This window comes from Diplotaxodon limnothrissa, linkage group LG11, assembly GCF_057381915.1.
Source record: "Diplotaxodon limnothrissa isolate DT_005_m linkage group LG11, D_limnothrissa_male_GT1.1, whole genome shotgun sequence".
Taxonomy (NCBI): domain Eukaryota; kingdom Metazoa; phylum Chordata; class Actinopteri; order Cichliformes; family Cichlidae; genus Diplotaxodon; species Diplotaxodon limnothrissa.
The window spans coordinates 9,256,716-9,398,758 of NC_140606.1; the positions used below are offsets into that span (position 1 = coordinate 9,256,716).

Below are 142,043 nucleotides of genomic sequence, written 5' to 3' on the forward strand. Positions count from 1 at the left end.
AGTCATTTCTGTCACCTTTGTTTGATTTAGAAGAATGATCATCAAAAAGGTACACAGTGAGGATGATCATTCCTGAAAAAGATGTGTTTGAAATGCATTGCCAGCCTCTGTAAGAAAACCCACAATTGAAGGCTTTATAAGGGTTGAAAAAAAATTCCACACTAAATTTACTTAAGTACAGGGAGTGCAGAATTATTAGGCAAGTTGTATTTTTGGGGAATAATTTTATTATTGAACAACAACCATGTTCTCAATGAACCCAAAAAACTCATTAATATCAAAGCTGAATGTTTTTGGAAGTAGTTTTTAGTTTGTTTTTAGTTTTAGCTATTTTAGGGGGATATCTGTGTGTGCAGGTGACTATTACTGTGCATAATTATTAGGCAACTTAACAAAAAACAAATATATACCCATTTCAATTATTTATTTTTACCAGTGAAACCAATATAACATCTCCACATTCACAAATATACATTTCTGACATTCAAAGACAAAACAAATACAAATCAGCGACCAATATAGCCACCTTTCTTTGCAAGGACACTCAAAAGCCTGCCATCCATGGATTCTGTCAGTGTTTTGATCTGTTCACCATCAACATTGCGTGCAGCAGCAACCACAGCCTCCCAGACACTGTTCAGAGAGGTGTACTGTTTTCCCTCCTTGTAAATCTCACATTTGATGATGGACCACAGGTTCTCAATGGGGTTCAGATCAGGTGAACAAGGTGGCCATGTCATTAGTTTTTCTTCTTTTATACCCTTTCTTGCCAGCCACGCTGTGGAGTACTTGGACGCGTGTGATGGAGCATTGTCCTGCATGAAAATCGTGTTTTTCTTAAAGGATGCAGACTTCTTCCTGTACCACTGCTTGAAGAAGGTGTCTTCCAGAAACTGGCAGTAGGACTGGGAGTTGAGCTTGACTCCATCCTCAACCCGAAAAGGCCCCACAAGCTCATCTTTGATGATACCAGCCCAAACCAGTACTCCACCTTGCTGGCGTCTGAGTCGGACTGGAGCTCTCTGCCCTTTACCAATCCAGCCGCGGGCCCATCCATCTGGCCCATCAAGACTCACTCTCATTTCATCAGTCCATAAAACCTTAGAAAAACCAGTCTTGAGATATTTCTTGGCCCAGTCTTGACGTTTCAGCTTGTGTGTCTTGTTCAGTGGTGGTCGTCTTTCAGCCTTTCTTACCTTGGCCATGTCTCTGAGTATTGCACACCTTGTGCTTTTGGGCACTCCAGTGATGTTGCAGCTCTGAAATATGGCCAAACTGGTGGCAAGTGGCATCTTGGCAGCTGCACGCTTGACTTTTCTCAGTTCATGGGCAGTTATTTTGCGCCTTGGTTTTTCCACACGCTTCTTGCGGCCCTGTTGACTATTTTGAAAGAAACACTTGATTGTTCGATGATCACGCTTCAGAAGCTTTGCAATTTTGGGACTGCTGCATCCCTCTGCAAGATATCTCACTATTTTTGATTTTTCTGAGCCTGTCAAGTCCTTCTTTTGACCCATTTTGCCAAAGGAAAGGACGTTGCCTAATAATTATGCACACCTGATATAGGGTGTTGATGTCATTAGACCACACCCCTTCTCATTACAGAGATGCACATCACCTAATATGCTTAATTGGTAGTAGACTTTCGAGCCTATACAGCTTGGAGTAAGACAACATGCATGAAGAGGATGATGTGGACTAAATACTCATTTGCCTATAATTCTGCACTCCCTGTATATGCAGTTTGTAATAACTACTCATTTGATTTAATGCATGATCTTCTTGAGGGTGTAGCTTATACGACATCAAATAGCTTTTTTGAATATCTCATACAACTCGTCATGTCAGAACATGACTTGCCTTCCAGGATTTATGTTTTGATTATGAATCTTTAGAACAAATAAAAAAGTCCAACAAAGATTATTTCGGAGAGGGCATTGGTTTGAATTATATTCAGATGCTGTGTCCTGTTTGAAACATCCCATTGTTCTTTGGTGACAATATTCCTGCAGGAGACAAAAACTGGAATTTGTTGTTATGATTACTTCAAATAATGAACATAGTTTTCGTACCATCTCTGGATATATATATATACATATATATTAGGGGTGCAACGATACACAAAATTCACGGTTCGGTTCGGTTCGATACTTTGGTGTCACGGTTCGATATTTTTTCGATACAAAAAAATGTTCATGCCTTTTTAATTTGTCATTTATTAAAATTATAAATATATATTTTAACTCAAAAGTACAGTTTTTAAATTTAACCCTAACCCTTGTGCGCGTTTTTTATTTTGACAGCGAATGCGCACCTGCGGACCACTTATGTGCAGCCCTGGTTATTTAGCTCGTCATATTGCAGCCACAGAAATTATTTTGTCCATGAAACCATAAAGCTGCACTTTCTTTTTGCCTTATAGTCTCATTTGTCATAACTTCTCCGTTTTGTGGTAAGCTTTTCTTTGGCTGTCACTTCTTCACCCTGACCTGTCTTATTTGGCTCAGCAGAACTAAAATATATATCATGCTGCTTTTACACACGGACTCACATAAGCTCAGCGATTCTCTGCGCGATCAACCTCTCACATGTTTAAGCTTGCTGCGGGAGATTTCACTTGTCATGTTTGCATAGTAAGCTAACGATTAATAAGAGATGTCAGAGGGTAGGGTAGCCCGTCTGAAAAAAATCGCTAGCCCCAGGACGTCGGGCTAGCGATTTTGCGAGCCCTGTATCTGATTGAGGAATCACTCATCTTTGGAAAAGAGAGTTTATTACAGAGAAATGTCTCTTTCCAAAATAAAAGCTATACTATCCGCTTCTTCTGGGCTATATTCTCAGCAGCATAAGGAGAATCATGTGCTAACAGCTGTCTAAATGACTCGGCTAAAGTTAGTAGCATGCTTGTTGTTTTTGTCTTTGCACTAGGATGATGTCGGCGTAAATGTGCAGTCATATTCGTTGTGTTCCCACTAGTGCTTTCAGGTTAATCTCGTTGAAATGACCTTAACGCCACAACACGGCAAATCTCCGTTAACGAGCTACCGCCGATCGCCCCGTGCATGGGGCTAGACGGCCAACACGTTAACGAGCTAACTGCGCTAACACACTAGTTCCCACCCATGTAATTGAGCATTGCATGGCACATCCAACATACTGTTTTACTTTAGTCCATGACTCGCTTACCTTCAGGGTCATACGTCACATGAAAACCAAAATAATTCCAAACGCCAGATCTGAATGAGAGTGGGGGAGGTGCCCTGCGCTCTTCCTTCTGACTATGCTGTCTGTGTGGAGCGCTCAGTGAATCTGCGTTCGACTACTCCTGCACTGTCGACCCTAGGCGGAGTAGTCGAACGCAGATTCACTGAGCGCTCCACACAGACAGCATCGTCAGAAGGAAAGTTGATAAAATAAATTACAAATGTTGTATTGTTCGATACATATGCGTACCGAACCGAAAGCACTGTATCGAACGGTTCAATATCGATACGAATATCGTTGCACCCCTAATATATATATATATAAGGGGTGCAACGATACACAAAATTCACGGTTCGGTTCGGTTCGATACTTTGGTGTCACGGTTCGATATTTTTTCGATACAAAAAAAATTTTCATGCCTTTTTAATTTGTCATTTATTAAAATTATAAATATATATTTTAACTCAAAAGTACAGTTTTTAAATTTAACCCTAACCCTTTTTGCGTGTTTTTTATTTTGACAGCGAATGCGCACCTGCAGACCACTTATGTGCAGCCCTGGTTATTTAGCTCGTCATATTGCAGCCACAAAAATTCTTTTGTCCATGAAACCATAAAGCTGCACTTTCTTTTTGCCTTATAGTCTGATTTGTCATAACTTCTCCATTTTGTGGTAAGCTTTTCTTTGGCTGTCACTTCTTCACCCTGACCTGTCTTATTTGGCTCAGCAGAACTAAAATATATATCCTGCTGCTTTTACACACGCACTCACATAAGCTCAGCGATTCTCTGCGCGATCAACCTCTCACATGTTTAAGCTTGCTGCGGGAGATTTCACTTGCCATGTTTGCATAGTAAGCTAACGATTAAGGAATTGGTGCACAAATTATCATCACTCACAGATCAGTGCTGTCGCTCTCTATACACAGTTCGCACGATTGCAAAGTGAAAGCAAAAAAACAAGCGCAAATTCAAACGCGATTTCAATGTCACATATTGACAGTGGCTCACCGATGCCAATGACATAATTACCCAGCTACATTTCTGAAAGAATGCAAAAGCATTGACATATATTTTTCCTTCCTACAATAGGCCGACGGGCAGGGCAGAGATAGATTTTGGTAGCCCGACTGAAAAAAATCTCTAGCACCGGGACGTCGGGCTAGCGATATTGCGAGCTCTGTATCTGATTGAGGAATCACTCATCTTTGGAAAAGAGAGTTTATTACAGAGAAATGTCTCTTTCCAAAATAAAAGCTATACTATCCGCTTCTTCTGGGCTATATTCTCAGCAGCATAAGGAGAATCATGTGCTGTCTAAATGACTCAGCTAAAGTTAGTAGCATGCTTGCTGTTTTTGTCTTTGCACTAGGATGTAAATGTGCAGTCATATTCGTTGTGTTCCCACTAGTGCTTTCAGGTTAATCTCGTTGAAATGACCTTAACGCCACAACACGGCAAATCTCCGTTAACGAGCTACCGCCGATCGCCCCGTGCATGGGGCTAGACGGCCAACACGTTAACGAGCTAACTGCGCTAACACACTAGTTCCCACCCATGTAATTGAGCATTGCATGGCACATCCAACATACTGTTTTACTTTAGTCCATGACTCGCTTACCTTCAGGGTCATACATCAGATGAAAATCAAAATAATTCCAAACGCCAGATCTGAATGAGGGTGGGGGAGGTCCATGTTGCAAGGAGAGCTTAACTTCTGTCTCGCTAGCTTGCCCTGCGCTCTTCCTTCTGACTATGTTGTCTGTGTTGAGCGCTCAGTGGATCTGCGCTCGACAGTGCAGCCTAGGCGGAGTAGTCGAACGCAGATTCACTGAGCGCTCAACACAGACAGCATTGTCAGAAGGAAAGTTGATAAAATAAATTACAAATGTTGTATTGTTCGATACATATGCGTACCGAACCGAAAGCACTGTATCGAACGGTTCAATATCGATACGAATATCGTTGCACCCCTAATATATATATATATATATATATATTAGGGGTGCAACGATACACAAAATTCACGGTTCGGTTCGGTTCGATACTTTGGTGTCACGGTTCGATATTTTTTCGATACAAAAAAATGTTCATGCATTTTTAATTTGTCATTTATATTTGTCATATTTATATATATATATATATATATATATATATATATATATATATATATATATATATATATATATATATATATATATATTAGGGGTGCAACGATATTCGTGCTCAGGGCAAGCTAGCGAGACAGAATTTAAGCTCTCCTTTAGAGCTGGGCGATATAACATTTTTTCATATCACGATATGTTTTTTTCATTTCAGGCGATAACGATATCTATCACGATATAAGCCAAATAACTATATTTGTAAGATTTAAATGTGCCGTTGCTCACAAGTAAAATGTGAAATAATCAGCAGCTTGTTTTTATTTAAATATTTATTTCCCATAATAAGTTCATCCATTAAGCGGACGCGAATGGATGGATGAAGTTCAACAGGGTAGATGTACTTAAGGAACATGAGACTTTTTCAGATAAATAAAGGCAAATATTGCAAACTACACAAAAGACAGCCGCTAAAGCGTTTGTTTCAAAATAGAACAAATGAAACAGACTAAATTGTCAATTCCACTTAGAAACAAAGTATTAATTCTAAAAATAAATCTTAGTTTGTTTTACAGAAGAACAGACAAAACTGACTAACTTTTGTCAATATCAAATAAACTGAGAACTAAAAGGAAATTCTCAATCTCTCCTTGTTGTATAGCTTAGCTTTTCAAACAGTTTTAACAGTTACTTTAGTCTGACAAAAGCCGAATGACGAATTAGCGCTTCCAGTCAGAGACTGAGGCTACGTCCACACGTACACGGGTATTTTTGAAAACGGAGATTTTCCGTTTTCGTTTTAAAAACTAATCCCGTCCACACATAAAGGCAGAAATGAAGGAAAACGCTGCTATGAACATGCCAAAGCAGCAGGTGGCGCTAGATTCCTAACCGTGCAGAAATGTTGGCCAATCAGAAGTCTAGAAGCCTCGGTGGGAAAAAGTAAACAAAGCTGGGGCATAGAAGCAGAACCGAGTCGTATGTGTGGAGGGACAGTAACTGTGTGTATATGTAAGCATTTAAACACTGCAGAGAGTAGAATTAACAGTAACAGTATTGTAGAAATTCATTTCACCGAAACAATAACGTGGCGCATAGTGTGACGCATGCACCACTTTATTGTATTTCCAGACTTGCTTTCGGCACAATTTACAGTGCACGCTACTCTGTTTTTTGTCAGACTTGAAATAGCCGAAATACCTTCACACTACGAAACTTCTATGGCTCTTCCGTTCGACAATCTCTCCGGCATTGGAACCATCATCTGTTTTCTCTTCGGTAACCTTCGGTCACGCTCGGTTGATTTTTCTAGTCGGCACACTCATTTCCTCCATCACCCGGGCGGTACGATGGCTGGCTGCTTCCCAAACAAATACACATGTGCGGCTTGGCACTTGTGCTGTACATAACAAGTCACGCGACGTGACGCTGCGGCTGTGATTGATTCGGCTCTGCGCTACTTAATTTGGATTGGCTGACCCTTTTCTTTTTTTTTTTCTTTTTTTTCTTTTTTTTTTTTGTGTCCCGTTTGGATCTTTAGCCATCAGAATTGTTGTCTTAAGGCCAAGAAAGATGCCAAGCGGATTTATTTTACCAAGTGGATCATCATGGCCTTGCCATATTGGTCCATTTGATTGACCTTTATTATAATTATGAATTTATTTTATTTTCAGTTGCTACAAACGGGACAGACATGATTGGGGGATAGGACAGGGAGAAAGAATGAAAGAAAGAGAGGGAGAGAAAGAAAACCAAAGGGGAGAAGAGACTGTGAGAAGGGGGGGAAGAAAGAAAAAAAAAAAAACACCTGGGTCACCTGAGAAAGCAAACAACAAAGAGCAACATAATAAAAAACACGGCACCATCACAATAAACTAGCTAGCAGTAGATATCAGTAGATACTAAATAATAAACGATATTGTGCAGCACGCAAGATAGACAGCGCACAATGTGCTTTGAGGCAGCAGCCAAGAAAGCTGTAGTCCGCGTCTGTGAATACCCGTGTGTACACCTGTGTGCATACCTGTGTGGATCAGCATGCTTGTATTCCAAAGGTTTCTCCATGTAACGATCTGCTAGGGAGTGTGGGGAGCCACAGCCCCGTCCTCCAGGGTATGAAGCAGGTATGGAGGAGATCAAAACTCCAGACATCCAGAGGCCCCCAGAACACAAGAGACCAAGGAAGACCAACAGAGGGGCAGCCGCGCCACTGTCCCAGTAAGAGCTGAGGAGAGTCCCAGATGAGGGCTCACTCAGCAGCCGCGGAGCAGAAGCCAGGGGGAGTTGCAGTGACGCGCCCGTGAGCTCCGCCGGCAGCCAGCTGTGCCTGAGTGACCGAGCCCCAGGCCGAGAGGCCGGGGGCACCCCACCTCCGAAGTGGCCCGAGCGAGCCCCAGGCTCCAGGCCCCGATAAGCGGCCGCCAAGGAGTGAGCCGGTGTGTACCCGGACGCCCACCCCCAGACACAAAGAACCACCAACGCACCGACACCTGAGGGAGTCCGCCACTGGCAGGGGAAGTGGTGGGTGGAGATAGGCCTCCAAACCTTGGAGGGCCTGAGATGTCCCCAGAGAGGTGGCGTCTGATACCCAACCTGACATATAGACACAGACATACAGGCACACACAGATACAAACATCCATTCCCACCCTCATGCTCTCATATGCACTTACTCCACACTCAACCAACGTGGAGACAGACATAAAGAGACGCTGTACACACGATCACACTCCCCAAGCGTACTCTATGAACCGGGTCTAGGTACCCTTGCCCCTGGAGGGGGGAACTGCACCCAGACCCAGGTGGTGTTATCCTTTTCCCTGCGGTGGGGAGAGGCAGACCGCCCCGACTCCGCAGCAGCAGGGAGGCCCCACACTCCAGACCGCAGTCGGACGGCCAACTCCTCCTAGCCCCCCCGCTCCAGCAGGCCGCAGAGAACGGGGGTGAGAGAAGACTCCAAACCTCCCTCCACCCGCTCATTGTAGTGTTGATGCATGTGTGTTCTAAGGTGCAATTAAAACCCAGGAAGGCATGGAGCTACCTGCCAGAGAGCAGCAGGTAAGCGCATAGTCCCTCCTGCTAGCCCTCAATGTCTACGTGTATTCAAAATTGAGAGGTGGGCAACGACGCCAGGGGTGAGGTGTACACCCTGATGGTAAATTGGACTCCGTGTATCGTGCCCACCCCCAAGATCCTATATGTATGTGTAATGAGAGTGTGAGTAATGTGAATGTCTAAGTTGTGGGATAAAATTGAGGCAGAGGCAGCTAGAAGGGGACAGGGGGGGGGGGGGGGGTAGCCTCCTCTGCACCCTGGTGACATACCCCTACTCCAAGGCCCTGCATGTGTGGGTGGTTGTGGTGGAGCGGCGAGGTCTATCGCGATAGTTTAATTTCTCTATCGAGTAAAAGTTATATCGCGATACATATCGTTATCGTTCTATCGCCCAGCTCTACTCTCCTTGCAACATGGCAAATTGAACCTCCTCCACCCTAATTCAGATCTGGCGTTTGGAACTATTTTGGTTTTCATGTGATGTATGACCCTGAAGGTAAGCGCGTCATGGACAAAAGTAAAACACTATGTCGGATGTGCCACGCAATGCTCAATTACATTGGTGGGAACTAGTGCGTTAGCGCAGTTAGCTCGTTAAGGTGTTGGCCGTCCAGCCCCACGCACGGGGCGATCCGCCGTGTTGTGGCGTTAAGGTCATTTCAGATTAACGCTGACAGCACTAGTGGGAACACAATGAATATGACTGCACATTTATGCCGACATCACCTTAGTGCAAAGACAAGTGGAAGCAGACAAAAACAACAAGCACGCATGCTACAAACTTTACCCGAGTCATTTAGACAGCCATTAGCACATGATTCTCCTTATGGGGCCTGATATGTTTAATATGCTGCTGAGAATATAGCCCAGAAGAAGCGTATAGTATAGCTTTTATTTTGACCGCGGTAAAGTGAGCCGTCATTTGTGAGCCGCGGTCAAGCCAGCCGCCTCCTATCCGCCGCATAAATTTCCTTGCGCTTTTACACCAGTCTTTACGGTAGCGCCTTTTCGCTTTATATAAAAATTCATTAAAAATCATCCTGAGTAGTTGAGGTCCAACTTTCAACACATCCCTCCTCTAGGACACCTACTGTACCTGTGTGCCAAGTTTCAGCCAGATGTACTGTAGAATTCCTCAGAAATTAAAGGGTACTTGTATCCAATGCAATACAGCCAATACACTACAATTATGTCAATTTTCAAAAATTCATGAAAAATCATCCTGAGTAGTTGATGTCCAACTTTCAACACATCCCTCCTCCGGGACACCTACTGTACCTGTGTGCCAAGTTTCAGCCAGATTTACTGTAGAATTCCTCTGAAATTACAGTACATTTATATACAATACAGTCAATACAGTCAATACAGTCAATACAATAGAATTATGTCAATTTTCAAAAATTCATTAAAAATCATCCTGAGTAGTTGATGTCCAACTTTCAACACATCCCTACTCTGGGACACCTACTGTACCTGTGTGCCAAGTTTCATCCAGATTTACTGTAGAATTCCTCAGAAATTAAAGGGTACTTGTATTCAATTCAATACAGTCAATACAATAGAATTATGTCAATTTTCAAAAATTCATTAAAAATCATGCTGAGTAGTTGAGGTCCAACTTTCAACAGATTCCTTCTCTGGGACACCTACTGCACCTGTGTGCCCAGTTTCATCCAGATTTACTGTAAAATTCCTCAGAAATTAAAGGGTACTGTATTCAATTCAATACAGCCAATACAATAGAATTGCGGTTTATTTTGGAAAGAGCCATTTCTCTGAAATAAACTCTATTTTCCAAAGATGAGTGATTTCTCGATCAGATAGATTTATTTTTTTTATTACTTTGTTGTTTCAGCAACATTAAATTTAAAAACTGTACTTTTGAGTTAAAATATATATTTATAATTTTAATAAATGACAAATTAAAGAGGCATGAACATTTTTTTGTATCGAAAAAATATCAAACTGTGACACCAAAGTATCGAACCAAACCGTGAATTTTGTGTATCGTTGCACCCCTAATATATATATATTTATAGCATTTGATTGTTGACCCCACATACTATTTAAATACTTGTATCTACATAGAGACTTGATACCTAAGCATCATTTTATGAGCCATTACCCATCTTCTGTTAGTAAAATTGGCCCCTTATTACACATGTGGAGTATGAGGTTTGAAGCCAAAGTGAAGGTGTTTAAAGATTTTTATAAACATTTCAAAAATGCAACCAAATCACATGCTAAAAAGCATCAGTGCTTATCACCAGGAAACCTTCACCCTAAAACAAAATGAATTTGGGCCAATTAAATGTTTTTCTGTCAGAGACAAGAATGTGGTCAGCAATTAAGTTCTTAAAATGATTTGTTCAAAAGAGCTTTTCTCAACTACTTGCGTTAAAGTTGATAGTTTAGAATATAAAGCTGGACTTGTTGTTTGCAGTACCATGGAAGAAAATATGCCTATCTTTTGTCAAATAAGTGATATACTTTTGGTAGAAAATCCCTTTTTTAATAACCATTATCATGCAGTCAGTACTGTAAAGTGAGGAAAGGTGAATTATTAAAAATATCTGAGTTTAAATTTCACAAACAACTTTATATGCAAAGCTTGTACAATGTTTCAGATTTAAGTTTGTATATTGTACCTTAATTTTCATTAATAGTGTTAAATATTTAACTATTTTGAAAGTGTTAATTTACATCTGGAGAGTGTGGAGCTATTAAAAAAACCCTGAAAAAGTGTTGAAATCAACACTTTGATAGTGATACTTAATTCACCTTTTTTTTAAAAAAGTGAACATTTGCTGAGTGTAAAATTTCTACAGATCTCGGTGTGTAGTGTGTTGTTTTGTGGGACTCTGTGCTTCATATGCAATCTGAACTCTAGTACAGATACAGAGCCAATCCGGCACGCGGCCATGGGTGCACAGGGTAGGCGCTGCTAGAGGCTTTCCGTTAACTGCGCACGCGCGGTGCAACCCCTTCCGCGCTTGCTGCAGCTGCAGCTTTCCGCTCAGTGCTCTACCTTCTGGCACAGCATCACATTTGTTCACCATAGAGCTGGGTTGAGCTGAGCTTTCCTTCCCTTCCCTTGAGAGTTCGTTCTTTGCGTGGACAGATGTCTACCGAGCCATTTCCTCTCCTTGTTCCCAGCCTTTGTGATTCCTCGTCTGCAAAAAACGTTCGCGCTCCTGTGACTGGTGAGTACGTGAAGATAGAAACGGGCGGTTTCTGTGGAGCTGCTGCTTCGTAGGTCATGGTAGCTAGCTTGCGAGCGTTAGTTAGTTATTCATTTCTTGGGCCTACTCGGGAACGTGGCCGGGCACCTCCTCCTGGTTAGCTTTCACTAGCAAACCCCCTTTGAGGTGTTTCAGCTAGACACTGTTTATGTACGGTGGGCGCGAATGTCAAGCTAGCTATCGGAGCTAGCAAAAGCTCTCATATGCTTCAGTTGGAGCTGTTTAAGCATTTGTTAGTGCAAAAGTAAGTTGGCAAAACATTGTAGCTGTGTTTGTTAGCAGTGCGTCCAGCATTAGCAAACCAACTTACACAGGTAACGCTATTATTCTTATATTACTTAGTAACGACCCTGTCAGTGTGCATATTTATGCTCACCTTGCATTGAGTGTCTTGGCTGTGGTTGATCTTCTTGTTTATAGTCCGATAATGCAAGCAGCAAGTCAGACTGGCCTCCTCATGCTTGAACTTCAAATATTCAAAATATTCATAACATGATTATGTGTCATTACTTTAATTAATAACATTTTTAAAGTTATTGTGTTGCACATAGAGGAAACACTTTATGGTTAATGTTTCCCTAGAATTAATATCATATCAATGACATTAACCTTTTTTGTTTTTGAGTGAAATCTGTGGCAGTTTTTAGGTTTCATCCATTCTTTGCCACATAAAAATGCACATTAAATTAAAGCTCAGTACAGAAAGTAAGGAAACTTCTTTGGTTAATTATTTGTTTGTTTTAATGCTTCTTGGCAATAAATCTGATATTGTTGGAAAGCATATTTATTTTCCCTTAAATGGTGCCATATTTAAATGGGGCGACCATGGCTCAGGGGGTTGGGAATCGCATCTGTAACCGGAAGGTCGCCGGTTCGATCCCTGGGCTCTCTGTCCTGGCCGTTGTGTCCTTGGGCAAGACACTTTACCCTACTTGCCTACTGGTGATGGCCAGAGGGGCCGATGGCGCGATATGGCAGCCTCGCTTCTGTCAGTCTGCCCCAGGGCAGCTGTGGCTACAACTGTAGCTTGCCTCCACCAGTGTATGAATGTGAGAGTGAATGAATAGTGGTATTGTAAAGCGCTTTGGGTGCCTTGAAAAGCGCTATATAAATCCAATCCATTATTATTTGTTTGGAAATTGCATTTGCGGGTTGAGCAGCAGAGTTGAGTATATAAGTTGCGCCCGTGGGGAAAAAAACGTGCCAAACCTAGTCTGGGACTGATGAGAAGATGTCATCTAAGATGACAACATCACAGAGCAGGGTTTATCAGAGACTACTTCCACAATTTAGAAGTGAGAGGATCCCTGCAGTTCTGGCCTCAACCTCACCGAGCACTATTGAGATCAGCTTGGGCGTATTGTCGTGCTAGAGTGACCAACACAACTGTATAGAGATTGACAGACCATGTGACTTTCGCCCATTGCATGCTGGGAACTCGTGGCAAAACAATTCAAGTACCGCATCAAATGCGAGCATTTGCAGCACCGCAAAACGTTCATTCTCCGGTTCCAATACCTTCTTGCTTTTTCTTTGCCCCCCCCCAAAAAAGGAATGTACAAAACGAAGGAGAACAATGCCGGTCCGTACAAAGACAGACTTGATGAAAAGTCAAAGAAAAGATACGAGGAAAAAATCAAAGGAGTGAAAGGTTTAGACCCTTACGAGCACACAGAGTGGACAAAAGACGTTAGCGTGCTGCCCAACTTTCACCACGCTCATATTTATAATTATACGGTTCTTGGAGTGAGTGCATGCACTTATGAAGTTTTTAGTAACTTCAGGTCACTGCAACAAGCCCAGGTACAGTTTACCGACGGATGGGTACAGGACCTTGAAATGCACCGTGTAGAACGAAAGACCATCGTACATATTGTAAGTTTACCAGTCTCACAAATCGTCTTCATAAATACACATTCGTTAACAGTTTATTAATAGGACCTTTGAGCTCAACGGTAATTAATTAGTAGTGGAAATAATTTCTGGTTCGCATTACAGAAATGTAGCAGTGACAATAATATTGTATGCTGTAATCCTACTGCGCAATTAGTGATACAAAAAACTGTTTTATCCTGTGAATAAAAGTATATGTTTTTGTCAATGTACCATAATAACAGAAGCGAAACGCAATATTGTGTCAAGACAATTCATTATTTATGCACAATAAACAAAGGAGCATAGCGCGACAATTTCTGTTCAGCGCCAGACTTGCTTGTAACCTATATCACCAATTATGTTATGAAAAATGACGTATTAACTACTACAAAACACTGACCTTTGTGGGAATGCTTGGAGCAGACTAACCTGTGAGCTGGAGTGTTCTGAGACGTTATATTTGGTCTTTGATGGGCTGCAATCCAGGCCATCCGTCGCCTCTTTGTTACTTCGGAAACATGGCTCGAACAATTTCTCTTCAATGACGTAATCCGATAACAACCGATCTCTTTACCCGTCGGCTTCCCGTGGCTGTCATACAACCGGCTATTGCAGTTAATAATACAGCAGCTTCTTGCCATTTTTTTGTGTTTCTTTTTATCGCTGTGTAACTGATTTCAATTGAAAGCCTGCGTGCGCTAGTACCTCTTGCCACGAGTTCCCAGAATTCTTTGCGGTTTTACCCCTGAATGACGTCACATTTTCAATCTCTATTGGCTGACTATCCCACGCAGCTTTCTATTATCTTTGCCACATCAGTGTTTTGATTTCTGTAAAAACTGTAAAAAGCTGTAGGTGAAGTAGAGTGACAAATTCTTGGCAAGAAACATTTTTGCAACCCTAAATATCCCAGCATTGCCAGTATAAATGCACAGCTATTTGGTCCATAGAAGTGCGATCACTTGTGACTTAAAATAACATTTTTGATATGGCAGCAAGGTTAAGAAAGTGTTTGAAGCTTAAGGCAAAGTAACAATAAAAATGTTGGAGTCAAACAAATCTTTAAGAACACAAAATATGGTAAACAAAATAAAGGTAACAGCAGCTACAAATGATTGGTGTGAAAATTCAGTAAGTGACTGTCATCACTGTCTTCTTTCAACTGCTCTCTTTACAGCTTGCGACAGCAGATCATCTGCCTTCATCTATCCCTAGCATACTCTTCTGTTGCATCAACCCGCTGTACGTTGTCTTTTACTACATGCCTCTTTTCTGCGTGGTTTGCAACTCCATCTTTAACATCCTTTGTCCAGTATATCTACTGTCACTCCTCTGCACATGTCCAAAACATCTCAGCCTTTTCTCCTTTGCTAACTGCTCTATCTGAGCTGCCCCTCTAACATATTCATTTTAAATCTGGTCCACCCTGGTCTCTCACAGTGAAAATCTTAACATCTTCATCCCAGCTTCCTGTATACATCATAGAGGTCTCACTACCTTCTCTTTCACTCTCGGTGCTGTCCTTCTATCACAAATCACCCCTGGCACTCTCTTCTTCACCTGTTTTGCACACATTTCATTGCTTTCAGCCAATTTCGGCTACTCCCGTATTGCCACAGCAGGTAGCTATCCATGTTTGACTTGGCAGATTTTAATGCCAGATGCCCTTCCTGATGCAGAGACCCTAAAGGATTTGTCTCCTCCCCGGACACTGTCCATCACTTTGCATTTTGCAAATCATAGAACACTTTATGTTGGTTTCTCCTTTAATTTATCACCCTATCTGTATCAGCTAAGAGATTTCCTTTTCTTTTTTTTTCTTTTTTAAAAATATTTGGGTAGTGAAAAATTAATGATGGGACCTGTGTTGATTTGCATTACATGTGAGTGGCTGTGAGTGAGTGCAGTTTATCGCATGACCAAACATGCAGCCATCTGGTTTTGCTCAGCCGCACAGCTTTGTTGAGGCTCTCCCAGTTGGGCATGCTTCAGAGGCAGAATCACAGTATCACAGGTCTGCACATTTTTTTCCTGCTGTCAGGAGTAAGTGGAAATGCACCTCATCATGCCAGTGGAAATGAGGGTCAGTCTGTAGCTTGAGGACCTGATCCCATTTCTGCAGAAAGACCTGATAGATTCTTCTGCAGTCCCTCCAATCTAGGGCATGCTTCATCTGCTCTGTAGAATGAGGTGTTGGGAGGAAAGACCTCTGCAAAAGGCAGCTCTGTCCAAGCGTGTCTTTTACCACGTATTTTTTTATGGTTTCAAATGTATCGCTTTTTTTTGGAGTAGACATGATAAAGCATTAATATAGTTTGGTCATAGTCACTAACATCCCAAATGACAATGGGCCTCATTAATAGTGTTTCCTATATTATTTGTTTTTCCCTTTTATTCATATATATATATATATATATATATATATATTAGGGGTGCAACAATACACAAAATTCACGGTTCGGTTCGGTTCGATACTTTGGTGTCACGGTTCGATATTTTTTCGATACAAAAAAAATGTTCATGCCTTTTTAATTTGTCATTTATTAAAATTATAAATATATATTTTAACTCAAAAGTACAGTTTTTAAATTTAACCCTAACCCTTGTGCGCGTTTTTTATTTTGACAGCGAATGCGCACCTGCGGACCACTTATGTGCAGCCCTGGTTATTTAGCTCGTCATATTGCAGCCACAGAAATTCTTTTGTCCATGAAACCATGAAGCTGCACTTTCTTTTTGCCTTATAGTCTGATTTGTCATAACTTCTCCGTTTTGTGGTAAGCTTTTCTTTGGCTGTCACTTCTTCACCCTGACCTGTCTTATTTGGCTCAGAAGAAATGAAATATATATCCTCCTGCTTTTACACACGCACTCACATAAGCTCAGCGATTCTCTGCGCGATCAACCTCTCACATGTTTAAGCTTGTTGTGGGAGATTTCACTTGTCATGTTTGCATAGTGAGCTAACGATTAATAAGACGATGTCAGAGGAATTGGTGCACAAATTTTCATCACTCACAGATCAGTGCTGTCGCTCTCTATACACAGTTCGCGCGATTGCAAAGTGAAAGCAAAAAAACAAGCGCAAATTCAAACGCGATTTCAATATGTCACATATTGACAGTGGCTCACCGATGCCAATGACATAATTACCCAGCTACATTTCTGAAAGAATGCAAAAGCATTGACATATATTTTTCTTCCTACAATAGCCCGACGGGCAGGGAAGAGATAGATTTTGGTAGCCCGACTGAAAAAAATCGCTAGCCCCAGGACGTCGGGCTAGCGATATTGCAAGCCCTGTATCTGATTGAGGAATCACTCATCTTTGGAAAAGAGAGTTTATTACAGAGAAATGTCTCTTTCCAAAATAAAAGCTATACTATCCGCTTCTTCTGGGCTATATTCTCAGCAGCATAAGGAGAATCATGTGCTAACAGCTGTCTAAATGACTCGGCTAAAGTTAGTAGCATGCTTGTTGTTTTTGTCTTTGCACTAGGATGATGTCGGTGTAAATGTGCAGTCATATTCGTTGTGTTCCCACTAGTGATTTCAGGTTAATCTCGTTGAAATGACCTTAACGCCACAACACGGTAAATCTCCGTTAACGAGCTACCGCCGATCGCCCCGTGCATGGGGCTAGACGGCCAACACGTTAACGAGCTAACTGCGCTAACACACTAGCTCCCACCCATGTAATTGAGCATTGCACGGCACATCCAACATACTGTTTTACTTTAGTCCATAACTCGCTTACCTTCAGGGTCATACGTCACATGAAAACCAAAATAATTCCAAACGCCAGATCTGGAGAGCTTAACTTCTGTCTTGCTAGCTTGCCCTGCGCTCTTCCTTCTGACTATGCTGTCTGTGTTGAGCACTCAGTGGATCTGCGCTCGACAGTGCAGCCTAGGCGGAGTAGTCGAACGCAGATTCACTGAGCGCTCAACACAGAGAGCATCGTCAGAAGGAAAGTTGATAAAATAAATTGCAAATGTTGTATTGTTCGATACATATGCGTACCGAACCGAAAGCACTGTATCGAACGGTTCAATATCGATACGAATATCGTTGCACCCCTAATATATATATATATATATATATATATATATATATATATATATATATAATTTTTTTTTTTTTTTTATGGGTGCAACGATACTCGTATCGATATTGAACTGTTCGATACAATGCTTTCGGTTCGGTACGCATATGTATCGAACAATACAAAATTTTTAATTTATTTTATCAAATTTCCTTCTGACTATGTTGTCTGTGTTGAGCGCTCAGTGGATCTGCGCTCGACAGTGCAGCCTAGGCGGAGTAGTCGAACGCAGATTCACTGAGCGCAGGGCAAGCTAGCGAGACAGAAGTTAAGCTCTCCTTGCAACATGGCAAATTGAACCTCCCCCACCCTCATTCAGATCTGGCGATTGGAACTATTTTGGTTTTCATGTGACATATGACCCTGAAGGTAAGCGCGTCATGGACAAAAGTAAAACAGTATGTCGGATGTGCCACGCAATGCTCAATTACATTGGTGGGAACTAGTGCATTAGCACAGTTAGCTTGTTAAGGTGTTGGCCGTCCAGCCCCATGCACGGGGCGATCTGCGGTAGCTCGTTAACGGAGATTTGCCGTGTTGTGGCGTTGACATCATTTCAACGAGATTAACACTGACAGCACTAGTGGGAACACAACGAATATGACTGCACATTTACGCTGACATCATCCTAGTGCAAAGACAAGTGGAATCAGACAAAAACAACAAGCACGCATGCTACAAACTTTACCCAAGTCATTTAGACAGCCATTAGCACATGATTCTCCTTATGGGGACCTGATATATTTAATATGCTGCTGAGAATATAGCCCAGAAGAAGCGTATAGTATAGCTTTTATTTTGGAAAGAGCCATTTCTCTGTAATAAACTCTCTTTTCCAAAGATGAGTGATTTCTCAATTAGATAGATTTGTTTTTTAAATTATTTTGTTGTTTCAGCAACATTAAATTTAAAAACTGTACTTTTGAGTTAAAATATATATTTATAATTTTAATAAATGACAAATTAAAAAAGCATGAACATTTTTTTGTATCGAAAAAATATCAAACCGTGACACCAAAGTATCGAACCGAACCGTGAATATTGTGTATCGTTGCACCCCTAATATATATATTGTGAACAAAGATGGGACATTCTGTTGGCTTTTTGCATCAGTGACTTTGCTTTTCTCCAACCAAACAAAATTGGTCAGTGGTCATATGCAAAACTTTCTGCATTTTTTTTTTATGCGCATAAATTAAGGTGATTTGTATACACATAGGTAAATAAAGCTCAAGGCTTAGTGTGTATGGGAAATGTTTCTCTATAATTTCTCCAAAGGGTTTATGGGTAGCAGGAAACTTAGAATTCTTGCTTCTTTATTGTTGTTTTGTTTTACTCGGGTTTCTGCTGGGTCAATTTAATGTTGCACTAAATTATTGTCGCACAAACACCTGCTATAATGCTAATTGGCACAATACAGACAGACTCCAGGGAATTAATTTTCTTCAAAGCTATATTAACAAGAGATTATCCAGTCATAGTTGACCACTTTTACATACAATGATAAAGGCTCTACCCTTCTGTAATCTGCAATTGGCAGACTAATACCTGACGGACACTTTCCTCCTTAAATCTACTTTACTTTTTTTTTCAGTTGCCTTTTTTCTGTGTGAAAATGTACTCTCAAACGGTTTGGGGGTCACCGTAGGTCTGCCAAACCACAGGGTTTGCTCTACACTTGGGGAACCCTGGCATCAGTACTCAGAAAAAACACATTTAACTGTGGAATTAATTGAAATAAATATGTGTGCTTGTGTTGTATACTTTTAAACGGAGACTGTCTGCTTTCTATTGCTGACATCCTTTTGTTCATGTTGTTTGTGTGATTTACAGGAATCCATCCTGTTTGACCACCTGATTGCCTGCCTCATAGGGTAAATTGGCTGCCATGATGCTTGGGCTACAGGGAAACGCTGCCAAAGTGTATCGCTGTGTGGCTTGTTCAGCCACCTTTACTGGATTGGCCTCATTGCTAGTACATCAGGCAACCCATGCCAGCCCACCCTCCAAGGTCACCTCCCCTCCTCCAACCCAGCCTAACATCAGCCCACATGAAACGCCGTTTGCAAGTACAGACTCATCCATCGAGCACCTAAGCTCGCCAACACTCTTGCCTGACAGCCCTACACCTTCTTTCTTTATTTGTGATTGTGGAGAGGAATTTCAGGACTTTGGTCTTATGCTGGAGCACAAACGTTCACATATATCTCAAATACAGCTGCTGCAGCCCCTGGATAGTAACATTGTTCTCCCCAGTGCAACAGATTGCAATAAGGATTTTCCAACCCAGCATGTATCATTCACTCCTGTAACCCAGTCCAGTTTGGCCCTTGCTTGTCCCTCTACCTCCAAGTCCCCAGCTGTTGAATTACCTACTTTAACAGCCCAAAAAGCAGATGTAAGCCTGGAGGACAATATTGCCATAGTAACCGATCCTCAAGGCCAGTGTGCTCCCCCTGAAAATGATAGTGAGGAGCAACTTCAGAACATGCCATCCACTGCCGAGCAAATAACAGAGACTGTAGAGGAAACTAATTTCGAGGAGAACACAAATGCTGTCCGCAGCTGTGAAAAAGGAGAGAATTTGCCCACAAATAACATCCTTATGAAGCTGCTCGCATCAGCGTACATGAAACACTTACCCCTTCCTCAGAGTCAGGATCAGAACGAAAACACAGTTATCCCCAAGCAGGAAGCTGTACCCATGGATATAACACCAGGATCAAAAACAGAAGCGGCGCCAATCAATGATCTGTCTATTGCACAGTTGAGGCGACTCCTCGCAAAACCCGATATAAAGACAAAGGCTCCATCCATTAGCAGAATTCTTGAGTCCAGTAAGAAGAGGGTTGTCTCTCTGACTAAGACTTTATCTCCTGTTGTAGTTCTCGAGACTCGTCAAAAGCTCATGGATCCTGTTGGTAGCGGAACATATGGGAAATACCAGTGTGGCCGCTGTCGTAGGGTTTTTCAGAACCTGGACAGATTGACAGAGCATCATTTTTTACACAAAAAAGAGAGGATTAAGTGTTGTCGTCGATGCAAACAGCTGATCATTGGGAGACTGCCTTTGCCTGACAATCATGTGTGCCCTCAGTTCGGAAACAGGGCTCTACCGCCATCAAGCGCTTTAAAATCCAAGTTTCCATTTGCACAGAAAATAGTGCCGTTCCACAGTCTCAACAATGCGAAAAAGGTTTTCTTCTGTCCAATGTGCAAGCACAGCTATGCACGGAGGTGGAACCTCAAAACACACAAGTGCCAAGGTCCAAGGTCAGTCCTCTCTCAGCAGATCAATCCCTCAATACAGAAGATGCTAGCACTGCAGTCCACTAAAAGCATTGCCAGTGATGGTGTGGATGAAGTCAGTGCTGCATCCCAGAATTCCAAGAGCATTGGCGTGGGCACGGAAGTTACTGGCCGTATCAAGGTAGAGGTGACCTCTCCAAATGCAGAGCAGTCTGCAGTTTCACAATTGGCCTGGGCTCGCCCAGCACAGAACTTCTCCCCATTCTCCCTGAAATCTCCAGTGATGGAGCAGCACAAGGATAATTCTGTGTGTAGCATTTCACTCCAGCAAGGAGAAGAAAATAACTGGGATGCAGAAGCAGCCAATAGTGACGGTAGTAACGAAGGGCAGTGGACGATGCCTTTGGATGATGAAACGCAGGTGTTCAGTTCTGCAGAGAAGGGTGTTGATGATGAAGCGAAGAACTCCTTTTCAGTCGAACATGGTCTGCGCTATTTCGTCCGGGATGGAGTGAAACGATACCCGTGCAACAGATGTCAAAAAACCTACAGCCGTGCTTCAACTTTGAGGCGCCACCTGCGACTCTGTGGTTTCAGGCCACGTGGGTTTGGAGCTATAGCACAGGGTGGTAGTCAGGGTTTGGTTACACTGAATGCCAATAATATCAAACCAATGTTTTCCTGTTTTGTCTGTGGGAAAACCTTCAACCGCAAAGATAACATGATGGTTCATAGAAAAAGATGTCAGTTTCAACGAACCATGGCAGATGTGGAAAGAGGGACTGTGCAGACGAGCTTGCCAGGCAATGGATCAGCAGAGCCAGCAAGTCAAACCCAGGAGGATGATGGAGGAAACTGGGGCATCATGTCACTGCCGTCTGTACTTCCAAGGAGGGTGACGTGTGAGTGTGGGGTTGGATTTACGTCTCCGAGACTTCTCTTGGAGCATTTGCAGAAGCATGCTCAAGAATCGTACACTTGTCCAACTTGTGGAGAAACAGTCAATTCCTGGGCAGACTATGAAGTTCATTTGCAGATCCACATGCATCCTCATCACCAGTTACTGAAGGGACTACAGCCACAGCGATCACAACCACTGTTGATTCGATTTCAGCAGCAGCAACCTCCACCGCCGCAGCAGCAGCAGCAACAACAACAGCAACAGCAGCAGCAGGTTCAGTCAGTGCACCCTCCTCCACAGAAGCAATCACACCCAGAGCCACTACCAAATCCACCAAAGAAGCAGGGGAGGATTGTGTGCACACGATGCGGGAATACTTTTGCAACTCGCTGTTCCCTCCGAAGGCACATATCATGGAATCGATGCAAAGGTGCACGGGTTACAAATCAGTTTGCAAGCCCACCCAAAAGTGTGCACTGTTCCCACTGCAACGCTGACTTTCCAAACACCATCAGTCTGATTTTTCACCAGAGGAGCGGTGCCTGCAAGCCTGCCATCAAGCCTGTCCGCTGTCCTGTTTGCCTCCGCTGGTTTGGTACAGTGGAGAGTTTGCAGAAACACCTGCTGACTCACAAACAGTCTGAATCGTACCGATGCGACGTCTGCCAGGGTACGTACCCAAACCTGAAATCACTCAAAAACCACCGCAGGAGGATTCATCGCATCATGGCTGGGGACATAAATCCAAAACCACAAGAACAGCTTACATCTTAACAACATTTTTTAAAATTGTGTCTGTCTTGAGAGTGTTGGATTAAGAAATGAGCTCTTTTTTTTTTATACTGTGTTCTTTTTGCTTTTTTGTTTTTAAACTTTACAGGATGTTGTACAGCTACATAAGATGTTTTTTTTAAAGTGCGATAGTAGCTTAACCCTCTTTAAAAATGTTTAAAAAACAAAACAGACATACTACACATTTTAGTTTTACTAAGTTGATCCTTATTTTCCCTGTGCTCAGTAGCCTGTAAATGATTGAATATTTTATTAACCAAACTTTTATCATCGGGTTGGTGCTGTAGCTTGTTGTTGTTCTTGGTGTTAATAAAGATACCAGTATGTGAAACAGAAAAGTTGTGAACTCTCTCAATGGACATGTTAAGTATATTGACCAAACCTTATCAAGTAAAGGGTGCTTACTTCATGTCGTCACAGTTTGATATTTTATGCCACCTCCATCATCCTATGTGGTCTTTTGGAGTATTGTATTGATATTTCTGTAACTTAAGGTTTTCATGAATGTGATGTACCAAGATCATTAGATTGCTGCTTCATACTTAAATTGTAGGTACCCAATAGAAAGAAAACATATCTGAGATTTGCATATTTATGAGAGAATACCAATTTCCCTTCCATTTTTTTTATTTCCTTAATCTTTGTGGTCAGTTATAGCTCACTTTTCATATTACATAAGTACTAAGTGGCTTACTTACCAGGCATTACAGCTTTTCTAAAAAAACAATGGAGGAGCTCAATCCAGCCACAATTACCTGGACTCAAGGCTGCTGTCTGAACAGGCCATGTTAAAGTGTTTGTGGTATAATGGTAATCAGAATAAATCAACATGGTTGACAAATGAAAAGTACATGATGTGGATGTGTAGTAAAGTTAAAATGCTGTGATCTACACTTGAGAGCACAGTGCTCAAAAGCTGTACAAACGGGATTTCAAGCAGTTTATTTAATCCCTACTTGAGGAGATTTTAACTTTATCAAATGACCCTCATTAGCAGAATTAGAAGTGCTTAATATCTGTGTGTCCAAGGCAACATTCTAGAGCAAGTGGCACTGAGTCTGCTGCCATTTCCAAGGTCTGGATTCAACATTGTAAGTCAGTGTTTTTCTTTACAGCGTGAAATCTACAATTCACTGACATAAACTGCAGCAAATGCAAAAGTAGATTAGTAACAATCAGTATAGGTATTAGTTTAAGTAAAACTCACAGGCTGTGCCTGCTGTTGGAAGGTTTAATAACATTCGTGTTAACTTGTTTGTGTAAGACTCACTTAGGCTGGATTAAATGTACAGGTCTCACTGAGCTAGTGACATGGATAAAGGTCTTACCGCACACTCACCAGACACTATTAGGTACTTTTGGTGAAGCCATTTTTGCTTTCAGAAATGCTTTATTTCTTTGTCTCAGAGTCAACAAGGTGCAGGAAACATTCCTCAGAGATTTTGGTCCACGTTGACATGATAGCATCATAGTTGCTGGAGCAACTGTGTGATGCAGCTTTGAGCTGCACATCCATCATGTGAATCTCCTTTTCTCCCACATCCCAAAGGTGCAGTGAACTCACTGCCATGTTCAAGAAACCAGTTTCAGATCATTTAAACTTTGTGATGTGTTATTCTGCAAGAAGCAGACATCAGAATATGGGTACACTGTGGTCACACAGGGTTGGACATAGTCAGCAACAACAGGTAGGCTTTGGTGTTTAAATGGTGTTCACTTGATACTAGTAGGTCCTAAGTATACCAGTAAATTATTCTTTACACCATTATAGCAGTATTGGGGTTTTTAAGGAGAAGGAAATATTAGCAATATTATGAAAGAATGGAAAAGATACTGAAACGAAAGGAGTAAAGCTTTGACTTATGAACCTTTGTTGTTGTAAAGTTTGATTTCAACAAAATCTCTCTTTATCAAACTATTTGTCAAAGTTCTTCAGGCAATAACTAAGAACTTAGTTTATGTAAAATGAAATTGTAAATTGTATAGAAATTGTATCTAAACCTAAATGTCCAAATCTAGTTCAGTATGGTCAAAGTTGAAGACCTCATATACAAATAAATTCACTGTGTATTTAGATTATTCTCATATAGTTCCATATATAATTTAATGTGTAGATGTGTTTGGAAACTTGAGACAAACTTCTAACTTTTTACTTATATAAATAAAACCTAATAAAGAAATAATTATTTTGAAACCATATGAATAACAACTATCAAACCCTACAGTGAGTCAACAAATCCAATATATATATTCAATAAATACATTGAAATAAACAAAGTATGATAGATTAGTAGTTTTCAGCATGATTCAAATTATGGACAAAGCCTACAAGAGATAATTACCACTTAATATCCAGAAGCTGTTTCGTATTGGTAGATTTGGCAAGTTTTTCACAGGCACAGCCCACGTGCTCAGCTCTACTGCTAAATCACCAAATATGGCACCATTTAAGAAGAAATTAATAGGCTTCCCAGACAAAATTATTCAGTACTGTGATAACTGTTTACTGCGAAGATGCTTTAGATTTAAAGAGTTCATCTGTAGTTGTAAATTTGACATCAGTGATCTATTATTTCTTTGTTTTTCTTCTTTTTGTCTTGATTAAAAGGTGAGGTGAGTTGTAGTTGAATTGATTTTCTTGAGGTGTTTTAGCATCAGCCTACACCCTTTCGGTTTGTTCTGTAAATTGAATAAAGATAGGGTATCTAAAACTTTATTGCTGGTTTTGTTTGTTTGTTTTGTTTTGTTATGTTTTGGGGGATTTTCTGATTTTCCTGATTTTTATTGTTATACTCGGTGAATGCGTTAAGATTCCCAGTTGGTGGCGCTAGTGCAACATAACAGCGTGTGATGTTTAAGAGAAGAAGATGAGGATTTCTCTTCTTTTTTCCCCTTCTTCCCTCTTGTTTGTTCGGTGTGGTTACAGGCTAACTGCTACCTATTTGTGCTACATACCGGCGACTCAGCCCATTTGTTAATGTCTCGCAAAACGACACCAGACAAACAGTTTGCAGCTTTTCCAAGGTAGTGCCTTACTATTGGGATGGCAGCGGTTTCGTTTTCATGTTGGAATGAGCTAATGATGTTGTATGTGATGTAGCAGAGGCTAACGCTAGCATGCTAGGCATGTAGCAAAGGAAGCGCGCGTTAGATAAAAAAAAAAGCCGTTATTAATTTTACAGCGTTGCTAGCTAAGGTGCTTTACCCTCCAGATGTCTCAAGTGTACAGTGCATTTTTGTGAATAATTCACCGCCTAATAATTTGGTTTTCCTTTCAAAGTTGTAGTGATTTGCTAGTAATTGTGCAGAAGTTTGGACTTTCCTTTATAGGCGAACAGCAAATGCATTTTAAACATGTAAAAAGAAGGTAAAGGTGATGTTCCGTACACTGCTTGTGATTCATATTTATTCTCAAACTTGCTTCTTCTACCAGGACCAGCGTGCTCCCCGTTAGCAGTGAACACACTAATGCTCAGTGTGAGGATGGAGACAGGAAGGCAAAGCACCCTGGATTACAACTTGGTCACAGACCTGATGAATGGAGGGCAGTTTTGCTTCAGCTGTGAGCAGATATTTGCAAACAGGAAATGCCTGGAGGAGCATATGTGTTCATCCGCGAGTTTCATCTGCTCCTGCGGGACCGAGTTTACTGAGTACAAGCACATGCAGGAGCACAGCACTATGCACGAGCCCGGGCACCAAGTGCTTGATCACAAAACCATACGGAACCGCAGGATAGAGAAGCGCATAGAGGAGGAGGAGAAACTTAAAAGGATACAGAAGGGTGAGGTAATCTGGAATACGCCTAAAATGACCAATGCTTGGACAAAGGCCAGTGCACCCCCAGTTTCTTTGCCAGTGACTCCTGTGCTGCAGGTACCCAGTGCGTCGGTGTGTGTGCCGCAGCTTTGCGTGCAGCCTGCAAAAATTTCACAAGTGCCTGAGTTGTACCCATCAATGTCACAAGCATCTTTGCTCCCAAACCCCGCATCCTCAACAACAGACATGCAGAATATTTTCGCAGATGTTGGCGCACCGACAGTGGATGTCTGGATGCTTTATCAGCCAGTTGTGTTGCTTCCAACAGTGCGCAAGTTTAACAAGCAAAAGCCATACTCTTGTGGTAAGTGTGGGCAGTGTTTTTTCTCAAAGACCTTACTCATCTCCCACCACAACTTTCATGTTCCTGACAAAATTTCGGGCTGCATAGGATGTGGGCTGCTGCTCTCCAACAAAAAGATTGTGCCTCGCTACCATGTATGTAACTCATCAAACAACGGATCCAAATTCAAGCTAGTCACAGCAAAGCCACTTGGTTTCAAGACTATGAACGTGACAAGTGGGGAAAAGACTCTGAGCGCCCTGGGTCTTCCGACTACTTCCTCTCTGCAGGTGACAAATCAGAATATTGGTGAACTGCCCCCTACCTCCATCTTGAAAATTAAGAGTGTCCCTTTCATTACCAAACAGGGGGTACGTGTCACTCCATTATTGCAGTTTAAGAATGCATCCAACATCGGTGTGTCCTTTCCATCAAAGCCTCAGACTCAAAATCCTAGTTTGCAGTTAAAGATGCCCACAAACTCTGCAGGGGTGTCTTCTGCATCAAGTGGCTTCTCATGCCGAGTCTGTCATATTTCTTTTGAATCTGCTCAACTCCTTCAGAGGCACAAGTGTGTCAAAGCACGGGAGTTTATGGCCCAACACGTGCGAGGTGGCATGCAGCAGTTCAAAAAGATGATGCCAGCGGCAAGCCAAGTTCCTGCTCAGGTAAATGGCAAAAGGAAATGCATTATACCATCTTCTGGTAATGTGAAGAAGAGCCAAATCCTGACTGTAAACTTGGAAAAAGGGCCTGTCAACGGGAACACGGGAGTAGATAGCGATGATGACTGTTACATCGTTGAAGGCGGACCAGACAAACCTGCTGAGATGATTTACCAAGTAATGTCATCTGTACCAATCAAGACTTGACAAAACTAGTGAGGCACATCCAGTCTGCATGTCATGTAAAATATGGACCAAGCGCATAGAGATGGCGACATCCTGGTTGAAAGGAATCTGCTCAGTTCACTGCACAGGAGCATGATGCTTCCTGGTTTGCTCAAGACTGTTTTAAGATATAGAGAGTAGTGATAATAAAAATGCATCTTTAATTCACCTCGATTTCTTTTGTTAATGCATTTCGAATTTATAAAAGTATGAAGGTGGTACCTCTGTGGTGGTTGCAGAAGATGAAAAAAAAATGTACGTATGTGGGGGTTGAATCATGTTTGGTGCCCTAACCGGCACTATTATAGTTTTTGCTCTGTTTTTATGTTTTTAGTATGATCAGAATGTGTTGTGAAGCTGTGGGGATTGGCCAAAATGCCCAGTGTGTTCATACCAGCTTTGTAGAGACTTTTAAGAATACAATATATAATGTATTAAAGTATATTTTCAAACTCAGTGTTTTGTGTTCACGACACTTTATAGTATTACGTCACAACAATGTGATTGGTCACTTGCAATGTTGAACCTGGAACAACATTTATTATGATGATGTGGAAACGACACGAGGATATCAGATCCTGCATATTTTAATACTGCATTGTAAAGCGCTGGTAATCTTTCACAAAAGTACATCAAATACATACAAACGTGAAAAATAATTCATTATAGATATTTTAAAGATACTGTCTGAAAATGAGGTATATTAATAGTGCATTAGGGGTTGTTTTTTTTCTTAATTTTTATCAAGTTTTGTGCCTCCACTCTTAAAATTGCCTGTTTTTTGTATCCACCAAACTAATGATGACAGTTTCATTGTCATTAGTGGTTCTCCAGCAGAGGGAGCTGTTTCAAAGCACAAACAAAGCGACGTAGTGCGTCCATTCATTATGAGGTAACATCCATACCTTAAAATCAAAGATGCTGCAGAAGCGCTCATGCGGAGTTCACTTGTTGTCTGTGTGTAATAGAAGCGTCAATTTAAATCCTATGTGTTAAGATAACATATGCCAAACTGGATATATATTGGGTGTACATTGAGATACTTGATGCTTGCACATCTGACACGGACTCCCTGCGAAAACTTAAAACTGCAGAACGAGTAGGAGTTGGGCATACTCACGTTATTGTTAATTGCTAAATGAATGTATGTCTTTTTGCCTTCCACGCTTCTTGTTTATAACATTTCTAATTGTCTCAGCAACACACACATATTGACAAACAGAACAAATCTGCTGTTTTTGTGTGCGCGTGTTCTGATTACAATTTTTAAAGTTTTCCCCATGAGGAGTTCCGAAATTTCCCACAGCACTCTAACTACGCGCTCTGTGCGCTCGGCTTAATTAACAGTTTTTTCAGATTGCTTTGTGTGTGGATACCGACTGATTCACTTCTGCAAACTGTTCAGAAAAGAAGAAAAAGCGAGGCCCACATTAACAGCTCAGCTCTTAGATCAGTGCATCCCTGTAAGAAAAGGGCGTCCAAAATGCCTCGTAGCCACAGCTTGAGTTAGCCAGTGCTAGCTAGTTCTAGTTTGAGCGGCGGTCAGCGCATGGCTACGCAGAAACCAGTTCTGACTCTCTCCCACGCAGGCAAGCACTTTGTGTTTACTATCACCCATCACAGATGAACTACACATGCGTTACTTGCTGTAAAGAAAGTTGTGTGAGCAGGCGTAGAGATTAATGCTTAAGGTTCGTGTGGCCTGTGATGTCAAATTATCGGAGCTAGCGATGTGGCCTAGCACACGATAACGCCTAACTCACATTGTTAGTCACGGCTTTGGTAGCTTTGAATGATAACTGGTAGCCGTGTTTCTTTTTAAATCTGTAAATGCTGTAAAACATTATAGAAGTGAGCCAGTGGGGCACGGCTGTGTCTGAGAGGGGGTTTAAATGTGAGTCAGCAGCTCGTGAGCATCACAAAGTCTCCATCAGATGAAGTGTTCCTGCAGTGGAGATGAAAGGCAGGATAACAATAGCAACCATGCACATCTTGTCAAGCTAGGCTGGATTTCTTCTGTTACATCTAATGCATATGCCCTGTGCTTTTGCAAACTGCAGTGAATCTACTTTGAGCCTGGATAGTGTGCATGTTTCTGCGGGTCCGGTCGCTTTAAACTGTTGGTGATAGATGATGAGCTTTAAATATTGTCATACAGAGTATTGTTATTGATGCTAAAGATACCTATTGATACCTAAAGATACCTAAAGATAAATAGCTTGTAAGCAGTTGTGTAATGATACATCATTATTTATAAGATGCTGTATGGTTTTTATTTTTTTAAATTGGCAAAGTCCATCTGCTTCTGACTAACTTTTATATAACTGTTGTAGAAGAAATTCTAGATTTACCTCTGGAAATGTAATGGGAAAAGGGTGTCAGTCCCCTTAGAGGTGTATTTTCAAGTCTTGAGGTTATGAAACTCAGCAGTTCTCTGTAAAACCAGTTGCAAACTCTGCTTCTTTCCCAGCGGATTTAGATAATTTTAAAAGGTTGCTCATCTTTTTTGGGGAAAACTTGAAGTTTTGCAAAGCAGCATATGCTTATTGAGCTTAAATCTGGCTGTGTGTGATCCAGTTATGGCCTTTACTATACTTCTCCAGTATAAATTTGCAGTTTGGTACCCCTATCTGTAAAAATAGTCAGTGGGTGCATGAGATGATCCCAGTTCAACCATCCACTTTAAACTTATCACGACAAATGGGCATGGCATGCAGTTTATTAGTAATTTTCTATTTTTCATCCTGGGAATAATTACTCCCCAGCCCGAAGCGTTTTTGCTTTTACGCGTCGCTGCTCGTTTTACAACCTCCTTGTCGCTGTTTAATCCACAGACTCTTGACATGGGGAGTAAAATGTCCTTCAGCAGAGGAAGCAGTGACCAAAATACAGTCTCTGAGTTAACTTCTGTGGCACCTCAACCTCGCAGTTCCAATCATGCCTCTTCGGACTGCAAGCAGGTAGCCAGTAAGAAAGACAAGTGGATGAGCTTGTGCTGTTTATTACAGTATACAGCGTCATTTAAATCTGCACTAATGAAGACCGCAGTCTGATGTGTTGTGTTATGAAGTCATGCATCTGTGCATATGTGAATATGCACGCTTAGTTTTCCAGTTTGAACCAATTTTGGTAGATATATTTGTGCAAATATCGCTCTATAGTTTTTGAAATGTGCAAATGATTCATGTTCATGTGTTTATTCTTTCCACCTTTAATAAACATGCTTTTCCAAATGATTTGTGCAACAAAAAATAAAATCATTAATTCATTCATGTTCACTCTTCTTTTTACTTCCACAGATACCCGAAGGTAAGACATGCAGTGAGGGAGACGTGGACTCCAGGCGGGGAGATAAAATGAAAGGGACGGCGTTGAAACAGCCTGGGAGCCGGGAGTCTGATGTTCATGTCAGCTCTGAAAGCGCTGGTGAGAGAAACTGTCAGCGCAGTGAGGCAGTGCCCTCGCAGGCAGAGGTGGAAGCAAAATCTCTGACTCCTGCTAGCGTGTGCAGCTCTGCAATAGACAGCCAAGGGAAGCCCGTGATCATCCACAAGAAACGTGGGAGACCCCGTAAAATCAAACCAGCCCCGACTGAAGACAAAAGAGGTCCAGATGCTGCAGATGCTGTTCAGCATAAGGAAGTTAGCACCACCATACCTTTGCCAGCAAGTGTGGAAAACCACAACAGTGACGATTTGCCTTACGCTGTGGATAGTAAGTTAATAAATAGTGCGGCTCATAATGAGATGCCCGCTCCTCAGCCTGTCCTGGATAACAACGTACAAGTCGCTGCTCCTTTGCTGCCAAAAAGAAGACCAGGAAGGCCAAGAAAATCAGAAATGGCAGCTTTTCAAAACCAGGTTTCTATGGCTGCTCCTGGTTCTCATGCTAATAAGTTTAGCAGTCCTGCACGAACACTGAGGAGTAGGGTGGAGCAACCTACTTTGATGCAGGATGATAAGTTAGAATCTCATAGCAAGAAGGACAAGGAGGATCTAAAACAAACTGAAGCGGGGACTACAGAAAGTACTCGTACATCCAACTCTAAAGGTGTGAAGAGACGAAGGACTAAGTTGCAAATTGATCAGCAACTTCCAGCAAAAGTGTCCAAGCTGGATGAATCCCAGGAGGCCTTGCTGACGTTGAGCACTGACATAGACTGCGGAAAAAGCACAGAGACAGAAAAACAGTTGGACACTGACAAACATGAGACTGATTCAGATGTGAGGGATGATCAGCTCCCACTGCATTCTGGGGAAGGACTAGAGCAGGAGAAGCAACAAGACAAAACTGCATTACCAAAAGCAGAGGTGAATTCCCAGCCTGAGCCTGAAGCTATTCCTTCAGACAGCTTGAAAGAATCTGATTTGCCAAACCCAACTCAGACTGATAACCTTAAAGTAAATCAGTCATTGGACATAAATGGCAGCGAGGAGTCACCATCAGAAACACCAGACTTCTCAGAGTCTCCAGCAGATGCAGAGCTGCCAAAGCCCTCTAGCACAGATACCCTGACTCCCCCTGAGCAAATGCGGACATCTATTGGGGCCCCGTTTGCTGTCAAAGCTGAGAATTTAGAGCTGGAGCATTTAAAACCTGCGCCCAGGTCAAATAGCCCCAATTCTTCCCAGCACAGCACCACTCCCTTAGTTAAATCTGAGGTTCCAAATGTTGTTTTTCGACGCAAGAGAGGTGGTAAGAGGAGGAGGATGGTAAACAAGGTTTTATTACCAAGAGAGCGTCTTGTAGAGAACCACGAAGCGGGTAGTGACACCCAACCAAAAACAAACTGCAGTGATGAGGAAAAGGAAGCTAACGCCAATGTTGGCGAAAATGTCATCTATACTAAAAAGGGGGGTAAAACCCTGTTGAAATGTGGTTACTGTGGTCGTACTTTTAAGTTTCTGTCTCAGTTCGTCATCCATCAGCGCATTCATACAGGAGAGAGGCCGTTCAAGTGTTCAGAGTGTGGCAAGGGTTTTAGCAAAAACTCTAACTTAAATCTTCATCTCAAGACCCACAGAAAGAGCAACATATATCAGAAGTGCCCATATTGCAAGATTAAATTCTCTTGCTCTGAGTACGCTGCACATATGGAAATGCACGCACACGAGCTGAACGAGGAGTGTAAGAACAGCAAGGCTGAGGAACAGAGCAGAGAACCAGCAGAGGAAAGCAGCAGGGAGCTGCAAAGAGCAGTGGAAAAAAGAGAGAAAAAAGTCTGCCAGTACTGTGGCAAATCATTCCCATTTCAATCGGCGCTCATAAGACACGTCCGAGTCCACACAGGAGAGAAGCCTTATAAGTGCGACATCTGTGGCAAAGCTTTCGGGCAGGCCTATTTCCTCCGTGTTCACGAGCTCACGCATTGGTCTGTGAAGCGTTACAACTGCACCCATTGTGAAAAATCATTTACTCACTACAGCAATGCAAAAAATCACTCATGTAGACCTTTGGGAAGCGATGACAACGCGCAAGAACACAGACGCCCAAAGCCTTCGCTAACGTACACATGCCACATCTGCAAGAATGTTTTTGACCATTTGCAGGAGTTCAACACCCACATGCGAGAGCACACCGGCGCAAAGCTTTATCGCTGCTTGTACTGCGACAAGCTGTTCGGTGTGCTGTCTGAATTCAACGCCCATCGCAGTCAGTGCAGCGTGGAAAAAAATGCCTCCAGCTCTGCGATTAAGGAGGAGGAGACTGTGTCGTTAATTCAGTACACAGTGCCTGCGCTCAGGTGCTCATCGGCGCACAATTCAGCTCTGGTGGCAGCTGCCAGCTGTGAAACACAGAAGAAACAGCCACAGATCATCTGCAAGAAACGCTCCAACAACTTGAAAAAACCGTTCCAGTCCACGGTCATACCAGCTCACAGTCTCTCACACCTAGTGTCAAAGTTAAACAAAGTAGACAACAGATCAGATCCCAGGAGATATCTGTGCCCAAACTGTGGGCGACTCTTCAGACACATGGGCAGGCTCAGAGCCCACATGCTCACACACGCCCCAGGTCAAAGCTACACCTGTGCCTGCTGTGGTAAAACACTAGGAAGCTGGAAAAAGTTGTGGCACCATCAGAGAATTCATCGTCACAGGGATGGCCGCTTCACGTGTCCTCAGTGCGGGCAAGGTTTTCGGTTTGTAGAGCCTTACAAAAAACACATGAGTGAGCACCCAGAGTTCCAGTGGGTTCAAGTCAGGCCCAAGAAAGTGTTTCTGCCTTATCAATGCGAGCGCTGCAGGTGCAGCTTTAAAACTCTAGACATGCTGTTTAGTCACCAGCTCTGCCATTCCTCAACGCAAGACATACGCAAAGACTCTGATTTTGATTTATCAGTAGATGATCGCAATGCACCGTCAAACACGAAAACGCTAAACCCTCCCACCAATAATGGCATAGAAACATTACGCCAGGCTTCTGAGGAAATTAAATCTCTCTCAGATCCCTTATCTAAATATCCAGACCCGGTTTTTCAAGAATCAATTGTGACTTCCTGTGTTCAAAGCCGGGATCCTGATTTGGGTAATTCTTCTGAGCATCCCAGCAGGGCAAACGTAGTGCAAGATAAAGAGGCCAGTTGTGACAGTGTAGGTAAAAATGGACTTGGAAAACCCATTACCCCTTTAAGAACTGTGAAGAAACACGTGACTCAGAATGCCAGCATGTCAAATGAAAAGCCTTCAGATGGTGTGAGCTGTGCTGTGTGTGGAAGTTCCTACGCAGCCATTTCAGACCTTTATCAGCATTATTTGCAGCACGCTAGAGGCCAGGTGTAATGATTTTAAATCAAAATACATTTCAGTGGCCATCGACGTTCTGTGCCCATCACGTTTTTCCACTCTGGGGTCCTTGTGATCCTGTATTAAGCTACATTTCCACACAAATGTCCCAGGAAATTTCAAGGCACAAAAAGCTTTCTTCAGACTGTTGGTCGTCTGCATTTCCACCATGATTTAAAGAGCTGTGAAGATTAGGCAAATTAGGCATGCCACTATATTGCAGATCACTACTTCAGCGTAGAGCACACTAAAATGTTGATGTTGTAATGTGAAATGAGGGAGGTGAGCGCGCAATTCTTTGTCACTAAATAGACATGCAGTCATCACAAAGTGGATCCAAAAGGTTAGATTGAACATATTTTGTGAGGTATTGCAGCATATTGTGATGTGAGTGAGAAGTGCAGTAGTTGCAGACGTGAACCGAAGCCCCATTCACAGTAATACCGCTTAGAAAGGATGTTTTGTTAGGGTAAATGGTAAATGGCCTGCATTTGTATAGCGCTTTTCTAGTCCTTAAGGACCCCAAAGCGCTTTACACTACATTTAGTCATCCACCCATTCACACACACATTTACACACTGGCGATAGCAAGCTACATTCTAGCCACAGCTGCCGTGGGGCGCACTGACAGAGGCGAGGCTGCCGGACACAGGCGCCACCGGGCCCTCTGACCACCAGTAGGCAAACATGGGGTTAGTATCTTGCCCAAGGATATTTGGCATGCAGCCAGGAGGCAGCCTGGGATCGAACCACCGACCTTCTGATTAGTGGCTGACCTGCTCTGCCACCTGAGCTACAGCCACCCAAAATATTAAATATTTCCTCAAAACTCTAAAATATTGCAGGTCCCTGGAAAACATCCTGATTTACTGCGCAGGTTCCTTATTCTTTGGGAAACCTGTGGTGGAAATGCAGCTTTAGATAAATCCCCAAAAGTAGATTATGTTTATCTGGACGTAGAGCTGTGGGAGAAATGTTTCATCACTAATCCAAGCGACTTCTTGGGTCTCAGCTCAATGCCGGTTTCGTTGGGTTCATTTTATGAGAGAAGACAAATATGCAAAGTACATTTTCTTAAGTTTATTAAGCAGTTAAAGGTTCAAGTTAAAAACAGCTGTGGAAATGCAAATGTACTGTTTAATATGTTGGGGAAACCTGCAGTCAGCTGAGACTGAAGAAGTCACTTGGATGTCACACTGAAAACATCACGTCCAGATGAACTGAATCAACTTTTTGGGATTTCCTTACCTGGATGATTCAGCATGCATCAAGACAGCTTTGAATAAAGGTAATGAAATGTTGTTGCACACCTGGGAAACTTAGACACTCAAGTGACTTGGAAGGTTATGCTCTAATCGTTTAGTCAGCCGTTTGTCAGGTTTAGACAACGCCTGCGGCTAAAAGCCACTAACCTTCCTTTTAGTATTCTGTAATTAAATTCGTATAAAATGAACAGAAGACATGTAGATAAAGAGAGACGTGCAAATTTGATACGAGTGCTCTGTGTCAAATTCAGTTTAACCAGAAGCCACCCTGGGATTATGCATTATGCCTATTTCGCAGCAGCCACAGCAGATAGTAGGGAGAGACAGGTGTCACTAATCTAAACGCATTATTAAAGCTTCCTGTCTGTTTAGCTGCTATTTTAAGTCAAATGGCTGCTGTGAAATAGGCCTGTTGGATACATGTTTATGATTTTAGAAATTTTACTTGATGTAAAAATTTCTAAAATCATAAAGAGAGTGCTCCTTGGATGGATTTTGTTTTGCTTTTGAGCACATTATTCACTATTCTTTTGAACCGTCACATTCTTGCCGCCTTACATCTTTCTCATTTTACAAATTGGAGAAAATACACTGTGCTCTGTGGGGGGGGACACAGTACTGCTCCCACTAATGAGGCATGGATTGACTGACTAACAAGTAAATACAACATATTGGACATTGACACTGTGGGTTCAGTATTAAAATCTACTTCATGCAGATGTTTTCTTGGCTGTTACAGTGTACCGATTACAATTTTGTTTTGTTCCACAACAATAACGTGTTCTGGCATTTTGTATTTACATTTTAAGAGTGACTATCAGTTTTACTCGTGAATCATTTTGTGAGCCTGTGTGATAAACTGAATTATTGCAAAGTTTTTCAATAAATACTGACAAACACACACTCCTCATTTGTTGAGCCAAGCTTGTTTTGTTGAACGACGATCACTGTTTACAGCTTTTGGAAAAGATGCTTTTTCATGCTTTGTGTTTATGTCACGCTTGAGTTCAGTGGAGTCCTTTAAACCAGTGGTCCCCAACCTTTTTTGCACCACGGACCGGTTTAATGTCAGACAATATTTTCACAGACCGGCCTTTAAGGCCGCGGATGAATACAACAAAATAAAATGATGCGACCAAAACAAAAACTGCGGTATTTCGTAATTATAATAATAAACGCGGATTCACTGTGTAATTGTCTAACTTCATTAGCAGCTAACAATAAAAACCCTGAAAACCATAAATTTCACACCCGAGCCTCTCGCGGCCCAGTACTGGTCCGTGGCCCGGGGGTTGGGGAGCGCTGCTTTAAAGAATTATCAATTCAAAGCAGTTTCTGAATGGACACCTTGCAGTGTTGTAAATAATTTTCTTCTATAGTTTGTCTTAATTAAATAAACATCACTTTTGTAATCAAATCGTTATTCTTTATTTTTAAGTTATATCGCCTTCTCCGGCATGTTTTCGCACTGAAAGGCAATAAGTCAGATTGATCAATAGGTACCGAGTTTGTGTATTTAAGTTAATAAGGGGTCTTAATAAAATATTTTAAAGCAAAAACTTATAATTGTAGTATTTGACCATCTTTAAAAGTATTAAATTATCATCAGAGGAATAAAAGCCTTCAAAATATTGTTAGACCTACCATTTCCTTGTTATTAGATAACAAGGACACCAGTATCTTTGTCCTTTTTTTTTCCACTGTCTGGAAGATAAGGGCAAAGTCCTGATGTTTATGTATCCCACTGAAACCCAAATACTACTTTTATTATTGTGTGATTTAAAAAAAAGTTGGTATACTATAATGTGTGAAAGTATTGAACTTACCCTCATTTCTTTATGTTTTGCTTGGAAAATGAAGAATATCTGTGGAGATCTACTGAAATATGTATATTTCAAAAAATATGAATGGGAAAGACTGAGTTTGTACGATTGCAACAAGTTTGAAAATCAGTATTTGGTATGATCGCTTTTATTTTACAACACAGCTTAACCCTATAATGCCTTTCTATCATATTTAATACATGGGTTTCTGAGACTTCTATCTCATCAACATGATCAATAGTTGATATAATTTCAAAATGTTATGCACAAAAGTTCTTTTTGTCTAAAATTAACATTTTTGTTAACAAAACGTTGCCAATCTATCGAATGTGATACAAAAAATAAATCATACACAACATGATATAGGAAAAAAAAAAAGTTTTGTGGATTTTGTTATAACGATTAATAAACATCTCAGTTCCAAATAATTAGAAATTTCTTTCTTACAGGGTTAAACTCTCTTAGACAACCTTTATTGTCTGAAGACGTCTTCAGGATTGGGCTTCTTGAAGGACATTCACAGCTCTTCTTTGGCTGTTGACTTCATTTTGTTCTGTTCTCAGGATGATTCCACACTGCATCAATAATGTTGAGTCTGGGCTCCGGGGAGGCCTGTCTATGGCTGATAGTGTTTCATTTTTTTGTTGTATTTTTCTATCCAAGTATGCTTTTTCTGCGTTGGCATTATGTTTGGGATCATTGTCAATTAGATGCCTTTCAGATCGTATTACATGGTGCAACAGCTATATGCTAGCTATATACTAAAGGTGTTATAGTGTTTCACAACCAAATAATAACAGAAGAACAGTTGATAGTCAAACAAATTGCTGCCATTTTAAACCCACTGTGACAATCTGTTATCTGACCAGCGTGTGAAAAGACATCTGGTTGATAAAGGTCAGTGCTTATAATCTAGGTTTAGTCCTACCACCAGTCACATACACTTCATTTATAAAAGATTTGAATTAATGATGGAAAAACTGTATAATTATGTAGCATTATATTTTATTTTTTATTTAACCTTTATTTAACCAGGAATGTCCCGTTGAGATCAAAGACCTCTTTTTCAAGGGAGTCCTGGCCAAGAGGCAGCACATTTCAAGACAAATACATACGAACAAACAAAGTTAAAATTACACAAAACAATTACACATTATTGAGGCAGCCTGTAGGCCTTTGAGTTTAGTTTTAAAAACATTTAAAGACAACAATTCAGTTAGTTTCCAGTCTTTCTGTAACATGTTCCACGAAAAAGGCGCAGAGTGGACAAAGGCTTTCTTACCCAGCTCTGTGCGGACAAGGGGAACAGACAACAGCAGCTGATCATTTGAGCGCAAGGAGTAAGAACCACTATTTGTCCTTGTGACCAAAGTACAAATATAAGGAGGCAGCAATCCAAGCATAGCTTTGTAAATAATACTCTTATACTCTTAGTGTCTCTTCACAAAGAAGATACAGTAAGTGAGAGACAAGTATAGTGCTAAACAAATGTATTAGACTAGACACCTGCCATAAAGATAAGAAAACATAAAAAAAAAATTTTTTAAAAACTGTCAAAAAAAGGTTTACATTTTTTAAATTATTTTATTATTTAATAGGAAAATATTTAATTGAACTCCTATTTTCACACATTGTATCAAATTTGACCCCGCACAAATAAACCAAGCATCACATTGAACCACAAAAACACGTTTTCTGTTCAGAAGTACAAGTAAATGAGTGTAATGTGGAATCTCAATAAAACAATAATAATGTGCTTTACTATTTTTTTTCTGCATTTTTGTAAAACTTTGAAGTTGAAAACTCATGGATAACGACAATAATTATATTTTAGTGGAAACAATACAAGTTTGATTAAAGAGCTTGAGCATACTTAATTCACCAGTATGTGTCAAAGTCAAAGTCAACTTTATTTGTCGATTCTGCCACATGTACAGGACATACAGAGAATAGAAATTGCGTTACTCTCAATCCCTAGATAAATAGCAAATGAACATTTAAATATATTTAAATATAAAAGTGATTAAAAATGCAAGTAAAATAATTAAAAAGTAAAAATTTAAATAAATACAATTTTACATATAACAAGAAAGCTATACAATATACAATATAATGGGTAAGTGACATTGAGTGTAAACCAGGCAGAGTAGTGCAAATAGGCAAATAGTGCAAATGGAGATTTAGTAATGTACGGTAAGAGAAAGTGTAACAACAAAGTCTTATGAGGTAATGGCAGTCCAATGCTCCACAAAGTGACTGGTAACTGGTGCAGGCCAGTGAGTGAGTCAGAGAGTGTGTGTGTGTGTGTGTGTGTGTGTGTGTGTGTGTGTGTGTGTGTGACAGAGTTCAGTGAGACCGTGGAGGAGAGAGGGGAGAGGGGGCAGAATCGGGAGGGAGTTAAGCTTCCTGACAGCCTGATGGATGAAGCTGTCCTTCAGCCTGCTGGTCCTGGCCTGGAGACTCCGCAGTCTCCTCCCCGACGGCAGCAGCTTGAAGAAGCTTTGCATTGGGTATGTGATGTGTGATGTGTATATATATACTGTGCTGCCTGTGGATCTCTTTGGATAATTTGTTTTTATTATCTGTTTATGAAAAAAATTCCAGACTTACAGACCAAGAGTGTAAGACTGTGACTTCAATTTAAACATAAAATTATTGTTTTCTATAAAATGTATACACACTGCTGAATTAAAACCAATGACTTTAGAAAACTTTTATAGAGTCATTGACCAAAACAAATATTAATGTTTATAAGGTTAATTAATGCATTACCACTAAGTGATGAATGAAAAATTACAATTTTATTTATAAAGTAATCAATCTATGCAGCTCGCTGTGGTCTTAAATGTAAAGTAGTTAAAAAGAACTTAATTAAATCTTAAATACTAAAAAAAAATATAATTTTCATTTTTGAACCACTGTCTTATGCTAATTGTTAACAACATGTGTGATTATGATTTATCTGCTTTACTGATGATTCTTGTCATGATTTACCCAACAGCACAAAACAAGGAACAACATGAAATGATGTTGACTATTTATTTATTTGAATCAGATTTCATAGTTAATTATACAAGAAACTTTAGTTAGAAAACTGTAGTTTCATTTAGTTGTTAGCCATGGTGTTGTTGATCCAGCTGTTGTAGTTGCAGACCTTGGTGTAGACTCCAGGCCTGTTCCTCTGAGCACAGCCGTAACCCCAGGACACAATACCCTGCAGCCGGCCATTGCACACGACGGGGCCACCGGAGTCACCCTGAGGCACAGAAAAGACAAGTGTGAGCAGAGGTGTTCTGAAGTTTGGTTTGTCCTAAAACAGTCAGGATGGCTTTAGCTCATACCTGGCAGGAGTCCTTGCCTCCCTCAAGGAATCCAGCACAGAACATGTTGTTGGTGATCTCTCCAGGATAGGAGTTCCTGCAGTCTCTGTCACTCAGGATGGGGGCATTCAGGCACATCAGACGGTCAGGGTAGTTGCCTAGAAGGGGCGGGAAAAAAGTTAAAAGTTATACAACTCATACATCAACATTTACACTTTTTTTTCTGAATGTGTGACTTTGACTCACTTCCACTGGTGCTGGTGTTGCCCCATCCAGAGATCAGACAGGAGGTGCCGGCACTGGCACAGCCAGAGGGCAGGGACACGGTGTTGACGTAGCTGTTCAGGGTGGCGGGGGTCTTCAGCTTGATCAGCATGATGTCGTTATCCAGGTTGTAGCTGTTGTAGCTTTGGTGACGAATGACCCTGGAAGAGCTGATGAACTGCTCAGTGCCCTCATTGACAGCAATGTTGTGCTCACCAAGGCGCAACTGGATGCTTCTGCAGGGAGAGCCAGAAGAGGAATGTATTCAAGTAAAGTGTCTACTTGTTTGGTTAGTATGCCCTTTTAGAGGGGTTAGCAGCCCTGCGTGCATTTTTTCATTAGATTAATTTGATGAATGCTCTCTGTACTTACGACTGGTAGCAGTGAGCAGCAGACACGACCCAGGAGCTGGAGATCAGGGAGCCTCCACAGAAGTGATAGCCAACGTTCAGAGAAACCATGTAGGGCACAGAGTTCTTTGTGCACTCATAGCCTCCAATGATCTTGTCATCGTCAATGGGAGCAGCATCTGCAATACAGAAGGAGAGTTCCAGTGTTAAACTCTCTGTTCAAATGATCAAATCGAGAAATTTTGTGCAAAGACTTACATGCTGCAGCAAACAGGGCAAGGAGAATGAAGTACTTCATGTTTGTTTTCTGTGCCTGCAAATCTACACATAGCAGAGGAGTGTGCAGCAGCCTTATATACAGATGTGCAGCCCAGCTTCACAGCTCTTTATCTCAGTCATGCTCCCACGTATTTTTCCATGTGCCATGCACACTGATTAAATATTAGCCCACCTGGGAAACAGCAGCATGTTTAAAGATGTCACTCTGCAACATGTTATGTTTTATCCTACATGAGCACTTTTAAGATCACTTCAATGACGGTTTTCGCTGACACACTATGTACAAATTACTGGAGAAATATTTACTACAACCTATTTAATTTTGCCTAATTTTATTAAGTTTGTAGTTAATCATACTTTTTAAAAACCTTTTTGTGCCCAACAAAGAAACCAAGAACAAGTCAACATTTTAAAGTTCAGCGCATGAGTGTGACTTATACAACAGTTTTTAGCATGACATGTAAAGTTTTGGTGGGTTTTTTCCCCTCTTCTTTCTTTCTTTGTCCCCCCCCCCGCTCTGCTAACACAACATAACTTCTTCCTGTCATCAGACATGTTCACACAATCCAACACAGATTCTTGCATTCTTTGATTTAAAGCCAATGCTTTACAGTAGGCAACATTTTTCTGATAATAGCCATTTGGTTTTCAGGTGCTTTTTTGCTTCCTTGGCATAATAGCATTAGTTAACTCCTCCCAGTAAACAACACACTCAGGCTGAAGGCTTTTGACACTCACAGTCCAGTGAAGCTTTTACAGTAATTTCACCTGACAGCTTTTAAAATCCTCCTTAGGTTTTGTTTTTTTTTTATTAAAAAAAACAACATTTACTTTCCTTAACAGCTCCATCCTCCTCATGACCAATCAGGCCATTTAACATGTTTTTATAGAGAAACTTAAAATGCCACTTGTTATGTACACGTTGCTTGTGTTAAGTTGGACCAGCATTTTGCCTAGGAAATATTCCTCAGAGGTTTTGGTTCATGATAGCATGAAACAGATTTGTCAGCTGCACATCCATGATGTGAATCTTCCTTTCCCCAAAGGTGCTCTACTTCATTGAGATCTGGTGACTGTGTTGATCATTTGAGTACAGTGAACTCACTGTCATGTAGAAGAAAACAATTTCACATGATTTGAAGTTTGTGACATGGTTTGTGATACTGGTGGAAGAAGCTATCAGAAGTCAGGTGCACTGTGGCCATAAAGGCAGGCTGTGGTGTTTAAACAATGCTCAGCTGGTATTAAGACCCCTAATGGGACCTGGGGTGGTTTTCTGCTATTCATGTGCATTCAACATGTGCATTCAGAAATGCTCTTCTGCATATCTTGGTTGAAATGACTGGTTATTTGATTCTGGCTGTTCTCCTGTTTCCTCTGACATCAATAGGACACTGCTGCTCATTGAATATTTTCTTCTTTTTGACTATTCTCTGTAAATCCTAGAGATGGATATGCAGAAAAATCCTGCAGATCCCAGTATGTCTGTGAAAACTAGGTCTAACCTGTTTGACACCAACACGTATGCCACGGTCAAAGTAACTTTGACCTTTCTTCTGATACTAAGTTTGAACTTCAGCAGGTCGTCTTAACCATGTCTTACATGCTTAAATACAGGGACGTGCAGAGAGGTTTAAAGGGGCGGGTGCTCAAAGTTAAAAAGGGGCACATTGAACCATGCTGAATAACAACAACACACATTCATCAAGAATCTAATATGGGAAGGGCAGGGCTGTGTTGATCTGAGACTGTAGACATTAAAAAGTCCACAGGAGAGATGGTAGCTGATTAAACAAGTGTCATGAGATAATAACAAAATGCAAAGATTGGTGACAGCGCTTGGAACCATAAGGCAACGAAAAACTGTGACATAAACTCGGCTCTGCCTGTGAATCACTCTTTGCTTCTCTTCTTCCTTCCTTCCCATCATTTCATATATCACTCTCCACTTGCTGTCTATCTGAGAACAAGGCACAACTTGCTATTGCAATAAACTATAATCTAATTATCCACACCTAACAACTCTTGCACTTAATCTATAATAAAATGATGACAGAAAAATGTTATAGCACTGCCTTTAGTAGCCTCATACAGCTCCTACTATTTCCTCCTCATGTCCTTACCAGCCATGTCTGCACAATGTTATATCATGAGTAATATTTTTTTAAATCCAGCTAAATAAAACACACACATGCACACACAGTGACATTTTAGACCTTCTTCAGAATACTGTATATACTATGGGCATCCTTACATTATTATTTATTACTAGAGCTACAATAATAAAGCAATGAGGAGGGGGAAGTAATAAATATGAAATAATGTATTTATGATGATTCCATTTGTTTCACTATCCACTCTGTGCAGGGCAAAGCTTATTACATGTTTAAACTGTAGAGATACAATCATTTTACTGCTGTAAAATCCAACTTTTGTCTTATTTAAAATATAAATCTAATATAATCTGCTTCTTAATGTATGTTCTTTAAAATACAGCGTGTGTTTTTTAATATATTATAATTATAATAATTATTATGTGGACATGCATATTAGATCGTTTTTTAGTGAAATATAATCCCTCCAGAAAGGCAGGAAAAGCCCGGAAACTTACTTTAAAACTAAATATGTTCCCTAAAACGGTGACAGAGCTACAGACCCATGACAGCCAGGTAGCCAGCAGCTATGACCAGCACTACTTGTGCAGTTAATAAAAGGACAGGTAATGTTTGTCGCGCTGTTGCACACACAGCACGCTCGTTTGTTTCAGTTCGTCAGTTGCAACAAGACAGCTTACCAACGTGTACGTAATAAGCTAATACTCCTGGGTGCTACACACTACAGTGTACGCTGTACACCTACTTACTGGGTTTGTCGCATCAGTCTGTGTCTCTGAGTTAACTTGTGTTTCTCCTACAGCTCCGGACCGCAAAAAATGCGCGTGCTCTTTGTGAGCTCGTTCCCGGCTCGTAACCAGCGCGTTCTGCCGTCGAGGGCGATCATTGGTTAAATGTGATCATGTGACTGATGCAAGCCAGATCCTTTTAGATTAGATTAGATTAGATTAGATTAGATAGAACTTTATTAATCCCTCGGGTCGGTTCCTCTGGGAAATTCGATTTCCAAAAAAGCACAGCACCGACAGAAGTTACAGAGTTACAGAATATATATATATATATATATATATATATATATATATATATATATATATATATATATATATATATATATATATATATATATATATATATATATACACACACACACACACATATATATAAATACAGAGACAATATAAATAAAATATACGAAGGGGATAAATAGAATAAATAGGAATAAAAATAAAAATACAAGTGAATTGCACATTTCAAGTATTGAGTCTATTGCACCGTTGACTATTTAGCAAAACTATGATTAATAGTTAAATATTATTGTTGAGGGGCACAGACAGGACTCCGCACGCACACACACATAAAAAAAATTAATAAATAAATAAAAAAAATTTAAAAGTTGCCTCAACAAAAGGGCACTTTGGGCACTCATCAGGAAAGGGGCGGGTGCTCAAGCCCCTCTAGCCCCCCCCCCCCCCTCTGCACGTCCCTGCTTAAATACACTGAGTTGCTGCTATGTGATTGGCTAATTTGACATGTGCGTTAATCAGAAGGTGAACAGGTTAACCTAATGAAGTGGCAGGAGAAAACAAAATAGCTTAAAACAAAATAGAAAGGGCAATCACAATAACAAAGTGTAATATATAAAACTGTTCGTACTTTCAGAACTGAGAGTTTTCGGGAGTTTATAAAAATATCATGAACGACACAAAGCAGAAAACAACAGAGACGTTTTATTAATAAAAGTAAAATTAAAAACCCTCCAAGTCATCTGTATACTGTGTGACATCGCGATGTGCCTGTCCATCATCGTTAAACGGATGAATTGATAGCTCTTCAGCTGATTGGTCCTGAGCTTGCACCTTCAATGACGTCAACAACAAGCGACTGTCCTCGGTCTGTTTGTCGGCTGCTGAGCTAACAGCTGCACCGATTGTGTTTTGGTTTGCTTTTGCCTCCCATGTGCCCTTATCATGAGGTAAGAAACACAACAGCGTCAGCTTTCCAATCGCGTCGGCTAGCTTGTCAGTGGGAGTTCCGACAGAGCTGCCGCTCCACCTGAAGCTGCGGTAGCCTGTTAGCTTAACAACTAGCTCCATCCCAAGACCAGCACCTAATGTATGCGGAATGCGCAACCATTGCGGATGTGGTGCAGAAAGAAATGCGCATCGATGCGACATATCGCAGACGTGGAGATTACAGGGGGAAAGCAAACGTAGCCGTTCTGGTTCTCGACATAGTTGTAAGCAGCATTTTTTGATGGATTTCAGACCTGGGAGGCGATCCTCTGCCCTGATGTTTCGACTCGGTGTTAAACAAGTGGACGTTTAGATACAGCACTCAGCCTTCTTCTGGTGTTTTACACACTGCACTTAGGTTTGCATTAACATGTCAGTACTGGTGGAAATGATAGAAATGGATTTTAGAGGTTGGAGCTAGCGATCAATCAGACAATGTTATTTTGTATCTCTCTACAACAATGATTTAAGCAGCTTTAATAAATGTGCTAAAGCGGGTTTAAGACTGCTTTAACTTTACGTTTCCTGAGAACCACCTCCCCCTCGCACTTTTAGTGTGTGGCAGCTGTACCCTTAAAAGGTTGATAGTTATGTGTACACAGAAGAGTTGTATTGTCTTCAGCAGTAGGTTCACCTCTGCTTTGAACTTTTGTTAATGGGGCAGAAGCTGTCAGTATCAGAATTGGCCCGCCAGTCAGTTCTGCTGTAAATCAGGTCTGATCCATGACTGAGTACTACGAGGAGGGGGGGCTGCTGTACGAGCAATCACCTCCCATGCACATCAAAGTGGAGTCTCCGGAGGGACCCTTTGGGGGGGGAGCCTCAGAGAACGGCTTCCCCCGGGAGGATGAGGATTCGGAGGGCAGCTGCGACCAGAGCAGCGGATTACCCGGAGGACTCCCCTTCAACGTTGTGGTGGTGCATCCAAACATCATGGCACCTGGCATGTCCTCAGATGACCTTTTGTCCATTGAACAAAGTAAGCATATTTGTAACGGCAGAGATTCCTGAGGCACTCTATTGGTCTGAATTATAAAGATATTGATTAAAAGTTGTAAAAATATAAAAGAACTGGAGCAATAGAGCAAAAAAAAAAAGAAAAAAAAAAAAAGAAAATACAAGCTACTGTTGATCAGATGAAGACTGGGTCGTTGTTTTGTTTTTTTATCTGCAGTTGTTTTATATTTTGGCAACTTTTATTAACTATCTTTATAATTCCAACAAACAGGAGTCTGTTTGCTTTTATGCTGTTGATTTGCCCTGCTGATGAGCACCTGTTTAGAGTAATTCTAAACATGTGCATGGCACATGGAAAACGGAGTTCTTTCTTTTTATCTTTTTTGTAAACCAGCCTTACTCCTAATGGAAATCCTTGTGAAATTATTGTCACCCTTAGTCAGCAAAATCATCTGGATTATGCAAAAAAATACTTTTTATTATTGTTAGAAAATGTGTAGCTACATTTTAGTGATGGAAGAAAATTCTGATGTCACAGGGCTCAGAGGTTTGCCAAGAGTTGTTGTACTTGCCCATGTTGTTGTTTAGCACAGTTAAAATAAGACTGCTAAAGCTCTTGACACTTATATTTATATATTTATTTTTTTCTTTCCCATTTGGCTTTCCTCTCAATTTTCTCTTGACAGACCGAGCTATGTCAGCTGCACTGGCTGCTGGCGGCGCAGGAAAAAGAAAGAGTCGCTTCAGCGGAGCGGAGCTTGAAGTGCTGGTGTCCGAAGTTACTCGGTGCGAAGGAGAACTCTTTGGTCCGGCAGGGAGGCTCCGGCGACGTGAAAGAGAGCGCATCTGGGCAGGGATCCTGGAGAGAGTAAATGCTGTTTCCAGAGTCCCGCGAACCCTTAGAGAGGTGAAGAAGCGCTGGGATGACTTAAAGAGGCGCAATGGGGGCAGACTGGCGGATGCCCGCCACCGCAGCTGTTACCTGCCATCTAGCAGAGGGACCTCAATGCTCGGGCGTCCTTCTCAGCCAAGCCCCAGGCTTCAGCAAGCCAGACAGAAGCAAAGCACCAGACCAAAGCCCAGTTTTCCATGCTTCGCTGACTCTGATACAGGTAAACTGTTGTCTGAGAACTGGGTTTCTTTTTAGATTTTTAAATGCAACTAATTTCAACAATGCTTGTGTCCATTTTTATTAATAAATTAACTAATTTATTTTCAGGTGTAGGAATGGAAGGATCAGAGAGAGATTGTTTGGAGAAAGATGAGGACAATCTTGAGCGTGACAGAGACATAGGAGAACCTGAGTGTGAACCTGTAGAGAACAGTATGGAGGACAAACTGGGATTAGGCCTTGGTCTGGGAATAGGACCACCCCCTCCATCAGAACGATGGCTGCCACCTTCTCCTCTCTACAGTGCTCCTTTCCTCAATGGTAGCCCGCAACCCAGCAGTCCTCAGCCATCCCTTGGAGCACAGCAGGGTCCTCTTGAAGCCCCTCTACGGAGTTCCTGGCTCGAAGATGAGCTACGAGGGTTGGGGGAAGCTGCAATTCAGCTTGGAAATCGGGTAGAAAAGAGTCTGCGGGAGTTTGGCGAAGGTTTCAGACAGGACATGAGAACACTTGTCACTTCACAAGAGGCATTAGCAGTCAGTCTACAACAAAACAATGTCCTCTTGCAAAGGCTCTTAGGAGTGCTTGAGGCCCAGCAGCAACCACACCCACAGCAACATCGTGTACAAGCGCACCAATCACAAACACCTCAGCAGCACTTACAGCCACAGCCAGTTCAGCAGCAGCTGCAGCACACAGAATCACAACAACAGCAAATTGAAACACCACAGCAGTCACAGCTACAGCAGTCACAACAACATCAAACACAAATACAGCAGCAACCACAGGTCAGCCAGCATTCAAATAACCAGTCATCTGTAGCTGTTGTACCTGCACCATCATCCCCGGACATGCACGAGTGCACTTTTTCCTCCGATCCACCCACAGACACAAATGGAAGTATGCAGCGACCACGGCGAGGAAGAGCTGTTGACCACAGACGCAGGAGACGGCGCTGAGGAGAATGTATTCAGAAACTCTATAAACTGCATACCATCTGTATTTGATGTTTCAAAATGTGACAAACAAATGATGCTCTTTTTCTACTGACAGTATTTCAGTAACAATAGTTGTTTGGAGTGCTATGCCGTACTCTGGATCCATCTCGCACTTAGGTTTGTATTCAGACAGGACTGAAGCAGATATGAAAATTAGACACTTGAGATCATAGGTGGCCTTAACATTAGATTGGTTTCTCAGACATGTGTACATACTCATGTTCTAAAAGACTCTTAAAAACAGTGACTCTGTTGAGTGGCAACTTCACTCGTGGACTTTAAGAACTCAGAAAAATGACATACTGTAGGCAGTGATGTTCAATATGCATGTCTCTGTACATGGTTTGCAGCAGAGCTGCAAAGCTCAATGATGCTCTTACTAGTTCAGTACTGACTCAGCTCTCCTGATACACTAACCATGTTGTCATAAAGTACCTGTAACCTGCTGTTATTACCATATATTGTAGCTATACAGCCATTGTAATTATCTGCTAATGTATGCTTGTGCTTTTCAACAGTTTTATGGTACATAATTTTCCAACTTTGGTTGGACAATAAAGCTAGACTGTGTTCTGTTCAGTGCGTTTTGAGACAAAAATGATGTATTCAGAAGAACCGAGACTTTTTGGGATATATTTAAAAACAAAAAAGACACCATGACAAATACATCACAGTATGTTTTGGGTTTAAAATCCTATGTTTATGGTTGAATTTAAAAGCATACATAAGTATGTAGGAGCTATTTATGGTAATCTTGCATGCAGTGACATGGATGTATTTGTAAATAGTTGCAAAGAAACAGATTATTGCCATCACTTAAGTAGTTTTGCACAGGCTATATTTTGTAGATAGCTACTGTTCTGATGAAATGTAACTAAACTTAATAAAAGACAGACATGGACTCCAAATAAACCCAGCCAATCACTTGTGGATTTGTCACCGCATATAAAAATAATAATAATAAAATATCAGGGCTAATGTTGAAAAGTTAAGCTGATTTGATACAATTGTCAAGTGTTTATAAAAACAACTCCAAAACAGTAGTAAAGAGGAAACGCGTGATTTAACGTTTCAAAATATATTTACCGAAACGATGAAGTGAACCGTGCTGAGCGTAATTACCGTTTTATTTTGAAAGTTTCGACCGGAAATTTGATTCCTGACTAGCATGATCCTTGTGTGCTCTGGTCTGGACAAGGGGGTGCATGGGTGAAACATGGCCGCCGCAGACCCAGCGAAGTCTCCCAAACGGCAGAAAATAGCCGAGGAGGAGGTGGAAACAAGTGGGGAGAAAACCGAGGCGGTGGAGTCGGGGTGCAGTGCACGGCAGAAAGATGAGAATACGTGTAATAAAACCGGGGGTAGCCCCAACGATGAGCAGAGAGCTGATGTTGGCAGCGACGGCGGCGGTTGTGTTGCCAGCCATTCGGAGGTTACTGTCGAGTCCGGTGCTGGAGCCGACAAAACGACATGCATTTTACCGGAGGACCTGAGAGCGGCTGAAAAAATGGCCGAGGCCAGTGGCTGTGACCAGCGTCCATTCGACTGGTCCGAGACTGAAGATGACGGCAAAGAAGCACAGACGCACGCGGAGGAAAACGATAAGTGTGGTATGCTAACATTGTTGACGTATTTTACCGTTAGCTTTAGCCTCCGGGGCTAACCTGAGCTGTAGCTCTCACTGCTGGTTCTGTTCTGCACTGTGAGTTCTGCTGACATTATTGACCACAGCACTCCGAAGCATCAACCCTGCACCGCTGCTTGTTAAAGACGCTCATGATGCATATGCTAGGGTGCTGCATGCAGTTTGTCAGACTGTTTGTTTTTTAACTTGTTACTGTGCTGTTGTTTTTGTGTTTTTTTTTCTCTTGCAGACCTCAACAGTGTCTGTGAGGATGCTGAAGAGGTGCAGCAGGACAAGCGTGTTGACAGTGACATTGCCACAAATGCAGAAGAGCCACATGTGGAGGAGAAGAGCGCAGTTAAACCACAGAATAAGGATTTTGTGGGCGAAGTGGACGGCATAGAGGATGTGGTTGAAGACGATGAGGAGGCAGACCGAGGAGTGGATACTGATTTGACTGCTAAGCAGAAAAAGTGCCGCTTGGTCTGCAAAGAGTGCGGGAAGAGGTTCACCCGCCGCGAGACGTTCAACCTCCACCGGCACTTTCACGCGCATGAGGATGAGCTCACGCCCCTCACCTGCAAAGAATGCGGCCTTACCTTTCAGCACCGCAGCAGCCTCATCAAACACCGAAACGAACACAGGGAGAGTGAGGAGCCGCAGCTCATCACTCCAAAAAAGGAGGTGCAAACGATGGAGGAGGGCATTTTTCAGTGCGCAGAGTGTGAGAGGATATTCTCCACAGTCAGCCAGCTGAGGGACCACAACTGCAGCAATACAGTAGAAAAGCCTTACCACTGCCCCCTGTGCCGCCAGGATTTCCAGTTTAAGGTCTCCGTCACTAAGCACATGATGACCCACTCTCATGAGAGCGCCTTTACGTGCCAAGAGTGCAGTCAAACTTTCCCAAACACTACAGCCCTGCGCTTCCACCAGAGGTGTCACGCCGCCCTAAAGCCCTATGAATGCCCCGAATGCGGCATGGTTTTTAAACACTACTCCGTCATGGAAGACCATCGTCGCAAGCACACCGACAACAGCCGCTCTCACCTGTGCAACATCTGCGGTAAGACTTTCAAGTACAGCAGCCTCCTTCATCAGCATCAGTATCTGCACACAGGGCAGAAGCCCTTCCGCTGCCCCGAATGTGGGAAAAAATTTGCTTTTGCCCAGAACATGAAGGCGCACTGCCGCCAGCATAGACTGCGTGAAACCAACTCCTGTAGTGCACAGACCAGTAAGCAGGCCCCTGCTGCCGAACAGGAGGAGGTAAGAGGGCCGGGAAAGGAGAACGCACACCAGAGCGAGGAACCAAAACGCACATTTAACTGCCCCCTTTGTCCCCAGACATACTGTGCACCAGCTAACCTGAGAGCCCACATGCTCATTCATGAAGCAGAGTATGAAAAGCTGGAGAGATCACCTCGACTCCCAAAGGATGTGAACAAGTACTGGGATAAGGGACACACCTGCCCACACTGTCCGTCCATTTATCGGGACGAGTCCAGTTTAAATGTGCATCTTTTAAGTGTCCACAAGTCTGTTTCACAGTATTTAGAAAGACTGGCTGCTCCACCTAAAAAACAATTCACTCCATTAACCAGTGATAATGTGCAGGTGAAGTGGAAAAGCGAAAGCATAAGTGTTAAGTCATACAAGTGTTCAGAGTGCGGAAAAACTTTCCGCCACCGTTCAGTGTTGGAACTGCATATGCGCATACATTCCAAGGACAAGCCTTACCAGTGTAAAGTGTGCGGCAAGGGCTTTAGATTCAGTAGCTATTTACAGCAGCATCTCATCATTCACACAGGCAAGAAGCCATACAAATGTTCAGACTGTGGGAAGGACTTTGCCTTCCTGCAGAACATGAGAACGCATCAAAAGCTGCATCAGGAAAAACCCTTCCGCTGCACCAGCTGCCGCAAAGGCTACAGCGACGAGATCCAGCTGCAGCACCACATGTTGTCACATAACGGTGACAAACCTCACAAGTGTGACCAGTGTGACAAAAGCTTCGGGTTAGCTTATCTGCTCCGTGATCACATGAACACCCACACAGGAGAGAGACCTCATCGCTGTGAAGAGTGTCACAAAACCTTTTCGTGGTTTAGTAGCCTGCTGGTACACCAGAAGATCCACGCTCGTAAGCGGCAGAGTTTCAGCCAGTACAGTTCTTTTCCAATGAGCTCTAGGATGAGGGGGCGGGGGAGGAGGGGTGGGAGGCCAGTGTGGGGATTTTCTAGACCTTTAGGAGGCTCAGGGATGACTACTCCTCAGCAGCTTTCTTATCCGGTTTCGGTAGTGAGAGACGCTGAGCTCCACAGGAGGGCAGTACAGCCGCCATCTTCCATGCATGCATCTCGCATGGATTTACAGAGCAGGCAGCAAAAGGAGCAGTGGCTGTCCGAGCTACACCCTCAGCCAGTGCAGTGGAAGGTAGATGGTGGGGAAGTAATGCCTGTTCCATCATCGCAGCACCAACATGGAGCCCCACAGCAGACACAGTTTGACAGCTCAGTGCTACAGCAGCACCATCGGACAAGTTCATCCTGGGCAGATATTCCTCTGATAAGTCAGTCAGGCTCCACGTCTGTTCAGAGTTTAGATTCGGCACACACAAAAGACGGCACGTCTTCTGTTGCCGCCTCTCACCTGGTGTCCGTGCCAAAAAAATCCAGCCCGTCAGCAGTGAACGAGATGGTGCAGCACAGGCAGCACAAGCCTGTTTCCTGGAGCAGCACTCCCACTTCTACAGTGCTAGCTTCCACAAGTTCTGTGCAACACGAATTTTCTGTTCCCTCCTCCTACATAGACGGAGCAGCTCTGTGGAGTGTCAGGCCTACTCCACTAGTAAATTCACAGGGCTCACCAAGTAAGCTCGGGCAAGAGCTTCAGCTGCCAAGATGGTCAGTTATCCCAGTGTCCTCACAAAAGGAGCCGTCAACACCTCCTAAGAAGGAGGACAGAGTGTGGGACTTGAGTAATCCTCAATTAATACCTTCGACTGTTAGCCAGCCAGAGAAGCCATGGAACGGCTGTGAGCCGCAAAAGCCATGGGCTTCTGGCTTAGCAGGTGCATCCACCTCAGCTCAAATAGACCAAAGCAGTGCTATGCCAATTTCCAGTCCCGTCTCTCATGGGGCCAGCAGCACCTTATGGGACATACAAACACCACCAGGAATTCCAAAGACTATAAACTCCACGGAGAAGTTAGTAAATAATCAAGATTTTCAGCTGCAGCAAAAGCAGGCGTCATCTGGCTGGGCCAATGTACAGACAGCAACACAGAAGGTTCCCATTTCCATTCAGTACGAGCCTCATCGTTTTGGACAGGGCATGGGAACACCAGTATGGGGCTTCCAAAACAACCCAGTGGGTCCTCAAACCCTGCTTTCTGGGCAACTCAAACCAGGGAATGGACCGGAGCTGCAGCAACAACCAATGGTAACAGGCACTCAAATAATCATAAATCAGCCTTCTCCTTTTTTCTCACCTCCACTTGCTCCGCTCCCTCCTCTTGCTTTGCCTGGCCCTCACCCTCTTCACTCTGTCGCAGTTGGTGCACTTCCAAGACCTCCACACCCAAATATTTTTTTCACACCACAGGCGGTCATGAGCGAGAGGCCACACATGCCACAGACCCTGTCCCTACCTCAACTTGCCCCGCGGACAGAAACTCACAAACTTGGATCTCGTTTGCCTTTTGCCCCTGAACGGCTTCTCCAGTGCATGATATGCGGGTGCTCTCTTCCTCGGGAGCTGGATCTACAAATGCATTACTTGCAACATGCACAAGGAGAGATTTGACATTTCTACTCTAGCAACAAGACTTAGTTTTAGTTTTTTGTTTGTTTTTGTAATAATTTTATTATTTGGTGGAACCTCATTTATCACACATGGATGAGCATCAGCAAAAAGATGGGGAAGGTGAAACATGGTTTAGCCTGTACACTTGTTACACATTTTAAGTCTTTTGGCTTCAGATTAGATTGCACAGTCAGGGTGTGTTTTGACATGAAGGGTGTGTACACGTGCCATTCAAAGTGTTTTGCTGTCTTTTAAAATGCATATCCCAATACTTCTAGATTAATGAGGTTCTACTGTAAGGTCTACATTTCATTTATTGCCAATGACCTTTAGATTTAGATAATATTAGTACTTTTCTAGTTCCGGTCATATGTCCTGAATCATTTGTACTGTGTTTCTTCATGTACAGTATACTGTGTGCCTTTTTATGAGTACAGTCTGCATGTCTGCTGTCTTTGGTATCCTAGGCCTAGTTTGTGCTTATTAAGGTAGACTCAACAATGTGACCTCCCTCCCAAAATGCAGAGCAACTGTTTCAAAGATACTGTAAAGAAATGTGTGTTTTTGCTTTTGGAGAAGTGAGGGGGATTGTTGTGCTCACAGATTAGATTTGTCAGAACATAACAAGGAAAAAAAACTGTACACATACAGTATAATCCTCTTAGGGAGCACTTGTGATCACAGGGCCACTGGCCTGGTCCAAATATGCGACGAGTAAAACGCAAAACCATTTCTAATATGTAATTGTGATTTCACAGTAAGAGTTTTCTGTAACTGCAACACTTGGGGTGGCCATTGGGGATGGGGCAAATTGGCACCTTTACACAATTAATGACTGCTGACCAATAGCTCATTTTGTAAGAAATGTTAGACTTATGTGATGTTTTGTCATTAACATTTTTTTTTACAGTGGCAAGAAAGGAAAATAATTGGTTACATAATTTTTTGCTTCAATTGGTCCAGTCTGCATCTCTTACCAGAATAAGTATTTCAGATTGGAATGTACCCACGTTTGTAAAAATTAATTCCACTTTTTAGTGCGTAAATGTTTTGTTTTTGTTTTTTTGTGAATAATGAATGATCTCATTCCGTAACAGTAGATCTAGGTGAGTACATCATCACATCTCCTTCCGTTATGAAAATGGGCATTAGATTAGCTCTGGTGGCCCGCCAAGTGACTGACAATATTCATTACTGCTATCTGCTGTAGAAATAAACAAATGGTTCATATGTAAAAATAAAATGAAAAAAAAAGCCACAAAAAGAAGGAAAAGCAAAACAACTTCCTGTGCATTTCAACATTCATCGATTCAGAAACGTGCCCTTCTACCTCTATCCACTGTTTTAGCATGGAAGATTTTTCCCATGATGTCTACATATTGGATTAAAATAAAAACCTGCCTTTGATTATAAACTTGTGTGGTGCAGTACTTCACAGTTAGCATAAACCAGCATTAGCACTTGGACATTGCTATTATAGGGAACTCCTTAACCTTAATATGACAGGGTAGGATCAATTTTGAACATGTGCTATCAGATTTATTTTTCCTCCCCAGGAATTAGGTCACTGAATAATGGAAAGCTGTATGGGTTTGTGCATAACCCATGAAAATATGTTTTGCATTATAGGCTTTATTTATTGTGATTTTCTATGTTTAGTCATTACATTGTAATCTTTTTCACAGTTTAGAGACCCGGAGTAGCAAGATTTACTACTTGTAGGAGCCTTTAAATAGATATTTAATGCCGAATGAGACGATGAAAATGACTCTGTGAATGATGGGTTAACTCCTTCAATGAATAAACATTAACTTATTTGGAGAAAAACCCCCCAGATAAAACGTGTATGAGAAACAAAGTCATGAAACATATTCCTGTATGAATTATTTAAAATGTGTTGATCTCTTGAGGACTGATGCAGTAAGAAAAAAGTTACAATGTTCTGTCGTGGAAATTGGCCAGGTGGTGGAGTTAAACTCAGTACCTTCTTGCTGTGAGGCAACTGTTTCAAACCACCTCACCACCATGCTGCCCTAAGCTTCAGTTCCACCAGTCAGTAGTGAAGTGCCAGAGTAAATGCCGTAAATAAACCAATGTATAAGAGCACTGGATAAACAGATTAAAAACCACGCTGAGATGACGTGATTAGTGTGAGAATTAAAGAGATACTTTTAGTTTCTTATCAGCCATTCACATACTCTTGTTTAGTGGTGTGATTTTTGGGGGGTTGGACAGGGTTAGTGTCCAAGTTTGACAGTGTAATGAAATCTTCATATACCAAATACTTTTCTAGATTTTTTTTTTTTTTAGAAGTTCAATCTGCCCACTTTCAAGCTTTTTCATTTTACATTGAAATTGCAATTTTTGAACATAATTATATCTCAAAAACCATTAACAATTAAAAGCCTGAAAATTTCCGTGGTCTTTGGAGAGGAGCCTCCAAAGACCACGGAAAGGGCAATGTGCATGCTTACAAAGTGGGTGTCAAAAATGTAAAATATTTACCAAAATTACTCTCCCAAAGAAAACTAGCATAACATCTAGAAACTTAACCATGCTTTGTTTATTTGGTGCAACTTGTCATATTTGCTTAATGCAGCATAAAAATTGAATGAAAATAGTATTTCCCTGTTTTTAGTGACATAGGAATGTAGTGTTAAAAATATTATAGATTATTTATTTTGCATTATTGTGAAATAAATTGAAAAAACTTCACAAACTGTCTTTTACAGTGTGACAGGGTTTTGTTTTTTGTTGTTTTTTTGTATTAGTGTATACTCAAATATGGGACTTTACGGGACTGCTTCTTTTTTCACATTTTAACTACCCAGTATTCAGACATGAATATTATCTGTCCCAAATTATTGATGCTGATTCAGTTGTATGGTGCAAACAACATGGTTAAATGCAGCTGTTTGGGTTTAAGTCCGACCCAAGGTCCTTTGGTGTGTTTCCAGTTTTCCTGTGCAATACTCTCCTATCAAATAAAGGAAAAAAAGCTATCCAAAAATAATTTTGAAGAGGATAACCACTTGTGATATCCATTTACTCTGACTAAGATTAAAGGGGGAAAAAAAGACTAGAACAAATTTCAGGCTTTTATACATGGTAGTCTTTGAGATATTCATTTTCAAACATTTGCTCAGATTTTAATGTGTGCAAAAAAGAGCTAAAAATGAATGGACTGGCTTTCTGAAATATCAATATATCAAAAATGTATTTGATACATGACCCTAAAATTTCACAGGTCACCGAATTAAACTTTAACCCTGTGTACTGTTGATCAATTAGTATAAGTAAATATATTTTATTCTCTAAGGTGTTTTTTTAAAAATCTTTTCAAATAGGTAACTAGTTCCAATCAACTGCAGTATATATGTAACTTTAGTTTTAGTGGAGAACAGCTCCTCCTCTTCTGCAACAAGTGGAAAAGTTTGTGAGGGCGTTTGTTTGTCAGAGTAATGCACCACCACCACCACTGGCGTCGCTGCAGGGTGATAACTTCGTGTTGAGGCAAATAAAAGAGAAGAAGAAGACACTTCCGCTGAGGGGAAGGATAGGCGCACTGCGCAGGTGTTCTGACTACAGCTCGCCTTTATATGTACACCAACCGCATTATTAAAACGGTTAATGATACTTCTCCGTTATATTTTAGCGAACTAGACTTATATTACACACTGTTTTCACTCCCGTGGAGCTGACTGAGTGGTAAAAAATAATTTGTATTAAAAAAAAAAAACAACGGTGGCGCTGTTAAGCTAACAAGCACTAGCGCCACCAAGCAGCCACGCCAAGATGGAGGGATCTGCTTCCTCGGCCAGCGTAGAGGACGGAGCTGAAAACAAACGCCATGCTGACGAAGGGACACCTGAAGAGAACGCCGGTCCATCGACTGAAGAAACCGCTGACAGTAAGCACCCATCAACAGGCCGTGACTTAAACATTTACGTTAACACAGCATCAGTGCGTTCCTGTGCATTGTCTTCCTGCACTCCATCAATAGGAAAATGTAAATATTTGACTTGAAGGCAGATTTAAAAAGTGCTCTTTTAACACCAGTAACAAATATAAAGTTACCAGTTCGAGTTAAAGGCTTCCCAGCATTTTCAGTGGGGCGTATTGAACAAACAGCGCCAGCCCTGGTCAAAGTTAATACTCAGCCATATGGATCGAAAATTATGTGACCGCTTTGATAATCTAGTCTTATGACATTGAATCAGGGCATTGCCAGAAGCAAATCTATGTATTGCCGGAAACATGCTTTTTCTGTAATCCTACTGAATAATATAAATGTTTGGTCAGGCCATAAATAGGGAAGTGCTCAATCTGCGGTATCTCCAGGTTCCCCCCCCCCCGCCCAATAATAATCTTTCCCTTGGTATTTATTTCATTTGCTTTAACAATCTGGCACTCTTAATAGAAGATTAACGTAAACGGATTTTAGATTTAGAACTAGTTTTAAATTAGACTTTTCTGATTATTGTTTTATCAGTACACAAACTTTAGCAATCAACGGAAGGAAGTTTTGTTTTCCTGAGCATGGTTGTGTAACAACTAAAGCATTGCTTGTTGTGTTTTGTTTTAGATCAATAGGAAATATTTATTTAGACAGCAAACAATACTACTCATACAGTTTCTCTTGGCTGTTTCCATCCAAAGCATTTAGTATGCTTTTACGTGTATATGTAGGTGGAAGCAGAATATCTTCACTACTTTTACGCCTCGACTTCTTCCTGTTGAGACATCAGACTAAAGTTTCAGCAGGTCAGCAGGCAGATTGTCACTATTCCTTTGTATTAGAGCTGGGCGATAGAACAATAACGATATGTATCGCGATATAACTTTTACTCGATAGAGAAATTAAGCTATCGCGATAGACCTCGCTGCTCTTGTCCTCAAAAAAAAAAAAAAAATAGGTCAGCCAATCCAAATTAAGTAGCGCAGAGCCGAACCAATCACAGCCGCAGCGTCACGTCGCGTGACTTGTTACATACAGCACAAGTGCCAAGCCGCACGTGTGTTTGTTTGGGAAGCAGCCAGCGGGTAATGGAGCCAGCGCGTAATGGAGGAAATGAGTGTGCCGACTAGAAAAATCAACCGAGCGTGACCGAAGAGAAAACAGATGATGGTTCCAATGCCGGAGAGATTGTCGAACGGAAGAGCCATAGAAGTTCCGTAGTGTGAAGGTATTTCGGCTATTTCAAGTCTGACAAAAAATAGAGTAGCGTGCACTGTAAATTGTGCCGAAAGCAAGTCTGGAAATACAATAAAGCGGTGCATGCGTCACACTGTGCGCCACGTTATTGTTTCGGTGAAATGAATTTCTACAATACTGTTACTGTTAATTCTACTCTCTGCAGTGTTTAAATGCTTACATATACACACAGTTACTGTCCCTCCACACATACGGCTCGGTTCTGCTTCTATGCCCCAGCTTTGTTTACTTTTTCCCACCGAGGCTTCTAGACTTCTGATTGGCCAACATTTCTGCACGGTTAGGAATCTAGCGCCACCTGCTGCTTTGGCATGTTCATAGCAGCGTTTTCCTTCATTTCTGCCTTTATGTGTGGACGGGATTATTTTTTTAAACGAAAACGGAAAATCTCCGTTTTCAAAAATACCCGTGTACGTGTGGACGTAGCCTCAGTCTCTGACTGGAAGCGCTAATTCGTCATTCGGCTTTTGTCAGACTAAAGTAACTGTTAAAACTGTTTGAAAAGCTAAGCTATACAACAAGGAGAGATTGAGAATTTCCTTTTAGTTCTCAGTTTATTTGATATTGACAAAAGTTAGTCAGTTTTGTCTGTTCTTCTGTAAAACAAACTAAGATTTATTTTTAGAATTAATATTTTGTTTCTAAGTGGAATTGACAATTTAGTCTGTTTTGTTTGTTCTATTTTGAAACTTAAACGCTTTAGCGGCTGTCTTTTGTGTAGTTTGCAATATTTGCCTTTATTTATCTGAAAAAGTCTCATGTTCCTTAAGTACATCTACCCTGTTGAACTTCATCCATCCATTCGCGTCCGCTTAATGGATGAACTTATTATGGGAAATAAATATTTAAATAAAAACAAGCTGCTGATTATTTCACATTTTACTTGTGAGCAACGGCACATTTAAATCTTACAAATATAGTTATTTGGCTTATATCGTGATAGATATCGTTATCGCCTGAAATGAAAAAAACATATCGTGATATGAAAAAATCTCATATCGCCCAGCTCTACTTTGTATCCATAAGAAAAGCTTCAATAGGGACATGTTTTTAACACATAAGAAGCACTGCACTTTACAGAGTAACAGTTGTGGTTCACTGCTCTAAATTTCAGAAATATGCGTTAAAAATCTGTTTGGATTGAGTTTTGTTGAAAAACACAGCCTTTACTTATTAATTCTCTAAACGTTTAAATATGAGTTGACATTAAATGAGATTAGGGCTGGGCCATATTATACCGTTCACGGTAATACCGGTATAATGTTAGGCAACGATAGGAAAATGAATTATCGCGATAGAATATGAGTAAAACGCGCATATGCGCAGTGCCTTTGTTTTCATACGCACATGGCCGATTGTTGAGTGAAACAGATGAACCAGAATTGGTTTGTAAAAATGGTGCAACTTCAGTGATGTGGAACTGGTTTGGTGTTTGTCCGTCAGATACACGACAAAGCACATTTTTTTGCAGAACATGCAAGCGGCCGTCGTTATTGTCGTATTTGTCGGACTAAGATGCTCTTAAATCTGGGAGTAATCTGTGTCCTAAACTCCGTATCCTTCAGGTCAAACGAACACTGCAGCATCACTGGGAGTTAAAAACTGTCTAAATTCTTTCATCTTTAATGAAACGATCAGCATTGCTGCTTTACAAGGTGAAACTATGAAGTTTAAGTTCCAGGCATCCATGAAAACAAAATGTATTACATTTAACGGAGTTAGAAGTTAGCAGGAAGCTAGCGGAAGTTAGCTCGCTAGTTTCGCTAGTTACCTAAGCATGATATAGCATGTTCTGACAGAGATTTCTGGAAAAATTCAAACGTACAGCTCTGCTATCACGTCCAACATAAATTAAGAGAGGAAACTAAACAGCAGTGACGTTTGTAGGGTTACTGAAGTTGGGCTAGCTGGTATATAATGATGTGATACATGATCGCTAGCGACACAGCTATGTTAGCATAACATAAACAGTGAAGCTGGAGGAGAACACTAACACTTTTCCACTTATAAAAGTTAACGTTAAAGTTCCTGATAGTTAGAGACAAATGCAATCGCATGGCAGGATGCTGTAAACGGACCAAACTTCAGTCAGGAGAACAACTGAGATAATCCATCCACAATACGAGGTTAGTCATTAATATACTGCAACAACATGGGAATAGAGCAGAATTCATTCATTAATAAATCAATGGTACAGAAGTGGAGGAAGCAAGAAGAATGAGTTTAATAAAATTTGATTCTGACTGCTTTGTTTCGCTTAATGTGCCTTATAATCCCGTGCACCTTATGGTCCGAAAAATGTGTACTGCACACTGCAGTTTAATGTTGCAAAGCAACTCTTTTTAACTTCAGTGGATATTATACATGGTTATGCTCAGGATATGTCAGCCCATTTCTACTGGAAATGCCTTTTGGTTAAACTTTCAGCAAGGAATTTGCATTTGCACTGTTACATTTTTATAAAGCTTTAATGTACATAAAAACCAGCTTCTTGTTTAAGTGAAAATAAATGGAAGGTTGTCTTTTTGCGCTAGTAATGTTGTGGAGTTGTATTTTGTCTCGCATCAATTATATCGTCGGTTATATCGTTATCGCAAATTTTCAAATATATATCGTGATAAATATTTTTGGCCATATCACCCTGCTCTAAATGAGATTTTATCTAAACATGGTTGTCCACAGTGTGCAGGTGCTTTGCGGACATTCGTTAACCATTTACCATGTCTATTAAAAAAAAAAAAAATGCAACTACACCAACTGTATTAAATAACAAAATAATTCATCTTCAAGGTATTTTAGCCCTAAACAGTGTATTTGCACCTCAGTAATGACACTTTTTTTTTGTTGTTGTTTTTTTAATAAGTGTTATTTTTCTCCTATCATTTCTTTGTTTTATATGGAAATTGTGCAGTTGTGTGATTATACTGTAAGCTCAAGTTACTTTAAAATAAAGACATGTTTGCGCCTCTGTTTTTTGTTTTGTTTTGTTTTTAAATTTCCTTTCTTTTTTTCTTCTCTGAAAACAGGAGTGGCTTTGACCTCCTCTTTTCCCCTTTTCTATTTTTAGGGAGTGGGGTTTTCTGCTGTCAGCATTGTGGAGAAGGCTTCAGAGAGGAGGCAGCCTTCTTGAAGCATTTGCGTGAACATCCACAAGAAAGCATGTATTTGGACAAGCACATGGATGAGTTACATGATGGAGAAAAGGACAATGAAGCGCTTCACTTTTGTTCTTTATGCTCATCCTCATTTATTGACCTGAGTGAATACCACTTGCATATGGAGAAGAACCATGATCAGATCTCTCAAAAGGAGACTGGTATCCGGATTAATGCTGCCATAGCAAAGCAACAAACTTATGAATGTCAGGACTGTGGGAAATCTTATGGTGTGATTGGACACTTTCTCAACCATCAGCGCTCACACAGACAACCCTCCAAATCAGTTTTTCATGACCTTCAGCATTTGAAAAAGAAGTCGTTTCAGTGCGAATCTTGTGGGAGAAATTATTCTCGTGCTTCAGCTCTTGATGCCCATCGTCGTTGTCATGAGGAAAAGTTGATTAAGCCCAGAAACAGGAGTTCAGGAGATGCAATTCCAGCTGGGGAGTCATTAGCAGAAACAAAGGCAGGTGAAAGTCAAACGGAGGATTATTCTGAAAAGGTTTTTACATGCTCATGTGGGAAAGCTTTTTCTGCCCTGATGCGACTTAAGACTCATCAGAGATTTAGCCGCAATAGTCAGTGCTCTCCTGAAGAAATGAAACAAAAGCCAAAGAAGAACTGCAACGAGTTTTACTGCAGCGAGTGTAAAAAGGGTTTCAGTGGCCATATTGCTCTCTTTAACCATCAGCGATGGCATGCCAATCATGGTGATAATTCTGCAAAAAGGTTCCCATGTGAGGAATGTGGAAAAGTGTTCATGACTCTTACGTTCTACTACAGGCATCAGCGCACTGCACACAGTGACGAAACCCCAGCAAAGTCATTTCACCATCAGCTGTGCCAGCTACAGAAGAAGGCATTTGAATGTAAAGATTGTGGGCTAAAGTTCTCCAGGTCTTCGGCACTTCATTCTCATCAGCTTCATCACACAGATGTTTTTAGAGAAACTGAGAAGGAGGCCCAGATGTGTTCCTCTCTACCTCAAGACCAAATGGCAGAAAGCGGAAGACCAGAGATTGACTTGGAAACGTCTACAGAAGGAAAAGTGCAGCTGGACAGTTTGCCTCCGACCAACATGACTGAAGAGTTGTACATAGTTGAGACTGATGAAGACATGGAAAGTTATGAACCCGGTGACTTTAACGTACAGGTGATCAGTGCAAGTGAGTCTGAGGATGAGCCACCCCAAGATCTGAATCCTGACCTGGAGCTGGTGTGTGAATCCGATCAGGAGGGAAGAGATGACAGTGATATTGTTTCCAAACCAGAAATGGACTTGAAAATTGTACAAATTGATTTTGAGCAGGCTGATGAGCCGATTGCACTGATAGCGAGGGAAGCTGAGAATAAATCAGCAGAAGACAGGTTTGATTGTCCAGAGTGTTATCGCTGGTTTTCTAGTTCTTCATCGCTGCGTGTTCACAGAATGTGGCATGGCGTTTATAAGAGAAGACAGCAGGCACAAGGTCAGTCAGCGCCTTTTTACACATGTGACACTTGTGGTCATGAAGCAAGTAGCTTTGAGGCACACTGCCATCACATACAGACCCACGGTGGTCAGATGCCAAGCAGCGATGCATTTCAGGAGGTGGAGGGATTAGAGAAGAAAAATCTGACGTGCAGTGAATGCGGCAAAGTTTTCTCTCGTTTGTCTGCTTTGGTCTCTCATCAGTTGCATCATCCCAAAAGAAAACAGTTCCAGTGCCCAGATTGCACAATGTCTTATTCGCATGCAGCTAGCCTGTTTAACCATATGAAAACCTGCTCTGCACAAAAAAAGGAAAATATTTCAGTCAGTAAGAAAGAATACAATCCAAAGAAAACCCTACTGGGCCCAAAGATCTATCATTGTGAGCAGTGTGGAAAGGGATTTTGGTCTTTAGGTGCTTTCTCACACCACAAGCAAAATCCGACAGAGTGTGCAGATTTGAGGCTGAGAAAAGGTGTCCCGGGATCCTCTGTTAATGGACACCAACGCTCTAGCATGAAGGTTGCATGTCCGGTGTGTGGCAGAAAATTTCGGCACAGAGGCATCATGACATTGCACATGCGAAAGCATGAAAATGGAAATCACAAATGCGAACTCTGCAACAGGTCATTCCGCCTTTTTTCCAGCCTCCTTAGACACCAGGTAGTGCATAATGACCAGTTGCTCCCACCACCCATCAAGTCTTTTCAGCATCAAGTTGAACAGCTGAAAAAGAACACCTACAGCTGTCCTGACTGTGGGAAGTTGTTTTCACGGGCCAAAGCACTGCAGTTTCATATGAAAAGCCATGGCTATGAGAGTGGGCATTCTCCATCATCATCGTGGTCCAGAGTCACGCTGGAGGATCTACAGTGCGCTACATGCCTTGCACATTTCAACAGCAAGGTCTCTTTAAGGGTTCATCAGAAACTGTGCATTAAAAGAGACAATCAAGTCGTTGCAAATACAGAAAACGATGATGCTCTAAGATTGTGCGAAGGCAGCGTGGATGCTAGCACATGGGAAAGCTCTGACCAGTCAAAGGTACGTACACCAGTAAAGAGTGAAATGGATGGCACGGAACCAGAGATGGAAAATGACACAGGTGAAGGAGAACTGGAAAACCCAACTGCATCCAATATGAAATACAAATGCAAAAAATGTGACAGAAGCTTTTCAGTAGTTGGGGCTTTAAATTTTCACAAAAGAATTCATGCTGAGGGCTACAGGTCTTTACCAAAATCCAAACTGGCCATTTCTACAATGTTAAAAAAACCTAAACAAGAAGAGCAGGGTAAAGGACTGTTTCACTGCTCTGAATGTGGGAGACGGTTCATGTCTAACTCAGCCCTGGGCTCCCACAAACGATGGCACAAAGAAAAGAAATCTTCGCGGTCCCTGCTAAAAGATGATGATTTGAAATCTCTTAACCACAAAACCATAGATGGAACTTTTCAGTGCAAAAACTGTGGCAAACAGTTTTTTAATCACCGCGTTCTGCAGCGCCACCAGATGTTTAATCCACCATGTCAAAGCAAAGCTGTACCAGAGCCAGATTTGAGCAGCAACGAACCAGGCAAGACATTTGTGCAAGATTTACTTCCAGCCAAGCACAGCAAAACTTTAGAGACGGGAAACGAGGCGTTTGACCAGGCTCCAGAACAAGTCAAAATAAATTGCAGTGAGAGTGATGCCGTATTACTGGCACTGAAGCCAAAACCTCACCAGTGTCCCCTCTGCTCGATGACCTTTACTAAAGCAAGAGGACTACGTGCTCACAAATGGCAGGCCCACGCAAAGAGCACAAAAGGCAAACGCAAAGCTGCTTTGCGCAGAAAAAAAGAGCCTGTTGCCTCAAGTAGTGAGATGAGGAAAACTGGAGATTCATCAGCAGCAGATAACACCAGTGTGATGTTAAAAAGTAGCACAGTTGACAGAGATTGGATGAAAATCACATTGGATTCTCCTGTGAAATTGTGTCCAGACTCCAGGGAATGGGGCATTTCTGAAGGCGCCCCCAACTTTAAGAGAGTTTACCTGGATGTGAAGCAGGAGTCGAAACTGGATAATCAAACTCCTAGAGCTGCAGCTGAGGTTCCTCCACAAGTCAGCTGTGTATCGGAGAACACAGCCAAATGCTTCTTCAAGTGTGATAAGTGCGGGAAAGCTTTCCAAACGGAGGAACAATTAGGGACCCATAAGGCAAAGGCACAGAGTCGGCCTTACTCCTGTGCTCTGTGCTGCCAAGGCTTTTGGACTGAGAATCAGCTACATCAGCACCTTGCTTGGCACGACGAAGTCCGCTGCCGTCTGCCGAATGAGGTACGCTATAGACTGAGTGCTGCTATGACCTCAAAGCCTCTAAAACCCAATCCCCCCGCTGCTGACAACAGAGAAAAGTTTTTCCCATCTTCTAAAGTGATTCGGCCTACGCTCAACTCAGCGGGCCAGTCACAAAGTAGCCATAAGTGCCAACACTGTGGCAAAGCCTTTCTTTCACCGACCGAATTACAGAAACACAAAACGGAGCAGTGCAGCAGCAGTGACTCATACCATTGCTCCGTTTGCCCCAGGACCTTCCGTGAAATCCAAGACCTCATCGAGCATCACCAGGAATGTATCAGCGATTACAAAAGACAAAGCGATGCTCCTGCTGCTGTCTCTGCAGGAGATTCCAATGGCCTTACCTGCCTTGAATGTGGAACTACTTTTTGTCAAGAAACTGATTTGCACCAGCATTATATTGAACACACCCACAGAGTGAATTAAAGCAAAGAAACCTGAAAAGACCTGAAACAATGACTCTGTACATAGATGCTGGCTTTTCTGAAACTTCTAAAAATCTTTGTTAGAAAATTTCTTTTTTGCACCTTTTACTTTGGCTAAATAGTTCCTAATTTGTTCGTATAGTTTTTGAGATTCGTTGTACTTAAACATGTAACACTGGACTAGTATATGCTGAGCAGAACTGGCAGGTAAAATCGGTAACAGAGATCACTCTATCCCGTTATTAAGTTGATGTTAGTTCTATTTTGACCTGCACCACAAATCAAGACCAAGCAACCAGACAGCACCAGAAAGAGCTGCACTGTGCAAGAGTTAAGTTTAATGATCTGACTGGTGGCGGTACAAATGTGAAAATACACAGTGTTGTTTTTTGGGGGGGGGGGAGCACTGATGTCATAGATCTCATATTTTTTTGCTGTTTTAAATTGACCTGTTGTGAATGTAAATTGAACTTGATTAATTTCTTTGGGGACCACTGTCTTTCATTTTCAGACAAATTTATGCATGTAAATTGCCCAGAGAAATGAAAAATGCTGTTGACACACTACTTGCAAAGTGTAGAAAGACATGCTAAACAATGTTGCGCCACACGCATGTGCTAATTTTGCTGCTGTTTTTGTTAAGAACTGATGTTTTGTTGAAGGATGATTGACGTTTTGCATATTTTACAGAAAGATAAAGAACCTGAAATTCAGCAATGCGTACTCTTTACATAACCTGGTAGGAAAAACAAAATTCTTGTCTAACATCACTTGGTCACTTCCATTATTATAAACTATACTACGTTCATTGTATGCTTTGTACAATGCATTACGCATTAACTGATTTATAAGCTCCTCTGTTGATTCTTTATAGTGTTATTTCTATTGTGTGATAAAATATTCATTACTTAAAGTAGCAGTTATGTTCTTGTAGTATAGTTCTAAGTAGTTTGTTATATTTATTAGTTTTTTATTCCTAGAAGTCAAAGAAGTTGAAAATAAACGAACTTGTTTTTGCCATGATTAATGGTTGTGTGATTAATTCAGTCAGTCTGCATATTATAGTCATGTCTGGGTTGTTAATATTGTTGTTTCCCATTTCACGATTACTTAGCTTATGAATATGCCAATATGCGGGTGACATAAATTGCTCTCGCATTACTACATTTCATATCTAGCATGTATTAAATAGAACACCTTGATGTGTCAAAGGAGCAAACTAAAAGTTTGCTACTAAAACAATGTACAAATAAGTAAAAGCATGTGTTGTTGATCATATTAGTTAAGGCTCTGCAGTGATATAGGTCCAGTTTCCTCCAATTTAAAGATGTTTGCAGTGCCTGCTGTAGCACTGATCAACAAACATTTTGTTCCTGGGATTCTTTCACCTGTACTTCCACTAATTTCACTTACTGACTCCAAATATGAGAGCTGTTTTCTTCTAGCTTCACGTTTTTTGTCGCTGTGATGTTCCACTGATTCACTGGATAACAGGACTGGACAGAAATGGAGATGCATCTCAGTGTTTAAGACATCAGTGCACTAAAGGTGATTTTCTTGGTCCTGATGAACATGAACTGATGCTTCATGATGAGTTCAAAAGGAAAAGTAAACCAGCTGAATCAGCAGCATTCAAGCATGTTGTTTCTTGGCAGTCACATAGCTGTTAATAGTGCTGAGCTTGTGGATAAACATGCTGAAAGTATATCAGATAATGAGTGCCAGAATGTCACTGAAGATGCACTTTCTACATTTTCTCCACCAGATCTGTGTGATGTCAGCGATAAGTGCCGCTAAAGATTTAACCAAAATATGAAAGTGATGAAAAACTGATATCAGGGAAAATTGAGTCAGAGCATGATGAGTGACCACTGTTGGTTCTTGCAAAGAGAAATGAATGTGCAGTAAAATCCAGTGCCTCAAACATCTCTGAGCACCCTGAGCATGCTTGTTTTTATTTTTAGCTAAATTGATAGAAATATGCTTAAATGCAACTCCGGTGTCGTCTTTAAGAAAAAAAACACAAAAAACAATTTTGTTGGCAAATAGTTTAAATCCCAGATATAGTGTCAGTATATTGTTATTAAAAAATATTGAAATGGCAACGTGACTCTCAAAAACCTAATGTGTAGGCTTAAATCAGATTTCTTATCTAAAATCAGTGTAAAAAAAATTCTCAGTGGCAAACAAGAAAATATTTGAATACATCAGTGTAATCAGGAGGTGCTAAAAGATGTCTTTACTGTCAGTGCTTGGAAATCAGTATTTTTATGCTTAATTTTAGGTTGTGTTTTTTTTTTTTAAAATTTCCTATTTAAGTTTATTTGAGTTTCGGTTTTGGGGGGGTTTGGGGTTTTTTTGCACAATTTTTTTTTTTTGCTGACGTGATCACTTTCTAATGCCTGCTGAAACAGAATAATTTATCTCAAACTGTCAAAATAAAATATTACTCAGACTTTCCATGTAAAACACAAGCTGCCATAATAATCTACATGGTAATTAAAATTTTCTCCTGTTGCTCTTTGCAGATAAAGAACTCAGTGTTGAATGTAAGGACTGTGGGCTGAAGTTTGCACAGCAGGAGCTCTACGAGACTCACCTGCACCAGCACGCCGTGGAAGACGAGGAAACTCCGATGGAAGAGGACAGGACAGCAGAAACAGTCTCTGAGAGAGCAGACGATGTAGAAAGCAGAGATGAAGATGTGAGAAATACACTTAGACAGGGTTACACCTGCGTGACCTGTGGAAAGAAGTATAAATACCGTGTTTCGTTCCAAAAACACCAGCGTCTCCACAGGAAGACGACCTCTAAAGGAGATAAAACAAATGCAAACATGCAAGAGGAGACGAGAAAAGAAGACAATGTGGAGAGAAGTGAAGTTGAAGGCCCAGGCGAGGATGCAATGACTGCAGAGCGTGACAGCTCTGTGGAGTCTGATTGTACAGAGCCTGTGTGTCACTCAAAGGTTTCCAAACTATCTGATGGGTCTGAATCAGAAGATGTACGATCGCAAACCAGAGGAGAGGTGGACGAGAGTGAGTCATAGCATGCGAACATGCACACACATAGATAAGTGGTAATAAGAGTGCTCGGATTCTGATCTTAGGTGATGACATGCCAGTTCTTCACACGTCTCCAAGCTGACCATCTCAAGTTTGCCTGAAAAATAATTCAAAGAGGGGAGTTATACTTATTAACAGGAAGTAAGCAAAATTCCAGGTCTCTACTGGCCTTAGTTTTCTTTGAAAGAAATTTGCTCGAAGTCCCTAAAATATTTGTTTTACTGACAGATCTGAAATGCTGTTGTTTTACAGGCAGGGAACTGAGATTTTATGTACAATTTTTCATACAAAAGGCTCAAAATATTCTTTAAAAGAGTCAATTTCAGGTGAAAAAAAACACATTTTCATCCAGCTATGACACTATTGCACCAAATCTAAATGAACTTGTTTGTAAATAACAAGTTCCTTTTAATATTACATCCAAAGTTTGTCATGATGATCGCTCTGATTTTCCTCAAAATAAATTCTTTATATCCATGCTTAAATTTGGCAGCCAGAGTCTATAATACATTCTAAGATTTCCTGATTTAAGATTAAGAGTCTAAATTTCACGTGGTGCTTTTTATTTACAAGGTGAGATAGCATGCTTACGAAATTTTATAGACCACAACCCAGTGTAAGGTTTATGCCACAGCTGCTGTAGATTACGTTTTGGTAATTACCAAATCGTATTTTATTTGTCTGTAATGTGCAAGCTCTTTTATCAAAATTATATTTTTAATGCTATAATATAATTATTGCTCTACTCCATGTATTTTAAAATTGACTGCTTTACAAAAGAGCTGAGAAAAAATATAAAGTATGTTATTATTTGGTTAAGATGGCAAATTACAGTCATTTACTTGTATTTGTGAATAGATGAGTTCTTTTTAGTGTTTGAATGATTAATTTCCGAGTTCTTAAAGAAATCTAGTGTGCAGCTGAAATCTGGGTGTAAAAATGCAGACCCCAGTTTATTTTCCTAATCTCTAAAGTTTTGGAGTTTTCTTGTTTTTATGACAAGTGATGTAATAAATGTAAGCACTGTAACTTTTGAGGCAGTTTGATAAATTGCATTTTCACATTTATATTAAATTATTGCTACGATAGAATTCTTAATCAAGAATAATCTCACCAGTGATGCTGAATCATTCGGCTATTAAACTAAACAGAAACCATAACTACTCCACCACAGTGTTTATTTCTTTTGCAAGAACATAATACATATCAAACTAAGTGAGTGCAACACATTCACTTTCCTCAATTGTTTGTCTTCAGTGTTAATAAAACAAATGTTATTCAAAAGTGTTTCCAGTCACAAAATATGTAATTCTCAGGATTTTGATGTTGTTCTCCTTAAATACATATCTGTGTCCAGAGGTGGAATCATGAACTTGTGTTTTTGTGTTGTAACGGCATTCAGCACACATCTGTTCTTTCTGTGCAGAAAAATCTACTTGCTGCATGATTCAGTTTAAATTCTTATAAAATGGGAAAATGAGCAAAAACATGATCTTAAATTTAACAGGAACTTTTGTGTGTCAGAAGCTGTAAATTAAAATCTGGTTTCTGCAGGATTCCAGATCTGCTGTCAGAGGCTGGACATCCAACAATTTTAAGTACTTCAAGCATCTATCGCTGAATGTTAATTTGAGCTACACTCCTTCCTGAGGGTTTATATTTATAGAGCTTTGGTATCAAATATTTAAACATGTAAGGAACCTAGCTCAGATGACTTGACTGGATAGTGGGATATTAAAATAGGTCCTCAAAAATGATAGAAAAACATAACAAAAAACACCTACTTTCTTCTCCTGAAATACTTAAGTGGAGTCCAACCTGTGCTTTTTGTTTTGTTGTTTTTTTTTTCTTGTTTGTTAAAATTTTAGCAGTTTAAAGAGTAATGTTAAAAATTGTGCAAGTTTTCCACAGACTGTGATCAGTTGGTTGCTTTACATCAGATAGTAACTTTGTGACTGAGCTGTCCTCCTGAATTTGAGAGAAACTTTCAGATGATGAAAAACAGAACGATCATTTGTCTAAAATAATTTATAAAATCATAACAGGTTTATTCTACTTCTTCATACTTACCCTAAACATTTAATCCATGTCAATATTTTTTGTACTTAAAATTTCTCCTGTTGCTCTTTGCAGATAAAGAACTCAGTGTTGAATGTAAGGACTGTGGGCTGAAGTTTGCACAGCAGGAGCTCTACGAGACTCACCTGCACCAGCACGCCGTGGAAGACGAGGAAACTCCGATGGAAGAGGACAGGACAGCAGAAACAGTCTCTGAGAGAGCAGACGATGTAGAAAGCAGAGATGAAGATGTGAGAAATACACTTAGACAGGGTTACACCTGCGTGACCTGTGGAAAGAAGTATAAATACCGTGTTTCGTTCCAAAAACACCAGCGTCTCCACAGGAAGACGACCTCTAAAGGAGATAAAACAAATGCAAACATGCAAGAGGAGACGAGAAAAGAAGACAATGTGGAGAGAAGTGAAGTTGAAGGCCCAGGCGAGGATGCAATGACTGCAGAGCGTAACAGCTCTGTGGAGTCTGATTGTACAGAGCCTGTGTGTCACTCAAAGGTTTCCAAACTATCTGATGGGTCTGAATCAGAAGATGTACGATCGCAAACCAGAGGAGAGGTGGACGAGAGTGAGTCATAGCATGAGAACACATTTTATTATTATTATTATTATTATTATTATTATTATTATTATTATTAGTGTTTACTGCACCCTTGCTTAACAGCATTTCAGCATGATACTACATCTTCACAATTTACACTAAACATTTAATCAGTACCAATACTTACTGTACTTAATAACTTTTTTTTCCTTTGTAGATGAGGAGCACAGAGTTGAATGTAAGGACTGTGGGCTGAAGTTCACACAGTGGGAAAACTACGAGACTCACCTGCACCAGCACGCTCTGGAAGAGGAGGAAGCAGAGATTGAAGACCACATGGTAGCAGAACTAGTGCCAGAGAGAGAAGATGCTGGAGAAAATGGAGATGAAAGCATGATTGGTAATACAGCTGAGTGTGATGAGAGCGATTCAGCCCAAACAGGGACCTCAGACCCGATTCAAAGCTTTGGAGTTTCCACCGCCTCAGTGAAGAATGCACCTAGAAAAGATTATGTTTGCTCGATCTGTGGAAAGATTTACGCGTACCTGGTTTCTTTCAAAAAACACCAACAGCTGCACGAAAACGAGTCCTCTGCATCAGCGAAACCTCCGGACGAGTCAATTTTGCGCCAGTACGAGTGTCCAGATTGTGGGATGCTATTCATCAGACGAACACGGCTAATTTCCCACCTGAGAGTTCACAGAGCAAGCATTTCATTAAAATCAGCCCCTCACAGATGTGATACTTGTAACAAGGACTTTGCTTCTGCGGGGCTGTGGTTGGCTCACGCTGAGCTACATAAACAGAATCCATTTTGGTGTTTGAGCTGCACTCGCGGCTTTAGAGATGAAGCGTCACTAGACAAACACCTGCAAAATCACTATCACAGGCACGGGAGCCTCCGCACGTCTGCACAACCCACAAGTCACTTCAGCAACCATGGCGGAGCTAAGCAGAGCTTCTCCAATCCCGGAAAGGTAATTTCGCATCAAAAACAGCATCGTACCAACTCTGTGAACCTGGGAGGTTTGATTCAAAGAAGTGCTCTTCTCCCTTGTGTTGAAGAAGAGCCAGAAATGAATGCAGACTTAAAAGAACGACCAGAGGAGGAGGAAAGCACACAGAAAACAGGGCTACAAAGCCCATGTGAGAAGATCGAGGATCGTGACAGATCTGACAAGTCAGACTGTGGAGAACCGGTGTTTCACTTTAAGATTTTGAGACAAGCTAACTTGGCTGATCTATCTGACGAGTCCAAATCAGGAGATGTACAGTCAAAAACAAGAAACGAGCCGGACGAGGCAGAGTCACAGGAAAGAAACGTGCACAGCGACCATAAGTACTGGGAATGGGAGTGCTTTGACTGTGATATGGGCTTTGATGATGTGGCAAAGCTGCACTCGCATTATATAAAACATGCAACTGGGGAGTTGCCTATACTGTGGGATAACACAGAGGGATGAGGTGTCACTGAAGCATTTGATTTCTCATCCCTGCTTCTGTTCAGATTTTTTTTTAAGGACGTCACACAGCTGCTACAAAAAAACTTTTGCTCTTTTTTAAAACATTTTTTTTTACTTATTCCTGATGAATTTATTTTTAAAAATCATGCGTTACAGTACCCTAACAACAAATATCTACACCAAGGAGGCCTTTTTGAGGTATAGCCTCAATGTGCTTTGAGATTAAACTTTTTAAGGCATATTTTCAGTACGTAAAATCCAAGAGTCTGAGAAACATTCTTGAATTAAACAGGTCAAAGAAAAAAGGAAAACTTGAGTACAGCTGTCCACTCTGTTCCTTTAATGTTTTCCTTAAAAAAAAAAATAAAAAAAAACAATCCTGGGGAATCCTTTCACTGCAGATGTTGACACGGAGAGGATTTTATGAATGTGCCAGTTGAGGACGTACAAGACATCTGTCTCTGAAATTAGACACACTGATCTTCATGTCTTCTTGCTCCTGTCACTTCATTCTCTCCTCTCTCCAGAGTTTGTGGAAGGTCACAGGTCACTGTGAAATGTGGATTACACACTGTTGTAGGAAATCTTCAGTTTTCTGTCGGTTTCCCACATAAAAACTCTTGAACACTGTCTCACTCACTGCTGGGATATTTATTGAATTCCAGCCTTTCTGTCCATCCGACTTTTATCAAGTAAATGGACAATATTCCTTCTCCCTCACCTCAATTATTCCAGTATCCAGAGGTGTGCACAGATATTTTGTGTGAGATGTTTTCCAAATAAAAAGGCATATTCTTTTATAGAAGTTTCTGAAGTCTGTTTTTATTTTTGACATTTTAAACGTATAATTAAACTCAGACACACAACTAACCAAATCGACATGTGCTTTTTCTGATGTAGTAAGTGGAGATGTTTTTTCTTCTAGTGATTAATTAGGTTTATGACTTCAAAAACGTTGAATTTTTTTTTTGTTACTAGTTGCTGAAAATGGGCATCTGGATGCCTAATCAGAAATTCCATCCAGATATTGTCAAATAAAGCATTTCTGATCACTTTAATTGCGCATAAAATGGCAACCTATAAAGGAAGAATGATAAACGACTTCACTGATTTTAGAGTAAGTGTATTAATGAGCACTAAGATAGTTGGCCAGTCTGCAACAGTCACTAGTTTGAAAAATGTAACAGTTCATGATATTCAGTGGTTTATTTAGTAATACAATGAGAGCTAATTGCACTAAAGACACTTTTATGAGATTTCATGAATTATAAATTAAGCAAATAAGCACACAACTTCATAAGCTTCTGTACTTGCTGCTTCTAAGTCTAGTAATTTGTGCTATATTAAAATCGAGGGCTGCACATAAATGCAAGATACATCTACAACTCAGTATACAAAGCCCATTCCAAAAAAAAATGCAATGAGTAAATGTAAAAAACAAAACAGAATGCAATCAATTGGAAAATACACAGACCAGTTTTTATTTTATTTTTTTTCAGAGAACACTTCAAATGTTTAAATGTATAAAATGTAGGGTTTGAAGAAAAACGTTTAATCATTAAAAATTTGATGGCATGTCTCAGAAAAGTTTGCATGGTGGCAATAAAGGCTTTAAAGGTAAGTGGTGCTAAAAGGAAACAGCAGGAGGAACATTTTTTGCAGCTCATTAGGTTAATTGGGAACAGTCCGAGTATATAAACTACATCTTAGAGGGGCAGAGTTTTGCATATCTGCAAAAAACAAAAACTGCATCTACAATTTTAGAATAATTTCCCTCAACTTAAAATAATGAAGATTTTGAATATATTGTTTTCATAACATCATCAAAAGATTCAGAGAATCTGGAGACATTTCTGTGGGCAAGGGATAAGGCGAACGTCTACGTCGCATGCCTGGGATCTTTGACACAATTCTGTCATTGAAATCACTGCATGTCGAGGTTTGTGAAGAAGCCAAATGTGAACATGATCCAGAAACACTGCTGTCTTCTCTGGGTCAGTTAAAAAGCCTGCATCTCTGATGGTATGGAGGTGCTTTAGCACCTATGGAACTGGCAGCTTTCACATCTGGAAAGCATCAGTGCTGTAAGGTATATACAGGTTTTAGATCAACACATGGTCCCATCCAGGCAACCTTGTTTTCCAAGGAAGTGCTTTCATATTTCAGACTGCATTTCTTACAGCAGCTTTGGAGCAGAAGAGTCCAGATGTTGAACTGACCTGCCTGCAGTCCAAACCTTTCACCAGCTGAAAACATTTTATGCATCATCAAATGGAAAAAGTTAGAATCCTACATCAGACAAGAATGGGAGAACATTCCTCTCACAAAAGTCCAGCAGATGCTCTCCTCAGTTCCCAAACATTTACAAATTGTTGTTACAAGGTGAAGGAACGCCACACACGTGTTTTGTTACCATCAAATACAAAATTAGCTTTTTTTTTTCTTGAAATAGTACAATTTCTCAATTTAACCATTTTCCATGTTTTCTGTGTTGTATGGTGAAAAATGTATGAGCTGATGACTTTTGCAAATCATTGTCTGTTTTTATTAATCTTTTACGCAGTATCCCAACTTTTTGGGAATTGGGTTTGTATATACAACAGACGCTTCACATTAGAATGACGGTTTTTGTGATTATGTTTGCATGCGTGCACATGACATGAGTGTGCAGTCACAGTGTGAGTTTATGAAGGTTATACTACAAAGTCTGTGTCTCTGTGAACACCTGCACTTTGAGGATTCCTGGAAATTTTACAATAAAAATGAATATTACACTTTTTTTAAAGGTTTTTGTTCTCCCTCTTCTGATATTTTATTTGTTGCAACAAAAAAACTGAAACGGACTTAACACTGGTCAAGGAAGCCAACCGGTAGTAACAGTTTTCAGAGTGGCCCAAACTTGCTGGAAAACCACATTTCCCGTCACTCCTCCGCGAGCTTTGTCAGACGTGACGTCACGATGTCTGCATCTCCTCCGTGCAGGCTTTGTCAGAAACGACGCGGTGATGTTTGGGCGGACGAGTGAGTCTAGGTAACGCTGAATCTACATCCTCCTACTTCCACACACCGTGTCTGTGTAAGTGGGCGTCTGTGTAGATGGATGGTCTTAAATCGAGAAATATTATTTAGTGTATTTGGCGCTTTATCAGAGCGGAAGTATCGCATTTTGCACTCTGATTTTTACCGCAAATCAGTGAATTAGGCTAACCAGGCTACCATTATCTTCGTCTGGTTATTAGAGAGACATTGCTCAAGGAACTCACCAGTAGGAATATGGTCCTCAAATGTTTTCACATGTCTTTAATTTTTATTTATTTTTTTATTCTTTAACACCTCATTGTGGCGGCTGAGCCCCATGTTGTTGTTGTTTTTTTTGGTTTTTTTTGCTTTGTTTTTTTTGTAATGCAAATGTTACAAGCTCAGTAACAATATGCGCTAGTCCCCCAGCTGTCGCTATGTGGATTACAAAGATGCTTTTCACTCCTTTTAAAATGTGTAGAACCCGCAGTCTTGGCAAAAAGGTAAATGAGGTAGGGCGATTAATATCTGTGTAATTATCAGTCATATGTGTTTCTGTCTGGAACCTGATTTCGCAGAAACATCTGAACAAGAAAGACTACAAATGCAGACTGCAAACCAGGCTCAGAGTGGGTCAAACCCTGTGACCACAGCGACCTCAAAGCCACCGCTGGACACTGAGGCTCAGCCAGCACAAAATGAGCTAGATGCACAAAAAAAAGACAGCAAGGGAGCTGCTGCTGAGACTGAGGAGGTAATTGCACCGGAGGGAAGTGCAGCAAGGCTAAAATCAGCAGAAACACCTGCAAAGGTAGGGATGGACGTGGACACAGCTGCAAAACCAGCGGTACCTGAAACTAACACGAATGCTGGATGTGATGGGCAAAAGGGTAAAAAGCAGGAGAAAGCTGTGAGTGACGGCAGGAAATATGTTCCTTCCAAGAAGGCCATGGTAGATCCTTTGAAGATGGATATGTCCAAACCGCTGGTCATGCCTCTCACATGTGAGTCTTTTACTTGTCTTTCCATGTTATATGTTGTCGAGGACTGAGAGACCTGCTTGATTGTTATTATTTCAAATTTAGAATTACAGGAGACATCATATTCTGCTGTAAACAATATCTACAGTATTTAACTGTGTATGACTGTATCCTTTGCAGTACTTTTACAAGATGTAAACCTAACATTGCTTCATTAAGCTGATACTGTTTGAAGTTTGGTTAAATCTGTACAGTCAATAGAATCTAATGTTCAGTAGCAGACAAAACTCAAAGTGAGAAATTATTTTGGTTGGGTTGATATTAGAGGTGGGAATCACCAGACACTCCACAGTACAATATTATCACAGTACTTTACCCACAGTACGATATTATTTTGATTTCTAACAATTTCCAGTATGCTTATATATGCATATTCTGCGATTTATCCTCCCTTTCTTCAACTGCAAACTATGTTCTTAAACTTGACTCAACAAAGACTCATTCACATTGATGGAAATATGTTGGCAATCTGTCTACATTTGTAAATTAGAGAGGAAATATTTGCAAACATTCCACAATCTCTTTATGAGTAATTGTCAGTCCAAGCTCTAAGCAACCATTTAGTTACAGCAAGTTGGGATTGGTCACAGAATGTGAAAAACATCAATGCAGTCACCAGGCACAAAACAATTTTTTATTTAATCGTGTTTTTTGTAGCTGTAAGGAGGTTGCTGTCCTGTCTTTAACTTTGTGACTGAGCCATTAGCTTTGTCAGGCTAAGTGTGTCCAGTTTGGGATGTTTCTTTTGTCGAGTCAATTTAATCTGAGTTTGCTTGGCTACATGTGTTATCTCAGGATGGAGGTGCATGAGATGCCCTTTTGTTAATAGTATTTCATTTATTTAACAAACTATTGATATTTGGTTCCCATTATGGATACAATATTGCCATGGAAAAAATTTGCAATACTATGCGGTATAATTTTTGTCGGGTGTTTCTTAACCTGTCTTTACCTCCATCCAAATTTACCTACACATTCGCAAATGAAATAATCCTAGAATCACGTGTTTGTTTTTGCGAGCATGTATGTTTTGTATGGATTTGAGTCTAGGGATACAGACGTGTGTTATATGTATTTACTCTGCTTCTGCCCTTTTCCCCTGTAGCATCTCAGCTTTCCCTCCAGTGCATGGAGTGCCATATAATCTTCAGCGATCACAAGAGCAAAGAACGTCATCTCAAGCTGAGCCACCCAGCAGAATATGAACAGTGCATACTGAGGAATGCCCTGTTTGCTTGTTATGTTTGTGATCGACATTTCACAAACTCCACAGAGCTCATGGTCCACCAGAAAGCCCACACAGAGAAGAAACCTTTCAAGTGTCCAATCTGCAGTCAGGCCTTCAACAAGTCATCAGAGCTGACCGTTCATAAAAAAATTCATTTTGGCCAAGATGGTTATGCCTGCACTGACTGTGGCAAACCTTGCAAAACGCTGACATTGCTGAAGTATCACCGGCGCACACACACTGGAGAGAGGCCTTATGTTTGCAAGGAATGTGGAAAGAGGTTCACCATGTCCAAGGCTCTGCAGAAACATTTGGTGTTACACTCGCCGGAGGGAGCTGAAGGAGAGGGGGGAGAAACCACAGCTAAAGCACAACCGAGAAAAAATGATGGTAAGGAAAAAAGCCATTGGTACAAGTGGTAAAGTGTTGTTAAATAGAAATGCCATGACTTGAAATGAATTAAAAGCATCACCATAAAGTTTCTTCGTTTATTGTCTCTAGGTGCTTCAGCAACAAAGTATCCCTGTTCTATGTGCAAGGCCACTTTCAAGAGTTCCAGGACACGTTTGCACCACATGAAAACTAAACACAATTCCTTGCCTGCTACTGCCAGTAATGTTCTCCCAGAAGGTCAGCAAGTGAAACAGACTACACCCATTATAACTCCGATATCCATCTGCCAACCAGCACTACTACAGGTGGAGCCGAACGGACCCCTGCAAAAAGTTGATGCCAATATTGACACAGAGCAGATTCGCAAACTTATTGAGTCTTTGGGAAATGTGCAGAAAGTGAACCAAGTTGTCATACTGGGGCAGGTGCCACCTCATGCTCCACCACTGGAGGTGCAGCAAGTATCACAAGGGTTAGAGCCGGTGAATGTGAATCTCAGTCCACCGCAGATAGATTTTATAGGACTGAAACAAACAGACTCTAAGACAGATGAAGGTGACCCGTCAAACAATCCATATGATCCAATGGAGCAAACAATTATACTGGAACCTATTACTCCAGATGGACAGCTAGAAAATCCCTCTTTCTCAGTATTAGGTCCTCACATAGCAGCAGGTGAAAATGCAGAGCTTACACTTGTTCCAACTGAACAAGCAGAGAGACCTGAGGGAGAGGGGATGCATCAGATCCTTCAGCAACCGGATATTGATGTGCTTCATTCTAATCCTGTGGAGCAAATGGTTAGTCAGAATGAGGTAGATGATCCTAAACAAAATCTGGAGCAGATGGTCATATTAGAACTTACCCCTGCTTTGATACCAACTGAGGTGCTAGAGCAATCCCAAGCAATCCAACAAAATGAAATCCCTTCCTCCTCTCTGGTACCAACTACAGAACTAGAGACTCTCGATAAAACTGCAGAGCATACCGTTCTAGATGAGCAAGAAACCAGCCTGTCAGTTCCACCTCTTATGCCTACCGTTGAGTTGGAGCAAACATATTTACAACCAGAGGAACAGGACATTTCTTCTTGCACAGTTGTTCAAGCAAACACACTCACGCAAGCTTCAAGTGAATCGAAAACCCATTCCACAAAAGTTTTTGATTCACATATGGAAACAGTAGATCTAAATCAGGTGCACCCTGTGATAGATCCAGACACACAAGAAGAGACACAAAAGAAGCCTGAAGAAGAACCACCTGACAAACTGCTGGAAGATTCCAAGAATAACCTGTCTGAATCAGAAAATCCGCCTGCTGAAGAAAAGGTTCTGTCGCAATTACAGTCTAAGAAGGTGGCAAAGATCTCAGAATTACCCATTAATGTAATGTCAGCCCAAGAGCTGGTGAAAGTCCGGAAAAGAAAGCCAGCCAGAGCTTTTTTCTTTCAAGGATATATGCAAGATTTTGTGGGAAGCATCTACCAAGACGACTTACAAATTGATGCCAAACCTGCCAAGCGCCAAAGGTCAAAAAAACCCCACCTTGTTGTTAAATTTGGCCCACAAAGCAAAGAAAAGAAAAACAAGAAACAGAGGAAGCCTTCGCAGCAGCGTCAGCCAATGCAAGAAGAGGCGACAAGAAGCAAGACACCACCCAAAAAACTCACAGAGCAAAAAGTACCGTCACAGAAGAAGGGAAGGAAAGGAAAAAAGGATAAAAAAGTAGAAAGAGTATTATCTACTGCTGAAACAAACTCACCCTTATCGCCCCAAGCCCCACAAGTAGAACAGCTCAAAGAGGATACAAGAAAAAATAAGATGAAAAAGCAAACGGAAGTGGCCAGTGTGGGTGTTGTGCAAATAAGTAAGCACAAAACTGTAGCATCGCCTATACTTACAAAGAAAAAACAGACAAAAATAATACAAAAGAAGCAAAAACGCAAAAATGCAAAGGATGGGAAGCCAAAGACAGACATGGAAAAAGGGGGGAAAGTCAAAAAGGCAGACACACCTTGCTCAAATATAAAGCAAGACTCTCTGCTTCTACTAAAAGGCCATAAACAGCCTCAGCTGAAAGTTTACAAGTTGGACCCTTCCAAGGCATCAACCCAAGCCTCAGAGGCTTCGCCTCATGAGTCCCAGACAATGTCTCAACAGACTAACAGCAACAATCTCAAGCATCCAGCAAGTGAGTGCACAGATAATCTCACAGCAGAAGGTAAGAAAAAAGGAGGAAGACCCAAGAAGAACCAGAAAGCACTTTCATTGATGTCCTCGCTCCAGCTTTCTCATCAACCACCTGAGCCAACGCCTGCCAAGCCAAAGAACACCAGAAAACGTAAAGCTTCCTCAAAAATAGAGACTGAAGGAGTGATAACATCTCATTCCAAGCGTTCCTTAGAGTGTAAGGACTGTGGAGAGCGATTTGGTGAAGTCTCATCCCTACAGAAGCACAAGGCAACTGTGCATATTGTAGAAAGTCCCAGTCTCACTTACACCAATGGGAACATCTTTGAAGGCGTCTCAACCATGGATCTTTACCAGCTTCCCAAAGGAAGTGAAAAGCTTGTTGGGGTGAAGAATGCTGCTACAGACTGGGACACTGAGACAGAGATGGGAGAGAATGCATTAGAAGAAAGGGAACAAAGTCTCTCCTTTCCAGCTTTGATCCCCTCCCCATCTTTACCCATACCTCCTCTAGATGCTGAAGTGAAGACCTATGAAGATAAGAATGGAAGCAGAACAGAAGATGGTAATCCATCTCATATATCGCCAATCATTTACTCATCATCTGAACAGGCGAAACATTATGGGACTCTTCCAGATTTCACATCCGAAACCACTTTAAGTAGCTCTACTCAGACAAAGACTGATGAGACAGAAAAACCTTCGGCATCAGATGATAAGAAGCTAGAACAAGGTACCCCAAGGAATTCCAGCTCTGATTTTGAAGTCCAGGGTACTGCAGAGGAAGATATTAAGGAAGATTTACTTCTAGAGGTAGATTTAGTCACTGTTGGGGAACAGAATGAGAAAGACGATCTGACTTCTCAACGTGACACTGTTCCTCAAAATGAATCAATTGCAAGCTGCAGTTCTGAAAATGGAAATAATGATAAAGGATCTATCCTAGTCAGTACTGATACAACTGAAAATAGTCTGACTTCGCAGACTGTTTCATGTTCCACTTATCAAGTGGAGATCAAAGAAGAAGAAGAAGAAGTTTTAATTCAGAGGCAAAAAGCAGAAGGAAAGGGAGCAGTTATGAATTCTGCGAGAGGTAGGAGTAGAGGAACAGGGCGTCTGAAAAGGGATTTACCATCAAAGAGGGTTTCAGCTGGAGATGCTCCCAAAGACTCAGAGAAACAGCAGGATTATTGTCAGGTAGTTTATGAAAAATGTCCCATAACCTCAGATTCAGAAATGATTGACTGTGAGATCGGCACAAAGACGGCACAGCCGGAGACAAGTTCCAAATTAAATATCAACAAAGCAGATGTTCCTGGTGCTTTGTTGCCTTCCATTCCCTCTACGTTAGAGGAATCTCCCGAAGACCAAGTCGTCTTTGAGCTGGAGTCAATTACCACGAGTGTTGAAGAAGTAATGAAGGAAAGAGGGCTCCATGGAGGAACGGAACAAGATAAGGTGATGGACCAGTCTCCAGGCCTCATACTGGAGAAGTTCCTTACTTCTAGACAGAGAGCGACTGCTGAAAAGGAGCAGTGCCTGATGATGGCAAGCGACAATCAAGCACAGGTGAGACGCTTGCAGTACCAGCTATGTTAGTTAGAATTCAACACTGCATACTTAAGACTTGTTTTCATTACAGGGTTTGGGCTACATCACTGAAAATGAGGTACAAGTTCTTGGAAGTGATGAGATCAAGGTTGAAGAGAACAGTTCGAATCAACCACTGACTGCATCCACTAGTCAAAATAGACAGACTGCAAGCGTGCAGCCGCTGCATCATCGCGATATAAGGACTGTTCTGGTGAAAGAGGAAAGCAGCCTCATAGTGAATGATGTTCCAGCCACAAATGGCAGCAGACACATCCGCTGGAATGTAGAGGCACTTAGTGAAAATACAGTCATCCCAAGTAAGTATTAAGGTTTCTCAACCAATATGTAATTATAAAACTATTGATTTCTGCAGTCTGCATACCACCTGGCACAGTATCTCTTGATTTCTTTTTTTTTAAATCAAATGTTACTTTTTTGAGAGTAACAGGATTTCTGATTATTGGATAAACCAAAGTTTAGCTGTTGTCACCTCTGATTCCACTCATGGCTAATCACCTTCTGGCTAATGAGTATAACTCTTGGAAAACCACTGTGCCATGTTAAATCATGTTCTTTGATTTGTATTTTAGCAGTAGAGGTTGGGGAGAGGACAACGGACTGTTGCATCTTACCAGAGTTCAACACCAGCCAGTGTATTTTCTATCCAATAAAGGAGGAGGAGAGAGAGGTCCTAGTAGAATCTGCTGGGACCAGCAGAAACCCAGAGGGATCCCACGATGCAAATCAGACAGAAAGTCAAACAGCTGATTGTGATATACGTAAGTAACTCACTCGACCTCCACTTACTTTGAAATCCACCATTTTTAATCCTCAGTCATAAAAGGCTGATGGGGTATTGTCATCACCCTGCTGGATGGGCGGGTGGGCAGCGTTGACCCCTAAGTCTGTGAATGCGATAATTGCATAGTAGCTTCAAAGTGATACCACAGGTTTATTTGCTAAAAACCTTGGATGAGTTTGGATCTTGGTGACCTTGGCCTAAAGTTCAGAGGTCAGGTTTTCTGAAAATCTGGTCAATGCAGTAACTTGAGAATGTAGGGATGAGGATTTTCAAATTATTACTGTCAGTGCAGCTACTAAAACTCTCAGGTGATTTTAGTCTCAGTGACCTCAATGTCAATATCAGAGATCAAGATTTTTGAAAATCTTACGAGTGCAATAACTCAAGAAGGAAGTCATCTAGGATTTTCAAATTGATAGCATAGGTGCATCTACTAAAAATTGTGGATGAGTTAAAATCTCAGTGACCAAGGTCAGAGTAAGTTCTGAAAGTTTTGTGATTATGATGACAAGGACCACATAAGATTTTCAAATTGATGACATAGGTGTGTCTACTAGCAGGTTGAGGGGTTGCACTGACGATCGCCAGTATTTTTCAGTTATACAAATGGAAGAGACTTGACTTTCTTATTGATTTTTATATTTGGTATTCTCCAAATACTACTTAAATGCTTATATATTAATTTTGAGTCTGTTTAAACAGGTGAATCGATCAATTCTGTACCAGACTATCAGGAAACAAGAGTCGAAGGTCTTTTCTCAGATCCTGAGGTCATCGAGCAACAAGGTTTGTTCCCTTTTGTGGAATGATTAGTATTTATATTTAAGAGACTTTCTTAAACTGTTTATTGATGATGTCAATAAAACTTAATAAATCTGTCCTTTAGCTGTGTCAGACTCTGAGTGGCAGCACCTACCAGATCTTCATGAGTTTCTCCTTCAAAGTCCCGATGAAGAGGATATGGGTGGCTTTGAATTGTCAGATCCTCAGCTTGATTCAGAAGCAGAAGTAATGGCCTATTTCTCCAAGAACTCGGCCATCAGCGCACAACAGTCAGATCACACATCGCAAAGGTACAGTAAGACTTTCTTTGAGTCTACAAAACTATCATACATAGAAATAACTCTAAATACCCTTTTTTTCTATTATTGCTGTTGTTCCTCTGTTAAATACATGTAAGATTTGCTCTTGATGTTCTTTTGACTTTATTCCCCCCTTAGTTTGCCAACATCCGTGATCCCGTCTAATGCACCAAGAGATGGCAACAGAACCAGAGAGCCCATTGATTACTTCTCTAAGTACTTTGGTTGGGATACCTGGGTAGAACTTGCCAACTGTACAAATAAACTGTCCAACATGCCTGACGCTGTCACGGCCAGGGAAGTTGCACGCTTTGTTGGGATCCACATCGCAATGGGAACTTTGAAGGTTTGTATTTCTGCCTGTCTGATTACTGAAATTATTACCTCATTTTTGGTTAGATGCTAAAACCTAATTTTATTTATTTTTCTATTGTTACTTTCTTAGTTTCCCAGTGCAAAGCTCTACTGGGAAGACTTGACTAAGGTGCCGTTGATTGCTGAAGCCATCCCGTTGTCCCGTTTCCTCGAGCTGTCTCGCACGCTGAAGCTGACTTCTTCAAAGTATCCAGCCAACGCTAATCCCCACAAAGGAACTTGTGATAGTGATCAATGTGGTGACGAGGCAAATGGCTCAGATGGTTCAAAACAGGCTGATCCCCTGTGGAAAGTTCATCCATTATTGTGTCGTTTCAAAGCAGGGTGCCAGTCATTAAGACGAGAGGGCGATTATGCAGTTGACCAATATCCACTTCCTCTCACTGGGAAGGTGCACAACAACAAACTGTCTCTCTACAGCACTGCTTTAATTGGATTTGACGGCTTACTCTTACATGTCGATCTTAAGGTGGATCTCTCAGACAAAGAAGGTGCTGTAGAAAAAATGGTCCCCAAAGGTAGTATGGTGTTCCTTTGCAAACAGGAACTGTCCACCCCTGTGATGCTCGAACGCCTTTTAGCTGCTGGGGTTCATGGAGCAGGCAGGGTGGGAGGGGCTCGAGGACAGATCGGTGATGAGTTTGTGAGCTCAGATGGGAAGTTGATGCTGCGCAGATCCCATTGTGGCTTCATACTTTCTACTGCGGGAAATGGCCAAAGGAGCGCGGCCTTTCTCATTGAAAACTTTGAGAAAGCCCAGATGTCGGCCCGTCTCCACAGAGAACTGAAAAATCTTTATGCAATTCCCCTCACGGCCTCTGCACCAAGCTGCTGGCCCCAAGCAGTGCTCTGGTACCTCACGGATCTGGCTTTGGTAAACTCCTGGCTCCTGTATCGACAGGATTTCAGAGCATCCGTGCCACCTTTGACTCTCATGGCTTTCAGATTGGAAGTGTCCAAGGCTTTGATCTTCTCTAGTAGCTCGGATACCCAAGACTCAGTTCCTCCCCAGCCGCCGGCAGCAGAGGTTCACACAACAAATGAAACCCGCAGTCCCATCCTGGTGGAGGAGAGTCCTCTGCCAGACGCAGCCACACGATATGACGGTTCAGGTCACTGGCCGGAGCAGCTTGGAGAGGGAGAGGGGGGCAGGTGCCGTTTTGGGGACTGTCAGAGGACATCACGAGTGTTATGCCTCAAGTGCTGTGTCTTTCTTTGTATCTCACGTAACCACAACTGCTTTTTGAATTTCCATAATCAGGGAAGTTTGGGAAAAGAGTAGTATCTGCTACAGAATTTACCAATCTCTGATTGTAACTGTGTTTTTGGTGTAGGGAAACTCACTGCCTTTCACTGTCATGCTTTTATAGGGCTGTTGTGATGCATTTTAAAAAAATCTTAATATGTCATTTAGGAGTTGTAAAAAATGAATTTGCCTTCAGAAAGAAAAAAAGACTCAGAGCCACACACTGTGCTGGAAAAGAAGTGTAAAAAGTTGTTTGTTTTTTTCACTGTGGCCATCATGATACTTTTGCCCTCAACTATTTATTTTCACCTGATCTAGTTTACATTCTACAGTGAGCTTATTTTTTGGCTCTATGAATTGTAGTATTAAAGAAAGTATCATTTATTTGAGTTTTAGAAAACAATAAAGGACAAATGGGGAAAAAAACATGCATCTTTTGATTATTTATTTAGTCATTTGAGGATTTTTTACAAGTACATTTTATCACGGTTTGAACTGTCCAAGTGTTGTTGAAAAAGAAAAATGTGCCAAAACATATTAAAGCTCTTGTGTACTGAAATAACAGAGTAGGACACAGTACTGCAGCAATGTGAGTAATTAAAGTCCATCGGTCATTAGAACATTATCAAAAGAAAAACTATAGTAGCACATAGAGCTGATGCATGCTTGTATGAGTTTTGAAATACAGAGTACTGTACAAATGGGTGGTAAAAAATAAATAAATTTAAGCTACAAATATACGTCAAAATGGAAGAAATGTTTGTAGAACTTGCAACCAAGTTTTTACTCACCCATCATTTCTTTGTATTGTGTTAAGAAAAGGTGAAATAGGCGCAGAAACATGCAAATATATATGTATGAAAAAATCTAGAATATTAAGCAAAAACAATTTATACTATTCTAGCAAGCTTGAAAGTCAACATTTGGTATGAGCACTTTTATTCTACATCACAGGTTGAACTCTCTTAGACAAGCTTTCTTTTAGATACTTTGGATGTTGACTTCAACATGATCCCACACCACTTCAGGTCCATGCTCTGGGAAGGCCAATCCATGACTCTTTTTTTTTTTTTATCCAGAAATGCTTTAACTGCAATTTACCGCGGAAGTGTGTTTGGGTCATTGTCATGCTTAAAAATCAATCAAAGCAATTGCCAAACAGAATATTTTCCTTTTTTTTTTTTTTTGTGTCCCGTTTGGATCTTTAGCCATCAGAATTGTTGTCTTCAGGCCAAGAAAGATGCCAAGCGGATTTATTTTACCAAGTGGATCATCATGACCTTGCCATATTGGTCCATTTGATTGACCTTTATTATAATTATGAATTTATTTTATTTTCAGTTGCTACAAACGGGACAGACATGACTGGGGGATAGGACAGGGAGAAAGAATGAAAGAAGTGGGAGAGAAAGAAAACCAAAGGGGAGAAGAGACGGTGAGAAGGGGGGGAAGAAAGAAAAAAAAAGAAAACCAAACAACAAAAAAAAAAAAAACACCTGGGTCACCTGTATGGAGAAAAAAAACAGAAGAGAAAGCAAACAACAAAGAGCAACATAATAAAAAAACCCAGCACCATCACAATAAACTAGCTAGCAGTAAATATCAGTAGACACTAAATAATAAACGATATTGTGCAGCACGCAAGATAGACAGCGCACAATGTGCCCTGAGGCAGCAGCCAAGAAAGCTGTAGTCCGCGTCTGTGAATACCTGTGTGTACACCTGTGTGCATACCTGTGTGGATCAGCATGCTTGCATTCCAAAGGTTTCTCCATGTAACGATCTGCTAGGGAATGTGGGGAGCCACAGCCCCGTCCCTCAGGGCATGAAGCAGGCATGGAGGAGATCAAAACTCCAGACATCCAGAGGCCCCCAGAACACAAGAGACCAAGGAAGACCAACAGAGGGGCAGCCACGCCACTGTCCCAGTAAGAGCTGAGGAGAGTCCCAGATGAGGGCTCACTCAACAGCCGCGGAGCAGAAGCCAGGGGGAGTTGCAGTGACGCGCCCGTGAGCTCCGCCGGCAGCCAGCTGTGCCTGAGTGACCGAGCCCCAGGCCGAGAGGCCGGGGGCACCCCACCTCCGAAGTGGCCCGAGCGAGCCCCAGGCTCCAGGCCCTGATAAGCGGCCGCCAAGGAGTGAGCCGGTGTGTACCCGGACGCCCATCCCCAGACACAAAGAACCACCAACGCACCGACACCTGAGGGAGTCCGCCACTGGCAGGGGAAGTGGTGGTGGGTGGAGATAGGCCTCCAAACCTTGGAGGGCCTGAGATGTCCCCAGAGAGGTGGCGTCTGATACCCAACCTGACATATAGACACAGACATACAGGCACACACAGACACAAACATCCATTCCCACCCTCATGCTCTCATATGCATTTACTCCACACTCAACCAACGTGGAGACAGACATGAAGAGACGCTGTACACACGATCACACTCCCCAAGCGTACTCTACGAACCGGGTCTAGGTACCCTTGCCCCTGGAGGGGGGAACTGCACCCAGACCCAGGAGGTGTTACCCTTTTCCCTGCGGTGGGGAGAGGCAGACCGCCCCGACTCCGCAGCAGCAGGGAGGCCCCACACTCCAGACCGCAGTCGGACGGCCAACTCCTCCTAGCCCCCCCGCTCCAGCAGGCCGCAGAGAACGGGGGTGAGAGAAGACTCCAAACCTCCCTCCACCCGCTCATTGTAGTGTTGATGCATGTGTGTTCTAAGGTGCAATTAAAACCCAGGAGGGCATGGAGCTACCTGCCAGAGAGCAGCAGGTAAGCGCATGGTCCCTCCTGCTAGCCCTCAATGTCTACGTGTATTCAAAATTGAGAGGTGGGCAACGACGCCAGGGGTGAGGTGTACACCCTGATGGTAATTTGGACTCCGTGTATCGTGCCCACCCCCAAGATCCTATATGTATGTGTAATGAGAGTGTGAGTAATGTGAATGTCTAAGTTGTGGGATAAAATTGAGGCAGAGGCAGCCAGAAGGGGACAGAGGGGGGGGGGTAGCCTCCTCTGCATCCTGGTGACATACCCCTACTCCAAGGCCCTGCATGTGTGGGTGGTTGTGGTGGAGCGGGAGGAGGGAGGCAGCTGGAGATGGGGAGGGAAGGAAGGGAGGGGCAGGTGACCCCTCCCTGGGGCCAGCTCCCCCGCTGACCCCAGTAGGCACTCCCATACTCCGCGACCCGCCAGGGAAAGGGGGCCCAGGCCCATCCAGCCCATCCAGCCCATCCAGGTCCAGCGCAGCAGCGCCCCCCGGCCCCACAGAGCCCGGGACAGTCCACCCAACCCCACCACAGAGAAAACTGCACCCACCCCACCATCCACTCATCTTCCAGACTACATGAGACAATAGACACCCAGGCTGAGATCTTCCTCCACCTCTCCTGTATCTCCCCCTCCTGCAGAGAGTTCCTGGGGAGAGGAAAGCTCCTGCTAGGTGTGACAATCTCCCCCACCAGTTGAAGAGCCCCCCCAGGTGGCTCGACGCACCGGCGGCACCCTGCGCCAGGGATGGGCCCCCATGCACCCACCCGCCCACAACCCCAGCAACACACAAACCAGGACCCAAGGCCCTGAGGCCCGGCCAGGGCCCCAGCCCAGAGACAACCTCCAACAACAACCTCCAACAACAACCTCGCACAGCCATTGAAGTGGAGTGGACCAACATTCCACAGGCCACAATTGACAATCTGATAGACTCCATGCGACGATGTGTTGCACTGCATGAGGCAAATGGTGGTCACACCAGATACTGACCGGTTCTGGGTCCCCAGACCCCCAATAGCGCAAAAAACTGCACATTCCAGGGTGGCCTTTTGTTGTGGGCAGTCTGAGGTACACCTGTGCACTACTCATGATGTCAGATCAGCATCCTGATGTGGCACACCTGTGAGGTGGGATGGATTATCTCAATATAGCAGATGTGCCCACTACCACACATTTGGACTGATTTGTGACCACTGTTTGGGAGGGATGGTTATATTGTGTATCTGGAATGAATTTTAGGTCTCTACGTCCATCCCATGGGGAATGGGAGCAGTAACAAAGGTGTTGCGTTTATATTTTTGTTGAGTGTAATTTGTTGATATTCTAAAAATCTTTTCTTGTTGATCCCATATTGTGCAACTAGTCTGTCAAATGGAATAAATTCTGTTCCCTCTAATATATGTTCTAAGTATTTAATTCCTTTACAACTCTATTCTGGGAAATTAATCATATTATTGTTTTGTAATATGTCAGGGTTATTCCAGATAGGTGTACGTTTGCATGTGTAGCGTGGTATAAGCCACCAAGTAACCACTGTGGGCCTCTCTTATGACTAGTACGAACTTTCAGACCAAAAAAAACTCTCACAGGATCGAATCCAGAATAAACAGGACAAGAGGGTCAATATCAGTAAAAGATGTTCAACAATTTATTAACATGACAAGACACCAAAGTTTTGAGAAAGAGAAAAAAAACCTAAAACATCGCTACAACAAAAAAAATAGTAGCGGTGCAACCTTGCCAGCAACGAAGCTATCGCCTGAGGGTTTGTTCCTCCTTGGCGGTCCCAGGTGCTCGTCACTCTAAAAGAGACAAATCCACCTCAAACATAAAAAGGCCCAACCGAACACTTATAGCATGCACTAAGTGCTAGTTCAGGCAATAGACGGTGGTAATACAAAAGCACTCTTAATAAACCTACTAGGGTCGTGGCGGGCGCTGCTCTTGCGGCGACCAGCAGGTTGTCTCTGTCTGTCAGTGTCAGTGTCTTAACTTATTTTTTATTCCTTTATTTTATCCTATTTTTCTTTCTTTTTTTTTGCCTGAGGAAATCCTACAGCATCGGCTTGTGCTTTGTGGAACTTCTTTGTTGAAGATGGGTTTTTTATTTCGCTTGGTTTTATTGGCAATCCTGACGGTTGTTTGGAGTCAGTGCTACTCCCACACAATTACATACTCACGGGAGTTTCTTCTGGATCTTCGGTGGACAGGCCCGTCTTTGGACTCTTTTCACCCTCCAGTGTTTTCCAGCTCTGGATTATCCAGTAATCACAGGGGCACTTTTGTTTTTAACAGAGTCAAAGCAAGGAAGCGGGGTAAGAAGGGAGGCCTACGTCAGCGATTGCGGAAGCAAATACGGTACAACCGTATTCCTTTACCATCAATAATCCTGGCTAATGTGCAGTCTCTGAGGAGTAAATTAGATGAACTGCATTTGAATGTTGCACATTTACGTGACTACAGGGATGCATGTCTAATGGCATTCACAGAGACTTGGCTCAAGGATTCTGACCCTGATTGTTCTCTGGAATTAAATGGCTTCGGGGTTCCCATACGTTTGGATCGAGACCCCGGAGCTACCCAGAAATCGCAAGGAGGAGGGGTGTGTTTGTATATAAATCAGAAATGGTGTAAAAATGTGACCGTTCGTAGACAAGTGTGTCTGCCTGACATTGAGCTCCTCTCTGTGTCTTTGAGGCCGTTTTATCTGCCGAGGGAATTCCCACAGATCAACGTCACCGTCGTTTACATCCACCCCAAAGCGAATCCTAAGAATGCGACTGACACCATCTCCAATGCTATCCACTCTCTACAATCTCTCTCTCCTGAAGCCCCTAATATTGTTCTTGGGGACTTTAATCGCTGCGACTTGAAGAGAACACTGAGCAGTTTTTATCAGTATGTGCACTGTCCCACTCGCTTCAATAAGTCTCTGGATTTATGTTATGGCTCCATAAAAGGTGCATATACATCTGTGGCTGGCCCCGCCCTCGGATCCTCGGATCACAACACGGTGCATCTTCTGCCAGTCTATAAGACTGTACTGAGAAGAGAGAAAGTGAGGAAACACCGCATAAAGGTTTGGAGTGATGATGCCTCTTTAGCCCTGCAGGGCTGCTTTGACTGTACAGACTGGTCGGTGTTTACCGAATCATGTAGAGACATTAATGAACTCACTGACGTTGTCTGCGGATATATATCCTTTTGTAGAGACATGATTATTCCCTCAAAGGTTGTGAATTCTTTCCCTAATAACAAACCATGGTCCTCTAAAGTTCTTACGAGGCTGATTTACGAAAGGAATAAAGCTTTTACTGAAGGGAATACCTTGAAAGTCAGAGAAATTAGGAAGGAGATTAGATCAGAAATTAAAAAAGCTAAAATAAAATACAAGGATAAGGTAGAGGCGGAGATGGGTAGCAATAACTTAAGGGTGGCTTGGGCTGGCATGAAACACATGACTGGTCACTGTCTCAGTGACTGTAATAAGATAAGTCTCCCTGGTTTTAGTTCAGATTTTCAGTTAGCCAATGAACTGAACAGATTTTATTCGAGATTCCAAGGAATACACTGGATTCCTTAACAGAGAGCACCAGAGGCCCCCCAGTTTTGTTCTTTGATGAAAGAAGGGTGGGAAATCTTTTTAAAATGAGTAAGACTAATAAAAGTCCAGGTCCTGATAATATATGTGGCCAGGTGCTTAGAACATGCGCTGAGCAATTATGTGGTATTTTTTATCACATCTTTCTTTTATCTCTTCAGCAACAGAAGGTTCCAGAGGTATGGAAAAAATCAATTATTTCTCCAGTTGCTAAGACCACAAAACCTACATCAAATGATTTTAGGCCTGTTGCTCTTACATCTTTAGTGATGAAGTCCTTCGAAAAACTTGTCAGGAAGGAGATCCTGCAGCAAGTAGAGAAGCTGATAGATCCACTACAATTTGCATACAGGCCTTGTAGAGGTGTTGATGATGCAGTGGTCACTCTGTTGAACTTCCTTTATCGCCATCTTGATGGCGCCAAAGCTCATGCTCGGCTTTTATTTATTGATTTTTCTTCTGCTTTTAATACTATCCAGCCACATCTTTTAGTGGACAAGCTTCTTAACCAATTTAAACTTAATTTTAATCTCGTTGGTTGGATCTTAGACTTCTTAACTGATAGATCACAGTGTGTGAGAATAAACGGCTGTTTTTCCAAACAGCTGAACTCTTCCACTGGCTCACCACAAGGTTGTTGTCTCTCTCCTCTTTTGTATATTTTGTACACTAATGACTGTCGCAGCACACAGGCCAATAGGCATTTCATCAAATACGCAGATGACACAGTCATTGTAAGCCTCCTTCATGGTGAAGAGGATTCCCATGGGCCTGTTGTGGAGGAGTTTGTTTCATGGTGTGATCAGTCCTTCTTAATGATTAACACCTTGAAAACCAAGGACATGGTTATAGATTTCAGGAAGTCATCCCCTCATCCTGCGCTTACAGTGGTAAATGGTGCAGCCATTGAAATGGTGGATAGTTACAAGTACTTGGGGGTTGTTCTTGATAAGACCCTGTCCTTTGAGTCACATCTTGCTGCTACAGTGAAAAAAGCCCAACAAAGATTGTACTTTTTGAGGTTGAGAGGTTTTAATGTTTCATCTGAAATGATGACTCTCTTTTATAAAAGTTTTATTGAATCTGTTTTAACTTTCTGTATCATTGCTTGGTACGGTAGTATGTCCATAGATAATAAGACCAGACTTAACAATCTGGTTAAAGTGGCGGGCAAGATTTCAGGGAGGTCTCAGGTCCAGCTTGTGGACTTTTATAACAGGCAGGTGCTGAGGAAGGCAACTTCTGTCCTGTTGTGTTCAGATCATCCTCTCTTTAACGATTTTCAACTGCTTCCATCAGGTCGTCGTTATAAAATGACTGCAGTGAAGACAAAGCGACACAAATTGTCATTTGTACCTAGTGCTATTATCTTAATTAACAACACTAAATTGTAAGTGTTGTTGCCATTGCACTTTTTTCGATGGAATATCTAGGTTGTTTTATCAGGCTTATATTATATTATAGTATTTTTTTAATGAGTGTACGTGATGTGTTGGTTGTATGTTTGTTGTTTGTTTTGACATACTGCGAATCAATTTCCCATCAGGGACAATAAAGTTACCATTGAACCATTGAACCATTTGAACCTTAATCACGGCAAATCCACACACAGAGCACCACTAAAAAATCCTCATTCCCCCGAGGTATGAGCCCCACTCAGGGATTGCACGTTGCCCGCTTAGTATTGCACCAACCCAATAAAAATAAACAAAACCCGAAATAAAACAACAAAAATAATTAAAAATGGTGACCTGCTAAAACCAACAAAACACAACCATACAGAGAAGGAGGAAAAAAAACAGTGACAAGTTCGCATGTGCAGCCTGCCCTACAGGAGGGAATACAATATAAGTTAAATTATAATGCATAATAGACTTTTTTTCCCTTTTTTTAATGTCAGATATATTACATTAACATACCTCGAGTAGGCAACTGTATTTGCTGCACACCTGATTTGTCTTGGCCTTTTCTTCCACAGAAATCACTACTAAAACATAAATTATAATAAACATCAAATACATTTCAACAAAATTTAAAAAAGGACACTAGAAGACAAACAGCCTATACCTTGAACCTCATCTATAGAGGTTTAAAACCACAGTTTGCGTCGTAGGCGATTAAACTTCTCGGCTCTTCACCTACTCACGCATCCATTACTCACAGCCGCTTGTCAGTGGGAATCATCAGCACCTGTTACTACGACACAGTGAAGCCCTTTACAAAGAGAGGTCCCTTAGCTACAATAAATGGTCTTTTCAATCCCATAGGATTTGCTTCGCCAGTTACAATGCAGGGAAAGATGCTACTGAGAGAACTTTCAAATGAGACCCTAGACTGGGACACTCTACTGGCTGGAGAAAGGGAAGCTGAGTGGAATAAGTGGAAAGAATCTTTTGTTGATCTCAAGAATGTACATATTCCGAGAACCTATGCTTCTGCTACGATGTCAAGAGCAATCAGAAAAGAGTTACACATCTTTTCAAACACTTTGACTAAAGTCATTGCAGCAGTTGCCTTCCTAAAGACCAATGTTGAAGATCAGAACCATCATGTGGGCTTCGTTCTGGGGAAAGCAAAATTGGCCCCACAATCTGCTCATAGAATTCCAAGACCGGAATTGGGAGCTGCTGTGTTAGCTGCAGAGCTTGCCGAAGCCATCACAGCTGAACTGGACCTAAATCTTGATGCAGTTGAATTCTACACAGACAGCCGTGTGGTTTTAGGCTATATAAGTAACCAGACTAAGAGGTTCTATGGACATGTTGGCAGTAGGGTGCAGCAAATCAGGAGGATTTCAGAACCAAAACAATGGCACTATGTTTCTACGAGCTCTAACACTGCTGACATAGGCACATGCTCAGTGCCTGCTTCCATGCTTGGTGACAGTGCTTGGCTTAAAGGACCTGTTTTCTTGTTACAAGCCAGTGTTACAACAGAAACTGAAACCTATGACCTCGTGGACCCCATGTTGGATGATGAAATACGTAGCTTTGTCTCTCACACGAGCAATGATGGGTCTCAGCTAGGATCGCAAAGTTTCAGACGTTTTTCCTCTTTGAAGAAAATCCTCAGGGCCCTTGGCTTGCTCATTCATATTGTGAAGGTCTTCAAAAACAAAGATGAAGACCTCTCTTGCAGTTCATGGCATCATTGCAAACACTTTGCTGCCATGTTAGGGTCCACTTGTCAAAGAGAAATGAGTTGTACAATCAGTACAAAGTTGCTATGAGAGATTATCTTTGTCCTGTGACTAAGTATTTTAAAAGGGGTCACTGAATAGTTGATTATTTGACTGACATAACAGAGAGATAATAGCTCTGTTGGTGTTTCGGAATCAATTCCAGGAAACACTGAAGCTGTTGCAGGCATGTGTTGTACAAATACTTCACAAACTTGTCTTTGTCACTCGATTGTACACATTGCTTCTTTGGTTCTGTTCTGTGTTTCTATATAGTTGTGTCTTCTGAGCTTGTTAGCGGAGAATGCTATTTGTGTGTAACTTAAAAAACATATCAAACATGTTTCTCTTTCTATAGATTTTATTTATTTATAATTGTTTTGTCAGTGCCCTTAGGACTATTGTGATGCTGATTCAAAGAAGGTCAGTAAGTCTAAAGCAGACTAAAGACCGACTTAGGCTTTCATTAAATGAATCCACCACTCACTGTTACTGTAACACGGAGCACTTTATTATAGTCGATGAAATAGGAATACACAAAAACAGCACTGCAGTATAGTCAATCAGTGAACTTGATTATGACTGCAATGTGAGGGGCTTTGGAAAATTAGTTGTGTACATAGCTGGACTGGACATTTGCCCGGTGGGCCGATGGGTTATTTTGTTGTTGTTGTTTTTGTAACGGTATAAAAAAAATGTTGCCATCACCAATTGTATCCACTGAAAAGGGGATGGGATGTTGGCTAACGCGCAGCCTTTCCGCAGCCTTTCCGCATCCATATAGTAAAAGAGTTAAATAAGCTATTCAGCCGCGTATAACTTCAGTTAAATCCAGCAGCGTCTTAGAGTCAATAACTTAGCGTAAACATAAAAGAAATGCGACTTTCCATAAACATAGCTGAGTTGCAGGTTGAGTCCCTGTCCTGCCACGTGTTCTTGTTTTGGTGACGCAAGACGATTGGTAGTCTACAGTGGGCCAGCGCTCCTATTGGGCCAGAGTCTACCGAATCTACAGTCACCGTAGTCTCCGGGCCAATGAAAAGACGTAACTGTCTGCAGTCACCGTAAACTTTTCGGTACCGTAGACGCGACATCTAGAGGTAATGGCTTGTAGCGAATTATTTGCCTTTCGTTTAGGTCTTAGCTTGTTTCGTATTGATTCGCGGCAGATGCATGTAAACGTCACAAGATAAGTTTAAAAAAAATAAATAAATTGGTATGTAAAAAAGGGGGACATGGAAACTCAGCGGTCCTCTCTGGGAGTCGGTGTCAGCGCCAACCTGTAAACTAGTATTGAGCTAGCATGGTACTTTTGTTATTAACGTTAACGTAAACGTTTAGCTAAGGCGGTTATCTGTAATTGAAACAGCCTCAATTTACCGCGTGGATATATCAATGCTTTTTTTTAGTGAAGTGTATGCTGTATAGAGGTTTCACGGCCTTTGGCTTTTATACGCTGATGATTCTAAAGACTGTTGCATTGGCGTTATTTCAACCAACCTAATCAGTAAGGCGATTATTTTTCTGTATAATCATCTGTTGAACTTTACGTAATGAGCACATATCTGCGTTTCTGGCGCTGTTATGTTTCCCGCTGTCTATTAAACTAGTGTTTGTTCCACGTGGTAATTAAACTTTGTTTCGTGTCTTTTTTGTTTTTAAATTGACTCCAGGAAGAACAGGGAACATCGCACCATGGACTCGGAGATCTTGAACATAGAGGAGATCGTGATGGGACGGGGCTTGCCGGATCCACCACCCGAGGCTCCCCCGGAAAAGCCGGCAGAACCATACAAACCCATCACTCTGAATGGACCTCCGGCTCCCTCGGTTCATTCCTGTGAGTGATGCAGCGATCATACCTTTTAAATCAGCTTCCTAAAAGCAACAACACATAATAAATTTGACATTCTGTTGTGGATTCAGACCAGCATGAAAACCTGCAGTGCTTCCAATGCTTCATCACGTTCTGCAGTGCAAAAGCCAAGGAGAGACACATGAAGAAGAGCCACCGGGAGGAATACAAGCAGCAGCTTCAGCAGGTGAGAAGAACAGAGTGTGTCATTTTTAACTAAATTGATGACCTTTTTGTGTCTTAATCTATTCACCAGAGTTCAACCCTGCTCAATGATGGATAGTTGGGATTTTTCTTTTTAATTTCTTTCCAATTTTGCAATAATGAAACTTAAAACTGCAGATTTGAGGGTTTTTTGTGGTTTTAGCTGCCATTGACCCATAAACAAAGTCCTCCTTTGATAAAGTTACTCTAAGAAATAGGGATGTTCCAGTTTATGTTGAAGAACATCGATCTGTAAAAACACCCCATGTGTTTGAGAACAATTTATCAAGAGTAATCACTTTCTCAAGTCACTAGATCATCCTTTAAGTTCAGCCTATGTGTGTAGCATCTTGCACCAAGCAGAATATTGCACACATTGCCCTGGTGTTGCAAATGTTAGCATTCCGAGGGCTAGTAATGTCCCATTTGTGTTCGCCTCATTAGTTGCTTCGCACGTTACATTACGTGCTGTTATGGTGCTTTTGTCCATTAGTGATCTTCTGTATCATGCCATCTGGAAATCCCTGTGCACCCTTTGTCATGTAAAAGCCTGCACAATCAGACTTCCTCAGTCCATCCTCATTCATTTTGAAAATGGCTGCAGCAAAAAAAAATCGGGACGTGTCCAACCCACTGTAACAACACCGTAGTGTAGCTTACACTATATAGTCTAAGGAGCTTGGAAAGAAAAGCATCTGGACTTCTTTAAATTGCTTGAAGACGTTTCACCTCTCATCTGAGAAGCTTTTTCAGTTCTAGGGTCAGATGGTGGGGAGTAGATTTTAAGCCCTATGGGAGTGTCTCTTCCCCCCCCCCCCCCCCCCCAAGAGGGTTATGGACCCCCATATTGATGATTTACGTAATCACGTGAACCAAGGTGTGAAAACGGGTGTGGATCACAATCAGCCAAGGTTACGGGTGAACCCACTGTGAAACCTAGCCTCACCCTGTCATGTGACTTACTGAGGTCAAATGGCCAAGGATGTGAGTCGGTGTTAAGGGAAGGGATCTCCAAACTGGATTATAGATGGCAGACAGTGTCGTAAGCCACCGCCTCTGTTCAAAAATGGTCTTTCACAGTGGGCATAGATGGCTTCTTTCAAACCATCTGTCTTTTGAGGATGCCAATGTTCACATTTTGGATAGAGAAGACAGATGGTTAGGGGGCCCATTGTCCCTCTTGGGGGGGGGGGGGGGGACACTCCCACAGGGCTTAAATCTGTGAGTCTCCACCATTTGACCCTAGAACTGAAGAAGCTTCTCAGATGAGAGGTGAAACGTCTTCAAGCAACTTAAAGAAATCCAGACTCTTTTCTTTCCAAGCTCTTTAGACTACGATGACCTGGACGACTGAGAACCTTCACAGACATACTTACACTATATAGCTTTTACATTATACACTCAAGGTGCCAGATTCCAGTTGAGTGAGTAGAAGCCCATTTTTCTCTCAAAGAGCGTTCACAACTCCATGTCCCTAATAGCAGCTTTAGGTTTTAAATGTTTCTCCTCCCCGTTCTTTTTGGTCATCTTTTCTCAGGGAAACACATTGTTCACATGCTACGTGTGCAACTGCACATTTCTGTCATCTGAGGAACTGACGCAGCATCAGCCAACACACAGCAAGGATGACAAGCCCTTCAAATGTGTTCACTGCAAAGAGAGCTTTAAAACGTTCTCTGAAGTGAGTATAATTTAGAACATACTGCAGAATGAATCAGTTTCTAGCTTTATGTATTTGTGCTTAACCTGTTGCATAACCATTTACTTCTCTCCTGTCTAGCTCAGATCCCATAGAAGACAGGTGTGTCCAGAGAAACAGATGGTTTGTAAAGATTGCAATGAAACGTTCCGTAGTGCCGGACTGCTGCGTGCTCATCGCCTGACCCAGCATCCACGCCCAGATGTCGAGACTACAGAACAGCCAGAGGATTCTACAAAAACTCATCGCTGTAAGAAGTGCGGCCAGGGATTTGAAGCTGAATCAGAGCTGATTGCACACCAGGAGAAATACCCCGAAGGTCAGCAGTGCAACGGCAGCACTTCATCTGTCAAGAAACGCGGACGGCCTGCCAAGGCCAAAGACCCGGCAGGTGCTGAGAAAAAGGGAAAGCGGAAAAAGAAAGAGGAAGCAGACATTAACGAGGAGACCGTGAAGGCCGGCAGCACATCAGACGCGATGGCAACCCCAGCGGAAGAAAAAGGGAAAGCAGGCGGAGCAAAGCGTGGCCGTCCCTCGAAGGTGACAGCAAAGTCAGAAACGGAAGATAAAACTCCCGAGGACGAGAGTCAGGCTTCAGCAAAGGAGAAGAAACCTAAAGCAGAGCCGACCCCACCCCGTCAGCACCCGTGCCCCGAGTGCGACCTCACATTCCCCCGCTCGATTCAGCTCTGCGCTTACAAGAAGAAGAAGCATGCCCCACGGAAAGCCCACCCCTGCGAAGAATGTGAAGAGAGCTTTGCCCGTCCAGAGCAGCTGGATGCCCATATTTCCCGGGCGCACGCCAATGGCCGATTTGCCTGTCCGACCTGCGGGAAGAGCTTTGGCCGAGAGCGCACATTGAAAGCTAATCAGCAAAGCCACCCAGAGGAAAAGCATGAAAACACAAGTGGAAAAAGATGATTCAGAAACTAAGTGAGACAAATTAGATAGAATTCAACACTGCATACTTAAGAAATTGTTTTCATTACAGGGTTTGGGCTACATCACTGAAAATGAGGTACAAGTTCTTGGAAGTGATGAGATCAAGGTTGAAGACAACAGTTCGAATCAACCACTGACTGCATCCACTAGTCAAAATAGACAGACTGCAAGCGTGCAGCCGCTGCATCATCGCAATACTGTTCCGGTGAAAGAGGAAAGCAGCCTCATAGTGAATGATGTTCCAGCCACAAATGGCAGCAGACACATCCGCTGGAATGTAGAGGCACTTAGTGAAAATACAGTCATCCCAAGTAAGTATTAAGGTTTCTCAACCAATATGTAATTTTGAAACTATTGATTTCTGCAGTCTGTATACCACCTGGCACAGTATCTCTTGATTTCTTTTGTAAATCAACGTCCCATAACCTCAGATTCAGAAATGATTGACTGTGAGATCGGCACAAAGACAGCACAGCCGGAGACAAGTTCCAAATTAAATATCAACAAAGCAGATGTTCCTGGTGCTTTGTTGCCTTCCATCCCCTCTACGTTAGAGGGATCTCCCGAAGACCAAGTCGTCTTTGAGCTGGAGTCAATTACCACGAGTGTTGAAGAAGTAATGAAGGAAAGAGGGCTCCATGGAGGAACGGAACAAGATAAGGTGATGGACCAGTCTCCAGGCCTCATACTGGAGAAGTTCCTTACTTCTAGACAGAGAGCGACTGCTGAAAAGGAGCAGTGCCTGATGATGGCAAGCGACAATCAAGCACAGGTGAGACGCTTGCAGTACCAGCTATGTTAGTTAGAATTCAACACTGCATACTTAAGACTTGTTTTCATTACAGGGTTTGGGCTACATCACTGAAAATGAGGTACAAGTTCTTGGAAGTGATGAGATCAAGGTTGAAGAGAACAGTTCGAATCAATCACTGACTGCATCCACTAGTCAAAATAGACAGACTGCAAGCGTGCAGCCGCTGCATCATCGCGATATAAGGACTGTTCTGGTGAAAGAGGAAAGCAGCCTCATAGTGAATGATGTTCCAGCCACAAATGGCAGCAGACACATCCGCTGGAATGTAGAGGCACTTAGTGAAAATACAGTCATCCCAAGTAAGTATTAAGGTTTCTCAACCAATATGTAATTATAAAACTATTGATTTCTGCAGTCTGCATACCACCTGGCACAGTATCTCTTGATTTCTTTTTTTTTAAATCAAATGTTACTTTTTTGAGAGTAACAGGATTTCTGATTATTGGATAAACCAAAGTTTAGCTGTTGTCACCTCTGATTCCACTCATGGCTAATCACCTTCTGGCTAATGAGTATAACTCTTGGAAAACCACTGTGCCATGTTAAATCATGTTCTTTGATTTGTATTTTAGCAGTAGAGGTTGGGGAGAGGACAACGGACTATTGCATCTTACCAGAGTTCAACACCAGCCAGTGTATTTTCTATCCAATAAAGGAGGAGGAGAGAGAGGTCCTAGTAGAATCTGCTGGGACCAGCAGAAACCCAGAGGGATCCCACGATGCAAATCAGACAGAAAGTCAAACAGCTGATTGTGATATACGTAAGTAACTCACTCGACCTCCACTTACTTTGAAATCCACCATTTTTAATCCTCAGTCGTAAAAGGCTGATGGGGTATTGTCATCACCCTGCTGGATGGGCGGGTGGGCAGCGTTGACCCCTAAGTCTGTGAATGCGATAATTGCATAGTAGCTTCAAAGTGATACCACAGGTTTATTTGCTAAAAACCTTGGATGAGTTTGGATCTTGGTGACCTTGGCCTAAAGTTCAGAGGTCAGGTTTTCTGAAAATCTGGTCAATGCAGTGTTAGGTATTTTAGTACCATGGTAGCATTTACTGGATATTGTTTTATAGTGACATTATGCAGGAAAACTCTGTTACTCAATAAGGCCCATCTACTAGTTGTTTTTCTCTTTCTCTCTGACCCAAGAATTAAGGTGTAAGACTCACAAGCTGGTACCTCAAGGTCGAAAACACCACAGAGATGAGACCACTTCCTTACTCCCATCCTCCCTTCCTTATCTCTTAGAAGGAGGCTCGTTAAAGGCTAGGTGGTTTGTTTCAGAATTCACTAATGAAAGAACTCTGTATTCTGTGTATTTTGCTGGGATGATCATAAATTGTAGCTGAGCTGATAAACTACACACAGGATACTTCTTTGCTCACAAGGCAGGAAGACGTTTCCTTATTTGGTCTGTACTGGTTTGAACTGAGAACTTGCTGACACACGAACCTTTTTTTTCCTCTATATAAACTGCTGTGTATCAAATAAACCTTTGAGTCGATTGGGAGGGCAACCTAAAGCAGTCTCTGTTTTCTTGTTCTCCCAAGCTGCTCCCGAGCTCGTACTAACACGCTGAATGGCATACCTGAGTGTTACTTTAAATAATTAGGAATCTTAGAAGGAAAGGACAGAACTCTGCTTATCGCTCACGCCACGGAGGAAACCCGGGACGGCAATTTCCTTCAATTTTGGTGTCAGAAGTGGGATCCGCTGACAGAAGGTAAATATGCGTCTTTCATATTTATATAGAGACCATATTATACCTCTCTCAGTGATCGATCCATAAAAAAAACGGGATATGCTGACGAAGTTTCACTTAGTGATCCAGAGAGATACACTGACTGACTTCCTCAGTCCCCGAATAAAGTAAATTAACCCTTGTGTGGTGTTGGTGGACACAGGAAGTTGCCTGTTGTCTTGAATATTTTAATTTTGTTTAAGTTGCTCACTCAAAAGAGTGACACAGGAAGTTGCCTGTTGTCTTAAATACTTCTCGTTAAGTGAGAAGTTGCTCACCAAAGAGTGACACAGGGAGAAGTTGAACGGGTCTCACAGACCCGATTACCATACAAGGGTTAAAAGCAGTAAATTAAAAGCAGAAAGACACAGGAAGTTGCCTGTTGTTTTACGAGAAGTTGCTCGTTAAGCGAGAAGTTGCTCGCTAAGTGAGAGTTGCTCACACAAACAAAAAATTGCTAGCAATAAATTTAAAGTAACCTCAGCTGTGCCGCAGCGAAAATACTAACATAAATCCTCCTAGCGTGTAAACCCCTATGGAAATCACTGAACATGGGTCAGAATTATTCAAAGACCACAGACAGGTCCGATAAAAAATCTAAAGTACCTGTAAAACCAAAAAATTAAATTTAAAGTCTCAAACAACAGCTCAGTACGACTCCCATTTCCGGTTACGTGTAACCTACGTCCGCGAATAGGTGAAGACGTCCATGATCACGTATCCAGAACATGCGGGAGTGCTTATGTGACTGACTTTGTTTACAACTTAAGAAGTTCAATGCATTCTAATTTATTTTCGGAGCCTTATCCCGAACGATTATCGCCAGAAACCAGGTCAGTAGAAATGTTGAATATCATTTGTGATAAGAAAAGTAGTCTGCTTAAAAAGTCCTGTAGAAAATATGATAGAATGCCGCGACGTGATGCATTAAATGTTACCGCTATGGACAAAAGGACCGGAACCAGGCGCAGATGCTTTAACATCAAATAAAACTAGTGCAGGCTCTAGCAAAGAACATAAACCTACCGCAGGAAAAGCTAGTCTTGCATGTTCAGCCATTCAGCCCACAGCCCCGCCGCCTTACGAAGATGAGACCGAATTAATAGTTGCTGCAGCAGCTGCACGCAAACAACGTCAGCGCTTTGATCCAACCAGCTCAAAAGAAAGCGACGAAAAAAACCTGAATCATATGCAACGGATCTTAGCCATCTCTTTAAACAGGATCAGGAAAAACAATATATACGCCGCGAGGAAGAATTAGCAGAACATAAAAAAAAGAGAGAAAAACTTTTGAAAGAAGAATGTGAGGAACTTATGAAAAACAATTTAGACGACTATGAAGAAAAACTTTTGCATCAGGCAGTGTCCACAATAGACACCCACATGAAACGCCACGATATCGTAGCTAGAGGTTTAGAGGTAGCTAAAGAAATACCTGTTACCCGAACTTTAATAAAGACTTATCTAAAAGGAAAAAAGGACAAACAAAGCCGGAATGACAAAGGTCCTCACGCCAACACTCGCGGTAGTAAACAAACAGACCCAAAGCATGATAAAGCATCCACAACTGCAGAGTTTTTGTGGGTAAATAATGACAAAATCACCAATTTCTTTAAGAATCTAAAGAAATTCCTGCTAACAATGTCCAGAGACAAAATTGACTTAAATGCAGTAACTATGTGTAAACAGAAGCCTGATGAATCTATCCTAGTATTCATAAAACGCTTTATGCACTGTTGGACAAGCTAGAGGTGCAAATTTAGCTCAGTTTTCCAGCAGCCGCAGACACCCAGAGCAAAAATGAATTTGTGTATTTAATTTAACACAAAGTGTGAAATGTTTGCTGACACTGATAACAGCTTATGTTTTCTCTGCCCTATGTACCGACATGATGGAGAAGGAACATCCTCTGTGTCAGCTGGACCCTCAGCAGAGAATGAACTCAACATCCTTTTTGTCCGGTACTCTATGTCACACACTGTGCCAAAAAAACGTGTACAGACGCCACTAACAGGTAATCCCATGACTGGGAGCCACACTTTTGTTTCTCTAAGGTTAAACAGTGATTTTGTTACATAACTCAGACATAGGTTACGAAATATGTCGTCACATAGATCTAACCTACCCTATCGACTGTACTATTTCTGCACTTACGTTGCCAGCTGAATACCAGAATATGACATTGTGGTCAAAAAGTGAGAATGATATAGGATTTATTGACTGTACACTTTATCACGTACACCTATTAAAACACAACAAGCCAGTATATGTCAAGCAACATCCCATTTCTGCCGAAAAAGCCGCAGCCCTAGATGTCATGATAGGAGATTTATTGACTACAGGAGCAATAAAGCCCACACTCCTGTCAATCCTGTGCCAAAGCCTAACAAACCTGGCGTATGGCGTTTCATACAAGACTTAAGGCAAATTAATGCAGTCAACATTCCTCTGCCACCTCTCGTTTCAGATGTTCACAGCATATTGACATGCATTGCATACACATTTTACCGTGGTGGATTTATGCTCCGCTCCTTTTTCTCAGTAAGACACACGGCCGTTATTTGCATTCACACATAGAAATAAGCAGTACACTTAGACTCGTTTGCCCCAAGGCATGATAGACAGCTCTGCTGCTTTCTCAATGGTGCTTCACTCCTCCAGGGCTGCACCCTGATCCACATGTGGATGACCTCCTCCTCTGTGCTCCGAGTGAAAAACTATGTCAAACTGCTACACACATGCTTCTCCAGCACCTCCAAAAGACTGGCCACAAAGCATCAGCAAAGAAAATGCAGTACTGTCAGACTTCTGTTCAATTTGGGATTCACACTGTCTCACGGAAAACGTTCCATGACTGCAGACAGGGTCAAAGCTGTGACCTCTGTCCCTCGTCCCACTACACAGAAGGAAATGTTGTCCTTCCTGGGCATGGTGAACTATTGCAGACAGTGGATACCAGACTGTTCTTTTCATGACCACATTCTGCGTGACTGTTGTAAAAAAGACAAGCCTCCTCGAATACTGTGGTCCACAGAAATGACTGCCTCTTTCAATGCATTACAGGGAGTGCTGATCTCCGCCACTCAAAGGTGCTGTCCGTGGTTGTTCAGGAATGCCGGCCTGCCTGAGGGCAGTAGCAGCTTGCTCTATCATGATAAGGGACTGCGAGAAGCTCACACTCTCACATGACACTATTCTACACACCAATCACCAGGTCACGACCATTCTAGCAAACATAACTACACAACATATGCAAATCTCACTATAAAAGCGAGCAGCACACCCAATTCGCCAGCACATTTATTGATCCTATGCTGTGTTCTTCTGACCGACAGGATGGCTCAGACAGGCTTGACGATCATGACTGCATGACACGTATACAGGAATCGACAGCACCACGTCCAGATTTAGAGCAGACACCTATCCCAGACTCAGCCACGGTTTATGTGGACGGGTCCTGTTCAAGGCCAAATGACAACTCATTTCTTTGTGGCTATTCAGTGGTAACAGTGCCTGACATCATACTAGAGGCTCACTCATTACCATTTCACTCAGCACAAAAAGCAGAGCTCATGGCTTTAATACGCGCCTGTGAGCTACATTTGGATAAGCATGTGACAATTTACGCAGACAGCTGCTATGCATTTGGCGTTGTGCATGACTTTGGCACATTGTGGAGACAAAGAGGATTTAGATCTGCTGATGGAAAATAAATTGCTAAATTCTGATTTTGTGCAAAGACTTTTTCAGGCTATACAGCTACCATCGGCCGTTGCAGTTGTAAAAACGAAAGGACACAGTACAGCTGACACAGACGAAGCAACAGGTAATGCCTTAGCAGACGTGACAGCCAAGGCTGCAGCTGCATCACAGCTCCCACCTCCGCAGGAAGTATTATCTGTGCCCCTACAGCTGCCACTTGTTACACTCCCAGACTATTTAGAAACAAATGTTGATTTAAACTTTATACAAGAGCAAGCCTCTGCATGTGATTACACCTATTGGGAGAATAATGACTGTACCTTAGATGACAGAGATGGCTTATACAAAATCTTAAGGGTTTGATTGCCCTCCCATATTCCCTGATGCCAGTCCTTGCCCGACATTTTCACTGTGTGAGTCATGTCGGACAAAGAGGGGTAATAGGGGCAATAAAATCAAGATTTGTAATTGAGAAAACATCACATGCAGTAAAAAGCATATTAGCAACCTGTTTAACATGTGCACGAACTAATGTAGGTAGCTCAAAAGCAAAACATCAGCATTTACCACAACCAGATTTTCCATTTCATACATTACAAATTGATTTTACACATATGCCAGCGCAAGGAAGCATCAAGTACTTACTGGTAATAGTGGATCAATTTAGTAAATGAGTAGAAGCTTATCCAACCTCAAAAGAAACTGCAGAAGTAGTCTGTCAAAAGTTGAGCAATGAAATAATACCCAGATTCGGAATACCTCACCAGATTAACAGTGATAGAGGATCTTCATTCACATTAGAAGTAATTCAAAAGTGTGCTAAAACTTTAATGACCTGGGTCAAATTACTTACTCAAGTCCTGTGTGAGATTAGAATGACTCAATCTACAGTAACCAAATTATTTCCATTTGAAATAAGACTATTCCCAACACCATGGTCAGCTTCCAGAGGGGCACCGCTAGTAGAAGGTGATGTATATTGCATTGTCCACTGATGTTCACAACCTGGTAGAAAAACTGAATAATAACTATCAGAAAGTTTGTCTCTCTCAGCCTTTCCCCTCCACAGTTCCACCAGTGGAGACAAGGAGATGCATGTTGGAGAAGTCACTAAACCCAAGGACACTCTGGGAGGCCGCGCGTGTTCCAGCCCCCAGGCTTTACTGGCAGTGACGAAGAACCAGCATCCTTACGGACGGACAACCTCAGTGGATTCATGCCAGCAGGGTTAAGACCAGCCCAATCGGACCATCTCAGGCGTCGGATCAAGCAGACGACATCTCCGGCGAGCCAGCGCCCGGAACTAGAGCAAATAAACACACACGGGTAGATGACATCTCAGGCGAGCCAGCGCCCGGATCCAGTGCACACACACAATCACTGATTAACACACAACGCCTGAAAGAACAACAACAAGGTACTCAAACATCCAGCAGGAACAGAAAGCCAAAAGTACCACATGATGTCTAACCTGATAAAGCCAGACTCATTCCATCCTGATAATGGAGAAAATGAAATGCCCATTGTCATCATACGACGCTTATTCTGTGTCTCTCGAACCTGGGACCAGGCCAGGAGACGACTGAAGAACTGTTTTTCTTATATACTTTCTTATATATTTAGGTTATTTATCATATCTATCGCATTAACTTTAGGATTTTTCTTTGCTATTTTGTATTGTAAACTGCAACCATGTTCACATTTCTGCAAGCCACATTTTCAATGATAACCCATATAGCTACCAGTACAGCCACTTCAATGTATTTGCAATTAGCACAAATTGATCCTGAGGATGTGCCAGATGTTACCAATGATGTTCCTGATGTGTATATTGAACATTAGGTTGTGAACTATTACATTTGTGATTTTTCCTTTCTATTTGAGTTATTATTTTTAAAAATAATAAAAGAGGGGAACTGTTAGGTATTTTAGTACCATGGTAGCATTTACTGGATATTGTTTTATAGTGACATTATGCAGGAAAACTCTGTTACTCAATAAGGCCCATCTACTAGTTGTTTTTCTCTTTCTCTCTGACCCAAGAATTAAGGTGTAAGACTCACAAGCTGGTACCTCAAGGTCGAAAACACCACAGAGATGAGACCACTTCCTTACTCCCATCCTCCCTTCCTTATCTCTTAGAAGGAGGCTCGTTAAAGGCTAGGTGGTTTGTTTCAGAATTCACTAATGAAAGAACTCTGTATTCTGTGTATTTTGCTGGGATGATCATAAATTGTAGCTGAGCTGATAAACTACACACAGGATACTTCTTTGCTCACAAGGCAGGAAGACGTTTCCTTATTTGGTCTGTACTGGTTTGAACTGAGAACTTGCTGACACACGAACCTTTTTTTTCCTCTATATAAACTGCTGTGTATCAAATAAACCTTTGAGTCGATTGGGAGGGCAACCTAAAGCAGTCTCTGTTTTCTTGTTCTCCCAAGCTGCTCCCGAGCTCGTACTAACACGCTGAATGGCATACCTGAGTGTTACTTTAAATAATTAGGAATCTTAGAAGGAAAGGACAGAACTCTGCTTATCGCTCACGCCACGGAGGAAACCCGGGACGGCAATTTCCTTCATGCAGTAACTTGAGAATGTAGGGATGAGGATTTTCAAATTATTACTGTCAGTGCAGCTACTAAAACTCTCAGGTGATTTTAGTCTCAGTGACCTCAATGTCAATATCAGAGATCAAGATTTTTGAAAATCTTACGAGTGCAATAACTCAAGAAGGAAGTCATCTAGGATTTTCAAATTGATAGCATAGGTGCATCTACTAAAAATTGTGGATGAGTTAAAATCTCAGTGACCAAGGTCAGAGTAAGTTCTGAAAGTTTTGTGATTGTGATGACAAGGACCACATAAGATTTTCAAATTGATGACATAGGTGTGTCTACTAGCAGGTTGAGGGGTTGCACTGACGATCGCCAGTATTTTTCAGTTATAGAAATGGTAGAGACTTGACTTTATCGATTTCTATATTTGGTATTCTCCAAATACTACTTAAAGGCTTATATATTAATTTTGAGTCTGTTTAAACAGGTGAATCGATCCATTCTGTACCAGACTATCAGGAAACAAGAGTCGAAGGTCTTTTTTCAGATCCTGAGGTCATCGAGCAACAAGGTTTGTTCCCTTTTGTGGAATGATTAGTATTTATATTTGAGAGATTTTCTTAAGCTGTTTATTGATGATGTCAATAAAACTTAAGATGATCCTCTTACATAATAAATCTGTCCTTTAGCTGTGTCGGACTCTGAGTGGCAGCACCTCAGAGTCATAGTGAATGATGTTCCAGCCACAAATGGCTGGAACATCCATTTGTGGCTGTTCTTGCCATTGCCAGTGTGTGAATGGGTGAATGACTGAATGTAGTGTAAAGCGCTTTGGGGTCCTTAGGGACTGAGTAAAGCGCTATACAAATGCAGGCCATTTACCATTCACCTACCAGATCTTCGTGAGTTTCTCCTTCAAAGTCCCGATGAAGAGGATATGGGTGGCTTTGAATTGTCAGATCCTCAGCTTGATTCAGAAGCAGAAGTAATGGCCTATTTCTCCAAGAACTCGGCCATCAGCGCACAACAGTCAGATCACACATCGCAAAGGTACAGTAAGACTTTCTTTGAGTCTACAAAACTATCATACATAGAAATAACTAGGGCAGGGCAATATGGCCAAGAATATTCATCATGATATATATTTGAAAATTTGCGATAATGATATAACTGATGATATAATTTACGCAAGACAAAACTTTTTACAAAACTACTTTACAACTCCGCAACTTTGATGGTTTTTTTGCACTATTAATGCATTTTCACTTAAACGAGCAGCTGTTTTTATTTTTATTTATTTATTTATTTTTATGTGCATTAAAGCTACATAAAAATTTAACAGTGAAAATGCAATTTTTTTTGCTGGCAGTTTAACCAAAAGGCATTTCCAGTGGAAATTGGCCGACATATCCTCAGCGTAACCATGCATAGTATCCACAAAACTTAAAAAGAGGTTATACACACACAATACGGTAATATTATGTTGAAGCACAGTACGTATCACTCCGCGAGGTTCCTGCCTACGGTAGCCGTAATGCTCTGACAATCCATCAAGCTGTGCGGCTTCATAGCTTAGCAAAGTTGTACTAAAACATTTTTTACAGATTTTTGAGCGCCGTGTACCACATAAAATCTGTTTGAGGTCAGTAATCACAACCAGAATTCATACATAAGAATTATAAGGGGCACTGTCGATTTTTTATTTATTTTTTTCTTCAGAAAATCAAAGGATTTTAAGAGCAACTTATTTTCCGTAAAACACGGTAATAACAATGGCCCGCTTGCATGCTCTACCAAAAATTGTGCTTTGTTGTGTATCTGACGGACGAAAGCCAAACCAGTTCCACACCACTGAAGTTGCAGCATTTTAACAAACCAGGTCTGGTTCATCTGTTTCATTCAACGATCCGCTTTCGCCCTTCCCATTCTCCGTTGCTGCCATGCTTTTTCTGCCATGTACGTATAATTTCTTATCTTCTTATCATTTTCTTATCGTTGCCCGACATCATACCGGTATTACCGTGAATGGTATGATATGGCCCAGCCCTAGAAATAACTCTAAATATCTTTCTTTTTTTTTTTTTTTTTTCTATTATTGCTGTTGTTCCTCTGTTACATACATGTAAGATTTGCTCTTGATGTTCTTTTGACTTTATTCCCCCCTTAGTTTGCCAACATCCGTGATCCCGTCTAATGCACCAAGAGATGGCAACAGAACCAGAGAGCCCATTGATTACTTCTCTAAGTACTTTGGTTGGGATACCTGGGTAGAACTTGCCAACTGTACAAATAAACTGTCCAACATGCCTGACGCTGTCACGGCCAGGGAAGTTGCACGCTTTGTTGGGATCCACATCGCAATGGGAACTTTGAAGGTTTGTATTTCTGCCTGTCTGATTACTGAAATTATTACCTCATTTTTGGTTAGATGCTAAAACCTAATTTTATTTTTTTTTCTATTGTTACTTTCTTAGTTTCCCAGTGCAAAGCTCTACTGGGAAGACTTGACTAAGGTGCCGTTGATTGCTGAAGCCATCCCGTTGTCCCGTTTCCTCGAGCTGTCTCGCACGCTGAAGCTGACTTCTTCAAAGTATCCAGCCAACGCTAATCCCCACAAAGGAACTTGTGATAGTGATCAATGTGGTGACGAGGCAAATGGCTCAGATGGTTCAAAACAGGCTGATCCCCTGTGGAAAGTTCATCCATTATTGTGTCGTTTCAAAGCAGGGTGCCAGTCATTAAGACGAGAGGGCGATTATGCAGTTGACCAATATCCACTTCCTCTCACTGGGAAGGTGCACAACAACAAACTGTCTCTCTACAGCACTGCTTTAATTGGATTTGACGGCTTACTCTTACATGTCGATCTTAAGGTGGATCTCTCAGACAAAGAAGGTGCTGTAGAAAAAATGGTCCCCAAAGGTAGTATGGTGTTCCTTTGCAAACAGGAACTGTCCACCCCTGTGATGCTCGAACGCCTTTTAGCTGCTGGGGTTCATGGAGCAGGCAGGGTGGGAGGGGCTCGAGGACAGATCGGTGATGAGTTTGTGAGCTCAGATGGGAAGTTGATGCTGCGCAGATCCCATTGTGGCTTCATACTTTCTACTGCGGGAAATGGCCAAAGGAGCGCGGCCTTTCTCATTGAAAACTTTGAGAAAGCCCAGATGTCGGCCCGTCTCCACAGAGAACTGAAAAATCTTTATGCAATTCCCCTCACGGCCTCTGCACCAAGCTGCTGGCCCCAAGCAGTGCTCTGGTACCTCACGGATCTGGCTTTGGTAAACTCCTGGCTCCTGTATCGACAGGATTTCAGAGCATCCGTGCCACCTTTGACTCTCATGGCTTTCAGATTGGAAGTGTCCAAGGCTTTGATCTTCTCTAGTAGCTCGGATACCCAAGACTCAGTTCCTCCCCAGCCGCCGGCAGCAGAGGTTCACACAACAAATGAAACCCGCAGTCCCATCCTGGTGGAGGAGAGTCCTCTGCCAGACGCAGCCACACGATATGACGGTTCAGGTCACTGGCCGGAGCAGCTTGGAGAGGGAGAGGGGGGGCAGGTGCCGTTTTGGGGACTGTCAGAAGACATCACGAGTGTTATGCCTCAAGTGCTGTGTCTTTCTTTGTATCTCACGTAACCACAACTGCTTTTTGAATTTCCATAATCAGGGAAGTTTGGGAAAAGAGTAGTATCTGCTACAGAATTTACCAATCTCTGATTGTAACTGTGTTTTTGGTGTAGGGAAACTCACTGCCTTTCACTGTCATGCTTTTATAGGGCTGTTGTGATGCATTTTAAAAAAATCTTAATATGTCATTTAGGAGTTGTAAAAAAAGAATTTGCTTCAGAAAGAAAAAAAGACTCAGAGCCACACACTGTGCTGGAAAAGAAGTGTAAAAAGTTGTTTGTTTTTTTCACTGTGGCCATCATGATACTTTTGCCCTCAACTATTTATTTTCACCTGATCTAGTTTACATTCTACAGTGAGCTTATTTTTTGGCTCTGAGTTTTATTATTAAAGTATCATTTATTTGAGTTTTAGAAAACAATAAAGGACAAATGTTCATTTATTCATTTGAGGACTGCTTACAAGTACAAAAGAAAAATGTGCCAAAACATATTAAAGCTCTTGTGTACTGAAATAACCAAGTAGGACACAGTACTGCAACAATAACAGAAATTAAAGAGCATCGGTCACTAGACCATCTTCCACTAATGCCGCGTAACAATAGTGAAAACTGAAATGACTAAAAGAAAATCTATACTAGCACACAGTCGATGCATGCCTGTATGAGGTTTGAAATACAGTATATTACAGAGTACTGTACAAACTGGTGGAAAAAATTAATTCAAGTTACAAAAACACATCAAAATGGCCAATCCATGACTGATTTTTTTTTTTTTTTTTTTTTTTTTTAATCCAGGTATGCTTTTAATGCATTGGAAGTGGGTTTGGGTCATTGTCATGCTGAACAATTAAGCAATTGCCAATCAGAATATTTTCCGGTGGTATTACATGGTGAGAACAAAAACAATCTGATGGTACTGCATTCATAATTCAGTCAATGTTGATAAAATTGGGGCGATCATGGCTCAAGAGTTGGCAGTTTGTCTTGTAATCGGAAGGTTACCAGTTTGAGCCCCAGCTCGGACAGTCTCGGCCGTTGTGTCATTGGGCAAGACACTTCACCTGTTGCCTACTGGTGGTGGTCAGAGGGCCCGGTGGCACCAGTGTCTGGCAGCCTCGCCTCTGTCAGTGCGCCCCAGGGTGGCTGTGGCTACAATGTAGCTTGCCATCACCAGTGTGTGAATGGGTGGATGACTGAATGTAGTGTAAAGCGCTTTGGGGTCCATAGGGACTAAGTAAAGCGCTATACAAATATAGGCCATTCAAATCACCAATGCTGTCAGTTAAATTTTGGACTAGACCATGACAAAGCCTTCACTGATTTTCAGGCCAGTAACTTGACATACCTCAGCCCTTTTTCCCTGTTTCCCTTCCTTATGAATGGCTTCTTGGCAGCCAGGCTTTCACTGAGACCATTTTTGATGAGATTGAACAGTAGATTGATGAAGTCAAGGGCCAAATCCACCACTAAGGATGTCACTTTTAGATACTGTTTGTCTGTTATTTAAAAGCTCTTTGTGAAGAATTATTATAGTTTTCATTTTCAAATTCGTTTTATTTGTATTTCGTTTTGACTTTTTGTTTTTATTTAGATTAGTTTCATTTAGTTTTCAGAGTGGATTTTCTTGTTTCAGTTTAGCTTTTACTGTTTATAAATCTTTAGTTTTTGATATTTTTTATGAGTTTAGGTGTAAGCATTAGAGTTTGTTAATTATTAGTATTCGTTAGAGACAAGATTTCAGAAAATTATTATAATAAAAAACATTTTCTTTAGATTTTATTTCATGTTAAAGAGTTTTACAATAGCTCACACATTTTCTTTTTAAATCTAGTTTTAATTTTTAATTGCCTTAAAAAATTGTTGCATCTAGTTTTAGTTTAGTTTTAGTTTAGTAATAATAACCTTGTTTGGGAATTACCTAGTTGGTGCAATATAAATTGGTCCTTTGCTAAGTTTTCTGTTTTCTCTATACACAAAATCAGCTCACCGACTACTTGCACTAGGGCATGTGACGTATTTCCGTTTCCAAATAGTACCGCTTGTGCGTTTCCGGTACGTTTGCTTATCTATCGGTAGCTATGCTAATGTCGCTTCAGAATGAGTATAAAAAGGAAAGTATTTAAAACAGAACATTTTCAAAAACAGGAGAAGAAATACTCCGAGCATTGCTGTGTCCCACTTTGTTCAGCTTCAGCCAAATTTAACGGCATACTAAGTTTTCATGCCTTTCCGACCCATTCCGACTTGAGAAGACAATGGCTGGTAAATATACGCCGGGATCATTTCACGATTACCTCTCACACCAGGGTCTGCTGCAGACACTTTGCCAGTGATCAACTCATAGAGCCAACAACCCTCGATGGTCGAAGGAGGCTTATTAAAGGTGCTGTACCAACACTTTTTGAGTGGAATGGCTATAAAGTTGAACCACCGCGGCGTAGTGTTTGGGAGAGAACGGAGCGACGCCCTGAACTAGTTCCTCCTGACGATCAAGAAGAGCACAGTCTTACAAGAGATCATGACTACTGCTCAGTCCCTGAGCCGTCTGCATTGGACATATCTGCATCAGCTGCAGAAGACCTGTCCAAAGACGTGGAGACTCTGAGGAAGGAAATACAGGAGTTACGTGTCCAGCGAGAATTTGGGTTACAGCGTTTTGCTGGCTCCGACACTGACATCCGATTCTATACCAGGTACATCTAAGTTCTATTCAAGCTAACTGTTTAAAATATACCAAGGTCACCATCAGTTAAATTTCGAAAGTTTTTCCAGTCTTAATGAAAACAAAATAGAAATTTACTTTTTCTCTGCTGATTGTATGTTTTATGTAGATGCTTTAGTATTTAAACGATATCCTAATGCTACAGGTAAAATACAACACCAAATACTCTTAATCAGACTATTTTATACAGCAATGCCATTAGCATATTTGTCACAGATCACATTATTTTTATGTCAGTGTGTAATGTTAATTAATGATTGACACGATGTATGTCTCTCTCGTGAATAGATTTCCAAGCTATGATCATTTGATGGCATTCTGGGTTTTGATTGAGCCTTGCATCTATAAAATGATCCGGGTTTCAAGAGCCAAGTCAGCTGCCAATCGGAACGAAGAAGTGTTGACACCTGCACGCACATCAACAGTAGGTTATGGGTTTGTTGGTAGTTAGAACTAGAGGTGTAATGTTATTGTATTTATGTACAATAACATTACATTATGTACAGTAGCATACATACACAGGTGTATGTATGCTAGACTCAGTATCCTTTACATACATACACCTGTGCACTACAGCACCTCATTGTTTACCCCATGGTACAGTATGGTATGCCTAACCATTACAAAACATTTAGCCAAGAAAAGAATAATTTTACTAGTTCATAGCTTAAGGAGTAACATTTTCCCTTTTGTTTTCACCTTCCAGAGGCAGCTGCTACAGCCAATTGATGAGTTTTTTCTTTTCCTGGTTTTCCTGTCAGTTGGTTTGAAGGAGAGGGACCTGGCACACCGATTTAACATACACCAGTCCACAGTGAGCCGCATTATTGCAACATGGACAAATTTTCTTGCCACTGCACTGGGGTCTCAGTGCATCTGGCTTACACGTGAAGAAGTGCAAGCTTACCTCCCTGAGGAATTCAAAGATTTCTCAGACACCCAGATGATCCTTGACCGTACAGAGCTGAGGTGTCAGACACCATCCTCACCACTTCTCCAAAGTGAAATGTACTCTTCGTACAAATCCCACTGTACGATGAAAGCCCTGGTTGGCATAGCTCCACATGGTCCAGTGACATTCATCTCTAATCTGTATGCTGGTTCGGTTAGTGACAAGGAACTATTCAAACAATCAGGCATTGCTGAGAAGTTGACTGAAGACATGGCAGTGATGGTAGATAAGGGCTTCCTAATCACCGATTGTTGTAAATGCAAAGTGTACTGCCCACCTTTTCTATCTAAGCAGAAGCAGATGCCAGCATACCAGGTTAAGGAGACGCAGGCCATAGCCAGACTCAGGGTACATGTGGAGCGAGTCATTATGAGGATCAAACAGAACAAACTTTTTGATAGCATCATTACCATGTCACATGTTTATAATATCAACCAACTGTTTGCAGTGGCATGTATGCTGTCAAATTACCAGAACACAGCATTAGTTAAAAAATGGGTTAAGTGAGACAAGATGGATTTTTCCCAAGACACCAGTGCCAGTACAAGTAACTTATGGAAAATGACCTGCAGCTGAGGCCACTACAGTTGAATTTCTTCCTTCTCAGCTGACAATACTTGATTACAGAACTGGTACTTGAGTGCTGATAGTTGAGTTTCAGTTATTGATAATTCAAATTCATTGCAAATGTTTAATGTTAATAATACTGTTTAATTATACTACTATATTACTATTCAGATTCAACAAAACTATTTATCAAAATTATAAAGTAAATCACTAAATCGTTTTAAAACCATAAGTGACATTGAACTTTTGTAACATCAAAAATACCATTTGTCATTTTCTACAGTTCAGTTGTGTTATTGTCTAAATGTATATCAGTATGCTAGGCATGGAGTTTTAAATACTTACCATGTAAATAAGTTCTGCACAAATTCAATGTTTTAATGTGTGTTTTTAAAAATTAAATTGATGCCATTGCTTAAATAACAGTTTATTGATGTCACATAAAAGTAACATGTAACAACAAAAGAATTCATGAAATATATTGAAAATAAAACATCAGTTATTTTGTTCCAGCCAGCCTGAAGGATCTGTTTTTCTTTTTGCTGTTTTCACTGTTCATTTTTTCAAACAAAGGTATCTTGGCATATATATGTAAAAAAAGAAATAGTCTGCCTTTTCTCTGATTGCATTGTGCACATCTGTATCCATGTATATTCTTTGCACTAGGTAGTCCTCTTGTGCCCACACAACAAAGTCACACCACTGCATCCCACTGATGAGCAGTTGTCCTTGCACTTGCCAGTAATATGCGTGGCTCTTTTTTAGTTTAGGGGTACCACATTCCATCTGCACATATTTGCAGTCAATAAAGTTTTGTACATTGGGACATTTGAATTCGACGAAGCCAAACTGGGGGTATTCATTGGGGTCAAAAACAACACCATCAGGAGATGCAGCAAGCAATGGGGTGAATGACCAGACCACAGGGTGAGTAGTTAACATTCATTAGCCTACTATACTCTGCTGCTATTGCAGGCTCCATCTCAGTTCCTCTCCTCATGTCTGCTGTCTGCCTTGTTCCCTTCAATATACGCTCTGCTAGTGACTCGGCCGAGCTCTGGCCTCTGACGTGACACACCTCCCGAAACCTAGAGGCAGTCACTCTGGGCCTTCGGAGCTGATGCCACTCAGACGAAGAGCTTTGCTCACGTGTAGCTTCCTCTATTTTGTGAGCCATTTCCAGAGTTACAGACAAGCTTTTCAGATGCAGAAGCTCTTCTTCTGAGCACACAAACACACAATCTGATGGCAAGATGTCATACCCCTCCAGAGGCAAGTGCGGTGTTGGTGGTGCATCGCGGTGTAGTGTGATGTACCGGGTTGTCAAAACCGGCTGCTGATATGACAGAACACTGCCCTCCTGCACCAGCCCAAAGGCACTTTCCACAAGGGGCTTGTCAGGTCTCATGTTCATTGTGGTCACAAGTGGCCTGTCCTCAATATTAAATTTTGCATATGCCTCCGTTATTCTGAACAAGCAGGGATCTGGTAACGGACCCACCATGCCTCTGTAGAAGCCACTCCTAAAGAAAACATCAATGACAATAATGTAAAGGAGAAGGTTATTATACTGAACAACAACTAAACTAAAAACTAAAAGGTGTAAAACAGTGGTGCATAAGTTAGAGACTGGGATGTATATGTACATGACTGAGTTAGCCGTCTTCAGAAAGTGTAATGTTGTATGTAAATTAATACCTATTCTGACACATGTATGTATGAAAAAAAATAGCAACATACATTTGTAACACATGAAACCAAATTTTACAAATGTAATTACCGTACTCCAGTCTGGGCCATCCTATTTGGTACTGGCTTAGTGAAGATCATGGAGTTGATGGGTCCTGGCTTCACACCCTAACAGAAGACACATTTACTATGGATGGTGTTGCTGTTCATATGTAAACATGGACTAATTCAAAAACTTTAACCTCATTTAAATTACCACTGTCCGTGGCTTGTGCCATTGCTGTTCAGATTCCGTGCAGCTATGCACAGGGGGGACAACCGGCACTCTGAGTTGTGAGTAGTGTGCTGTTTGGAAGAGCAATGCCACTGTGTGATTGCACATAACAGCGCCTGCCACACAGGAGCACTGGCTATGTGTCAGTATCACCGGCGATGAATCCAGAAGCTTAATCTAAGAAGAAAGAATGAAAATTAAAAATGTAACATCTTCATGGAAGAGCCGAACAGGAACATAGTTCAGTGTTATGGTTACGTACCCTCCTGAATGCTTAGTGTTTCCTTCTCTCCCTATTAAAACAACTTAACCATGCTTGATAACTGTAATAACTTAGATTGTGTATATTTGCAGTATTAACTTGTTGTCAAATGTTTCTGATCACCCAAACACACGTTGATTTAACTATCTGACTAGTCAAATTAGGAGTGATAAAGCAGGGAGACAAGGAAAACATTCAAGTTGATGGGCCTTTAGGAATGAACTTAACTAATGCTTAAATGAACTGAACCCCACAGAACGGGGATTAACAACTTTACACAGCTTCCTGCCTATGTTCCAGATCTACTGGCGTTTAGATCAACTGGCGTTTAGATCAACTGGCGTTTAGATCAACTGGCGTTTAGATCAACTGGCGTTGGTCGAACAGATGTGTGTCAGTCTTGCGTTTCAGGAGCTGCTACCGACAAACCAGCAAAAAAACGCCAAATGTGTCATCTGTGACATTTGTGAGGTTGTCTCAAACACACTCCGTCAGTCTTGATGCTGTTGAACAACAAAATGTTTAAAAATGTGGCGAGTTTACCTGGTGATATCCTCATGCGCGACGCGATCGCGAAAACAGCAAACAAGTAACACCACGCCGTTGTTGTTCACAGGACACAAAGAGTAAACGATCGGGAGACTCTTGTCGTCGTCATCGTTCCCCTCGCACGGTTTATTTCTCCGAATTCAGCGTTTTTGCTTCACAACTACAGCGTGCTGTTTACTTTGTGCACTAACATGGAGTCGAGTCAACCAGCGCCACCTCTGGCCAAGTGCCACAGCCTACAGCCAGATCAACCTGTGACACACATCTGCACCACGTTTGAATTCGTGTCATGCACATTTGTACCTTTCAATTGTGTCTGTTTGTGCGTCATGCAAATAAACCTTTGAAAAGAATGGAATGATATCATATATTCCTTATTGGCCTACATTTGTACAAAATTCCAAATTATATACACAAAGTCATAGAAATCACCACTCCAATTGGTCATCATGATTTTGATATTCTCTTTTTCCATAACAATGAAATACGCCTTGGACAAATATGACACATCAATATTTCATTAGTGTTGTAACATCACATGTCGCTAGCATAGTCTGTCTGTGTCTTTTCCCTGAAAATGAATATTTCCAGCCAATATAGGCAATTCATCAACATGGCTGGAGTTATATACAGTCTGTATAAGTGTGGTTAATCTAATGAACATTTGTAAGGAGACGGCAGTTACTGTGAATTCACAGCAGTTACACAGTGATTAGTAATAAACAGCCAGTGAGAGTGAGTGGATATGACTGTTCCCACCACTAACACATGACCATAGCCCACTACTAGATTAACTTGTGACACATCTGCACCTGCTGCTATGATCACAGTGAGTAGAGGCTGAGTGGCTGCACTTACCCCTGGTACATCCAAATCTGCCCACAAACATGTTGAAAGATGCAATGCCAGCAATGTGGATTGTCAACACTAAAAACAATCAGTAAGCAAAGATAACAGGGATCACTTTTTTCTGTTTATTTAGCACCCACAACATTTGTAGTCGCCTTCTGCACAAGGGAAGTCCACACACACCGTGTGGTATCACTTTCCACAGAAGGTGCAATCTGCAAGATTGAATGAGATTGTCAGGGTCATTGTCTGACTGTTTATTACTAATCACCTGCTGTACATTCACAGTAACTGCCATCTCCTTACAAATGTTTATTAGATTGACCACACTTATGCAGACTGTATATCACAACCAACTCTAACATGTTTGTTTGCAGAGGGCAGACACAGACAGACTACGCTAACGACATGTGATGTTACAACACTGGTGAAATATTAGTGTGTTCACGACATTTTTCGTATGGGCAAAAGTATTGATATCAGGATGGTGATTCTTATGTGTATGTCATTTGGCATTTTGTACAAATGTAGGCTGATAATAAATATATGATATCATTTCATTCATTTCAAAGGTTTGTTTGCATGACGCACAAACAGACACAATTGAAAGGTACAAATGTGCATGACACGAATTCAAACGTGGTGCAGATGTGTCACAGGTTGATCTGGCTGTAGGCTGTGGCACTTGGCCAGAGGTGGCGCTGGTTGACTCTACTCCATGTTAGTGCACAAAGTAAACAGCTCGCTGTAGTTGTGAAGCAAAAACGCTGAATTCGGAGGAATAAACCGTGCGAGGGGAACGATAACGACGACAAGAGTCTCCCGATCGTTTACTCTTTGTGTCCTGTGAACAACAACGGCGTGGTGTTACTTGTTTGCTGTTTTCGCGATCGCGTCGCGCATGAGGATATCACCAGGTGAACTCGCCACATTTTTAAACATTTTGTTGTTCAACAGCATCAAGACTGACGGAGTGTGTTTGAGACAACCTCACAAGTGTCACAGGTGACACATTTGGCGTTTTTTTGCTGGTTTGTCGGTAGCAGCTCCTGAAACGCAAGTCTGCCACACATCTGTTCGACCAACGCCAGTTGATCTAAACGCCAGTAGATCTGGAACACCTACACTTAGTCTGTGTGGTGCCTCACTCTTCCTCATCGACCTGTAGCACAGGGCTCTCACACCGACCTCCCCTGACAACCTGTCTTTATTGGACACTGAATAAAGATACAAGTACCATTAGCATTATTTCTGTATTACTCATTTCAGCATGTCTTAAACATATATATTTTACACTTAGCAAGAGTAGCATTAGGTAGTTAACTACCTCCATAGTTAGCCAACTACCTAACGCTAATATAACAGTGTCTAACAACAAAAGTGACATTAGTTAAGAAAACCTCAACTATAGTTTAGGACGACATAAAACACCGTTTAAGAAAACATGTAATGTAGAGAACTGACATCAAATGAAGGACATAGCGGAGTAACGTAGTGTTTGCATTTGACGTTAGCTAGCGTTTCTTTGTCAGTTAATTTACGTTTTCTTACCTTCGTAGTTGTGTATATATGATGCAGCATATAACTTAAATCCTTTATCTAATTTGCTGGCGGGGGTAGTCGTCACTCTGCAAATCCGATGAACATCGGTGATGTTCAATTTTGGGAGCTCTTGTAGGCAGCGAGTGTAGAACGTCGCCATGGTTTAACCGCACCGGAAGCACTGGAGCAGGACTACATAGAACGCGGAAGTGTTAGTGCAAGTAGTCCATTGGTCATTATTTTATAATCATTTAGAGTGAGCTACTTTTTATATTTAAAACTGGAATTTAACCATTATTTAAACTTTTCTGTCTAGATTTTATCACTCCTGAGAGAGAACCCCAGTTTGCGTGTTCTGCTTGACCTATCGGGGGAGGACAAAGATCTGACAGCCAGTTTAATTGCTGGGGTTCTCAGGCCAAGCTATTCTGTCCTTGGGAGCAACAGAAGAGTTAGAGAGGAGCTGATGGTGGTCAAATTTCGGGAATTTCTCCAGTGTGTCGAAAGTAAGCAGAAATTCACATAATGTAGTCTGGCCATGAAACAATTCGGGACACTAAAGTAAAACTTTGTCTTTTTATGTCACATGCGCGCACACAAAACAGGAATAAAGATGTATGATAGCTTACAACTGACAAGCAAGGCAAAGACAGAACCTCTATTTTTTATAAAAACATTAGCCATCATTTAGTTGTTAGCTCAAGCTTTAACTATTTTAGTGTCCCCAGGTTAACGGTGGTTTTTCTTTGTTTTTAGATGAAGAGCTGAGAGACTCACTTGGAGAAAGGACTCTTACCAAGGATGAAGAGGCATTTGTGAAGGCTTTGAGGCCTGGTCACATCTTGGCTTTTGCCACCGGGAGCAGCAAGGTTCCAGCCATAGGTTTTCAACCAGCTCCTAAAATAACATTCATTCACGATGAAAGCAAACATCTCCCGATTGCACACACGTGCAAATGAGCTTCAGCTTTTTGTGAATGAAACAACAATGGCTGATGATGATGCTTTTCATTACTGCTTCTTAGTAGCACTCATGAATGGAGCTTTATTCAGCACCATCTAAACATGTTCCAAAAAAAGTGAAATTAAAATGGTGGGTTTGTTAACTCTAATCCTGTTCATTAATTGTAGTTTCAAGTAACTTTGCTTCATACAAGATAGTTGAAATGTAATAATTTTCAAAGCTTCAATAGATTTATAAAAATGCTAACTCTGTATTTTCAACGACAAATCAATAAAGTCACTGGTGTAATACAATAATTTTATTAAGCTTTTCTTTTTTAAACAAGGACACTTCAAAACAGTTTATGCACAGAGTATACTAAACATGCTTTGTAGAACAAGCCAGGATTACTTAGACATCTAACAGCAACATTTATTAAGACTATTGCAACTTTACAATGATTAGCACAATACTGTAGATAATCTTGTGAATTGATTTAAAGACTGACTGTTCCGTGTTGATAATTTTCACTGTTATACTGTATTACAGTGTGAATTTGATCTTTACTTCAATCTGAATAACTGGTTTTACCCATAAACTAAAAGTGGTTGTAGCCTTCTGAATAGCCTATGAGTCACTGTCAGTCATTAACTCTGAGTCCTTATGTGGCAGGAGGCATCACTGCTAGAGGGGAGGGGCTTCTGCAGTAGTACAAAAACTGCATTTGCTGTACAGCATTTAAGAATATTAAGTGTCATCACTCTTTAGAACATCACTGGTATCCTGTGGTTGAGGTCACACATTTACAAGTTTGTTAAAAATATACTGCTGTGTTCGTTGAAACAATGTTTTACCATTATTGTTGTCTTCTTCAAAAGGGTGAATGCTTGTATATAGCTCTTGTAAATCGCTGTCATTTAATGGGACAAACCTACTTTCAGAGTTTGACAAGGAGGGTATGGAGACCTCTGCTGTAGAAAGTTCTGGGTTGTGACGATGAGACACATGAGTTCCGCAGGCAAAAAGCTGGATGGGAGTTCTATTACCTTCAGTGGAAACAGAGTGATTGTTATATCCAGCTTTGAATTCCTTCAAAGTGCGGTTGATTCGTGGTAGAAACACATAATGAAGGCAAAATAGGTCTGTTGCATTTTCTAAGTCTAGGATACCAAGTGATTCCAATTCATAAAATATAGGTGCATAAATGCGGCTACAGTTGTTGTTTAAGTCTCGGTTGAAACGCTCAATCCTCTGGTTGTGCACAGAACTTCCCATTAAGACAGAGCTTTCACCCCTGCTTGCTCGCATGTCCTCCCAAATCTGAGCATTCTCTCCTCCGTGATCAGTCCTGATATGCAGGGGTCTGCCAAATTGTCCAACAGCTGCAGTAAAGAGGGCTTTCACAGTCTCAGCTCGATTATTGCTGGAGCACTGAAGAAACATCAACATCCTGCTGTATCCATCTATTGCACCATGAACAACAAACTTCCAACGAATCAGTTTGTGATTTCCATCTATGTGCCATATGAAATTTGGATGAGGCACAGAATATACTCGCCGAGCAACTGCAGTTCTTCTCCTGGATAGAACACCAGCCGAGTCCACCCTCCGCAGTGACTTTCTTACGCGCCATCTTTGAACCACTATGTTTTTGGAACGCAGATGACCCATCAGCATCACTTCTCCAACATTTGGATGTTCAGTTTTTATTTGGGACACTATCTGATCTAACTCATGGTCACTGATTACATTGAATTTTGACTCTGAGATATTATAGTCTTGCAGTAACTTATACAGAGTGGGCCTGGAGATGGAAAGGATAGATGCAGCTTCAGTAAAAGATGTTTTCAGGGAAAGAACATTTTCCAATTCCTCTTTGGAAATCTGAAGCCTTCCTTGGTAACCATCCTAGAACACGGCACAGAAAATCTCAATGAGCACAATTCTATAACAAAAGATGGGTAATTTGAGGCAATTGTACTGTGACAGATTAGCTAGAGTAATATTTTATCAATAGTTTTAAAATATGAAAGTGAGCAATCAAAAGACACTTCACAGCAAAAACAGTAATAAAATATGACGTAAAACTTGTGAATGTTGTTGGTGGTGATGTGACACTGCTAGTGATGGACCCCTAAGAAGATGAAATGTATGTAGAATCAGAATCATTACTTTGACAGGATTTAATTTAAGGTGACATATTACACCAAAGAAAAAACAAAAATTAGTCAGCTAAATGATATGTGTAAGAAGGCCTACCGAGCAGTATGGTATCCCAGTGGAGACGGCAGGTCTACTTGGTCCAGGTGCATTGCTGGATTCCTAAGGAAACATTTACATCAAGAACGACTGTTACCTACCTACCAAATAAATAAATAGAGTTGTATGATGTTCGATCTCTGTCTGCTGCCTACCAAATGAAATAATTGAGGACTAGCTAAGTAATTTAGCTTTGCTAGTTTTGCTAACACTGCTATCAACCCGTCCAAAATGCTATACAATAAACTTACCAAGTGCTGCGGCGTTTGTGAGGTCGAGGGTGCATTACCGCTGAATCGTTGGATGGCCGACAAAACGGCTCTTCCAATGTTTTCAGCTAAATCGCTGGACATGCTGGTAGGGAATAGTCGAAGCAGCTCATGGCAGTCAAAAGTGACCGTAAGAGGAGCGCAAACACAGAACCTGACCGCGACCGGCACACTTTAGCGCGGGAGGTTTTCTTGAAGCTTTTATTTTGGTATTTCCGTTGACCCGTACAATAAATTTGCATATTAGCTAAATATTTAGTTTCCCGTAACATTTAGATTTAACATTTAACATTTAGATTTATATATAACATTTAGATTTAACATTTAACATTTAGATTTAACATTTAACATTTAGATTTAACATTTAAAATCCTGTTTTAAATATGAAAAGTTACAAATATTATACTAAATGTTGTAAAAAATGACTCGAAAAAACATGTTTTTGTAAGATTTAGAGCTAAATGTGGAAAAATGTTGCTGTTAATTTCGGCATGTTTCAGTTTACAAACGGCGCCCCATAGGTAACACCTCAAATCCGATGAAACACCTGGCGACGCATAGCGTTTTTTTTAAAAGCCGAGAAATGCACCGTATTTGATAGCTTGCTGCAAGACCTCACACCGAGCACATCTACTGCCGGTGGGTTGCCTGTTATGCAACATCCCCCAAAAACACGAAGAGGAGAGTCCTGGCCCCTAGCCCTGCCAGTGTAGCAGAAATGATGACGGATGATGGTGTCAGCAGCCGTTCTTCTCTGCGTGAGTAGCTAATTTACGTTGAGTAGGCTAACCACGTTATTACATTAATGCATGTAAGGTGAACTAGCAAACACCATCATAGCTACATGCAGCTGTCTTCTTGTTTGATGGCAGATACTCCCTTCACCCTGGCTAAAAAGGATAAAATGACCAAAGAAAAAGTGGAAAACAGCTAAACATGAGAGGTTTTTGGACAAAGTTTGTGTTTTTTCCATTGTTTAAGCACTGCTTCCAGCCAAGAGTGATGCCATATATGCCCCATAGCTGCAGAAAAGGCTAACATTGTTATATTTTTACAAAAAACAGCTGAACATGAGAGGTTTTTGGACCAATTTTGTGTTCTCCATTCTTTAAGCACCGGTTTGAGCACCGTTTGAGCACCGGCACCGTTTCAAAAGTACCGGCACCGTTTCAAAAGTACCGATTTGGCACCGGTATCGGATAAAACCTAAACGATACCCATCCCTACTGTAGAGTAATGTCATATTATGCTGCTTTTTTAAATGTGCATTTTCTTCTGCTTTTACTTTCTTCTTTAACTTTTTAAAGCCACTAATTTGATGCTAACTATGAAATGTAGTCTCACAATTATAAACTTTTTCCGTTTGGTTATGCCAGTAATTCTCAAAGTGTGTGGTGCGCTGTTAGGTTTTGTATTGTTGATTGTCATTTATGCTTAGAAATATTTAACCATATATGCTTAGAAGTATATAATCATTTGTAGATTGGAAGAATGTCTCATCCAAGGAGGTCTGTAACAACTCTGTGTAGCAGGAAGAGGGGAGTGCGTTCACTCCTCTACAGAGTATTCTGGCATAGATCACACACCTCCTAGGAGAGGTCGTATCTTCTCTTTTGCTGATATATGGTTTAGCAAACACACGTATATTTCTTTAAGTATAAGAGCCTTTTGTTCAGATGGAGCCCTAGACTCCTGGCACCAGCCTTTGGGGAGTCTTCACAGGGTCACATCTTGACCACACACACACACACACACACACACACACACACAGTATTCTTTGTTCACATGTATACCTATGTAAGATGTTATATGTTAATGACCCTATGCATATTCATGTAACCACAATAAAAGGAGTGCTATGGGGGACCTGGCTGAGAGTCTGACGGAGGTCAAGTGGTGGAACGACACTTGGCTCCAGGCAGGACTCCCTCATGCATGAGTAACATGAAGAACTTTGCCTACTCGTGTCTTGCTTTGCTGTGTAATTATATTGTCTTCAACGTTCCAGCGGATAGGTTTGTAGCTTGAACCTATCATGCGCCCCCCTGTGTGGGGCAGAAGTCTGACAGGTGGGGCGCAAGTTACCTGGCAGAAAAGTCATGTGGAAGTCATGTTTAGCATCGGAATCACTTTTAAAGCCGAACAAAGAAATTCGCAGCAGTCACATTAATAATATGGGCACCCACTGCATCTGCTGAAAAACCGCAGCCGCGTGTGTAAGTCAACAGCCGCAATAAAAAAGTGTACTGAAAAGTGCGAACATGTGGTCGGGACTGTCGTGCATTTGTTTACAGTGGTGCCAAAACCAGGATTGGGGCATGACAGACCTGACCACATGTACTGTATTGCTCTTTCATTGTGATTTCTTATGTTTCAGTCATTTTTTGCAGGGTTTTAGTTTGTTTCTTGTCTATTTGGGAGCTGACACAGTCTCTAAGGGGATGGGGTTCTGGGGATAACAGGATGAGAGAAGCTGCAGAGAGGCATGTAAGACTGCAACTCTGCTTCCTCGTCCCAACTCTGGATAGTCACGTTTGGGAGGTTTTGATTAATTTGGCCAGATTTCTAAACATGAGATCTGCTCCATCCAAAATGGGATGGATGCGGTCCCTCCTAATAAGGGAGGTTTCCTCCAGAAAGTTTCCCAATTATCTATCAAGCCCACATCATTTGTGGGACACCACTCAGGCAGACAGGAATTTAAGGAGAACATGCAGCTAAACTTGTCATTCGTGGTCCAATTGGGGAGGGGACCAGAGAAAACTACAGAGTCCGACATTGTTTTGGCAAAGTCATCCTTTCAATATTGATTTTAGTGTCCTCTGATTAATGTAACCAGGTGTCATTACTGCTTGGAATTAGGATTTTAGTGAATTTACATTTACCCTTAGCCAGCAGTTTTAAATTTCCCTCAATAAGATAAGATAAGACTTTATTGATCCCACAACGGGGACATTTTTGCGTCACCTCAGCTCAGGTACAGATATCAGAAGGAAATACAAAAATACAAATAAGTACAATCAATGAAAAAAGTAAGATAATACACTACATACAATGGTAGCATACACAGTATGTGATTATGGATATGGTTGGAAATATGGAAGACATAAACTATATAGCTATTGTAATATGATGGAATTAGGTGTTTTTTGTTCGGCAGTTGGCCCTCGAGTGGTTGTTTTGTGTTTTTTCACTCTGCAAGATCTAGTCAGGGGCAGTTTCACCTGTGTTAATCTGTTGACATCCATGCCTTCACTGTTGATAAACAGCATTATCTATAATTAATATAGTTTGTTATCACTGAAACAACTTGTGCGCGTTATTATTTATTGTGAAAGAGTGATATAGTTTGTGGTTTGACTCTAATATGCGCATTGAAGGCTCTGGCCTCTGGAAGACAATTGGCTATGGTTGCTGGTGTTTCTAGCTTCACATCTCAGAACAGAATCGCCAATTACTGGAATTTAATCCTTGGATGGTGTGTCGCCGAGTGGAGAAGACACATGAACATGTTGGTGCTACCTCTGGAGCTTCTGTTTAAGACTATGCTTCCTCATCACCATCACCCAGCGGTCCTGTGCTTGGGACAGTTTTCTTGGGACAGCTTGCCAGGGGTCAGCAAGCGTTACAATCAGCTACAGGGGCCTGGCTAGATAGGGGTTTTTCAAGGGTTTGAAGCAAACTCTCCAATTCAGGGATACTGGCCTCCAGAGCTGCAAATATTTATCAAAAGTTTATCTGTATGTTTTAGCTAATAGTAAATCATATTTATTTTTAATCAAATTTATAAATAAAGTGTAAGTCTGATTAAAAAGATACCATCCATGCTTTATTACTGATGAAATGAATGATGATGATGATACAGACAGCACTATAAGCTCTATGTGCAGGCAAATACCATTGCATCAAATGATGAGTACATAACCAGGTCTCTGGAGAACTTCAAGACATGTTGAGGAGGTAATTTAGCCATTTAAATCAGCTGTGTTGGATCAGATCACATCTAAAACCTGCAGGACACCCGCCCCTGCTTTGAAACGTATTGCACACCGCTATGTACTGCCCCCTTGTGGTCCTCTTACAATCACTGTTGCATGCAGAAGCTGCATGTTGCATGTAGTGATGCAATGAGAATCTTCTATAGGATACCTAGAAGGTAGTAGTGTCAGTCAGATGTTTGTAGCTGTGGGTTTTTGCACTTTTAAAGCACTTAAAAAAAAAGTTCGTGTTCACTTTTAGAGAACAACTTGATGGTTCCTGAGGTTGAAAAACAAAAGCAAGCCTTTATTTAGGCTGATACATGAATAACAAAACCAAAACCGACAACTAAGACTAGACTATGAGTTTGACTATGATTTTAACTGTGACTATGACTATAACTATGACTGTGACTACAAGGGGGGGAACATAAGCAGACGACCTGACAACAGTAAGAGACACAAGACTTAAATACACAGGAGTGTAACCAGGGGCGATTTTAGCCCATTTTTGGGGGTGCTTCAGCATTTAACCTTCAGTTACTCTTTATATAGTTAGGTAGGAGTCAGACCATGTTTGTTTTTAGCTGAAAAACATTACACCCAGGTAACCTGCTGTGTTGAAAACGTGTTTCCTGACTATGTTTGCTACCCTACAATCCGTCCTAATCTGTAGTAAATTCAGCGATATTTGACCGTCCTGTTGCTCCCATTGAAATTTATACAGCCTATTTAAAATCTAAAACTTAACATTATCCGTAGCCTGCTGCTGTTACCACTGTCTTGTTTGAAATATAATGAGAGAAACTGGTTATTTTATCATATGTGCCGATATTGAACCCAAGGTACTAACTAGCTAACTGACTGGATGCGCATTAACCTTATAACTCCTGGTGTGTGTGTGTGTGTGTGTGTGTGTGTGTGTGTGTGTGTGTACAGAGAGACAGCCAGGTTCATATTGGATATGAGGACGTTTTTTCAAAAACAGGAGCCACATTCAGGTAAAAGTGTAAGATCAAATGATCCGTCAATAAAGGATAATGTTGGATCAGTGTTTCAATATTTATATCCTTTATTAGTTGTACATGTGCTTTGGTTATTTGCCTTTTGGTTGAAAGTACAGTGAGAGAGGACTTTTTTATTAGTGATCTTGATATATATTTTTTTTAATCTAATTGAATACAATCTATTTGTGTATGATTGTCAGTCCAAAGAGGGAGAGAGGAAAGAGGAGAACATGAGGAGAAAGTACAAGATCAGGAAGAACCAGGTAAGAAAACAGACAGGGAGTACTAACAGGTGTGGAGATACAGAAATTATTTTACTGCAACAATATAACCTGCATTATTAACATTGCATTAATAATATACCTTACAGCATTGATATTGCATTAAAGATGTTTATGAAACTTACTGCTATTAACCTTTTTCTTACAGGTGCAGCCCTAGTCAGTTTATACACACATTGCATGTCTGTGCTTTATTCAGAGTTGATGCTCAGTCTCAGTCTATTGAAGGTTTCAAGCTTCGATAAGCGCGATGTCTCAGTCGATATATTGTGGGTGACTTGGAGCATAGAAGGATAGACACATACACGCTTACAAACACATATAATCCAAAAACCTGCCAGACCAAAGGCCTGAAACTCATTTAGCTTCTGACTGCATTTTAGTCTACTTGGTAACAGATGACAGAAGACCCGTCAAGAAGAGGACAAGCCCTCAGGGACCATGTAGGCTTGAAATTTATTGCCATGTATGGAAGGTGTTATAGAAAAGGGAACTTTGGTGTCTGTTTTTAGCCATTTAAGATGTACCATTTACTGCAAATCGATGTATCTGATCTGTAATCGAAGCGAGAAGGGGCGTGAACCCTGATGTTATAAAACACTTCCACGTGTATTCTTAGCAGGAGACGTTTTGCTGGTGTGGTGCTGTATACTTCTCCTCCTGCGTGTGTTTAATAAACTCCTTGTCTGATTGCACTCTCCTGAGCCTCTGTTGGTTTGTTCTGTTGCTCAACATTTTCGAATTCGGGACACAGGCAAAACAGAAACTGTTAAACTAATTTTACTCGTACAATCTGGAAGTTGTTTTCTCCCTATATTAAAGCTGCTGTACAGAATCTGCAAAACAAACTGGGTTGTCAGCCCTGGCACTGCATTACCATATTGAGCTTCAGTCAGAGGAAGTCACGGTTGCCAAAACCTTTTTGAAGCTCAAGAATGAGGCTGGTGCCATCCCAGATATGTTAACATTGTACAATCTTCTGGATAATCAGATCGTCCCCACACTGAAAACTGTTATTCAGGTTGCCCTAACAAACCCAGCTAGCAGCTGTAGCTGTGAAAGGTCTTTTAGTGTCTTGAGTCAGCTCCATACCTGGCTGAGAAGGACCATGGGTCAAAGCAGACTCCAGCACCTGGCTGTGATGTCAGTTGAGAAATGCTTGAGAAACTTGACCACCAAAATGTGATAGACAGATTTACCAACCTCAAGGTGAGGCGACATAGGATAAAAGAAAAGAAAAAATCTGCAGAGCCATAGTAGTATCTGCAGTAAAGATCTTTTCATACATTGTATACATTGTACCAGAGGCCAAGGTGTCTCAATTTTTCTAATTTTGTAATAATATTTTGTACATTTCAAGGACTCTTCTATTTTTGGAGTGTAGGACCCAGGCACAGAGAGACTTGATGAATTTAAGAATCTCATGATTTAATAAAGAAATTTGCAGACTTGCACAGAGAGGGTACAATTATGATGAGTGATAATGGAGATGAAGACAACAGACGATGAGGACAGGGAGGAACAGGGGTTTAAATGCACCAAGGAGACAGTCAGAGGGAACTCGGGACAACTGGAGACATTTAAGGATGCAGGGACTGACAGAGACGGGGAAGAAGTCTCATCGTGATGACTAAAGTTTACCTTGCCAGGATGGGCAGCTCTCTGGGTGCTCAGCACCCCCAAAGCTCTGATCCTAGAATTGCCCCTGAGTGTAACAGAGGGAAGTGAACACACATGGAGAAACAGCGGACACAATTGACCATAATGGCACCACAGTGGAAATACGCACATAGAACATGGAAACAAGACTTTCAGAATAAACAGGAAACAGGACAACAAGAACCACACAGGCAAGAACCATGATAGGTAGACACACAAACCAGGGAGACTTACTACAGGGGCAGATGACACAAAAGGATCTAAAAAACAAAGGACTAAAATGGCAGAAATTAACTAGATAAGCTAAACTGAAACTAGAACACAAATGAATAACAAAATACAACGAAACTGGGTCACCCAGTACCGTGACACAACCCATCATTATACGTGATTGTGAATAAGAGAAATGGTATTAGGTTTTTTTTTTTTCTGATAGTCAATTATGCTTAATTGCTTAATACTGATCAGAATATAATCAGGTATGTTTAACCGTTTCACGCATAGTGGTCACTACAGTAGACAGCTATTCAAGGGCTATTTTCTTGTATTTGTGTCAGTGTCGATGGTATACTTGCACATAAACCACTACACTGGACATTGATGTCTCACTCTATACACTATAAATTGTCCACCTAAGTGAACATGTAAAAAACTCTTTAAAAAGTACATGTTTAAAAAATGAAGTTCTAAAATGTTCTTTTTATGCCTAAAGATGAATAAAAAATGCTTAAATATGTATCTAGAATATCTAGAATATGAAAATATAAGAAAAAAATGTAAACAAAAAAGGAATTATGTTATTTTTTTACTTAACCTTTTGTACTATTCTTCATTGTGTTCTTCTTCCCCTTAACTCTGATTTCCAGCTTCCTGAATTCCTGAAAGTTGTGGTGGTGGTTAATTTCTGATGTTTTCAGTTTGTTGTTTTCTGGACTGATGGTGTCCGTTAGTTTACATCACCTTCATATGACTTCAAATATTAATCACTTTTTCTTTTTTTTTTTTTTTTTTTTTTTACACACATGCTTTACTCTGTGACTTTTGAGCATGTTTTTCTTGGTTTTATTTTGTGCTTTGTAATGTTTAATGAAGAATAAACCATATTCCATTTTATCTATTGTTGCATGTTCATGTTTTTCAATATTTCAAATTCAGATTTTTTGCTGAACCTTTTCAGGAACTGCTATATTTAAATTTTGGTTAACAGCCCCATCTTCTGACCAGTATTAATATTTTCATTGACTACTGAGTCACAGTCTGTTTAAATATCTTTGATATAAAGGTCTGTGTTAACTTGAGTTGAAAGCAAGCTGTCTCTGGCACAGATGATTGTTGTAAGTCTTTGAATTAAACCTTTTCCACACATTTCTAACAACAGAAAGATCAAACTAATAAAACTCTGAGCAATTCCACTAATCTCGATCAAATATTCAAAATCATTTTTTCAAAGCAGCATTTACTACATTTGTTCACCTTGGCATGCTGGCCTGCAAAATCCAGACCTGATTACCAATTAGTCTTACTTGTGTTGCAATTGAATTGCAAGAACTTTGGTCATGTATCAAAATATAAAACAGGCCGTGAGTATATTGCAGTGGTAATAGGAAACAGAAGGAAATTAGCATAGAATGTGTAACATGGCTTCATAAAGCAAAAACATACATGAATAATTCTGATGGTAGTTTTTTAAATTTTTTTATTTTAAAACATCACTGTGTAAACGATTGTGTAAGACATTAAATATGGTTGAATAACACACTTTTTTTGTTCTTTATTTCATTTTGCATAAATGCTCAAGACTAATCTATAGTTATTCTCCACAAATACCCACACCCCATGAAGGTCAAACATCCTTCAACTAGACCTGTGCTGATAGACCAATATCATATAACTTGACTGATGTTGTATTTGATAACCCATAACAGCTCTTAACAAAGGTAATAATAAAGAAAAATGATATTGAGTATAAATAATGAACAACATAGTTTCAAAACATTTTTAGTAATTTGACAAGTTTGCACATAATTTAATCAGACAATATGTTGCGATAATTTTGAACATGAGTACCTTCTTAGTGTAGATTTTTACAAACCTACAGTAAGAATGTACAAATGTGAATTACACATTTGTGAAAAAAAATATGTCATATATTATATACTTCATAATAATAATTTTGCGATTGAATTTTTTTAAATCTGCAACCTTTGCGACCTAGCAACTTAAAGATTTTTACAATACGTTATTGGTAATTTTTTAAACAATATAATTTGATAAGCCTGTGGAGGTAAGCATTAACGACACAGAGCTCTCAGTCCTCACTCCTTCTTTATTCGTCTCTCAACAACAACTGAGCATATCGCGCCACAAAACACAGGAACACACTTCCTTTACACTGGGTGTGAGTGGAGCCCTCTAGTGGTCCACCACAAGCCAAAGGAAATGTTCTAGATGAGATTAACAAGAGCACTTTAACAAATACTATTTACTTACTCTATTTTCCAAAGAAAGTGTGAAAAATATATGATAGAAATATGTGATTAAGTTGCACAAGGATGTTTTTCTTGATTCATATCAGAAGACACAAACATGGACTGCAGCTGGTTTTCCACACGCTACACATTGTTGTATATTGACTCATCGCAGTCAGTCTGCACAGAGAAACAAGATTAATTCACTCCCCTTTTCATGCATGCACAAAATGAATGAACTAATGAAGGAAACATTACTTATCCCTACATTGCCATAGACAGGAGGGTTGTTGTACATGTCAGGGCAAGGGATATCGTTACAGCGGTTTTTTCTGGAGAAAGAATGCAAAAGGTAAAGATTAAATCTAGTTGCATATCTTCTTAAATCATATTTAATCATCAGTAAGATTTGTTTGTTTTCAAACAGAAGTGAAGAATTAAAACCTTTTTTGTGGGGCACTATGAGGGAGCTCCACAGGTCTGTCTGACATCATGTTGCTCAGGTTAGTGGTTGTTGTGTCTCTTGATCTCCCCCTGCTGGCAATAAAATGTTTTTAATTAAATGAGAAAGGAAACTGACACTTTTCACAGCCTCTAACCAAAAAGACATAGATATTTTAAATATCTATCTATCGATCTATCGATCTATCGATCGATCGATCTGCACACACACACATACATTCTGGTGTTCATTTGGTTGTAATTATGACTATTATTTCACAAATGATGCAATAATAACAAATGCTTATTTTCAATGATTATGTTCATGACAACTTACCATTTTTTAACAACTCCCAACCCACTTCCTATCAGAATAATCAGAAAAATCACACCTGCTCCAGATGAGATAAGAATATTCTGCATGTTGTCTGTCCAGATAGAAACCATAATGAGTGTTTTTGTCATGTAAAAACAGAGAGATCAGTGCATCTTAAGTCTTTCTTACCATTAACAGGTAAAGAGAGCAAGATGTTGTCATATCCCACCACGTTGTTTGCCAGGCACTGCACACGCCTGAAAGACCCAAAGTCTGTCTGCAGAGTCTCAATAGTAACAGAGCCATTTTTCTCTGCTTTGCTGCTTTGCATGACTCTGTCACCCAAAATAAAATAGACCATGCTGGGAGGCTCGGACTCTACGATACAGTCACACTTTATGATGCCGTTCTCAGAGGAGCACTTTGAGGAAGTCTTGATGTCAGGGGCAGCTTTAAGGACAAGAAATATAATTAGTGGGGATTTATCATATCCTGTTAGCATCACTGGAGAACTTCAGGTGTACAGATTCTCCCTCATTTACATCTGACTTATACTCAACCTTTAAATTAAAGCTTTAAAATCTAAATCAAATCAAAATGTATTCCTATATCACATTTAAAAGCAACAAAGTGTTTTACAATTAATTAAGAACAAGAGAAAACAATAGAAAAAAAATGCATTAACAAACATAAAACAAGCGTGATGCTACTCAAACTAAACTTGAATTAAAAGCCAACACTAAAAAAGTGAGTTTTAAGATACAATTTAAAAAGACTGAATAGACTCTGAAGTACGAATATCATCTGGCAGATTATTCCAGAGTCTAGGCACTGCAACTGCGAAGGCCCGATCTCCTCTATGCTTCAATCGAGATCTTGGCTGTAGTAAGAGCATCTGGCTAGACGATCTCAGTGCTCTTTTGGGGTTATACATGTTGAGGAGTTTGCTTAAATAACTGGGCGCCATATCATTTAACTTTAAAAGTAAGTGAAAGAATCTTAAAATCAACATGATATTAGACAGGGAGCCAGTGTAAATTTGCTAAAACTGGAGTGATATGTTCATACATTCTAACACTAAAAGACGTGCAGCAGCATTTTGGTCTACCTGCAAGCAATGGAGAAATGAGTGTTGAAGACCCAAATAGAGAGAATTGCAGTAGTCCAGTCCAGAGGTGATGAAGGCATGAAAAGGTTTTTCTAGGTCTTTTGGAGGAAGATAAGGCTTTGCTCTGGCAATTTCACATAACTGATAAAAACGGGTTTTCACCCGTTTTCACCCGAATTTGATTATCTGCACTGGTAGAATTATCTGCTATTAGTATAAACTGATACAGTATACTTACATTTTACTTGAAGTATCTTAGATGTTTCCAGGTGCAGCCCTCGATGGTATGTTACTCTGCATTTTAAAGGCTTGTTGTGATCAGAGCGGTTTGGGCGAAAGGTCAGAGTAGATGTTGAATTCCACTGGCCTTCATGAAGCTGCTGTGTTTGATTTTGCTGTTCTCCAAAGTGACTCCAGATGAAAGAAGGTGGATATGTGGGGCAGGAGTGAAACACGGAGCAGGATGCAGACACATTCTCACCCTCCTTTACTTCCTCTTGCACAGATAAATCAGGTTGACCTGTGTTAACAAAAAAGATTATAGTCATAAACCAAATGCAGTTGTGAAGGTAAGTGTACTGTATTGGAAATACAAATGCACTTAAACAGTATAGCTGCTGATGTTGTGTTTTATGCAGCTATCAATTTTGATCAAGTGAATTGATTTGATAAGTATTTAACTGTAAAAAGTAAAATAGATTAAAAACAGTGACTGGGCATAGGGATTATTTAATGGAGAGATATTTCCTATTTTATTGCAAACAAAACAGTGAAAACATCCGTTGGATATTACTGATGTTATCTTTTCACAAATATAGTTATGCTAATATTCACAACATGCTTACAATAATTTTTAAAATAAATTATTTTACATACTGACTGAAATAGAGACTTTGTTATTTTTGTAGGAGTACTGGTCATAGCCTTTAATTTCAATCCGGAAATATAAAGGCCCCACATCACTTTGTTGAAGATCATCAATCATCAGAGAACAGTTCTTCTTGCTGAGGTCTCCCAGCAGCTTTGTCCTATTCCGAAACTGACCCGGAGTTTGAGATGCATCAGAATGATAGACGACTTGATCATTGTCATTGTACCAGATCCCTGTAAAGCTTGTGGTATTGGTTTTTGGATCTGGGTAGTTATAAGAGCAGGGGATCACCACACATGATCCAAGGAGACCTTTCACTGAGGATGACACAGCAGCAGTCCAAGATGAAGCTTCAGGTTGAGTCACTGCAATAAATTTGAGAGCAAAATGTGATGAAGAAACAAACAAAAACAGGGTAAACAATGAGAGGAAGACAATGCACAGGACAAAATCTTAATAATGAAATTTTTTTCCTCAGCTAAATAAGATAAAAAAAACAAAACAAAACACATACTGTTTAACTCTGTATATTTTAAGAATTTATACATTATACAGAACACACATACCTTTGGAGCAAATGCACATGGACAACAAAAGCCACTGTAGAGCATTCATCTCTTCACTTCAGCAAATAAAGTGATAAAGCTGCTGTTTTTTCTCTTTGTAAAAATATGACATGATAGTTTCTGTTCTTCTTTTGACACAGTACATTTAAGTCAGACCTTCCCAAAGTGTGGGGCCCGCCCCCCAGGGGGGGTGCAGAGCCATTGCAGGGGGGGCACGGTATGAAAAGGGGGGGGGAAGAAAAAACAAAACGCTTGGACACTGCTAGCACAGGGCGCCCACAGAAATGCAAAGCAGGAGATGAAGCATCGCTGAATATGTTTTCAAACCAACTTCATTCTAAGCCAAAGACTAGAAAATATGGCGAAGCATATCTTCCCTTTGGCTTCACCTGGACAAGTGCCAAGGTAGGTCTCCCCTGCAGGATTGGTTTTCCCTGCGTCGGGAGCACGCACTGGGCTCTCCAAATCACGGACAAACAGTATCCTACAGTTGTTTATGTTTTTAAGCCCATTTTGCACAGAGAGGCATTTTTTGAAAAATGCATTGATAGCAATGTTGAATATTATTACACACATACAGTAAAATAATTACACCGTGACGCCTCTGCCTTTCTAAATGGAGGGACAGTAACTGCGTGTGTATATGTTAGTGTGTAAAACTTGAAGACAGTAAGATTAACAGTATTTTGTCTCTACCTGCCATTCTGTAATTCATCTCATGTAAACCATAACGTGGCGCACAGCGTGACGTGAAAAAGGCACATACCTTTGACGTTGCGTGACCAACTCTGTATTCCTCGTCCACACGTAAACAGAAAAAAAGGAGTTTTAAAAAATCTGCGTTTTCGGTGATTCGAAACGCCGTTTACGTGTGGAAGAAACAGCTGCGTTTTCAAAAATACCCGTGTAGGTGTGGACGTAGCGTAATAGAGTTAGTAGTTTACTTTCTTACTACCTGTAATTTATTGCAGATTACTTGTATTTGCTTAATTGTTTACTAAATGTTTGAGGTGTGAAAGAAACCGCAATGGAGCAAAATATGGGTGTGTGTGGTTGGAGGATGTGTTTGTGCGTGTGCGTGCATGCGTGAGAAGGGGGGGGGGTGCGAACATTTTTCTTGTAAAACAAAGGGGGCCTAGCAAAAAAAGTTTGGGAACCACTGATTTAAGTCAAACACAAAATCTAACCTTTCTTTCATATATTGTATGTCTGTGAAAGGTCTCAGTGATCCAGGTCATCTTAGTCTAAGTCTACATAGAATAGGAAGAAATAATTAGCAGAAGACAAGTTTTTACTAAAGGTGTCTTTACTAAAGGAAAGTAATAGAGAAAGCAAAAAGATATTTCTGTACGATGCTGTATTTTGTGTTGTGGATCTTACCGAGGGCGGCCTCAATGGTAATGTCACGGTCTGGCTGGCAGACCGTGGGGATGTGGGGAAAGGAGGACCCAAAACGCAGACTCTGCGATGCAAACAGTGCTCTTTATTCACAGTGAAAAACTGTAAACACAATAACTCCCCGTTGCTCCCTTGAACCCCGTGTGCGTGCTTCCCTCCGACGTCTGTGCTCGTGCTCCCCGCTGTTGTGTTTCCGCACACCCCGTGCGTGCTGCCTTTCTGGACCACTCTTCCTCCTGCAGGGAAACCATAGAGGCAGCCGTCAACACTAACCCTCGGCGGGCATATACGAACAACACAGACATATGCTGACACACTAACTTGGTACGATAACTCAATGATCCCGCGCCGGTGGGAGCTCCAACACTCTCCTAAGTAGCTCCCCCGACGAGCCCTGATCACCAACAGGTGTGGCATGAACTTCAGGTGTGGCCAGTCCTTCGCAGGGCCACACCCATCAGGCCTGCAGGTGGCTGTGCTCCATCCTCCAGCCACACCCGCAGACATACACACGTATACACCCACACCCTGCCTATACATACGAGTGGGACACAGACTAACACAGCATTGTGGAGAAAACACACATCACCAAATAATAATAATACTAACAACAATAACAACAGTCAAAACTGGTCACGGACCCCCGAGTCCTCCAGAGCCGGGTCCGTGACAGGTAAAGTGCAGACAAGAACCCTGGAGGAGGTCCTTAACTACAGGAATCTGAGTAAAACCTTTCTGTAGAGCTGATTAGAATTCAGCTTCAAGTCAATGGTACTTTCAACTGTTCTGTTAAAATGTTTAGATTCTTGTTTAAGCCCTGTTCGTTGTTTACTTATTTTTATTTGAGTACTAAATTTGTCTTCAGCTCATTTGTTTCTTAAACAGCAGAAGTAGCTGCTGTGGATGCGTAAAAAACCCTCACACGTCTTGTAGTCCCATTTCTCCTTTTGTCTGAGTTTTAAATTACCAAGACGATGTTAAACCAATTACATTTATGTGTTATTCACTAGACCATACACAACTGCAAAAGAAATTTGCACATTCATTTCAGAATAGGAAAAAGTGACACAGCTCACGAGTTTTGTACAGACAGTATTTAATCACGAGTGAAATTGTTTGTTTAAACTTAAGATGAAGAATCAAAACCTTTTTGTTGGGGCATAACGAGGGAGCTCCACAGGTCTCTCTGCTTTCATGGTGCCCAAGTCTGATGTTGGCGTCTCCCCTGATCGCCCCCTGCTGGCAGAAAACAATAAAATAAATAAGAACATGAGAAAGACAGCTGTCAGTTTTGGTAACCTCTTAAGTAGAGCCACATTTGGCTGCTATATTTGGATGGGCAAACAAAAATAAATGAATTTCAGATGCAAGCTCTGAGATAAGTTTTTTTGTACATGTTGGGTGACAAAAATAAGCATCATTACAATGATCTCAT

General features: G+C 41.3%; 13 protein-coding genes across 14 annotated transcripts in view; 9 read left to right on the forward strand and 4 right to left on the reverse strand.

The window, feature by feature from the left end:
* The first annotated feature begins 11,410 nt into the window (after positions 1-11,410).
* On the forward strand, positions 11,411-22,603 carry LOC146622301 (uncharacterized). Its single transcript, XM_085365037.1, has 2 exons — positions 11,411-11,562; positions 19,415-22,603. The coding sequence occupies exon 2, from the start codon at positions 19,470-19,472 to the stop codon at positions 22,503-22,505; it is 3,036 nt and encodes a 1,011-aa protein (XP_085221163.1). The 5' UTR covers positions 11,411-11,562; positions 19,415-19,469; the 3' UTR covers positions 22,506-22,603.
* Positions 22,604-25,448: 2,845 nt separating this feature from the next.
* LOC146622302 (uncharacterized) lies at positions 25,449-27,872 on the forward strand. Its single transcript, XM_085365038.1, has 2 exons — positions 25,449-25,547; positions 25,957-27,872. The coding sequence occupies exon 2, from the start codon at positions 25,992-25,994 to the stop codon at positions 27,495-27,497; it is 1,506 nt and encodes a 501-aa protein (XP_085221164.1). The 5' UTR covers positions 25,449-25,547; positions 25,957-25,991; the 3' UTR covers positions 27,498-27,872.
* Positions 27,873-30,328: 2,456 nt separating this feature from the next.
* Positions 30,329-34,636, forward strand: LOC146622303 (uncharacterized). Its single transcript, XM_085365039.1, has 2 exons — positions 30,329-30,475; positions 30,815-34,636. The coding sequence occupies exons 1-2, from the start codon at positions 30,359-30,361 to the stop codon at positions 34,295-34,297; spliced, it is 3,600 nt and encodes a 1,199-aa protein (XP_085221165.1). The 5' UTR covers positions 30,329-30,358; the 3' UTR covers positions 34,298-34,636.
* Positions 34,637-40,419: 5,783 nt separating this feature from the next.
* On the reverse strand, positions 40,420-41,639 carry LOC146622304 (trypsin-3-like). Its single transcript, XM_085366148.1, has 5 exons — positions 41,581-41,639; positions 41,345-41,501; positions 40,955-41,208; positions 40,730-40,866; positions 40,420-40,644 (listed from the first exon to the last, which is right to left on the reverse strand). The coding sequence occupies exons 1-5, from the start codon at positions 41,618-41,620 to the stop codon at positions 40,495-40,497; spliced, it is 738 nt and encodes a 245-aa protein (XP_085222274.1). The 5' UTR covers positions 41,621-41,639; the 3' UTR covers positions 40,420-40,494.
* A 3,968-nt stretch (positions 41,640-45,607) lies between these two features.
* On the forward strand, positions 45,608-49,233 carry LOC146622305 (uncharacterized). The gene is made up of 4 exons (XM_085365040.1): positions 45,608-45,687; positions 46,392-46,706; positions 47,371-47,796; positions 47,904-49,233. Exons 2-4 carry the CDS (start codon positions 46,451-46,453, stop codon positions 48,752-48,754), a joined length of 1,533 nt encoding a protein of 510 aa, XP_085221166.1. The 5' UTR covers positions 45,608-45,687; positions 46,392-46,450; the 3' UTR covers positions 48,755-49,233.
* Positions 49,234-50,008: 775 nt separating this feature from the next.
* Positions 50,009-54,224, forward strand: LOC146622306 (uncharacterized). The gene is made up of 2 exons (XM_085365041.1): positions 50,009-50,403; positions 50,668-54,224. Exons 1-2 carry the CDS (start codon positions 50,010-50,012, stop codon positions 54,222-54,224), a joined length of 3,951 nt encoding a protein of 1,316 aa, XP_085221167.1. The 5' UTR covers position 50,009.
* A 3,557-nt stretch (positions 54,225-57,781) lies between these two features.
* On the forward strand, positions 57,782-74,052 carry LOC146622307 (uncharacterized). 2 transcript variants are annotated; one of them, XM_085366150.1, is made up of 4 exons: positions 57,782-58,134; positions 69,365-69,874; positions 72,035-72,544; positions 72,735-74,052. In XM_085366150.1, exons 1-4 carry the CDS (start codon positions 58,020-58,022, stop codon positions 73,979-73,981), a joined length of 2,382 nt encoding a protein of 793 aa, XP_085222276.1. In that variant the 5' UTR covers positions 57,782-58,019; the 3' UTR covers positions 73,982-74,052. The 2 variants fall into 2 exon arrangements, with proteins under 2 accessions (XP_085222276.1, XP_085222275.1); XM_085366149.1 differs by lacking the exons at positions 69,365-69,874; positions 72,035-72,544; positions 72,735-74,052 and adding an exon at positions 62,507-67,435.
* A 3,551-nt stretch (positions 74,053-77,603) lies between these two features.
* On the forward strand, positions 77,604-86,983 carry znf576.1 (zinc finger protein 576, tandem duplicate 1). The gene is made up of 9 exons (XM_085365042.1): positions 77,604-78,003; positions 79,145-79,657; positions 79,769-83,418; positions 83,492-83,759; positions 84,033-84,221; positions 84,947-85,030; positions 85,131-85,317; positions 85,465-85,672; positions 85,772-86,983. Exons 1-9 carry the CDS (start codon positions 77,604-77,606, stop codon positions 86,981-86,983), a joined length of 6,711 nt encoding a protein of 2,236 aa, XP_085221168.1.
* Positions 86,984-98,173: 11,190 nt separating this feature from the next.
* znf576.2 (zinc finger protein 576, tandem duplicate 2) lies at positions 98,174-101,175 on the forward strand. The gene is made up of 4 exons (XM_085365044.1): positions 98,174-98,336; positions 98,423-98,538; positions 100,093-100,236; positions 100,336-101,175. The coding sequence occupies exons 1-4, from the start codon at positions 98,192-98,194 to the stop codon at positions 101,173-101,175; spliced, it is 1,245 nt and encodes a 414-aa protein (XP_085221170.1). The 5' UTR covers positions 98,174-98,191.
* A 14,481-nt stretch (positions 101,176-115,656) lies between these two features.
* Positions 115,657-117,821, forward strand: LOC146622310 (uncharacterized). The gene is made up of 3 exons (XM_085366799.1): positions 115,657-116,333; positions 116,651-116,786; positions 117,069-117,821. Exons 1-3 carry the CDS (start codon positions 115,738-115,740, stop codon positions 117,819-117,821), a joined length of 1,485 nt encoding a protein of 494 aa, XP_085222925.1. The 5' UTR covers positions 115,657-115,737.
* A 641-nt stretch (positions 117,822-118,462) lies between these two features.
* LOC146622311 (uncharacterized) lies at positions 118,463-120,015 on the reverse strand. Its single transcript, XM_085366151.1, has 3 exons — positions 119,827-120,015; positions 119,662-119,738; positions 118,463-119,404 (listed from the first exon to the last, which is right to left on the reverse strand). The coding sequence occupies exons 1-3, from the start codon at positions 119,950-119,952 to the stop codon at positions 118,765-118,767; spliced, it is 843 nt and encodes a 280-aa protein (XP_085222277.1). The 5' UTR covers positions 119,953-120,015; the 3' UTR covers positions 118,463-118,764.
* A 4,537-nt stretch (positions 120,016-124,552) lies between these two features.
* Positions 124,553-126,726, reverse strand: LOC146622312 (uncharacterized). Its single transcript, XM_085365045.1, has 3 exons — positions 126,499-126,726; positions 126,248-126,310; positions 124,553-125,896 (listed from the first exon to the last, which is right to left on the reverse strand). Exons 1-3 carry the CDS (start codon positions 126,598-126,600, stop codon positions 124,784-124,786), a joined length of 1,278 nt encoding a protein of 425 aa, XP_085221171.1. The 5' UTR covers positions 126,601-126,726; the 3' UTR covers positions 124,553-124,783.
* Positions 126,727-136,052: 9,326 nt separating this feature from the next.
* LOC146622313 (myelin-associated glycoprotein-like) overlaps positions 136,053-142,043 on the reverse strand; it is a 9,619-nt gene continuing 3,628 nt past the window's right edge. Inside the window, exons 2-8 of the mRNA XM_085366800.1 lie at positions 138,650-139,096; positions 138,012-138,293; positions 136,855-137,115; positions 136,687-136,777; positions 136,353-136,445; positions 136,177-136,240; positions 136,053-136,088 (exon numbers count right to left, since the gene is read on the reverse strand). Coding sequence (XP_085222926.1) covers positions 136,053-136,088; positions 136,177-136,240; positions 136,353-136,445; positions 136,687-136,777; positions 136,855-137,115; positions 138,012-138,293; positions 138,650-139,096 — 1,274 coding nt within the window. The remainder of the gene's footprint in view (positions 136,089-136,176; positions 136,241-136,352; positions 136,446-136,686; positions 136,778-136,854; positions 137,116-138,011; positions 138,294-138,649; positions 139,097-142,043) is intronic.

Coding starts and splice junctions, on each gene's coding strand:
- LOC146622301 (XM_085365037.1), top strand. CDS start 19,470: ATGATGCTTGGGCTACAGGGAAACGCTGCCAAAGTGTATCGCTGTGTG.
- LOC146622302 (XM_085365038.1), top strand. CDS start 25,992: ATGCTCAGTGTGAGGATGGAGACAGGAAGGCAAAGCACCCTGGATTAC.
- LOC146622303 (XM_085365039.1), top strand. CDS start 30,359: ATGGGGAGTAAAATGTCCTTCAGCAGAGGAAGCAGTGACCAAAATACA. Junction 30,476..30,814: donor CCTCTTCGGACTGCAAGCAG/GTAGCCAGTAAG, acceptor TTACTTCCACAG/ATACCCGAAGGTAAGACATG.
- LOC146622304 (XM_085366148.1), bottom strand. CDS start 41,620: ATGAAGTACTTCATTCTCCTTGCCCTGTTTGCTGCAGCAT. Junction 41,502..41,580: donor TGCCCTGTTTGCTGCAGCAT/GTAAGTCTTTGC, acceptor TCTGTATTGCAG/ATGCTGCTCCCATTGACGAT. Junction 40,645..40,729: donor GAGGCAAGGACTCCTGCCAG/GTATGAGCTAAA, acceptor TCTGTGCCTCAG/GGTGACTCCGGTGGCCCCGT.
- LOC146622305 (XM_085365040.1), top strand. CDS start 46,451: ATGACTGAGTACTACGAGGAGGGGGGGCTGCTGTACGAGCAATCACCT. Junction 46,707..47,370: donor CCTTTTGTCCATTGAACAAA/GTAAGCATATTT, acceptor TTCTCTTGACAG/ACCGAGCTATGTCAGCTGCA. Junction 47,797..47,903: donor CTTCGCTGACTCTGATACAG/GTAAACTGTTGT, acceptor ATTTATTTTCAG/GTGTAGGAATGGAAGGATCA.
- LOC146622306 (XM_085365041.1), top strand. CDS start 50,010: ATGGCCGCCGCAGACCCAGCGAAGTCTCCCAAACGGCAGAAAATAGCC. Junction 50,404..50,667: donor GGAGGAAAACGATAAGTGTG/GTATGCTAACAT, acceptor TTTCTCTTGCAG/ACCTCAACAGTGTCTGTGAG.
- LOC146622307 (XM_085366149.1), top strand. CDS start 58,020: ATGGAGGGATCTGCTTCCTCGGCCAGCGTAGAGGACGGAGCTGAAAAC. Junction 58,135..62,506: donor GACTGAAGAAACCGCTGACA/GTAAGCACCCAT, acceptor TTCTATTTTTAG/GGAGTGGGGTTTTCTGCTGT.
- znf576.1 (XM_085365042.1), top strand. CDS start 77,604: ATGCAGACTGCAAACCAGGCTCAGAGTGGGTCAAACCCTGTGACCACA. Junction 85,031..85,130: donor TGAGGTCATCGAGCAACAAG/GTTTGTTCCCTT, acceptor TCTGTCCTTTAG/CTGTGTCAGACTCTGAGTGG. Junction 85,318..85,464: donor TCAGATCACACATCGCAAAG/GTACAGTAAGAC, acceptor TTCCCCCCTTAG/TTTGCCAACATCCGTGATCC.
- znf576.2 (XM_085365044.1), top strand. CDS start 98,192: ATGGACTCGGAGATCTTGAACATAGAGGAGATCGTGATGGGACGGGGC. Junction 98,337..98,422: donor GGCTCCCTCGGTTCATTCCT/GTGAGTGATGCA, acceptor TTGTGGATTCAG/ACCAGCATGAAAACCTGCAG. Junction 98,539..100,092: donor ACAAGCAGCAGCTTCAGCAG/GTGAGAAGAACA, acceptor ATCTTTTCTCAG/GGAAACACATTGTTCACATG.
- LOC146622310 (XM_085366799.1), top strand. CDS start 115,738: ATGAGTATAAAAAGGAAAGTATTTAAAACAGAACATTTTCAAAAACAG. Junction 116,334..116,650: donor GACATCCGATTCTATACCAG/GTACATCTAAGT, acceptor TCTCGTGAATAG/ATTTCCAAGCTATGATCATT. Junction 116,787..117,068: donor CACCTGCACGCACATCAACA/GTAGGTTATGGG, acceptor TTCACCTTCCAG/AGGCAGCTGCTACAGCCAAT.
- LOC146622311 (XM_085366151.1), bottom strand. CDS start 119,952: ATGTGCAATCACACAGTGGCATTGCTCTTCCAAACAGCACACTACTCA. Junction 119,739..119,826: donor GGCACAAGCCACGGACAGTG/GTAATTTAAATG, acceptor GTCTTCTGTTAG/GGTGTGAAGCCAGGACCCAT. Junction 119,405..119,661: donor ATGGCCCAGACTGGAGTACG/GTAATTACATTT, acceptor TGTTTTCTTTAG/GAGTGGCTTCTACAGAGGCA.
- LOC146622312 (XM_085365045.1), bottom strand. CDS start 126,600: ATGTCCAGCGATTTAGCTGAAAACATTGGAAGAGCCGTTTTGTCGGCC. Junction 126,311..126,498: donor CACAAACGCCGCAGCACTTG/GTAAGTTTATTG, acceptor ATGTTTCCTTAG/GAATCCAGCAATGCACCTGG. Junction 125,897..126,247: donor CTGGGATACCATACTGCTCG/GTAGGCCTTCTT, acceptor GCCGTGTTCTAG/GATGGTTACCAAGGAAGGCT.